Below are 144,179 nucleotides of genomic sequence, written 5' to 3'. Positions count from 1 at the left end.
CACTGGGGGAATAACGGGGGGTGACAAGAGAAACACTGGGGGAATAACGGGGGGTGACAAGAGGTACACTGGGGGAATAATGGGGTGTGACAAGAGGAATACTGGGGGAATAACGGGGGGTGACAAGAGGAACACTGGGGGAATAACTGGGGATGACAAGAGGAACACTGGGGGAATAAATGGGGATGACAAGAGGAACACATAGGGAATAACAGAAGGAACACTGGGGGAATAACGGGGGGTGACAAGAGAAACACTGGGGGAATAATGGGGGGTGACAAGAGAAACACTCGTGGAATAACGGGGGGGTGACAAGAGAAACACTGGGGGAATAACAGGGGTGACAAGAGGAACACGGGGAATAACGGGGGAAGACAAGAGGAACACGGGGAATAACTAGGGATGACAAGAGGAACACAGAGGGAATAACTGGGGATGACAAGAGGAACACAGGGGAAATAATGGGGGGGAGACAAGAGGAACATAAGGGAAATAATGGGGGGAGGACAAGAGGAACACAGGGGGAATAATGGGGGGAGACAAGAGCAACACAGGGGGAATAATGGGGGGAGACAAGAGGAACACGGGGAATAACGGGGGGAGACAAGAGGAACATGGGTAATAACTGGGAATGACAAGAGGAACACAGAGGGAATAACTGGGGATGACAAGAGGAACACTTGGGGAATAACTGGGGATGACAAGAGGAACACAGAGGGAATAACAGAAGGAACACAGGGGGAATAATGGGGGGAGACAAGAGGAACACTGGGGTAATAACGGGGGGAGACAAGAGGAACACAGGGGGAATAACGGGGAGTGACAAGAGGAACACGGGGAATAACGGGGGAAGACAAGAGGAACACGGGGAATAACTGGGGATGTCAAGAGGAACACAGAGGGAATAACTGGGGATGACAAGAGGAACACAGGGGAAATAATGGGGGGGAGACAAGAGGAACACAAGGGAAATAATGGGGGGGGGGACAAGAGGAACACAGAGGGAATAATGGGGGGAGACAAGAGCAACACAGGGGGAATAATGGGGGGAGACAAGAGGAACACGGGGAATAACGGGGGGAGACAAGAGGAACACGGGTAATAACTAGGAATGACAAGAGGAACACAGAGGGAATAACTGGGGATGACAAGAGGAACACTTGGGGAATAACTGGGGATGACAAGAGGAACACAGAGGGAATAACAGAAGGAACACAGGGGGAATAATGGGGGGAGACAAGAGGAACACTGGGGTAATAACGGGGGGAGACAAGAGGAACACAGGGGGAATAATGGGGGGAGACAAGAGGAACACAGGGGGAATAATGGGGGGAGACAAATGGAACACTGGGGGAATAACGGAGGGAGACAAGAGGAACACGGGGAATAAGAGAAGGAACAAGGGAAATAATGGGTGGGGGACATGAGGAACACTGGGGGGAATAACGGGGGGTGACAAAGGAACACTGGGGGAAAAACGGGGGGAGACAAGAGAAACACTGGGGGAATAACGGGGGGTGACAAGAGAAACACTGGGGGAATAACGGGGGGTGACAAGAGAAACACTGGGTGAATAACGGGGGGTGACAAGAGGAACACGGGGAATAACGGGGGGAGACAAGAGGAACACTGGGGGAATAACGGGGGGTGACAAGAGAAACACTGGGGGAATAACGGGGGTGACAAGAGAAACACTGGGGGAATAACGGGGGGTGACAAGAGGTACACTGGGGGAATAATGGGGTGTGACAAGAGGAATACTAGGGGAATAACGGCGGGTGACAAGAGGAACACTGGGGGAATAACTGGGGATGACAAGAGGAACACTGGGGGAATAAATGGGGATGACAAGAGGAACACATAGGGAATAACAGAAGGAACACTGGGGGAATAACGGGGGGTGACAAGAGAAACATTGGGGGAATAATGGGGGGTGACAAGAGAAACACTCGTGGAATAACGGGGGGTGACAAGAGAAACACTGGGGGAATAACGGGGGGTGACAAGAGGAACACGGGGAATAACGGGGGAAGACAAGAGGAACACGGGGAATAACTGGGGAAGACAAGAGGAACACAGAGGGAATAACTGGGGATGACAAGAGGAACACAGGGGAAATAATGGGGGGGAGACAAGAGGAACACAAGGGAAATAATGGGGGGGAACAAGAGGAACACAGGGGGAATAATGGGGTGAGACAAGAGCAACACAGGGGGAATAATGGGGGGAGACAAGAGGAACACGGGGAATAACGGGGGGAGACAAGAGGAACATGGGTAATAACTGGGAATGACAAGAGGAACACAGAGGGAATAACTGGGGATGACAAGAGGAACACTTGGGGAATAACTGGGGATGACAAGAGGAACACAGAGGGAATAACAGAAGGAACACAGGGGGAATAATGGGGGGAGACAAGAGGAACACTGGGGTAATAACGGGGGGAGACAAGAGGAACACAGGGGGAATATTGGGGGGAGACAAGAGGAACACGGGGAATAACGGGGGGAGACAAGAGGAACACGGGGAGTAACTGGGGATGACAAGAGGAACACTGGGGGAATAACTGGGGATGACAAGAGGAACACTGGGGGAATAACTGGGGATGACAAGAGGAACACATAGGGAATAACAGAAGGAACACTGGGGGAATAACGGGGGGTGACAAGAGAAACACTGGGGGAATAACGGGGGGTGACAAGAGAAACACTCGTGGAATAACGGGGGGTGACAAGAGAAACACTGGGGGAATAACGGGGAGTGACAAGAGGAACACGGGGAATAACGGGGGAAGACAAGAGGAACACGGGGAATAACTGGGGATGACAAGAGGAACACAAAGGGAATAACTGGGGATGACAAGAGGAACACAGGGGAAATAATGGGGGGGAGACAAGAGGAACACAAGGGAAATAATGGGGGGGGGGACAAGAGGAACACAGAGGGAATAATGGGGGGAGACAAGAGCAACACAGGGGGAATAATGGGGGGAGACAAGAGGAACACAGGGAATAACGGGGGGAGACAAGAGGAACACGGGTAATAACTGGGAATGACAAGAGGAACACAGAGGGAATAACTGGGGATGACAAGAGGAACACTTGGGGAATAACTGGGGATGACAAGAGGAACACAGAGGGAATAACAGAAGGAACACAGGGGGAATAATGGGGGGAGACAAGAGGAACACTGTGGGAATAATGGGGGGAGACAAATGGAACACTGGGGGAATAACGAGGGGAGACAAGAGGAACACGGGAAATAAGAGAAGGAACAAGGGAAATAATGGGTGGGGGACATGAGGAACACTGGGGGGAATAACGGGGGGTGACAAAGGAACACTGGGGGAATAACAGGGGGAGACAAGAAAAACACTGGGGGAATAACGGGGGGTGACAAGAGAAACACTGGGGGAATAACGGGGGGTGACAAGAGAAACACTGGGTGAATAACGGGGGGTGACAAGAGGAACACGGGGAATAACGGGGGGAGACAAGAGGAACACTGTTGGAATAACGGGGGGTGACAAGAGAAACACTGGGGGAATAACGGGGGGTGACAAGAGGTACACTGGGGGAATAATGGGGTGTGACAAGAGGAATACTGGGGGAATAACGGGGGGTGACAAGAGGAACACTGGGGGAATAACTGGGGATGACAAGAGGAACACTGGGGGAATAAATGGGGATGACAAGAGGAACACATAGGGAATAACAGAAGGAACACTGGGGGAATAACGGGGGGTGACAAGAGAAACACTGGGGGAATAACGGGGGGTGACAAGAGGTACACTGGGGGAATAATGGGGTGTGACAAGAGGAATACTGGGGGAATAACGGGGGGTGACAAGAGGAACACTGGGGGAATAACTGGGGATGACAAGAGGAACACTGGGGGAATAAATGGGGATGACAAGAGGAACACATAGGGAATAACAGAAGGAACACTGGGGGAATAACGGGGGGTGACAAGAGAAACACTGGGGGAATAATGGGGGGTGACAAGAGAAACACTCGTGGAATAACGGGGGGAAGACAAGAGAAACACTGGGGGAATAACAGGGGTGACAAGAGGAACACGGGGAATAACGGGGGAAGACAAGAGGAACACGGGGAATAACTGGGGATGACAAGAGGAACACAGAGGGAATAACTGGGGATGACAAGAGGAACACAGGGGAAATAATGGGGGGGAGACAAGAGGAACACAGGGGGAATAATGGGGGGAGACAAGAGGAACACGGGGAATAACGGGGGGAGACAAGAGGAACATGGGTAATAACTGGGAAAATGACAAGAGGAACACAGAGGGAATAACTGGGGATGACAAGAGGAACACTTGGGGAATAACTGGGGAAGAGGAACACAGAGGGAATAACAGAAGGAACACAGGGGGAATAATGGGGGGACACAAGAGGAACACTGGGGTAATAACGGGGGGAGACAAGAGGAACACAGGGGGAATAATGGGGGGAGACAAGAGGAACACAGGGGGAATAATGGGGGGAGACAAGAGGAACACGGGGAATAACGGGGGGAGACAAGAGGAACACGGGGAGTAACTGGGGATGACAAGAGGAACACTGGGGGAATAACCTGGGATGACAAGAGGAACACTGGGGGAATAACTGGGGATGACAAGAGGAACACATAGGGAATAACAGAAGGAACACTGGGGGAATAACGGGGGGTGACAAGAGAAACACTGGGGGAATAACGGGGGGTGACAAGAGAAACACTCGTGGAATAACGGGGGTGACAAGAGAAACACTGGGGGAATAACGGGGAGTGACAAGAGGAACACGGGGAATAACGGGGGAAGACAAGAGGAACACGGGGAATAACTGGGGATGTCAATGGGGGGACAAGAGGAACACGGGGAATAACGGGGGGAGACAAGAGGAACACGGGTAATAACTGGGAATGACAAGAGGAACACAGAGGGAATAACTGGGGATGACAAGAGGAACACTTGGGGAATAACTGGGGATGACAAGAGGAACACAGAGGGAATAACAGAAGGAACACAGGGGGAATAATGGGGGGAGACAAGAGGAACACTGTGGGAATAATGGGGGGAGACAAATGGAACACTGGGGGAATAACGGGGGGAGACAAGAGGAACACGGGGAATAAGAGAAGGAACAAGGGAAATAATGGGTGGGGGACATGAGGAACACTGGGGGGAATAACGGGGGGTGACAGAGGAACACTGGGGGAATAACAGGGGGAGACAAGAAAAACACTGGGGGAATAACGGGGGGTGACAAGAGAAACACTGGGGGAATAACGGGGGGTGACAAGAGAAACACTGGGTGAATAACGGGGGGTGACAAGAGGAACACGGGGAATAACGGGGGGAGACAAGAGGAACACTGTTGGAATAACGGGGGGTGACAAGAGAAACACTGGGGGAATAACGGGGGTGACAAGAGAAACACTGGGGGAATAACGGGGGGTGACAAGAGGTACACTGGGGGAATAATGGGGTGTGACAAGAGGAATACTGGGGGAATAACGGGGGGTGACAAGAGGAACACTGGGGGAATAACTGGGGATGACAAGAGGAACACTGGGGGAATAAATGGGGATGACAAGAGGAACACATAGGGAATAACAGAAGGAACACTGGGGGAATAACGGGGGGTGACAAGAGAAACACTGGGGGAATAATGGGGGGTGACAAGAGAAACACTCGTGGAATAACGGGGGGTGACAAGAGAAACACTGGGGGAATAACGGGGGTGACAAGAGGAACACGGGGAATAACGGGGGAAGACAAGAGGAACACGGGGAATAACTGGGGATGACAAGAGGAACACAGAGGGAATAACTGGGGATGACAAGAGGAACACAGGGGAAATAATGGGGGGGAGATAAGAGGAACATAAGGGAAATAATGGGGGGGGGACAAGAGGAACACAGGGGGAATAATGGGGGGAGACAAGAGCAACACAGGGGGAATAATGGGGGGAGACAAGAGGAACACGGGGAATAACGGGGGGAGACAAGAGGAACATGGGTAATAACTGGGAAAATGACAAGAGGAACACAGAGGGAATAACTGGGGATGACAAGAGGAACACTTGGGGAATAACTGGGGATGACAAGAGGAACACAGAGGGAATAACAGAAGGAACACAGGGGGAATAATGGGGGGAGACAAGAGGAACACTGGGGTAATAACGGGGGAGACAAGAGGAACACAGGGGGAATAATGGGGGGAGACAAGAGGAACACGGGGAATAACGGGGGGAGACAAGAGGAACACGGGGAGTAACTGGGGATGACAAGAGGAACACTGGGGGAATAACCTGGGATGACAAGAGGAACACTGGGGGAATAACTGGGGATGACAAGAGGAACACATAGGGAATAACAGAAGGAACACTGGGGGAATAACGGGGGGTGACAAGAGAAACACTGGGGGAATAACGGGGGGTGACAAGAGAAACACTCGTGGAATAACGGGGGGTGACAAGAGAAACACTGGGGGAATAACGGGGAGTGACAAGAGGAACACGGGGAATAACGGGGGAAGACAAGAGGAACACGGGGAATAACTGGGGATGTCAAGAGGAACACAGAGGGAATAACTGGGGATGACAAGAGGAACACAGGGGAAATAATGGGGGGGAGACAAGAGGAACACAAGGGAAATAATGGGGGGGGGGACAAGAGGAACACAGGTGGAATAATGGGGGGGAGACAAGAGCAACACAGGGGGAATAATGGGGGGGAGACAAGAGCAACACAGGGGGAATAATGGGGGGAGACAAGAGGAACACGGGGAATAACGGGGGGAGACAAGAGGAACACGGGTAATAACTGGGGATGACAAGAGTAACACAGAGGGAATAACTGGGGATGACAAGAGGAACACTTGGGGAATAACTGGGGATGACAAGAGGAACACAGAGGGAATAACAGAAGGAACACAGGGGGAATAATGGGGGGAGACAAGAGGAACACTGGGGTAATAACGGGGGGAGACAAGAGGAACACAGGGGGAACAATAGGGGGAGACAAGAGGATCACTGTGGGAATAATGGGGGGAGACAAGAGGAACACTGGGGGAATAACGGGGGGAGACAAGAGGAACACGGGGAATAACAGAAGGAACAAGGGAAGTAATGGGGGGGACATGAGGAACACTGGGGGGGAATAACGGGGGGTGACAAAGGAACACTGGGGGAATAACGGGGGGTGACAAAGGAACACTGGGGGAATAACGGGGGGTGACAAGAGAAACACTGGGGGAATAACGGGGGGTGACAAGAAAAACACGTGGGGAATAACGGGGGGTGACAAGAGAAACACTGGGTGAATAACGGGGGGTGACAAGAGGAACACGGGGAATAACGGGGGGAGACAAGAGGAACACTGGGGGAATAACGGGGGGTGACAAGAGAAACACTGGGGGAATAACGGGGGTGACAAGAGGAACACTGAGGGAATAACGGGGGGTGACAAGAGGTACACTGGGGGAATAACGGGGGGTGACAAGAGGAACACTGGGGGAATAACGGGGGGTGACAAGAGAAACACTGGGGGAATAACTGGGGGTGACAAGAGAAACACTGGGGGAATAACGGGGGGTGACAAGAGAAACACTGGGGGAATAACTGGGGGTGACAAGAGGAACACGGGGAATAACGGGGGATGACAAGAGGATCACAGAGGGAATAACTGGGGATGACAAGAGGAACACAGGGGAAATAATGGGGGGGAGTCAAGAGGAACACAGGGGAAATAATGGGGGGGTAGACAAGAGGAACACAGGGGGAATAATAGGGGGAGACAAGAGGAACACAGGGGGAATAATGGGGGGAGACAAGAGGAACACGGGGAATAACGGGGGGAGACAAGAGGAACACGGGGAGTAACTGGGGATGACAAGAGGAACACTGGGGGAATAACTGGGGATGACAAGAGGAACACTGGGGGAATAACTGGGGATGACAAGAGGAACACATAGGGAATAACAGAAGGAACACAGGGGGAATAATGGGGGGAGACAAGAGGAACACTGGGGTAATAACGGGGGGAGACAAGAGGAACACAGAGGGAATAATGGGGGGAGACAAGAGGAACACGGGGAATAATGGGGGAGACAAGAGGAACACTGGGGGAATAACAGGGGGTGACAAGAGAAACACTGGGGGAATAACGGGGGGTGACAAGAGAAACACTCGTGGAATAACGGGGGGTGACAAGAGAAACACTAGGGGAATAACGGGGAGTGACAAGAGGAACACGGGGAATAATGGGGGAAGACAAGAGGAACACGGGGAATAACTGGGGATGACAAGAGGAACACAGAGGGAATAACTGGGGATGACAAGAGGAACACAGGGGAAATAATGGGGGGGAGACAAGAGGAACACAAGGGAAATAATGGGGGGGGGGGACACAAGAGGAACACAGAGGGAATAATGGGGGGAGACAAGAGCAACACAGGGGGAATAATGGGGGGAGACAAGAGGAACACGGGGAATAACGGGGGGAGACAAGAGGAACACGGGGAGTAACTGGGGATGACAAGTGGAACACTGGGGGAATAACTGGGGATGACAAGAGGAACACTGGGGGAATAACTGGGGATGACAAGAGGAACACATAGGGAATAACAGAAGGAACACTGGGGGAATAACGGGGGGTGACAAGAGAAACACTGGGGGAATAACGGGGGGTGACAAGAGAAACACTCGTGGAATAATGGGGGGTAACAAGAGAAACACTGGGGGAATAACGGGGAGTGACAAGAGGAACACGGGGAATAACGGGGGAAGACAAGAGGAACACGGGGAATAACTGGGGATGACAAGAGGAACACAGAGGGAATAACTGGGGATGACAAGAGGAACACGGGAAATAATGGGGGGGAGACAAGAGGAACACAAGGGAAATAATGGGGGGGGGGACAAGAGGAACACAGGTGGAATAATGGGGGGGAGACAAGAGCAACACAGGGGGAATAATGGGGGGGAGACAAAAGCAACACAGGGGGAATAATGGGGGTAGACAAGAGGAACACGGGGAATAACGGGGGGAGACAAGAGGAACACGGGTAATAACTGGGGATGACAAGAGGAACACAGAGGGAATAACTGGGGATGACAAGAGGAACACAGAGGGAATAACAGAAGGAACACAGGGGGAATAATGGGGGGAGACAAGAGGAACACTGGGGTAATAACGGGGGGAGACAAGAGGAACACTGGGGGAATAACGGGGGGAGACAAGAGGAACACGGGGAATAACAGAAGGAACAAGGGAAGTAATGGGGGGGACATGAGGAACACTGGGGGGGAATAACGGGGGGTGACAAAGGAACACTGGGGGAATAACGGGGGGTGACAAGAGAAACACTGGGGGAATAACGGGGGGTGACAAGAAAAACACGTGGGGAATAACGGGGGGTGACAAGAGAAACACTGGGTGAATAACGGGGGGTGACAAGAGGAACACGGGGAATAACGGGGGGAGAAAAGAGGAACACTCGGGGAATAACGGGGGGTGACAAGAGAAACACTGGGGGAATAACGGGGGTGACAAGAGGAACACTGAGGGAATAACGGGGGGTGACAAGAGGTACACTGGGGGAATAACATGGGGTGACAAGAGGAACACTGGGGGAATAACGGGGGGTGACAAGAGAAACACTGGGGGAATAACGGGGGGTGACAAGAGAAACACTGGGGGAATAACGGGGGGTGACAAGAGAAACACTGGGGGAATAACTGGGGGTGACAAGAGGAACACGGGGAATAACGGGGGATGACAAGAGGATCACAGAGGGAATAACTGGGGATGACAAGAGGAACACAGGGGAAATAATGGGGGGGAGTCAAGAGGAACACAGGGGAAATAATGGGGGGGTAGACAAGAGGAACACAGGGGGAATAATAGGGGGAGACAAGAGGAACACAGGGGGAATAATGGGGGGAGACAAGAGGAACACGGGGAATAACGGGGGGAGACAAGAGGAACACGGGGAGTAACTGGGGATGACAAGAGGAACACTGGGGGAATAACTGGGGATGACAAGAGGAACACTGGGGGAATAACTGGGGATGACAAGAGGAACACATAGGGAATAACAGAAGGAACACTGGGGGAATAACGGGGAGTGACAAGAGAAACACTGGGGGAATAACGGGGGGTGACAAGAGAAACACTCGTGGAATAACGGGGGGTGACAAGAGAAACACTGGGGGAATAACGGGGAGTGACAAGAGGAACACGGGGAATAATGGGGGAAAACAAGAGGAACACGGGGAATAACTGGGGATGACAAGAGGAACACAGAGGGAATAACTGGGGATGACAAGAGGAACACAGGGGAAATAATGGGGGGGAGACAAGAGGAACACAAGGGAAATAATGGGGGGGGGGGACAAGAGGAACACAGAGGGAATAATGGGGGGAGACAAGAGCAACACAGGGGGAATAATGGGGGGAGACAAGAGGAACACGGGGAATAACGGGGGGAGACAAGAGGAACACGGGTAATAACTGGGAATGACAAGAGAAACACAGAGGGAATAACTGGGGATGACAAGAGGAACACTTGGGGAATAACTGGGGATGACAAGAGGAACACTTGGGGAATAACTGGGGATGACAAGAGGAACACAGAGGGAATAACAGAAGGAACACTGTGGGAATAATGGGGGGAGACAAGAGGAACACGGGGAATAAGAGAAGGAACAAGGGAAATAATGGGTGGGGGACATGAGGAACACTGGGGGGAATAACGGGGGGTGACAAAGGAACACTGGGGGAATAACGGGGGGAGACAAGAGAAACACTGGGGGAATAACGGGGGGTGACAAGAGAAACACTGGGGGAATAACGGGGGGTGACAAGAGAAACACTGGGTGAATAACGGGGGGTGACAAGAGGAACACGGGGAATAACGGGGGGATACAAGAGGAACACTGGGGGAATAACGGGGGGATACAAGAGGAACACTGGGGGAATAACGGGGGGTGACAAGAGAAACACTGGGGGAATAACGGGGGTGACAAGAGAAACACTGGGGGAATAACGGGGGGTGACAAGAGGTACACTGGGGGAATAATGGGGTGTGACAAGAGGAATACTGGGGGAATAACGGGGGGTGACAAGAGGAACACTGGGGGAATAACTGGGGATGACAAGAGGAACACTGGGGGAATAAATGGGGATGACAAGAGGAACACATAGGGAATAACAGAAGGAACACTGGGGGAATAACGGGGGGTGACAAGAGGTACACTGGGGGAATAATGGGGTGTGACAAGAGGAATACTGGGGGAATAACGGGGGGTGACAAGAGGTACACTGGGGGAATAACGGGGGGTGACAAGAGAAACACTGGGGGAATAATGGGGGGTGACAAGAGAAACACTCGTGGAATAACGGGGGGTGACAAGAGAAACACTGGGGGAATAACGGGGGTGACAAGAGGAGCACGGGGAATAACGGGGGAAGACAAGAGGAACACGGGGAATAACTGGGGATGACAAGAGGAACACAGAGGGAATAACTGGGGATGACAAGAGGAACACAGAGGGAATAACAGAAGGAACACTGGGGGAATAACGGGGGGTGACAAGAGAAACACTGGGGGAATAACGGGGGGTGACAAGAGGTACACTGGGGGAATAATGGGGTGTGACAAGAGGAATACTGGGGGAATAACGGGGGGTGACAAGAGGAACACTGGGGGAATAACTGGGGATGACAAGAGGAACACTGGGGGAATAAATGGGGATGACAAGAGGAACACATAGGGAATAACAGAAGGAACACTGGGGGAATAACGGGGGGTGACAAGAGAAACACTGGGGGAATAATGGGGGGTGACAAGAGAAACACTCGTGGAATAACGGGGGGAAGACAAGAGAAACACTGGGGGAATAACAGGGGTGACAAGAGGAACACGGGGAATAACGGGGGAAGACAAGAGGAACACGGGGAATAACTGGGGATGACAAGAGGAACACAGAGGGAATAACTGGGGATGACAAGAGGAACACAGGGGAAATAATGGGGGGGAGACAAGAGGAACACAGGGGGAATAATGGGGGGAGACAAGAGGAACACGGGGAATAACGGGGGGAGACAAGAGGAACATGGGTAATAACTGGGAAAATGACAAGAGGAACACAGAGGGAATAACTGGGGATGACAAGAGGAACACTTGGGGAATAACTGGGGATGACAAGAGGAACACAGAGGGAATAACAGAAGGAACACAGGGGGAATAATGGGGGGAGACAAGAGGAACACTGGGGTAATAACGGGGGGAGACAAGAGGAACACAGGGGGAATAATGGGGGGAGACAAGAGGAACACAGGGGGAATAATGGGGGGAGACAAGAGGAACACGGGGAATAACGGGGGGAGACAAGAGGAACACGGGGAGTAACTGGGGATGACAAGAGGAACACTGGGGGAATAACCTGGGATGACAAGAGGAACACTGGGGGAATAACTGGGGATGACAAGAGGAACACATAGGGAATAACAGAAGGAACACTGGGGGAATAACGGGGGGTGACAAGAGAAACACTGGGGGAATAACGGGGGGTGACAAGAGAAACACTCGTGGAATAACGGGGGTGACAAGAGAAACACTGGGGGAATAACGGGGAGTGACAAGAGGAACACGGGGAATAACGGGGGAAGACAAGAGGAACACGGGGAATAACTGGGGATGTCAAGAGGAACACAGAGGGAATAACTGGGGATGACAAGAGGAACACAGGGGAAATAATGGGGGGGAGACAAGAGGAACACAAGGGAAATAATGGGGGGGGGACAAGAGGAACACAGAGGGAATAATGGGGGGAGACAAGAGCAACACAGGGGGAATAATGGGGGGAGACAAGAGGAACACGGGGAATAACGGGGGGAGACAAGAGGAACACGGGTAATAACTGGGAATGACAAGAGGAACACAGAGGGAATAACTGGGGATGACAAGAGGAACACTTGGGGAATAACTGGGGATGACAAGAGGAACACAGAGGGAATAACAGAAGGAACACAGGGGGAATAATGGGGGGAGACAAGAGGAACACTGTGGGAATAATGGGGGGAGACAAATGGAACACTGGGGGAATAACGGGGGGAGACAAGAGGAACACGGGGAATAAGAGAAGGAACAAGGGAAATAATGGGTGGGGGACATGAGGAACACTGGGGGGAATAACGGGGGGTGACAGAGGAACACTGGGGGAATAACAGGGGGAGACAAGAAAAACACTGGGGGAATAACGGGGGGTGACAAGAGAAACACTGGGGGAATAACGGGGGGTGACAAGAGAAACACTGGGTGAATAACGGGGGGTGACAAGAGGAACACGGGGAATAACGGGGGGAGACAAGAGGAACACTGTTGGAATAACGGGGGGTGACAAGAGAAACACTGGGGGAATAACGGGGGTGACAAGAGAAACACTGGGGGAATAACGGGGGGTGACAAGAGGTACACTGGGGGAATAATGGGGTGTGACAAGAGGAATACTGGGGGAATAACGGGGGGTGACAAGAGGAACACTGGGGGAATAACTGGGGATGACAAGAGGAACACTGGGGGAATAAATGGGGATGACAAGAGGAACACATAGGGAATAACAGAAGGAACACTGGGGGAATAACGGGGGGTGACAAGAGAAACACTGGGGGAATAATGGGGGGTGACAAGAGAAACACTCGTGGAATAACGGGGGGTGACAAGAGAAACACTGGGGGAATAACGGGGGTGACAAGAGGAACACGGGGAATAACGGGGGAAGACAAGAGGAACACGGGGAATAACTGGGGATGACAAGAGGAACACAGAGGGAATAACTGGGGATGACAAGAGGAACACAGGGGAAATAATGGGGGGGAGATAAGAGGAACATAAGGGAAATAATGGGGGGGGGGACAAGAGGAACACAGGGGGAATAATGGGGGGAGACAAGAGCAACACAGGGGGAATAATGGGGGGAGACAAGAGGAACACGGGGAATAACGGGGGGAGACAAGAGGAACATGGGTAATAACTGGGAAAATGACAAGAGGAACACAGAATGAATAACTGGGGATGACAAGAGGAACACTTGGGGAATAACTGGGGATGACAAGAGGAACACAGAGGGAATAACAGAAGGAACACAGGGGGAATAATGGGGGGAGACAAGAGGAACACTGGGGTAATAACGGGGGGAGACAAGAGGAACACAGGGGGAATAATGGGGGGAGACAAGAGGAACACGGGGAATAACGGGGGGAGACAAGAGGAACACGGGGAGTAACTGGGGATGACAAGAGGAACACTGGGGGAATAACCTGGGATGACAAGAGGAACACTGGGGGAATAACTGGGGATGACAAGAGGAACACATAGGGAATAACAGAAGGAACACTGGGGGAATAACGGGGGGTGACAAGAGAAACACTGGGGGAATAACGGGGGGTGACAAGAGAAACACTCGTGGAATAACGGGGGGTGACAAGAGAAACACTGGGGGAATAACGGGGAGTGACAAGAGGAACACGGGGAATAACGGGGGAAGACAAGAGGAACACGGGGAATAACTGGGGATGTCAAGAGGAACACAGAGGGAATAACTGGGGATGACAAGAGGAACACAGGGGAAATAATGGGGGGGAGACAAGAGGAACACAAGGGAAATAATGGGGGGGGGGACAAGAGGAACACAGGTGGAATAATGGGGGGGAGACAAGAGCAACACAGGGGGAATAATGGGGGGGAGACAAGAGCAACACAGGGGGAATAATGGGGGGAGACAAGAGGAACACGGGGAATAACGGGGGGAGACAAGAGGAACACGGGTAATAACTGGGGATGACAAGAGTAACACAGAGGGAATAACTGGGGATGACAAGAGGAACACTTGGGGAATAACTGGGGATGACAAGAGGAACACAGAGGGAATAACAGAAGGAACACAGGGGGAATAATGGGGGGAGACAAGAGGAACACTGGGGTAATAACGGGGGGAGACAAGAGGAACACAGGGGGAACAATAGGGGGAGACAAGAGGAACACTGTGGGAATAATGGGGGGAGACAAGAGGAACACTGGGGGAATAACGGGGGGAGACAAGAGGAACACGGGGAATAACAGAAGGAACAAGGGAAGTAATGGGGGGGACATGAGGAACACTGGGGGGGAATAACGGGGGGTGACAAAGGAACACTGGGGGAATAACGGGGGGTGACAAAGGAACACTGGGGGAATAACAGGGGGGTGACAAGAGAAACACTGGGGGAATAACGGGGGGTGACAAGAAAAACACGTGGGGAATAACGGGGGGTGACAAGAGAAACACTGGGTGAATAACGGGGGGTGACAAGAGGAACACGGGGAATAACGGGGGGAGACAAGAGGAACACTGGGGGAATAACGGGGGGTGACAAGAGAAACACTGGGGGAATAACGGGGGTGACAAGAGGAACACTGAGGGAATAACGGGGGGTGACAAGAGGTACACTGGGGGAATAACGGGGGGTGACAAGAGGAACACTGGGGGAATAACGGGGGGTGACAAGAGAAACACTGGGGGAATAACTGGGGGTGACAAGAGAAACACTGGGGGAATAACGGGGGGTGACAAGAGAAACACTGGGGGAATAACTGGGGGTGACAAGAGGAACACGGGGAATAACGGGGGATGACAAGAGGATCACAGAGGGAATAACTGGGGATGACAAGAGGAACACAGGGGAAATAATGGGGGGGAGTCAAGAGGAACACAGGGGAAATAATGGGGGGGTAGACAAGAGGAACACAGGGGGAATAATAGGGGGAGACAAGAGGAACACAGGGGGAATAATGGGGGGAGACAAGAGGAACACGGGGAATAACGGGGGGAGACAAGAGGAACACGGGGAGTAACTGGGGATGACAAGAGGAACACTGGGGGAATAACTGGGGATGACAAGAGGAACACTGGGGGAATAACTGGGGATGACAAGAGGAACACATAGGGAATAACAGAAGGAACACAGGGGGAATAATGGGGGGAGACAAGAGGAACACTGGGGTAATAACGGGGGGAGACAAGAGGAACACAGAGGGAATAATGGGGGGAGACAAGAGGAACACGGGGAATAATGGGGGAGACAAGAGGAACACTGGGGGAATAACAGGGGGTGACAAGAGAAACACTGGGGGAATAACGGGGGGTGACAAGAGAAACACTCGTGGAATAACGGGGGGTGACAAGAGAAACACTAGGGGAATAACGGGGAGTGACAAGAGGAACACGGGGAATAATGGGGGAAGACAAGAGGAACACGGGGAATAACTGGGGATGACAAGAGGAACACAGAGGGAATAACTGGGGATGACAAGAGGAACACAGGGGAAATAATGGGGGGGAGACAAGAGGAACACAAGGGAAATAATGGGGGGGGGGGACACAAGAGGAACACAGAGGGAATAATGGGGGGAGACAAGAGCAACACAGGGGGAATAATGGGGGGAGACAAGAGGAACACGGGGAATAACGGGGGGAGACAAGAGGAACACGGGGAGTAACTGGGGATGACAAGAGGAACACTGGGGGAATAACTGGGGATGACAAGAGGAACACTGGGGGAATAACTGGGGATGACAAGAGGAACACATAGGGAATAACAGAAGGAACACTGGGGGAATAACGGGGGGTGACAAGAGAAACACTGGGGGAATAACGGGGGGTGACAAGAGAAACACTCGTGGAATAACGGGGGGTAACAAGAGAAACACTGGGGGAATAACGGGGAGTGACAAGAGGAACACGGGGAATAACGGGGGAAGACAAGAGGAACACGGGGAATAACTGGGGATGACAAGAGGAACACAGAGGGAATAACTGGGGATGACAAGAGGAACACGGGAAATAATGGGGGGGAGACAAGAGGAACACAAGGGAAATAATGGGGGGGGGACAAGAGGAACACAGGTGGAATAATGGGGGGGAGACAAGAGCAACACAGGGGGAATAATGGGGGGGAGACAAAAGCAACACAGGGGGAATAATGGGGGTAGACAAGAGGAACACGGGGAATAACGGGGGGAGACAAGAGGAACACGGGTAATAACTGGGGATGACAAGAGGAACACAGAGGGAATAACTGGGGATGACAAGAGGAACACAGAGGGAATAACAGAAGGAACACAGGGGGAATAATGGGGGGAGACAAGAGGAACACTGGGGTAATAACGGGGGGAGACAAGAGGAACACGGGGAATAACAGAAGGAACAAGGGAAGTAATGGGGGGGACATGAGGAACACTGGGGGGGAATAACGGGGGGTGACAAAGGAACACTGGGGGAATAACGGGGGGTGACAAGAGAAACACTGGGGGAATAACGGGGGGTGACAAGAAAAACACATGGGGAATAACGGGGGGTGACAAGAGAAACACTGGGTGAATAACGGGGGGTGACAAGAGGAACACGGGGAATAACGGGGGGAGAAAAGAGGAACACTCGGGGAATAACGGGGGGTGACAAGAGAAACACTGGGGGAATAACGGGGGTGACAAGAGGAACACTGAGGGAATAACGGGGGGTGACAAGAGGTACACTGGGGGAATAACAGGGGGTGACAAGAGGAACACTGGGGGAATAACGGGGGGTGACAAGAGAAACACTGGGGGAATAACGGGGGGTGACAAGAGAAACACTGGGGGAATAACGGGGGGTGACAAGAGAAACACTGGGGGAATAACTGGGGGTGACAAGAGGAACACGGGGAATAACGGGGGATGACAAGAGGATCACAGAGGGAATAACTGGGGATGACAAGAGGAACACAGGGGAAATAATGGGGGGGAGTCAAGAGGAACACAGGGGAAATAATGGGGAGGTAGACAAGAGGAACACAGGGGGAATAATAGGGGGAGACAAGAGGAACACAGGGGGAATAATGGGGGGAGACAAGAGGAACACGGGGAATAACGGGGGGAGACAAGAGGAACACGGGGAGTAACTGGGGATGACAAGAGGAACACTGGGGGAATAACTGGGGATGACAAGAGGAACACTGGGGGAATAACTGGGGATGACAAGAGGAACACATAGGGAATAACAGAAGGAACACTGGGGGAATAACGGGGAGTGACAAGAGAAACACTGGGGGAATAACGGGGGGTGACAAGAGAAACACTCGTGGAATAACGGGGGGTGACAAGAGAAACACTGGGGGAATAACGGGGAGTGACAAGAGGAACACGGGGAATAATGGGGGAAAACAAGAGGAACACGGGGAATAACTGGGGATGACAAGAGGAACACAGAGGGAATAACTGGGGATGACAAGAGGAACACAGGGGAAATAATGGGGGGGAGACAAGAGGAACACTGGGGGAATAACGGGGGGTGACAAGAGAAACACTCGTGGAATAACGGGGGGTAACAAGAGAAACACTGGGGGAATAACGGGGAGTGACAAGAGGAACACGGGGAATAACGGGGGAAGACAAGAGGAACACGGGGAATAACTGGGGATGACAAGAGGAACACAGAGGGAATAACTGGGGATGACAAGAGGAACACTGGAAATAATGGGGGGGAGACAAGAGGAACACAAGGGAAATAATGGGGGGGGGGACAAGAGGAACACAGGTGGAATAATGGGGGGGAGACAAGAGCAACACAGGGGGAATAATGGGGGGGAGACAAAAGCAACACAGGGGGAATAATGGGGGTAGACAAGAGGAACACGGGGAATAACGGGGGGAGACAAGAGGAACACGGGTAATAACTGGGGATGACAAGAGGAACACAGAGGGAATAACTGGGGATGACAAGAGGAACACAGAGGGAATAACAGAAGGAACACAGGGGGAATAATGGGGGGAGACAAGAGGAACACTGGGGTAATAACGGGGGGAGACAAGAGGAACACTGGGGGAATAACGGGGGGAGACAAGAGGAACACGGGGAATAACAGAAGGAACAAGGGAAGTAATGGGGGGGACATGAGGAACACTGGGGGGGAATAACGGGGGGTGACAAAGGAACACTGGGGGAATAACGGGGGGTGACAAGAGAAACACTGGGGGAATAACGGGGGGTGACAAGAAAAACACGTGGGGAATAACGGGGGGTGACAAGAGAAACACTGGGTGAATAACGGGGGGTGACAAGAGGAACACGGGGAATAACGGGGGGAGAAAAGAGGAACACTCGGGGAATAACGGGGGGTGACAAGAGAAACACTGGGGGAATAACGGGGGTGACAAGAGGAACACTGAGGGAATAACGGGGGGTGACAAGAGGTACACTGGGGGAATAACAGGGGGTGACAAGAGGAACACTGGGGGAATAACGGGGGGTGACAAGAGAAACACTGGGGGAATAACGGGGGGTGACAAGAGAAACACTGGGGGAATAACGGGGGGTGACAAGAGAAACACTGGGGGAATAACTGGGGGTGACAAGAGGAACACGGGGAATAACGGGGGATGACAAGAGGATCACAGAGGGAATAACTGGGGATGACAAGAGGAACACAGGGGAAATAATGGGGGGGAGTCAAGAGGAACACAGGGGAAATAATGGGGGGTAGACAAGAGGAACACAGGGGGAATAATAGGGGGAGACAAGAGGAACACAGGGGGAATAATGGGGGGAGACAAGAGGAACACGGGGAATAACAGGGGGAGACAAGAGGAACACGGGGAGTAACTGGGGATGACAAGAGGAACACTGGGGGAATAACTGGGGATGACAAGAGGAACACTGGGGGAATAACTGGGGATGACAAGAGGAACACATAGGGAATAACAGAAGGAACACTGGGGGAATAACGGGGAGTGACAAGAGAAACACTGGGGGAATAACGGGGGGTGACAAGAGAAACACTCGTGGAATAACGGGGGGTGACAAGAGAAACACTGGGGGAATAACGGGGAGTGACAAGAGGAACACGGGGAATAATGGGGGAAAACAAGAGGAACACGGGGAATAACTGGGGATGACAAGAGGAACACAGAGGGAATAACTGGGGATGACAAGAGGAACACAGGGGAAATAATGGGGGGGAGACAAGAGGAACACAAGGGAAATAATGGGGGGGGGGACAAGAGGAACACAGAGGGAATAATGGGGGGAGACAAGAGCAACACAGGGGGAATAATGGGGGGAGACAAGAGGAACACGGGGAATAACGGGGGGAGACAAGAGGAACACGGGTAATAACTGGGAATGACAAGAGAAACACAGAGGGAATAACTGGGGATGACAAGAGGAACACTTGGGGAATAACTGGGGATGACAAGAGGAACACTTGGGGAATAACTGGGGATGACAAGAGGAACACAGAGGGAATAACAGAAGGAACACTGTGGGAATAATGGGGGGAGACAAGAGGAACACGGGGAATAAGAGAAGGAACAAGGGAAATAATGGGTGGGGGACATGAGGAACACTGGGGGGAATAACGGGGGGTGACAAAGGAACACTGGGGGAATAACGGGGGGAGACAAGAGAAACACTGGGGGAATAACGGGGGGTGACAAGAGAAACACTGGGGGAATAACGGGGGGTGACAAGAGAAACACTGGGTGAATAACGGGGGGTGACAAGAGGAACACGGGGAATAACGGGGGGATACAAGAGGAACACTGGGGGAATAACGGGGGGATACAAGAGGAACACTGGGGGAATAACGGGGGGTGACAAGAGAAACACTGGGGGAATAACGGGGGTGACAAGAGAAACACTGGGGGAATAACGGGGGGTGACAAGAGGTACACTGGGGGAATAATGGGGTGTGACAAGAGGAATACTGGGGGAATAACGGGGGGTGACAAGAGGAACACTGGGGGAATAACTGGGGATGACAAGAGGAACACTGGGGGAATAAATGGGGATGACAAGAGGAACACATAGGGAATAACAGAAGGAACACTGGGGGAATAACGGGGGGTGACAAGAGGTACACTGGGGGAATAATGGGGTGTGACAAGAGGAATACTGGGGGAATAACGGGGGGTGACAAGAGGTACACTGGGGGAATAACGGGGGGTGACAAGAGAAACACTGGGGGAATAATGGGGGGTGACAAGAGAAACACTCGTGGAATAACGGGGGGTGACAAGAGAAACACTGGGGGAATAACGGGGGTGACAAGAGGAACACGGGGAATAACGGGGGAAGACAAGAGGAACACGGGGAATAACTGGGGATGACAAGAGGAACACAGAGGGAATAACTGGGGATGACAAGAGGAACACAGGGGAAATAATGGGGGGGAGACAAGAGGAACACAAGGGAAATAATGGGGGGGGGACAGAAGGAACACAGGGGGAATAATGGGGGGAGACGAGCAACACAGGGGGAATAATGGGGGGAGACAAGAGGAACACGGGGAATAACGGGGGGAGACAAGAGGAACACGGGTAATAACTGGGAATGACAAGAGGAACACAGAGGGAATAACTGGGGATGACAAGAGGAACACTTGGGGAATAACTGGGGATGACAAGAGGAACACAGAGGGAATAACAGAAGGAACACAGGGGGAATAATGGGGGGAGACAAGAGGAAAACTGGGGTAATAACGGGGGGAGACAAGAGGAACACAGGGGGAATAATGGGGGGAGACAAGAGGAACACGGGGAATAACGGGGGGAGACAAGAGGAACACGGGGAGTAACTGGGGATGACAAGAGGAACACTGGGGGAATAACTGGGGATGACAAGAGGAACACTGGGGGAATAACTGGGGATGACAAGAGGAACACATAGGGAATAACAGAAGGAACACTGGTGGAATAACGGGGGGTGACAAGAGAAACACTGGGGGAATAACGGGGGGTGACAAGAGAAACACTCGTGGAATAACGGGGGGTGACAAGAGAAACACTGGGGGAATAACGGGGAGTGACAAGAGGAACACGGGGAATAACGGGGGAAGACAAGAGGAACACGGGGAATAACGGGGGAGACAAGAGGCACATGGGTAATAACTGGGAATGACAAGAGGAACACAGAGGGAATAACTGGGGATGACAAGAGGAACACTTGGGGAATAACTGGGGATGACAAGAGGAACACAGAGGGAATAACAGAAGGAACACAGGGGGAATAATGGGGGGACACAAGAGGAACACTGGGGTAATAACGGGGGGAGACAAGAGGAACACAGGGGGAATAATGGGGGGAGACAAGAGGAACACGGGGAATAACGGGGGGAGACAAGAGGAACACGGGGAGTAACTGGGGATGACAAGAGGAACACTGGGGGAATAACTGGGGATGACAAGAGGAACACTGGGGGAATAACTGGGGATGACAAGAGGAACACATAGGGAATAACAGAAGGAACACTGGGTGAATAACGGGGGGTGACAAGAGAAACACTGGGGGAATAACGGGGGGTGACAAGAGAAACACTCGTGGAATAACGGGGGGTGACAAGAGAAACACTGGGGGAATAACGGGGAGTGACAAGAGGAACACGGGGAATAACGGGGGAAGACAAGAGGAACACGGGGAATAACGGGGGGAGACAAGAGGAACATGGGTAATAACTGGGAATGACAAGAGGAACACAGAGGGAATAACTGGGGATGACAAGAGGAACACTTGGGGAATAACTGGGGATGACAAGAGGAACACAGAGGGAATAACAGAAGGAACACAGGGGGAATAATGGGGGGAGACAAGAGGAACACTGGGGTAATAACGGGGGGAGACAAGAGGAACACAGGGGGAATAATGGGGGGAGACAAGAGGAACACGGGGAATAACGGGGGGAGACAAGAGGAACACGGGGAGTAACTGGGGATGACAAGAGGAACACTGGGGGAATAACTGGGGATGACAATAGGAACACTGGGTGAATAACTGGGGATGACAAGAGGAACACATAGGGAATAACAGAAGGAACACTGGGGGAATAACGGGGGGTGACAAGAGAAACACTGGGGGAATAATGGGTGGTGACAAGAGAAACACTCGTGGAATAACGGGGGGTGACAAGAGAAACACTGGGGGAATAATGGGGAGTGACAAGAGGAACACGGGGAATAACGGGGGAAGACAAGAGGAACACGGGGAATAACTGGGGATGACAAGAGGAACACAGAGGGAATAACTGGGGATGACAAGAGGAACACGGGAAATAATGGGGGGGAGACAAGAGGAACACAAGGGAAATAATGGGGGGGGGGCAAGAGGAACACAGAGGGAATAATGGGGGAGGACAAGAGCAACACAGGGGGAATAATGGGGGGAGACAAGAGGAACACGGGGAATAACGGGGGGAGACAAGAGGAACACGGGTAATAACTGGGAATGACAAGAGGAACACAGAGGGAATAACTGGGGATGACAAGAGGAACACTTGGGGAATAACTGGGGATGACAAGAGGAACACAGAGGGAATAACAGAAGGAACACAGGGGGAATAATGGGGGGAGACAAGAGGAACACTGGGGTAATAACGGGGGGAGACAAGAGGAACACAGGGGGAATAATGGGGGGAGACAAGAGGAACACTGTGGGAATAATGGGGGGAGACAAATGGAACACTGGGGGAATAACGGGGGGAGACAAGAGGAACACGGGGAATAAGAGAAGGAACAAGGGAAATAATGGGTGGGGGACATGAGGAACACTGGGGGGAATAACGGGGGGTGACAAAGGAACACTGGGGGAATAACGGGGGGAGACAAGAAAAACACTGGGGGAATAACGGGGGGTGACAAGAGAAACACTGGGGGAATAACGGGGGGTGACAAGAGAAACACTGGGTGAATAACGGGGGGTGACAAGAGGAACACAGGGAATAACGGGGGGAGACAAGAGGAACACTGTTGGAATAACGGGGGGTGACAAGAGAAACACTGGGGGAATAACGGGGGTGACAAGAGAAACACTGGGGGAATAACGGGGGGTGACAAGAGGTACACTGGGGGAATAATGGGGTGTGACAAGAGGAATACTGGGGGAATAACGGGGGGTGACAAGAGGAACACTGGGGGAATAACTGGGGATGACAAGAGGAACACTGGGGGAATAACTGGGGATGACAAGAGGAACACATAGGGAATAACAGAAGGAACACTGGGTGAATAACGGGGGGTGACAAGAGGAACACTGGGGGAATAAATGGGGATGACAAGAGGAACACATAGGGAATAACAGAAGGAACACTGGGGGAATAACGGGGGGTGACAAGAGAAACACTGGGGGAATAATGGGGGATGACAAGAGAAACACTCGTGGAATAACGGGGGGTGACAAGAGAAACACTGGGGGAATAACGGGGGGTGACAAGAGGAACACGGGGAATAACGGGGGAAGACAAGAGGAACACGGGGAATAACTGGGGATGACAAGAGGAACACAGAGGGAATAACTGGGGATGACAAGAGGAACACAGGGGAAATAATGGGGGGGAGACAAGAGGAACATAAGGGAAATAATGGGGGGGGGGACAAGAGGAACACAGGGGGAATAATGGGGGGAGACAAGAGCAACACAGGGGGAAAAATGGGGGGAGACAAGAGGAACACGGGGAATAACGGGGGGAGACAAGAGGAACATGGGTAATAACTGGGAATGACAAGAGGAACACAGAGGGAATAACTGGGGATGACAAGAGGAACACTTGGGGAATAACTGGGGATGACAAGAGGAACACAGAGGGAATAACAGAAGGAACACAGGGGGAATAATGGGGGGAGACAAGAGGAACACTGGGGTAATAACGGGGGGAGACAAGAGGAACACAGGGGGAATAATGGGGGGAGACAAGAGGAACACGGGGAATAACGGGGGGAGACAAGAGGAACACGGGGAGTAACTGGGGATGACAAGAGGAACACGGGGGGAATAACTGGGGATGACAAGAGGAACACTGGGGGAATAACTGGGGATGACAAGAGGAACACATAGGGAATAACAGAAGGAACACTGGGGGAATAACGGGGGGTGACAAGAGAAACACTGGGGGAATAACGGGGGGTGACAAGAGAAACACTCGTGGAATAACGGGGGGTGACAAGAGAAACACTGGGGGAATAACGGGGAGTGACAAGAGGAACACGGGGAATAACGGGGGAAGACAAGAGGAACACGGGGAATAACTGGGGATGACAAGAGGAACACAGAGGGAATAACTGGGGATGACAAGAGGAACACAGGGGAAATAATGGGGGGGAGACAAGAGGAACACAAGGGAAATAATGGGGGGGGGACAAGAGTAACACAGGTGGAATAATGGGGGGGAGACAAGAGCAACACAGGGGGAATAATGGGGGGGAGACAAGAGCAACACAGGGGGAATAATGGGGGGAGACAAGAGGAACACGGGGAATAACGGGGGGAGACAAGAGGAACACGGGTAATAACTGGGGATGACAAGAGGAACACAGAGGGAATAACTGGGGATGACAAGAGGAACACCTGGGGAATAACTGGGGATGACAAGAGGAACACAGAGGGAATTACAGAAGGAACACAGGGGGAATAATGGGGGGAGACAAGAGGAACACTGGGGTAATAACGGGGGGAGACAAGAGGAACACAGGGGGAATAATGGGGGAGACAAGAGGAACACTGTGGGAATAATGGGGGGAGACAAGAGGAACACTGGGGGAATAACGGGGGGAGACAAGAGGAACACGGGGAATAACAGAAGGAACAAGGGAAGTAATGGGGGGGACATGAGGAACACTGGGGGGGAATAACGGGGGGTGACAAAGGAACACTGGGGGAATAACGGGGGTGACAAGAGAAACACGGGGAATAACGGGGGGTGACAAGAAAAACACGTGGGGAATAACGGGGGGTGACAAGAGAAACACTGGGTGAATAACGGGGGGTGACAAGAGGAACACGGGGAATAACGGGGGGAGACAAGAGGAACACTGGGGGAATAACGGGGGGTGACAAGAGAAACACTGGGGGAATAACGGGGGTGACAAGAGGAACACTGAGGGAATAACGGGGGGTGACAAGAGGTACACTGGGGGAATAACGGGGGGGTGACAAGAGGAACACTGGGGGAATAACGGGGGGTGACAAGAGAAACACTGGGGGAATAACGGGGGGTGACAAGAGAAACACTGGGGGAATAACGGGGGGTGACAAGAGGAACACGGGGAATAACGGGGGATGACAAGAGGATCACAGAGGGAATAACTGGGGATGACAAGAGGAACACAGGGGAAATAATGGGGGGGAGTCAAGAGGAACACAGGGGAAATAATGGGGGGTAGACAAGAGGAACACAGGGGGAATAATAGGGGGAGACAAGAGGAACACAGGGGGAATAATGGGGGGAGACAAGAGGAACACGGGGAATAACGGGGGGAGACAAGAGGAACACGGGGAGTAACTGGGGATGACAAGAGGAACACTGGGGGAATAACTGGGGATGACAAGAGGAACACTGGGGGAATAACTGGGGATGACAAGATGAACACATAGGGAATAACAGAAGGAACACTGGGGGAATAACGGGGAGTGACAAGAGAAACACTGGGGGAATAACGGGGGGTGACAAGAGAAACACTTGTGGAATAACGGGGGGTGACAAGAGAAACACTGGGGGAATAACGGGGAGTGACAAGAGGAACACGGGGAATAATGGGGGAAGACAAGAGGAACACGGGGAATAACTGGGGATGACAAGAGGAACACAGAGGGAATAACTGGGGATGACAAGAGGAACACAGGGGAAATAATGGGGGGGAGACAAGAGGAACACAAGGGAAATAATGGGGGGGGGGACAAGAGGAACACAGAGGGAATAATGGGGGGAGACAAGAGCAACACAGGGGGAATAATGGGGGGAGACAAGAGGAACACGGGGAATAACGGGGGGAGACAAGAGGAACACGGGTAATAACTGGGAATGACAAGAGGAACACAGAGGGAATAACTGGGGATGACAAGAGGAACACTTGGGGAATAACTGGGGATGACAAGAGGAACACAGAGGGAATAACAGAAGGAACACAGGGGGAATAATGGGGGGAGACAAGAGGAACACTGGGGTAATAACGGGGGGAGACAAGAGGAACACAGGGGGAATAATGGGGGTAGACAAGAGGAACACTGTGGGAATAATGGGGGGAGACAAGAGGAACACTGGGGGAATAACGGGGGGAGACAAGAGGAACACGGGGAATAAGAGAAGGAACAAGGGAAATAATGGGTGGGGGACATGAGGAACACTGGGGGGAATAACGGGGGGTGACAAAGGAACACTGGGGGAATAACGGGGGAGACAAGAGAAACACTGGGGGGGGGGGCGTGGCCTGGATGTCCTGGAGAGTGGATGTGAATTCCACAGCTCCTGCTTTCCCGACCCTCATATTGGTCCCCATCCTCTACCGACCACCGCCAGACTGCCCCAGCTCCCTCACGGGGACCCTCTGTACCCACCTGCACCTGCTGTGGGGGACCCGCGGAGTCGGGGGGTGCTTTCAAGCACTCCTGCGGATTGCGGCCTTCCCCCCGGCCTAAAGCCTGGGGCTCGAGTTTGGAGCTGGGCCGGATCGACGAGCCGGGACGGACGTCTCGCAGAAGCTCGTCGCCTCTCTCCCTTCTCCCCCGTGCCCTCCATCAACCCTGAAGTGGATCCGGAGGGCGATCTGACCAGCTGAGGCCTCCTGCGTCCCTGCACGGAAGACGGCGCTAGCTCCGGCGGAGGCGCCCGGAGCTCGGACTGCGGACCCGCTGGCCGGAGGGAGCCGGGATCGAGGTCGGGCGACGGGGTAAGTCGAGAGTATAACTCCCCCTGCGCCCCTTGCCCTGCGACCCGATCCCTGGTGCTACTCTGTGAGCCGGAGCCGGGGCCTCAAGTTTGACGCCGGCCCGCCCGCGAGCCTCAGACCCGACCTACCCACGTTGGGATCCCCCACAGGCACCGGAAAGGCCCTTCCCTCCTGCTCTCCACACAACATACCACCCCCAAGCTAGCTCTGCCATTGCTGGTTGCTGGGGACTCTCCAGAGAAGCACTGCAGCTACCCTCCGTCCCCTCTCAGCTACCATCCCCATAGGGGTCAGACGTGCTGCTGGCCTCCGGCCCTGCAAAAGACCCGGCCTACCTCTGCATTGGGGCTCATCACAGCTATTCCGGATCTGGCCGGTGGACTCCCCTTCCGCTACTGGCTGCAGACCTCCCTCCCCGCTGAGTGGTGCTGCCCCGGTCACTGGCTGGTCCGTGCCCGGAGCGCGCCTCCGCGATTCCTGCTCGGTGGAGACCCTACGTGAGTCCCCCTCTCAACCCCGGATATCTACCCTCCGGGCCCTCCACGGGTCACCCCCATGGACCGGACACGGATAACTACAATATAATGCACCCGTAATGCTCTCGGCCTGCCTTCCCCGGTCCTGAGTCTCACCGCTGGAGCGCCGCCCCCAGCATCTCCCCTGCTGTCTATCCCCCCCTCCCTACTCCCACGATGACCAGAGGTAATAAAAAATCCCAGGGGTCCGATCTTACACCATTCCTAACCAAAAAAAACACCCCGGCCATGAACAAGTCTGATACTCCCGGGCCCTCCCAGGCCCCTCCCGAATCGGAAGCCGAGGAAGACGATCTTACGCCCCTTACCCGCAGAGACTTCCTCTCCCTCCTTAGGGAGATGCGGGATATCAAATCCTCAGTCCAAGCTCTACACTCCCTCAAATCAGATATCGCTGACATCGGCTCCAGAACTGACCAACTCGAAAGAAGGGTCGAGGAGGTGGTAACGTTCCAGCAAACGGTTGAAACCGATCTTCACCAAATCCGCCAAGATGTCGCCCACCTTAAGGAGGAGCATGAAGATCAAGACAACAGAGCAAGGAGAAATAATTTGCGGATCCGGGGTATCCCCGAGGAGGTCGAGCCTACTCACCTTGAGCTCTACCTCAAACGCCTCTTTGCACACCTATCGCCTGACACCCCTGAGGAACATCTCCTCCTGGACCGGGCCCACAGGGCCCTGCGGCCCCGCTCCCAGGACTCCTCCCAGCCCAGAGATGTCATCCTCCGACTACATTACTTCACGGCAAAGGAAGCCGTCATGAGGGAGGCCCGACGATTAGGATCTGTGACTTTCCAAAACACCCCGCTTCAAATTTTTCAGGACTTATCCCCGCTCACTCTAGCTAAACGTAGGGACTTTAAACCCATTACCTCCCTACTCTCCCGCCACAACGTGAAGTACCGCTGGGGTTTCCCTTTCCGGATCCTCGTATGGCACCAAGGGAAACTTCTCACAGCCAAAGATCAATCAGAGGCCCAAATGCTCCTCTCCAGGCTGGGCATCTCCACCCCTGACCAAGATGCTCACCCGCCGCGCTTCCCGCCACGGTCACAACGGGACACACCCCAATCTCCTCGCTCAGAATGGATCACGGTCCCATCTTCCGCGACCTCCCAAGCTCCACCTCCAGTTACCTGAGAACTTTTATCCCTCTACACAACCGCTTTTCACACAAAAATGGGGCGACCACCCCTGGTCGCACTCTCCCAATAGAAATGTTACGTTATTTCAGGTTCTCCGTAACCTGATCTCTTGTTTCCTCAGTTGTTGTTTTACAAATGCTTTATTGTTGCCCCCTGTTGAAACGTTTCAATGTTGCGAATCTTAATGCCTAACTGCCTAAAATTACAAATGTCTCTGTCCTGAAGTGATTCCATCCTATCCTCTGAGTTAAGTCCTTCCATCCTCCCCCCCCCCCCCCCCTCTCCTCTTCTTAGCCCCTTGGGGCTGGCGCTCCAGCTGTCTTCTCTTCCTGTCCTCTCTCTAGCTTTCTCCCTCAGGCTCCCCCCGGGGGAGGCTTGCCTACGATTATTTCCCGAGCGGCTCGTGATCCACGAACTGGGCCCCATGCCGCGCCCCCACAGGGCCACGCGCCCTACCGCTGACCTAGGTGCTCACCCGACGCCTAGTACTCCCTCCCATTGTCAGCTCTACCGGTCCTGGCCCCCAATGCCAGATGACCAACTACCTTCCCACCCCTTCCGGTCTCCTCTCCCCCCCTCCCTCCGTGGACCACACTCTTTCCCACCTCATATACCTCCAATCTATCTCCCCCTCCCCTTCCTACATCTCTAAACATTTCCGCTCTTTTTAATCTGCCTACTTCGCTGTTGTTTCCCCATGGGTCTCCGGGTACTTTCTCATAATGTGAAGGGTCTGAATAGCCCTCAAAAGAGAGGTAAACTGTTTGCCTCCCTTAAACACCACAGAGGCGACCTGATCTTCCTACAGGAAACTCACTTTCTACACGACTCCCATCCTACCCTCCATTGCAAACCATTCCCTGTCTCCTTTCACGCCTGCGATCACTCAGCCAAAAAACGTGGAGTAGCGATCCTATTTGCCCGTCACCTCACCTTTGAACTCCTAGACTCCCATACCGACAAAGACGGTCGATTCCTTGTCCTGGTGGGGAAACTTAATAATAAATTATGCACCCTGGTCAACGTCTACGCCCCCAACCAACGACAGGAACGATTCTTCACAAGACTGGATACTCTCCTCACGCGAGTCCGACGGGGCGACCTCATACTTGCAGGGGACTTTAACTCCGTCCTCAACCCACAGCTAGATCGTTCTACCGCCTCCGCTGCCCCGTCCCCGTCGGACTCTCTCCGCTCTAGATCCCTCCTCCGTCTCATGCGCTCTCAACTCCTCTATGACTCTTGGAGGATAAAAGATCCCTCTGCCCGCGATTACACCTTCTACTCCGCCCCACATAACTCCTACTCCCGAATTGATATGATCCTGCTCAGCCATGATCTGGCCTTGAATCTCCGGGATGCCCATATTCACCCACTAATTTGGTCCGACCACGCCCCCATATCCTGCGACCTGACAGGCTTGGTTTCTCGTCCTCGCTCTATGACATGGCGTCTCAACGATTCCCTCCTACACAACCCTGAGATAAACTCTCACCTCCAAAACATGATCTCTGATTACTTCGCCTTAAATGACCATCCCGATACCTCTAGGTCCACCCTCTGGCTGGCACACAAGGCTGTCCTTCGGGGGCACCTCATTAGCCTTGCCTCAAAAGCCAAAAAGCAAACCCTCTCCCAATACAATAGACTCTCCATTAAACTCCACGCACTCGAGACCCTACACAAGGCGTCTTCCGACCCGACGGTCTTGTCCGAACTTCGCACCATTAAGGCGGAACTTGATCTCCTTCTCACTACACGGGTGGCCAAGCGTCTTAAGTGGCTTCGCCAGACCTTTTATGAGAAGGGCGACAAGGCGGACAAGATTCTGGCGGCACGACTCCGCTCTACGAGAGCCACAACCAACATTGTCACTATCAGGAACTCTCTCAACCAACTTGTTCAAGACCCCATAGCCATTAGAGCCGCTTTTCAATCCTACTATACTGATTTATACAACCTCCCGCCCCCCCCACCGGGTGCTCCCTCCCAACCCCACGCTGACCTCATTTCCCACTTTCTCTCTGCTTCCAAACTACCCAGACTGCCCCAGGACGCATTGGACTCCCTCAACAGGGAGATCACGGTGGAGGAGATCGCCCAGACTATCCTCATGCAAAAAACTGGCAAATCCCCGGGCCCGGACGGATTTACGGCTCTATACTACAAAAAATTCTCTGCCCTTCTCTCCCCACACCTGCACTCTCTCTTCAATGGGGTTGTCCAGGGCGACCTCTTTCCCCCTGAGATGCTAGAGGCCAGAATCGTGGTGATTCCCAAAGAAGGCAAAGATCCCCTTAACTGCGCCAGCTACCGCCCCATATCCCTCCTGAACCTAGACCTTAAAATTTTTGCCAAGATCCTGGCCACCCGTCTTAACCCATACCTCCCTTCCCTAGTTCACTACGATCAAGTAGGATTTATCCCAGGCCGCCAGGCAAGGGATAACACCAGGCGTGCTATTGACCTCATACATATCTCGAATTCCAGGAGAGCCCCCACTATCATACTCTCCTTAGACGCCGAAAAAGCATTCGACCGAATCTCCTGGGATTTCTTGAGACCCGCCCTAGAGGCCTATGGCCTATCTGGCGGCTTTCTCACAAGCATCCTAGCATTATACTCCACCCCCACTGCCACCGTCCTTATCAATGGTATCCCATCCGCCCCACTTAGTATTGCCAACGGCACACGTCAGGGCTGCCCTCTCTCCCCTCTAATATTTGCCCTCATTATAGAGCCACTTGCTTCTCAAATTAGAGCACATCCGGACATACACGGTATACAGGTGGGCCCCACAAATCCCAAAATTTCTCTCTTTGCAGACGACATCCTACTCTCCCTGTCCCAGCCCCTCATCTCACTCCCAAATCTATTCTCGCTTCTACAAGCCTACAGTCTTATATCAGGATATAAAATCAACTATTCCAAATCTGAGGCCATGATGCTTCATACCCCCCAGCGTGAGGCCGAGTCCCTCCGTACCAACTTCAATTTTAAATGGCAACCCACGAAGATCAAATACTTAGGGATATACCTAACCCCTCGATACGACTGCCTCTTCCGAGAAAACTTCCCACCCCTTCTTACCAAAACACTAGCTGACTTGACCTCTTGGAACAGTCTTTTCATCTCGTGGCTGGGCAGGATCATAGCGGTTAAAATGACCATTCTCCCCAAATGGCTCTACCTTTTCCAGACCCTTCCCGTGGCAGTCCCGACCACCTTCCTCCGCACTATCCAACGAGCCCTCACACGCTTTATTTGGAACCACAGACCTCCCCGCATAGCCGCCAATACTCTGAAAAGACCAACCTCCGCGGGTGGCAGAGGCCTGCCCGACGTCAAACTATACTACCTTGCTTCCCACCTATCCCACATTGTCACCTCATACGCTCCTCCAGGATCGGTGTCCTGGCTGGACATCGAAGCAGCCTTCATGGGCATGCCAGACCTGTCCCCCCTATGGGGCCTCTCCCCCACCTCTCGATCTTCAGCCTCTAAGCATCTCCCTACCATCAAATTCAATCTCAAAACATGGGATGCTCTCTCTCTGAATTGGGGTCTCACTACCACACCCTCACCCTTGACCCCCATCTGGCAAAACCCCAAGTTTCCCTCCGGACTCTCAGTTACGAGATCCCGAATGTGGATAACACTGGGCCTTAAATTTCCAACGGACTTTGCCGATCGAGGCCAATGGTTGTCCCTGCCCGACCTCCAGCGGAAAACTCCCTCACAACCACTTAACCCCTTCCAATACCTACAAATACGCCACTTTCTGGCCTCCTTCCCCTCTACCGCCTTACTCCGCGCCCTTACTCCCTTTGAATCCCTATGCGTCAACTCCCATTCCTCCAAAGGTATAATCTCCCAACTCTACTCTCTCCTACTAGACTCCTCCCTCCCTTCTTCCCGGCCCCATGAACTCGCATGGGAACAAGACCTCGGGCCTCCTCCAGAAACAGAGGACTGGGAGGACATGAGGCTGGGGATCGCTAAAAGCTCCATTGCCACTGCCTTTAAGGAAACGGCCTACAAAATCTACTACCACTGGTACTACACCCCCGACCGACTTAACAAAATTTTCCCGTCCTCCTCCCCGTCCTGTTGGAGAAACTGCGGAGCTAGAGGCACTATGCTCCACATATGGTGGACCTGCCCAGTAATTGTGCCCTTCTGGGACTTGGTCTACTCCCTCCTTAACTCACTTATAGACCCTCCTGTCCGGAAAGACCCCTGGACCTCCCTGCTATGTTATCCCCCCCCACTCCTCAATAAATTCTCCCAAAAGCTAACCTCACATATTTTAGCAGCAGCAAAATCATTGATTGCCCTCAACTGGAAGAACCCCTCCCCACCTTCCCTACTCTCCCTTAAAGCTAAAATTTGGCACATCGCCTCAATGGAAAAGATCACATACTATCTCCACGACCGGGGCCACGTCTTCGAGCAGGTTTGGGCTCCTTGGCTCGCCGCCGAACGCAGAAACTAGTCTCCCCTCCTTTAGAACATCCCCCTCTCCCCCAGGGACCCATGGGCCCCTACCGCTCCCTCCCTCCGACAATTCTCTCTAACCCACCCCCCACCCCCCGCTCTAACTTCCCTTCCTCCCTGCTGCTCTCTCCGTCCACACCCCCTTTCTGAATTCCCTCCCCCCTCTTAATCTGACTTAACTTGTTCTCATGGTATACATCATGTATAGACACAAATGTGGTCCTCCCCCCTCCCCTCCCAAACCCCATGTTTGAACTTGATTGTCTCTCCCTCACTGATTAATCTTGTTATATGCTTGAAAAATGTGGTCTACCCTGGACACTGGCTATGTTGGCCGCCTGTCCCATGTATTTTCAGTATGCTTTCTGTATCTACCTGACCACGCATAAATAAACTATTTCAAAAAAAAAAAAAAAAAAAAAAGAAACACTGGGGGAATAACGGGGGGTGACAAGAGAAACACTGGGGGAATAACGGGGGGTGACAAGAGAAACACTGGGTGAATAACGGGGGGTGACAAGAGGAACACGGGGAATAACGGGGGGAGACAAGAGGAACACTGGGGGAATAACGGGGGGGTGACAAGAGAAACACTGGGGGAATAACGGGGGTGACAAGAGAAACACTGGGGGAATAACGGGGGGTGACAAGAGGTACACTGGGGGAATAATGGGGTGTGACAAGAGGAATACTGGGGGAATAACGGGGGGTGACAAGAGGAACACTGGGGGAATAACTGGGGATGACAAGAGGAACACTGGGGGAATAAATGGGGATGACAAGAGGAACACATAGGGAATAACAGAAGGAACACTGGGGGAATAACGGGGGGTGACAAGAGAAACACTGGGGGAATAATGGGGGGTGACAAGAGAAACACTCGTGGAATAACGGGGGGTGACAAGAGAAACACTGGGGGAATAACGGGGGGTGACAAGAGGAACACGGGGAATAACGGGGGAAGACAAGAGGAACACGGGGAATAACTGGGGATGACAAGAGGAACACAGAGGGAATAACTGGGGATGACAAGAGGAACACAGGGGAAATAATGGGGGGGAGACAAGAGGAACACAAGGGAAATAATGGGGGGGGGACAAGAGGAACACAGGGGGAATAATGGGGGGAGACAAGAGCAACACAGGGGGAATAATGGGGGGAGACAAGAGGAACACGGGGAATAACGGGGGGAGACAAGAAGAACATGGGTAATAACTGGGAATGACAAGAGGAACACAGAGGGAATAACTGGGGATGACAAGAGGAACACTTGGGGAATAACTGGGGATGACAAGAGGAACACAGAGGGAATAACAGAAGGAACACAGGGGGAATAATGGGTGGAGACAAGAGGAACACTGGGGTAATAACGGGGGGAGACAAGAGGAACACAGGGGGAATAATGGGGGGAGACAAGAGGAACACGGGGAATAACGGGGGGAGACAAGAGGAACACGGGGAGTAACTGGGGATGACAAGAGGAACACTGGGGGAATAACTGGGGATGACAAGAGGAACACTGGGGGAATAACTGGGGATGACAAGAGGAACACATAGGGAATAACAGAAGGAACACTGGGGGAATAACGGGGGGTGACAAGAGAAACACTGGGGGAATAACGGGGGGTGACAAGAGAAACACTCGTGGAATAACGGGGGGTGACAAGAGAAACACTGGGGGAATAACGGGGAGTGACAAGAGGAACACGGGGAATAACGGGGGAAGACAAGAGGAACACGGGGAATAACTGGGGATGACAAGAGGAACACAGAGGGAATAACTGGGGATGACAAGAGGAACACAGGGGAAATAATGGGGGGGAGACAAGAGGAACACAAGGGAAATAATGGGGGGGGACAAGAGGAACACAGGGGGAATAATGGGGGGAGACAAGAGCAACACAGGGGGAATAATGGGGGGAGACAAGAGGAACACGGGGAATAACGGGGGGAGACAAGAGGAACACGGGTAATAACTGGGAATGACAAGAGGAACACAGAGGGAATAACTGGGGATGACAAGGGGAACACTTGGGGAATAACTGGGGATGACAAGAGGAACACAGAGGGAATAACAGAAGGAACACAGGGGGAATAATGGGGGGAGACAAGAGGAACACTGGGGTAATAATGGGGGGAGACAAGAGGAACACAGGGGGAATAATGGGGGGAGACAAGAGGAACACTGTGGGAATAATGGGGGGAGACAAGAGGAACACTGGGGGAATAACGGGGGGAGACAAGAGGAACACGGGGAATAACAGAAGGAACAAGGGAAATAATGGGTGGGGGACATGAGGAACACTGGGGGCAATAACGGGGGGTAACAAAGGAACACTGGGGGAATAACGGGGGGAGACAAGAGAAACACTGGGGGAATAACGGGGGGTGACAAGAGAAACACTGGGGGAATAACGGGGGGTGACAAGAGAAACACTGGGTGAATAACGGGGGGTGACAAGAGGAACACGGGGAATAACGGGGGGAGACAAGAGAAACACTGGGGGAATAACGGGGGGGTGACAAGAGAAACACTGTGGGAATAACGAGGGGTGACAAGAGAAACACTGGGGGAATAACGGGGGGTGACAAGAGGAACACGGGGAATAACGGGGGAAGACAAGAGGAACACGGGGAATAACTGGCATTGACTAGAGGAACACAGATGGAATAACTGGGATGACAAGAGGAACACAGGGGAAATAATGAGGGGAGACAAGAGGAACACATGGGAAATAATGGGGGGGAGACAAGAGGAACACAGGGGGAATAATGGGGGGGAGACAAGAGGAACACAGGGGGAATAATGGGGGGAGACAAGAGGAACACGGGGAATAACGGGGGGAGACAAGAGGAACACGGGGAATAACTGGGGATGACAAGAGGAACACTTGGGGAATAACTGGGGATGACAAGAGGAACACAGAGGGAATAACAGAAGGAACAAAGGGGGAATAATGGAGGGAGACAAGAGGAACACTGGGGTAATAACGGGGGGAGACAAGAGGAACACAGGGGGAATAATGGGGGGAGACAAGAGGAACACTGTGGGAATAATGGAGGGAGACAAGAGGAACACTGGGGGAATAACGGGGGGAGACAAGAGGAACACGGGGAATAACAGAAGGAACAAAGGGGAAATAATGAGGGGGGACATGAGGAACACTGGGGGAATAACGGGGGGTGACAAAGGAACACTGGGGGAATAACGGGGGGAGACAAGAGAAACACTGGGGGAATAACGGGGGGTCACAAGAGAAACACTGGGGAAATAACGGGGGGTGACAAGAGAAACACTGGGTGAATAACGGGGGGTGACAAGAGGAACACGGGGAATAACGGGGGGAGACAATAGGAACACTGGGGGAATAACGGGGGGTGACAAGAGAAACACTGGGGGAATAAAGGGGGTGACAAGAGGAACACTGGGGGAATTTCGGGGGGTGACAATAGAAACACTTGGGGAATAACGGGGGGTGACAAGAGAAACACTGGGGGAATATCGGGGGGTGACAAGAGAAACACTGGGGGAATAACGGGGGGTGACAAGAGGAACACGGGGAATAATGGGGGGAGACAAGAGGAACACTGGGGTAATAACGGGGGGGAGACAAGAGGAACACTGGGGGAATAATGGGGGGAGACAAGAGGAACACTGGGGGAATAACGGGGGGAGACAAGAGGAAAATGGGGAATAACTGGGGAAGACAAGAGGAACACGGGGAATAACTGGGGATGACAAGAGGAACACAGAGGGAATAACTGGGGATGACAAGAGGAACACAGGGGAAATAATGGGGGGGAGACAAGAGGAACACAGGGGAAATACTGGGGGGGAGACAAGAGGAACACTGGGGTAATAACGGGGGGAGACAAGAGGAACACAGGGGTAATAATGGGGGGAGACAAGAGGAACACTGGGGGAATAATGGGGGGAGACAAGAGGAACACTCGGGGAATAACGGGGGGAAACAAGAGGAACACGGGGAATAACAGAAGGAACAAAGGGGAAATAATGGGGGGGACAAGAGGAACACTGGGGGAATAACGGGGGGTGACAAAGGAACACTGGGGGAATAACGGGGGGGGGAGGCAAGCAAAACACTAAGGGAATAACGGGGGGTGACAAGAGAAACACTGGGGGAACAACGGGGGGTGACAAGAGAAACACTGGGGGAATAACGGGGGGTGACAAGAGGAACACGGGGAATAACGGGGGGAGACAAGAGGAACACTGGGGGAATAACGGGGGGTGACAAGAGAAACACTGGGGGAATATCGGGGGGTGACAAGAGGAACACTGGGGGAATAACGGGGGGTGACAAGAGGAACACTGGGGGAATAACGGGGGGTGACAAGAGGAACACTGGGGGAATAACGGAGGGTGACAAGAGAAACACTGGGGGAATAACGGGGGGTGACAAGAGAAACACTGGGAGAATAACGGGGGCTGACAAGAGGAACACAGGGAATAACGGCGGGAGACAAGAGGAACACAGAGAATAACTGGGGATGACGAGGAACACAGAGGGAATAACTGTGGATGACAAGAGGAACACAGAGGGAATAGCAGAAGGAACAAAAGGGGGAATAATGGGGGGAGACAAGAGGAACACTGGAGGAATAATGGGGGGTGACAAGAGGAACACAGGGGGAATAACAGAAGGAGCAAAGGGGAAATAATGGGGGGGGACAAGAGGAACACTGGGGGAATAACGGGGGGAGACAAGAGGAACACAGGGGGAATAATGGGGGGAGACAAGAGGAACACGGGGAATAACGGGGGGAGACAAGAGGAACACGGGGAGTAACTGGGGATGACAAGAGGAACACTGGGGGAATAACTGGGGATGACAAGAGGAACACTGGGGGAATAACTGGGGATGACAAGAGGAACACATAGGGAATAACAGAAGGAACACTGGGGGAATAACGGGGGGTGACAAGAGAAACACTGGGGGAATAACGGGGGGTGACAAGAGAAACACTCGTGGAATAACGGGGGGTGACAAGAGAAACACTGGGGGAATAACGGGGAGTGACAAGAGGAACACGGGGAATAACGGGGGAAGACAAGAAGAACACGGGGAATAACTGGGGATGACAAGAGGAACACAGAGGGAATAACTGGGGATGACAAGAGGAACACAGGGGAAATAATGGGGGGGAGACAAGAGGAACACAAGGGAAATAATGGGGGGGGACAAGAGGAACACAGGGGGAATAATGGGGGGAGACAAGAGCAACACAGGGGGAATAATGGGGGGAGACAAGAGGAACACGGGGAATAACGGGGGGAGACAAGAGGAACACGGGTAATAACTGGGAATGACAAGAGGAACACAGAGGGAATAACTGGGGATGACAAGGGGAACACTTGGGGAATAACTGGGGATGACAAGAGGAACACAGAGGGAATAACAGAAGGAACACAGGGGGAATAATGGGGGGAGACAAGAGGAACACTGGGGTAATAATGGGGGGAGACAAGAGGAACACAGGGGGAATAATGGGGGGAGACAAGAGGAACACTGTGGGAATAATGGGGGGAGACAAGAGGAACACTGGGGGGAATAACGGGGGGAGACAAGAGGAACACGGGGAATAACAGAAGGAACAAGGGAAATAATGGGTGGGGGACATGAGGAACACTGGGGGGAATAACGGGGGGTAACAAAGGAACACTGGGGGAATAACGGGGGGAGACAAGAGAAACACTGGGGGAATAACGGGGGGTGACAAGAGAAACACTGGGGGAATAACGGGGGGTGACAAGAGAAACACTGGGTGAATAACGGGGGGTGACAAGAGGAACACGGGGAATAACGGGGGAGACAAGAGAAACACTGGGGGAATAACGGGGGGGTGACAAGAGAAACACTGTGGGAATAACGAGGGGTGACAAGAGAAACACTGGGGGAATAACGGGGGGTGACAAGAGGAACACGGGGAATAACGGGGGAAGACAAGAGGAACACGGGGAATAACTGGCATTGACTAGAGGAACACAGATGGAATAACTGGGATGACAAGAGGAACACAGGGGAAATAATGAGGGGAGACAAGAGGAACACATGGGAAATAATGGGGGGGAGACAAGAGGAACACAGGGGGAATAATGGGGGGGAGACAAGAGGAACACAGGGGGAATAATGGGGGGAGACAAGAGGAACACGGGGAATAACGGGGGGAGACAAGAGGAACACGGGGAATAACTGGGGATGACAAGAGGAACACTTGGGGAATAACTGGGGATGACAAGAGGAACACAGAGGGAATAACAGAAGGAACAAAGGGGGAATAATGGAGGGAGACAAGAGGAACACTGGGGTAATAACGGGGGGAGACAAGAGGAACACAGGGGGAATAATGGGGGGAGACAAGAGGAACACTGTGGGAATAATGGAGGGAGACAAGAGGAACACTGGGGGAATAACGGGGGGAGACAAGAGGAACACGGGGAATAACAGAAGGAACAAAGGGGAAATAATGAGGGGGGACATGAGGAACACTGGGGGAATAACGGGGGGTGACAAAGGAACACTGGGGGAATAACGGGGGGAGACAAGAGAAACACTGGGGGAATAACGGGGGGTCACAAGAGAAACACTGGGGAAATAACGGGGGGTGACAAGAGAAACACTGGTTGAATAACGGGGGGTGACAAGAGGAACACGGGGAATAACGGGGGGAGACAAGAGGAACACTGGGGGAATAACGGGGGGTGACAAGAGAAACACTGGGGGAATAAAGGGGGTGACAAGAGGAACACTGGGGGAATTTCGGGGGGTGACAATAGAAACACTTGGGGAATAACGGGGGGTGACAAGAGAAACACTGGGGGAATATCGGGGGGTGACAAGAGAAACACTGGGGGAATAACGGGGGGTGACAAGAGGAACACGGGGAATAATGGGGGGAGACAAGAGGAACACTGGGGTAATAACGGGGGGGAGACAAGAGGAACACTGGGGGAATAATGGGGGGAGACAAGAGGAACACTGGGGGAATAACGGGGGGAGACAAGAGGAAAATGGGGAATAACTGGGGAAGACAAGAGGAACACGGGGAATAACTGGGGATGACAAGAGGAACACAGAGGGAATAACTGGGGATGACAAGAGGAACACAGGGGAAATAATGGGGGGGAGACAAGAGGAACACAGGGGAAATACTGGGGGGGAGACAAGAGGAACACTGGGGTAATAACGGGGGGAGACAAGAGGAACACAGGGGTAATAATGGGGGGAGACAAGAGGAACACTGGGGGAATAATGGGGGGAGACAAGAGGAACACTCGGGGAATAACGGGGGGAAACAAGAGGAACACGGGGAATAACAGAAGGAACAAAGGGGAAATAATGGGGGGGACAAGAGGAACACTGGGGGAATAACGGGGGGTGACAAAGGAACACTGGGGGAATAACGGGGGGGGGAGGCAAGCAAAACACTAAGGGAATAACGGGGGGTGACAAGAGAAACACTGGGGGAACAACGGGGGGTGACAAGAGAAACACTGGGGGAATAACGGGGGGTGACAAGAGGAACACGGGGAATAACGGGGGGAGACAAGAGGAACACTGGGGGAATAACGGGGGGTGACAAGAGAAACACTGGGGGAATATCGGGGGGTGACAAGAGGAACACTGGGGGAATAACGGGGGGTGACAAGAGGAACACTGGGGGAATAACGGGGGGTGACAAGAGGAACACTGGGGGAATAACGGAGGGTGACAAGAGAAACACTGGGGGAATAACGGGGGGTGACAAGAGAAACACTGGGAGAATAACGGGGGCTGACAAGAGGAACACAGGGAATAACGGCGGGAGACAAGAGGAACACAGAGAATAACTGGGGATGACGAGGAACACAGAGGGAATAACTGGGGATGACAAGAGGAACACAGAGGGAATAGCAGAAGGAACAAAAGGGGGAATAATGGGGGGAGACAAGAGGAACACTGGAGGAATAATGGGGGGTGACAAGAGGAACACAGGGGGAATAACAGAAGGAGCAAAGGGGAAATAATGGGGGGGGACAAGAGGAACACTGGGGGAATAACGGGGGGTGACAAGAGGAACACTGGGGGAATAACGGGGGGAGACAAGAGGAACACAGGGGGAATAACAGAAGGAACAAAGGGGAAATAATGGGGTGGAGACAAGAGGAACACTGGGGGAATAACGGGGGGTGACAAGAGGAACACAGGGGGAATAACAGAAGGAACAAAGGGGAAATAATGGGGGGGGAGACAATAGAAACACTGGGGGAACAACGGGGGGTGACAAGAGGAACACTGGGGGAATAACGGGGGGTGACAATAGAAACACTGGGGGAACAACGGGGGGTGACAAGAGGAACACTGGGGGAATAACGGGGGGTGACAAGAGAAACACTGGGGGAATAACGGGGGGTGACAAGAAGAACACTGGGGGAATAACGGGGGGGTGACAAGAGAAACACAGGAGGAATAACAGAGACAAGAGCAGCACAGGGGGAAATTGGTGGAAAGAGAAAGAATACAGGATAAAGTAGATACTTATACAAAATAACAGACATATAATATTTACACACACGCACAATGTACATGATGTGGAGCTGTTTTATTACCTCATTAGGCAGGGTGTAAAAGCGAGGAGCTCCAGCAAGTGGCTGAGCACTGGCACTGCTCTTGTGACCAGTCCCCATCCTTTCTGCGGCCCCATCTCAGGCCAGTCCACCAAGTAGTGTCAATCTTCTCCTTTTTAAAAAAAATAAAATGTCCAGCGCGGTGTGCGGTGACGGGCGGCGGCCAGTGCGGTGTGTAGTTACGGAGGTGGGTGGGTCGAGGTTGGCGACCATAGCGGTGTGCGGTGCGAAAGGCAGCCGATGTAGGATTGTGCCGGCCAGTGCGGGCAACTGGGGGGGTGGCGGCCAACGCGGTGTGTAGTGATGGAGGCGGGCGGGGGGTGGTGGCCAGGGTGGTGTGTGGTGTGGAAGGCAGCCGATGGGGGGTTGTGCCGGCAACCGGTGTGTGTGGTGCGGCCTCATCAGCAGCACCAAAGTCTAGGGGGGAGGAGCTAAGAGTAGAAGAGAGTGCGGCTCCTCCACTGTGTCCAGGCAGGAAGTTTAATAATCTGTAGGAAGGAGACGCTCGAGAGGAAAGCGACCCCTCTTTCTGCTCCAGCCAGGATTTACAGACTGGGGGCCGGGACACTGTCTGGCGGCACTGCGGCAGCATACAATGAGTCAGAGTGACTCATTGTAATGCCGGCGATTATGGCCCTCTTAACTGCAGCAGGCTGTGGGCCTATTTTCAATGGGAGGCCTGGAGCTGCAGCTCCATCCGCCCCATTGTTAATCCGGCCCTGAGTACTGGATGTAATAGCACAGTGCTGAATGCAGATTAACAACACACAGGTGAGAATGGTAAAGCAGCACCTGGAGAGAGTCTCTTACAGTACTGCATGTAGAAGTGGAAGCTGACTGTGGAAGGAGTTGTAGAAGAGCTGGATGGCTGGAATCCGTAGTACCACGGAGAAACTGGAGCTAGGAAAACACTGGAGACAGGATACTGCCGCCAGGAGACGCTGTGCACTGGATGTGACACGTTGTTCAAAGCAATGAGACTGAGCCGGTGTTCTGGATTTATACCCCCTGGTCAGCAGGCATTGGATGCTTGAATCGCGTGCAGACACAGCGCAGGATTGGGTGTTACAGGTCAGCTGACCGCAAGTGTCATGGCGGTGCCCATACTGTACAGATGGTGGGCACACAGCGGAGTACATGCTGGATGGACTTCAGGGTACACAGTGATAATGGGTACTGTGCTCCGTGGACAGGGTACTCATGCAGCAACTAACTGTGGCTGTGACCTCTGGAGGCCTGCACACCAGCGCGCTAGTAATTGAGGTACCACTGAACACTGATCCCTGACAGGGAGCTAATAATGAGTGTGGATGAGAGACGCTGATCTTGTGCAGAGCAGAGAGGTTGGGTTGGGAGACATTTTGAGATAAGAGATGTATGTTGGTGCAGTGTGGTTATTAGCCTTGTAAGTAAAAGTATATTATATTGAATTCGGTAGAATACCGGTAACCAATGGAAGGGGTGGTCTTCTGTATGCAGACGGTCGGGCTCCCAGCGCTCAGTATACCGGCGCCAGGAGCCCGACAGCCGGCATACCGACACTTATTTTCCCTCGTGGGGGTCCATATGCTATCACGCATATTACGCCCATAGTAATCAGGTTTAGCTGCATTAAGGGTTGAGCACCTTGCTACCCCAGGGGTAACAAACTGAAATGATGATACAACACCTGTCAGCAGAAACAAAAAAGGTGTGGAAGGGGGCAACAAGAATTGAATATCGCCCAAAGTGTATTGTAATGGTGAGTCTAGCTAGGGGTCTGTTCATGAAGCAGTGAAAAATGTGGAGAAGTAAACCAGTGAAGAAGTTGCCCATGGCAACCAATCAGCTGCTATGTATTACTAGGTGATTCATCGAGCCCTACGGGCGCTCTTCACACCGTCGTAAGGGGCTACGCCCCCTTAACCCTTGCACACCCTTGTGGCATGCAATATTTTTATTATATGGAGTATTACATCTAATCATAATTGTGTGAGTGGTTAAATATTGCACGGACAAAGGGCGTGCAATGGTTAAAGGGTGGAAGCCCCTTGCAAGGGCGTGAACAGCGCACGCAGGGCCTGGTGAATCACCTAGTTGGTGCTTTGGTTGGGGCAGTAGGGGGTTGCGGGGAAGAGGTGGATGGGATCATGGGGTGCCACGGGAGGGGCGGTTGCGGTGGTGCCACAGGTGCGTGGGTGCCGTGGGTGGGGGTCCGGAGCCGCTGCTGGTGGGGGTGGAGCAGTTGCGGGGTCCCCCGGGTGGGGGTGGGGCGGATGCGGCGGGAGGTACGGAGTCGCTGCGGGTGGGGGAGGGGTCCGGAGCTATCACGGGTGCTGGAAGCGGTGTGTGGGGGTGCCGTGGATGAGGCCCGGAGGTACTGTGAGTGTGGGAGGGGTGAGTAATGCTTCTCCTCCTGTCAGCAGCTAAACTGCTGTCCTCCCTTTGGCAGTGACTCTCCCGGAAACCTCCTCTCCCCCCTCCCCTGTGTGACATTCAGTGGGCGGGAGGGAGCCAAAGTGGGCGGAGCTAGATGGGAGTAAGTGGCGGAGCTACACGGGACCATGCTGCAGCAGGAGGATGAGCTTCTGCAGCTTTGGCCAGCCAGACTTCATTAGATAAGTGTCTGGAAAGAGAGTGAGTGAGTGAGTGAGTGTGTATATACAGTGTCTGTGTATACTGTATATATGTGTGACTGTATGTGTGTAATGTATGTACAGTATGTATGTGTGTGTTTATATATGTGTGTGTGTGTGTGTGTGTGTGTGTGTGTGCACTTGTTTATATATCCTAATGGGGACAAGGGCCAGACAGCACACCAACACTGGCGGGACCTCCGACATGGTGGGGACCTAAAATGAGGTCCCCACGAGTCTGACCCTGGGAGGTGATAGGGGAGTCATGTCTCAACTACCCAGCATACAATTCTCGCAAGTCCCCGAGAATCACGTTTACCAGACTGGAATGGGTTTCGGTGTGTATGCAATGCAGAGTGTGTTTAAAGCAAACAGTTCCCCAGCAGTGCTAGGGAGCATTCCCCGAATAATCTCCGGTGCTGCGGTGCCACCGGGGGGGGCAGGGCAGCCTGCTTGCTCCGCGCCGGCGGGGGACTTGGAACGGGCGCCCTCGCTCTCCAGCCAAGTCCCGGCCGGGGGACTTGGCCGGAGGCACCCCGTCCGCCCGGCGCGTCAGCGCCTCCGAGCGCGGCGGAGCGCGGAAAGGGGGGTCCTTCCCTGGTCCGCCCGGGGGCCGACGTGGACTCCCTGGTCGGGCTTAATAGTCAGGGGCGGGTCCACCGGGAGGGGAGGAGGGGCCGGAAGGCAACCTCCCTCCCCGGGGCTTAAGCCTCGGGCCGTCCGGACGGGGGGAGTGAGTCCGGGCCTCGCCTCCTCGTCCAGCACCGGCCCCGGCCGGGTCAACCCCCGGTCCGTCCGGCGGCTCCACGGCCTGGGCTTCCCGTCCAGTGGAGGACACCCCTCCTCTCGCCTGATCTTCACCCGGCGAGAGCCCGGGCTTCGGAAGCCGGCGGGAGCCCGGGTTGCGGAAGCCGGCGGGTGCCCGGGCCACGGAACCCGGCGGGTGCCCGGGCTGCGGAAGCCGGCGAGTGCCCGGGCTGTTCTTTTCTTCCATCCATCCATTATTTCATTTTCTATCTGTATGTATGGAGCCCGGGCTGCGGATGCCTGCGAGAGCCCGGGCTGGTTCTTCTCTTCCATCAATCCGTCCATTATTTCATTTTCTGCCTGTATGTACGGAGCCCGGGCCGCGGAATCCGGAGGGAGCCCGGGCCGCGGAAGCCGGCGGGTGCCCGGGCTGCAGAAGCCGGCGAGAGCCCGAGCTGGTTCTTCTCTTCCATCCATCCATTATTTCATTTTCTATCTGTATGTACGGAGCCCGGGTCGCGGAAGCCGGAGGGAGCCCGGGCCGCGGAAGCCGGCAGGTGCCCGGGCCGCGGAAGCCGGCGAGAGCCCGGGCTGGTTCTTCTCTTCCATCCATCCATTATTTTATTTTCTATCTGTATGTATGGAGCCCGGGCTGCGGAAGCCGGCGAGAGCCCGGGCTGTTCTTCTCTTCCATCCATCCATCCGTCCGTCCGTCTGTCCGTCCGTCCGTGCATCCATCCATTCATGCATCCATCCGTTCATTCTCCCTGGCTTTTTTTTTTTTTTTTATTTGATAGAATTGTTTTTGTGGTATTCTTTTACCCCCTTTTTCCCCCCCCTATATATATATTTTTTTTTATTTATTTCCCCCCACCAGGGGGCGCCGACGAGGGGAGACGCCTCCCCGCCGCCGCCGGCCCGGACACATCGCAAATTTACAACGGTGGATTATTTTTTTTATTTTTTTTTACGCGGCCAGCAGGGGGCGCCGCGCGCGGACCTGCGTCCCGCTTACATTTGCCGGGCTTATATATTATTTATATTATTTCGGCCAAGTCAGCGGAGCTCGTGTGAGAAGGGCATTCGTCAGAAAAATCGCGGAGCCCGAAAAACGGGTCTGATATTAGTTCAATCCCGAGGGAAGGTTGCCCAAGTCCACGGAGCTCAGGTGAGAAGGGCATTCGTCAGAAAAATCGCGGAGCCCGAAAACCGGGTCTGATATTAGTTCAATCCCGAGGGAAGGTTGCCCAAGTCCGCGGAGCTCAGGTGAGAAGGGCATTCGTCAGAAAATTTGCGGAGCTCGCAGCCGGGCTCTATACCTTCCCCCCTTGCCCATCGCAGCGCCCCCTGGTGGGCTTAATCCGGTACTACGATTTGTGGAAGTCTTGCCGATGAGTGGAGACTGGCACCCCTCGGGCCAGGACAGGCTTCCAGGAGCCTGGGGAAAATCGGAGCATGTGACGCAAAAGTGTCGCGCGCACCACCCGACACGTGACTCTAATAAGAACCACCTCTCTGGATGTGTAATAGGAAGCACATGCTGGGGCCTGGGCCCTTGATTCCCTGAACCCTGTATTCACGGTGGGCGTGGTTAGACAGAAAGCGCGGGCTTGGTACGGTGTGTGCGCCACAAACCCCGGAAGTCCTGTGTCTGCTGGTCCCATTGAGGCAATGGACGGAACCGACAGCAGCGACAAAGACTATCTCCCTGACTCGTCAGAGTTGAGCAGCTCGGATGATAGTGGAGGGGAGGAGACGTCTTTTCACGGCAGGCAGGATCTGGAAGTGTCCGGGGCTTGCTCCGCGGAGGCCGAACCAAGTCTCCATCCGTCCCGCGCAGTGTCGGTCCAGGTACTTACCCGAAAAGCAGATGGTTCGATCGCATGTAAAAAGAAAAATTTCTGCCTGTGGTGCGAGAGGCCATTCTCAAAAATTGCGAGACATGTGCAAGCTGTCCACCACAATGAGCATGAGGTAGCAAGGGCACTCAGCTTTCCGAAGCGCTCCAGGGAAAGGACAGTGCAGCTAGACCTGATTCGCACCCGGGGAAACTTTGCCCATAATGTCGGGGTTCTCCGTGAGGGCAGCGGAGTCCTCCTACCGTGCAAGCAGCCGGAAGAAGCAACGGCTCCCCAAGATTTCATGCACTGTGTAAAATGTAAAGGGCTATTCTCCAGGAAGCACCTGTGGCGCCATGTGAAGAGGTGCCTGCTCCGCAAAAGTGACAGCCCCAAACCTGGAAGAACCAGGGTGTAGGGTCTCTTCACTTACGCCACACCTCTCCCGAAGGATGTTGGCACCGGCCTCTGGAAGTTGCTGAGCGAAATGAATTATGATGATGTGGTACCGGTAATCAAAGGGGACCGCTGTATTATGCAGTTCGGTCAGCACCTCTACAACCATCTGGGGTCTGATGTCAGCAAGCATGATTACATCCTTCAGAAGCTCAGAGAGGTGGGGCGGCTTCTGCTGAAGGCGATGAAGGTCACACCGTTGCGGTGTATGGAAGATTTCATTTGCCCACGGAATTTCCTGCAAGTGGTGCATGCTGTGAGGAGCCTGGCCGGTTACGATGACCGCACCAATACATATAAAATACCCTTGTTGGCTCTTAAGGTGGGACACAGCTTGCAGAAGATTTCTGCAATGGTGGAGTGTCAGGCATTGATGGAGGGCAGTGCCCTGACAGTGGAGCGTGCCCGAAACTTTCGGAAAATTTATGAGGCGAGGTGGAGCGAGCTCATCTCCACTGCTGCCCTGAAGACACTTCGAGAGATAAAATGGAATGCACCGCTGCTTCTGCCCTTCACTGATGATGTTACGCGCTTGAACCTGTACCTCCTTGACTGTCAGCGAGAGTACATTGATGAGTTGTCCGCCCACCCTTCCAAAAAGCAGTGGTCCATGTTGGCCAAAGTTACCCTCACGCAGCTGATTCTCTTCAACCGCAGGAGAGAAGGTGAGGTTTCCAAGATGCTGCTCTCCTCCTTCGATTTACGGCACACAGCCGATTTGCAGGGTGATGTGGCCCAGGCCCTGTCAGAGCTGGAGAAGGCACTCTGTCGTCACTTCTCCCGTATTGAGATTCCTGGGAAAAGAGGCAGGAAAGTCCCTGTCCTGTTATCCCCAAGCATGCAGAAAGCGATGGAGCTCCTCACAGAGAAGCGGACAGAATGTGGTGTGACCCCACACAATATCTACATGTTTGCTAGGCCAACAGCCATGTCCCATTATAGGGGATCCGACTGCATACGTCTCTACGCCCAGGAGTGTGGGGCCAAGCACCCCGAAGCATTATCTTCCACCCGCCTACGGAAGCATGTGGCTACACTTTCCAGGGTCCTCAACCTGAGCGATACAGAGATGGATCAGCTTGCTGATTTCCTTGGACATGATATCCGGGTGCATCGGCATTATTACCGCCTCCCGGAGGGTACCCTTCAACTGACCAAGTTGAGCAAGCTCTTTCTGGCTCTCGAGCAAGGGAGGATGGCTGAATTCCGGGGCCACAATCTGGAAGAGATCTCCATTGATCCAAACGGTAGGTATCACTTGACAGTGTGGCTCCAGGGACTGACTGTCTAAGTGGGCTGGTGTGATCGGTTTCCCTGTCCTTCTCTATCCACAGAGCCGATCCAGGTGGTGAGCGATGACTCTGGGGATGAGCCAGAGAGTCAAGATACTGAGGTTCCCATGGGGCACATGGGAAAAGAAGCCGGCAGCGTGGTGTTGGCGGCGGATGGAGGTGCAGCTAAAGGTGGGTATGACTGTCCATTCCATTTGAGATGCGTCCATGACTGGTGGTGGCGTTGCGTGGTGACTGACCTTTCTTCTCCCGCACAGGTGACAAAAGGGGTGCCAAGCGCAATCCGTGGACCCCAGCAGAAGTGAAAGCTGTTGAACGTCACATGATTCGGTTCATTCGCTCATTCAAGGTGCCGGGCAAGAATGACTGTGATGCGTGCCTAAGGGCAGAACAACAAGCGCTGAAGGCTCGGAACTGGCTCTCGGTTAAGTTTTACATTAAGAACCGAATTACTGCTGAAATGAGAAAGAACCTTTCCTGAATAAATGTATCTGCTGCTGAATACATGTTTCCTCTATCTCTAATTAACCCCGAAAATAAATCAGTTATGTGGGTGTCCTCATGAGGCATGTATTCCTGAATAGGTCCCCATGAGGAAGGTTCCAGACATAGGTCCCGATGCGGATAGAAAAACAAGTGTGTGTGTGTGACTGCTGCATAATGTGTGTAAGCGTCACTGGTACAGGGGGCGTTACGTGTGTAAGCGGCACTGGTACAAAGGGAATTACGTGTGTAAGCGTCACTGCTACAGGGGGTGTTACTTGTGTAAGCGTCACTGGTACAGGGGGGGCGTGACATGTGTAAGCGTCACTGGTTCAGGGGGCATTACATGTGTAAGCATCTCTGGTACAGGGGGCATTACATCTGTAAGTGTCTCTACTACAGGGGTCATTATGTGCACTGTGCGTTTGTAAAGTATGCAAGGGTGCAAATTTATAGCTTGCAGGGGGGCGCCGAACACTCTAGCAACGGCCCTGACTGCACACCCACTGCACAGCACTGTCACCTTTTACATTGATTCAGCATCCATACATTACCCTCTGCGATATCACCCTCTCTATCCGCTACATTAACCATCTCTGGGCTTCCAGTCCGGCAGGCCAGGCGCTGTGTTGTGGAGTCAGGGCCTCTGGGGATCTGGGGGCGGCTGTGGCTGGGAGGCACTTCTGTGACATCACACGCAGAGGAGGCTCTGGGGCTCATAGAGTATGCGGCGCAGGGAGGCCTATGAAAGTCTTCCGCTGCGCCGCTTTCATACACATCTATGCCGGTGGCCGTAGCAGCTTTTCTTCCACCTGCGGCGCGGCTAGGGAGCGGGGATTGTTGATGCCGGAGGGGGCAGGTGGACTGGCAGCAAGACATTGGTGGTCATTCCGAGTTGATCGCTCGCTAGCAGTTTTTAGCAGCCGCGCAAACGCTATGCCGCCGCCCAGTGGGAGTGTATTTTAGCTTAGCAGATGTGGGAACGAAGGGATCGGAGAGCGGGTACATAAAATTGTTGTGCAGTTTCAGAGTAGCTTCAGACCTACTCAGCGCTTGCGATCACTGCAGACCATTCAGTTCCTGATTTGACGTCATGAACACGCCCTGCGTTTGGCCAGCCACGCCTACGTTTTTCCTGGCACGCCTGCATTTTTCCGAACACTCCCTGAAAATGGTCAGTTGACACCCAGAAATGGCCTCTTCTTGTCAATCACTCTGTGGCTGCCTGTGCATCTGAAAAGCATCGCTAGACCCTGTGTAAAACGACATTGTTCGTTGTAATAGTACGCCGCACGTGCGCATTGCGCTGCATACGCATGCGCAGAAGTGCCGAGTTTTTGCCTGATCGCTGCACAGCGAACGAATGCAGCTAGCGAACAACTTGGAATGACCCCCATAGGAAGCTGCAGTAAAAGGATGTTTCTCTGACGTCCTAGTGGATGCTGGGGACTCCGTAAGGACCATGGGGAATAGACGGCTCCGCAGGAGACTGGGCACATCTAAAGAAAGATTTAGGACTATCTGGTGTGCACTGGCTCCTCCCCCTATGACCCTCCTCCAAGCCTCAGTTAGATTTCTGTGCCCGGCCGAGCTGGATGCACACTAGGGGCTCTCCTGAGCTCCTAGAAAGAAAGTATAGTTTAGGTTTTTTATTTTACAGTGAGACTTGCTGGCAACAGGCTCACTGCAACGAGGGACTAAGGGGAGAAGAAGCGAACCTACCTAAGTGGTGGTAGCTTGGGCTTCTTAGGCTACTGGACACCATTAGCTTCAGAGGGATCGCAAACAGGACCCGACCTCGTCGTCCGTTCCCGGAGCCGCGCCGCCGTCCCCCTTACAGAGCCAGAAGCAAGAAGGTGCGGAAAATCGGCGGCTGAAGACTTCTGTCTGCTCCAAGGTAGCGCACAGCATTGCTCCTCATGCACACCACACACTGCGGTCACTGATGGGTGCAGGGCACTGGGGGGGGGGCGCCCTGAGCAGCAATAAATAACACCTTGGCTGGCAAACTGACACCATATATAGCCCCAGGGGCTATATAGGTGTAAAAATACCCCTGCCAGACTTATTAAAATAGCGGGAGAAAGCCCACCGAGAAAGGGGCGGAGCCATCTCCCTCAGCACACTGGCGCCATTTTCCCTCACAGCTCCGCTGGAAGGATCGCTCCCTGGCTCTCCCCTGCAGTCCTGCACTGCAGAAAGGGTAAAAAAGAGAGGGGGGGCCACAAAATTTGGCACAGTATAGTAATATAATGCAGCTATAAGGGGAAAACACTCTTTATAGGTGATATCCCTGTGGTATATAGCGCTCTGGTGTGTGCTGGCATACTCTCCCTCTGTCTCCCCAAAGGGCTTTGTGGGGTCCTGTCCTCTGCCAGAGCATTCCCTGTGTGTGTGCTGTGTGTCGGTACTGCTGTGTCGACATGTATGATGAGGATAATGATGTGGAGGCAGAGCAAATGCCTGTGAATGTGATGTCACCCCCTGCGGGGTCGACACCTGTGTGGATGGACTTATGGAAGGAATTACGTGACAGTGTCAGCTCCTTACATAAAAGGTTTGACGACATAGGACAGCTGGCTACTCAGCTTGTGCCTGTCCAAGCATCTCAAATGTCATCAGGGGCTTTAAAACGCCCGCTACCTCAGATGGCAGACACAGATGTTGACACGGATACCGACTCCAGTGTCGACGACGATGAGACTAGTGTACCTTCCAATAGGGCTACACGTTACATGATTGAGGCAATGAAAAATGTTTTACACATTTCTGATAGTACCCCAGGTACCACAAAAAAGGGTATTATGTTTGGTGAGAAAAAACTACCAGTAGTTTTTCCTGCATCTGAGGAATTAAATGAGGTGTGTGAAGAAGCGTGGACTTCCCCCGATAAGAAATTGATAATTTCTAAACGGTTATTGGCAGCGTACCCTTTCCCGCCAGAGTATAGGTCACATTGGGAAACACCCCCTAGGGTAGATAAAGCGCTTACACGTTTATCAAAAAAGGTGGCACTACCGTCTCCGGCCGCCCTAAAAGAACCTGCTGATAGAAAGCAGGAGACTACCCTTAAAGCTATATATACACACACGGGCATTATATTGCGACCAGCGATTGCATCGGCATTGATGTGCAGTGCTGCTGCTGCGTGGTCAGATTCCCTGTCGGATAATATTGATACTCTGGATAGGGACAATATTTTGCTGACAATATAGCATATAAAAGACGCTGTCTTATACATGCGTGATGCACAGAGGGATATTTGCCGGCTGGCATAAAAAATAAGCGCAATGTCCATTGCCGCCAGAAGGGGGTTATGGACTCGGCAGTGGTCAGGTGATGCTGATTCAAAAAGGCACATGGAAGTTTTGCCTTATAAGGGGGTGGAACTGTTTGGGGATGGTCTTTCAGATCTCGTTTCCACAGCTACGGCTGGGAAATCGACATTTTTGCCACAGGCTACCCCACAGCAAAAGAAAGCACCGTATTATCAAGTACAGTCCTTTCGGCCCCATAAAAACAAGAGGGCTAGAGGCGCATCCTTTCTGCCGAGAGGCAAAGGTAGAGGGAAAAAACTGCAGCATACAGCCAGTTCCCAAGAGCAGAAGTCCTGCCCCGCATCCGGTAAGTCCACAGCATGACGCTGGGGCTTCACAGGCGGACCCGGGTACGGTGGGGGCCCGTCTCAGAAATTTCAGCGCACAGTGGGCCCTCTCACAGGTGGATCCCTGGATCCTTCAAGTATTATCTCAGGGGTACAGGCTGGAATTCGAGACGTCTCCCCCCCGCCGTTTCCTAAAATCTGCCTTACCGGCAACTCCCTCTGCCAGGGAGGCAGTGTTGGTGGCTATCCAAAAACTGTATTCACAGCAAGTGATTGTCAAGGTACCCCTCCTTCAACAAGGAAAGGGTTACTATTCCACAATGTTTGTGGTACCGAAACCGGACGGTTCGGCGAGACCCATCTTAAATTTAAAATCCTTGAACACATATATCAAAAGATTCAAGTTCAAGATGGAATCGCTCAGGGCGGTTATTGCGAGCCTGGACGAGGGGGATTACATGGTCTCCCTGGACATCAAGGATGCCTACCTGCATGTCCCCATTTACCCTCCTCACCAGGAGTACCTCAGGTTTGTGGTACAGGACTGTCACTATCAGTTCCAGACGCTGCCGTTTGGGTTATCCACGGCACCGAGGGTCTTTACCAAGGTAATGGCCGAAATGATGATACTCCTTCGGAAGAAGGGGTTTTTAATTATCCCGTACTTGGACGATCTCCTGATAAAGGCGAGGTCCAAGGAACAGTTGTTAGTGGGGGTAGCACTTTCTCGGGAAGTGCTGCAGCAGCACGGCTGGATTCTCAATATCCCAAAGTCACAGCTGGTCCCGACGACATGTCTTCTGTTCCTGGGAATGATTCTGGACACCAGACCAGAAAAAAGTGTTTCTTCCAGTGGAAAAAGCCGAGGAGTTGTCATCTCTAGTCAGAAACCTCCTAAAACCAGGACAGGTGTCGGTACATCAATGCACGCGAGTCCTGGGAAAAATGGTAGCTTCGTACGAAGCAATTCCATTCGGAAGGTTCCACGCAAGGATTTTCCAGTGGGACCTGTTGGACCAATGGTCCGGGTCGCATCTCCAGATGCAGCAGCGGATAACCCTGTCGGCAAGGACCAGGGTGTCACTACTGTGGTGGCTGCAGAGGGCTCATCTCCTAGAGGGCCGCAGATTCGGAATACAGGACTGGGTCCTGGTGACCACGGATGCCAGCCTTCGGGGCTGGGGAGCAGTCACACAGGGAAGAAATTTCCAAGGGCTGTGGTCAAATCAGGAGATTTCACTACACATAAATATCCTGGAGCTAAGAGCCATTTACAATGCCCTATGCCAAGCAGGTCCCCTGCTTCAAAACAAACCGGTTCTGATCCAATCAGACATCACGGCGGTCGCCCATGTAAACAGACAGGGCGGCACAAGAAGCAGGAGGGCAATGGCAGAAGCCACAAGGATTCTCCGGTGGGTGGAAAATCACGTGCTAGCACTGTCAGCAGTGTTCATTCCGGGTGTGGACAACTGGGAAGCAGACTTCCTCAGCAGACACGACCTTCACCCGGGAGAGTGGGGGCTTCATCCAGAAGTCTTCCAATTGATTGTAAACCGTTGGGAAAGACCACAGGTGGATATGATGGCGTCCCGCCTCAACAAAAAGGTTCCGGATTGGCCAAGAAGAACTTGGTACCCGGAACTTCAAGAGATGCTCTCAGAGGACCCATGGCCTCTACCGCTAAGGCGGGACCTGCTGCAGCAGGGGCCCTGCCTGTTCCAAGACTTACCGCGGCTGCGTTTGACGGCATGGCGGTTGAACGCCGGATCCTGAAGGAAAAAGGTATTCCGGAGGAAGTCATTCCTACTCTGATCAAGGCCATGAAGGATGTGACTGCAACCCACTATCACCGCATTTGGCGAAAATATGTGGCTTGGTGTGAGGCCAGGAAGGCCCCAACGGAGGAATTTCAACTGGGTCGTTTCCTGCATTTCCTGCAAGCAGGGGTGACGATGGGCCTCAAATTGGGGTCCATTAAGGTCCAGATTTCGGCTCTGTCGATTTTCTTTCAAAAGGAACTGGCTTCGTTGCCTGAAGTTCAGACTTTTGTCAAGGGAGTTCTGCATATTCAGCCTCCTTACGTGCCTCCAGTGGCACCTTGGGATCTTAATGTGGTTTTGGGATTCCTGAAGTCACATTGGTTCGAGCCACTTAAAACCGTGGATTTTAAATATCTCACGTGAAAAGTGGTCATGTTGTTGGACCTGGCTTCGGCCAGGCGTGTATCAGAATTGGCGGCTTTGTCGTGTAAAAGCCCTTATCTGATTTTTCATATGGATAGGGCAGAGTTGAGGACTCGTCCTCAGTTTCTCCCGAAGGTGGTATCAGCGTTTCACTTGAACCAACCTATTGTGGTGCCTGCGGCTACTAGGGACTTGGAGGATTCCAAGTTGCTGGACGTAGTCAGGGCCCTGAAAATTTATGTTTCCAGGACGGCTGGAGTCAGGAAAACTGATTCGCTGTTTATCCTGTATGCATCCAATAAGCTGGGTGCTCCTGCTTCTAAGCAGACCATTGCTTGCTGGATTTGTAACGCTATTCAGCTTGCGCATTCTGCGGTAGGACTACCGCAGCCAAAATCAGTAAAAGCCCACTCCACAAGGAAGGTGGGCTCATCTTGGGCGGCTGCCCGAGGGGTCTCGGCACTGCAACTTTGCCGAGCGGCTACTTGGTCAGGGTCTAACACTTTTGCTAAATTTTACAAATTTGATACCCTGGCTGAGGAGGACCTTGAGTTTGCTCAGTCGGTGCTGCAGAGTCATCCGCACTCTCCCGCCCGTTTGGGAGCTTTGGTATAATCCCCATGGTCCTTACGGAGTCCCCAGCATCCACTAGGACGTCAGAGAAAATAAGAATTTACTCACCGGTAATTCTATTTCTCGTAGTCCGTAGTGGATGCTGGGCGCCCATCCCAAGTGCGGATTGTCTGCAATACTTGTAAATAGTTATTGTTCCACAAATCGGGTTGTTATTGCGAGCCATCTGTTTAGAGGCTCCGTTGTTATCATACTGTTAACCGGGGTTCATATCACGAGTTGTACGGTGTGATTGGTGTGGCTGGTATGAGTCTTACCCGGGATTCAAAATCCTTCCTTATTGTGTCAGCTCTTCCGGGCACAGTATCTTAAATGAGGTCTGGAGGAGGGTCATAGGGGGAGGAGCCAGTGCACACCAGATAGTCCTGAATCTTTCTTTAATTGTGCCCAGTCTCCTGCGGGGCTGTCTATTCCCAATGGTCCTTACGGAGTCCCCAGCATCCACTACGGACTACGAGAAATAGAATTACCGGTGAGTAAATTCTTATTTTTTTATTATTACATTTTATTTATACGGCGCCACAAGTGTTCCGCAGCGCCGTACAAAGGACAGTACAGGGATACAGAACTTTGCATTACAATAAATAAATAAATAAATATATAAATAAATACCAAAAAAAGAGTAATTACTTTCCAGCCTATATACTGTGGTAATGATTATCCCGCCTATATTAGCAGTAAGTAATGCTTATCCAGCCTTTATCATTAGTAAGTACAGGTTGAGTATCCCATATCCAAATATTCCGAAATACGGAATATTCCGAAATACGGACTTTTTTGAGTGAGAGTGAGATAGTGAAATCTTTGTTTTCTGTGGCTCAATGTACACAAACTTTGTTTAATACACAAAGTTATTAAAAATATTGTATTAAATGACCTTCAGGCTGTGTGTATAAGGTGTATATGAAACATAAATGAATTGTGTGAATGTAGACACACTTTGTTTAATGCACAAAGTTATTAAAAATATTGGGTAAAATTACCTTCAGGCTGTGTGTATAAGGTGTATATGTAACATAAATGCATTCTGTGCTTAGACTTAGGTCCCATCGCCATGATATCTCATTGTGGTATGCAATTATTCCAAAATACGGAAAAATCAGATATCCAAAATACCTCTGGTCCCAAGCATTTTGGATAAGGGATACTCAACCTGTATTATTCAGCCAATCTAGTTATGATTATCCAGCCTATATCATTAGAAATAATTATGGTTGAATAGCCGTAGGAATTGTCACCCATATTTTCCAGGCCAGTCTTTGCAGGAATACCGCTACCTACAATAGGTAATAGTGAGGCAGGCAGCAGCAGCAGGTTATTGGGAGGGGGAGGAGGCAGCAATATGAGGCATGACTCGGGTACATTTCCCTCCCTGCACACAGTAACTTATCTGACAGTGACAACTCTCACATGTCCCAGAGCTGTCACTTCCCAGCCAGTCACATGCTCTCACTGACCGCGCATGCGCAACAGCCGTTACACGGAACTGCTACTCCCAGCATGCTCTGGTGTGCGCCTCACCTTCCTGATCTATGTGCTGCGCATCCGGGTGGCTTGTGGGAAATGCAGTTCTTTTGTAACCCCGCTGACCGCAGGTTGTCCTGGCCATGGCTTTCATCGGGGAACCTGGAGGCTTCGGAACAGCTGTCACCAGCGGCCCTTCCTGATCGGTGTGAGCGGGGGCACAGCCAAGGTGAGGGGTGCACTGGGGTGTGTGTGAGACATGGCCCCGCTGTTTGTTTGCTATAGTTACCCCGGCATCTGGATCAGTGGGGTTGCCAGCCAGTGATATAGCAGTGACCAGGTCAGTGGGAGCATTGGTGCAGTACTCTGGTGCATAACATGTGCATTGTCACTATCACTGGAGTAGTGTATAGGAGATACCTAGTCACCATTGTGCATTGTCACTATAATAGTGTATAGGAGTTACCTGGTCACCATAGTGCATTGTCACTATAATAGTGTATAGGAGTTACCTGGTCACCATAGTGCATTGTCACTATGATAGTGTATAGGAGTTACCTGGTCACCATAGTGCATTGTCACTTTAATAGTGTATAGGAGTTACCTGGTCACCATAGTGCATTGTCACTATAATAGTGTATAGGAGTTACCTGGTCACCATAGTGCATTGTCACTATAATAGTGTATAGGAGTTACCTGGGCACCATAGTGCATTGTCACTATAATAGTGTATAGGAGTTACCTGGTCACCATAGTGCATTGTCACTATGATAGTGTATAGGAGTTACCTGGTCGCCATAGTGCATTGTCACTATAATAGTGTATAGGAGTTACCTGGTCACCATAGTGCATTGTCACTATAATAGTGTATAGGAGTTACCTGGTCACCATAGTGCATTGTCACTATAATAGTGTATAGGAGTTACCTGGTCACCATAGTGCATTGTCACTATGATAGTGTATGAGTTACCTGGGCACCATAGTGCATTGTCACTATATTAGTGTATAGGAGTTACCTGGGCACCATAGTGCATTGTCACTATAATAGTGTATAGGAGTTACCTGGTCACCATAGTGCATTGTCACTATAATAGTGTATAGGAGTTACCTGGTCACCATAGTGCATTGTCACTATAATAGTGTATAGGAGTTACCTGGTCACCATAGTGCATTGTCACTATGATAGTGTATAAGTTACCTGGGCACCATAGTGCATTGTCACTATATTAGTGTATAGGAGTTACCTGGGCACCATAGTGCATTGTCACTATATTAGTGTATAGGAGTTACCTGGGCACCATAGTGCATTGTCACTATAATAGTGTATAGGAGTTACCTGGTCACCATAGTGCATTGTCACTATGATAGTGTATGAGTTACCTGGGCACCATAGTGCATTGTCACTATAATAGTGTATAGGAGTTACCTGGGCACCATAGTGCATTGTCACTATATTAGTGTATAGGAGTTACCTGGGCACCATAGTGCATTGTCACTATAATAGTGTATAGGAGTTACCTGGTCACCATAGTGCATTGCCACTATGATAGTGTATGAGTTACCTGGGCACCATAGTGCATTGTCACTATAATAGTGTATAGGAGTTACCTGGTCACCATAGTGCATTGTCACTATAATAGTGTATAGGAGTTACCTGGTCACCATAGTGCATTGTCACTATGATAGTGTATAGGAGTTACCTGGGCAACCTTCTGTATGTGCATCGTCACTATCACTGGAATAGTGTACTTTAGTAACCTGGTCACCATATCTGGTCTGTTTATTGTCACTATAATAGTGTATAGGAGTTTCCTGGTCACCATAGTGCATGGTCATTATAATAGTTTATAGGAGTTACCTGGTGACCATAGTGCATTGGAGTTACCTGGTCAACCTACTGTATCTGGTCTGTACATTGTCACTATAATAGTGTATAGGAGCTACCTGGTCAACCTATGTGCATTGTCATTATCACTATAATAGTGTATAGGCGTTACCTGGACACCGTCACTATCACTGGTTAATGTATAGTAGGAACCTGGTCACCATATCTGGTCTGTGCATTGTCACTATAATAGTGTATAGTAGTTACCTGGTGACCATAGTGCATTTTCTCTTTAATAGTGTATAGGAGTTACCTGGTCACCATAGTGCATTGTCACTATAATAGTGTATAGGAGTTACCTGGTCACCATAGTGCATTGTCACTATAGTAGTGTATAGGAGTTACCTGGTCACCATAGTACATTTTCACTATAATAGTGTATAGGAGTTACCTGGTGACCATAGTGCATTGTCACTATCGCCGGAATAGTGTATAGTAGAAACCTAGTCACCATATCTGGTCTGTGTATTGTCACTATAATAATGTATAGGAGTTACCTGGTCACCATAGTGCATTGTCACTATAATAGTGTATAGGAGTTACCTGGATAACCTACTGTATGTGCATCATCATTATAACTGGAATAGTGTATAGTAGTGACCTAGTCACCGTATCTGGTCTGTGTATTGTCACTATAATAATGTATAGGAGTTACCTGGTCAACCTACTGTATGTGCATTGTCACTGTATAGTAGTAACCTGGTCACTATGTCTGGTCTGTACATTGTCACTACAGTAGTGTATAGGAGCTACATGGTCAACCTATGTGCATTGTCATTATCACTGGAATAGTGTATATAGGAGTTACCTGGTCACCATAGTGCATTGTCACTATATTAGTGTATAGTGAATTACCTGGTCTCCATAGTCACTATAATAGTGTATAGGAGTTGCCTGGTTAGTGTATAGTAGTAACCTGGTCACCATATCTGGTCTGTGCATTGTCACTATAATAGTGTATAGTAGTTACCTGGTCAACCTATGTAAGAGTTAACTGGTCACCATAGTCCATTGTCACTATCGCTGAAATAGTGTATAGGAGTTACCTTGTGACCATAGTGCATTGTCACTATAATAGTTTATAGGAGTTACCTGGTCAACTTACTGTATGTGCATTGTCAGTATCACTGGAATAGTGTATAAGAGTAACATTGTCATTACAATAGTGTATAGGAGTTACCTGGTGACCATAGTGCATTGTTTCTATGATAGTGTGTAGGAGTTACCTGGTGACCATAGTGCATTGTCACTATAATAGTGTAGAGGAGTTACCTGGTCAACCTACTGTGTGTGCATCGTTACTATTACTGGAATAATGTACTGTAGTAACCTGGTCACCATTCTGGTCTGTTTATTGTCGCTATAATAGTGTATAGGAGTTACCTGTTCACCATAGTGCATTGTCATTATAATAATGTATAGGAGTTACCTGGTAAACCTACTGTATGTGCATTGTCACTGTATAGTAGTAACTTGGTCACTGTGTCTGGTCTGTACATTGTCACTATAATAGTGTATACCTGGTCAACCTATGTGCATTGTCATTATCACTGTAATAGTGTATAGGAGTTACCTGGTCACCATAGTGCATTGTCACTATAGTAGAGAATAGTGAATTACCTGGCCTCCATAGTGCATTGTCACTATAATAGTGTATAGGAGTTACCTGGACACCGTCACTATCACTGGTTGGTGTGTAGTAGTAACCTGGTCACCATATATCTGGTCTGTGCATTGTCACTGTAATAGTGTATAGTAGTTACCTGGTCAATCTATGTAGGAGTTAACTGGTCACTATAGTCCATTGTCACGATCGCTGAAATAGTGTATAAGAGTTATTTGGTCACCATATTACAGTCACTATCATTGTAAAGGCCCATACACACTAGCCGATTTTGAGCTCAAAGTAGCTTACTTTTGGCGTTCTGAGCTCAAACTCGCCCAGTGTGTATGGACGGGCGATGAGTGCTGATGCGCATTCCTGCATCATCACTGGCCGTCGCCGTCCGTCGGGCTGTTTTACCAGCCGAGTGAACCACTTTCCACAGTCTCCTACTGTGGAAAGTGGTTCACCTCCCATGAACATCGCTAGGCACAATAAAAATCGCTCAGTGTGTATGCACTGAGCTATTTTCCTGCCAGTGATGTTCACATCATCGCCCAGCATACACACTGGGCAAAAACGCCCAGTGTGTTTAGACCTTGATATTGTATAATAGTTACCTAGTTAACATAGTGCATTGTCACTATCACTGGGATATTGTATGGCATTAACCTGGTCACCAAAGTGCATTGTCCCTATTACTGTAATAGTGTTTGAGAGTTATCTGGTCACCATAGTGCATTGTCACTATCTTCTGTAATAGCGTATGGTAGTTATCTGGTCACAATATTGCGTTGTCGCTGTTAATGTAGTAGTGTGTAGAAGTCATCTAGTCACCTTAGTTCACTGTCACTATCACTGTAAAAGTGTACAAGAGCTACCTAGTTATCATAGTGCATTGTCACTATCACTGTAATGGTGTATAGTGGTTACCTGGTCACCATATCTCTGTAATAGTCTACAGGAGTTACCTAGTCATCATAGTGCAATGTCACTATCACTGTATTAGTGTAGTAGTGTTACCTAGTTATCATAGTGCATTGTCACAGTCACTGTAAAAGTGTATAGTAGTTACCTGGTCACCATAGTGCATGGTCATGATCAGTGTAATAGTGTATGAGAGTTGCCTGGTCACCATAGTGCATTGTCACTATCTTCTGTAATAGTGTATGGAGTTATGTGGTCACCATATATTACCATTATCACAGGGAGATTGTACAGCAGTTACCTGGTCACCATAGTACATTGGCAATATGACTGAGAGATTGTATGGCAGTTACCTGATCAAAGTGCATTGGGGGTAATTCCAAGTTGATCGCAGCAGGACATTTTTTAGCAGTTGGGCAAAACCATGTGCAGTGCAGGGGGGGGCCGAGATAACATTTGCAGAGAGAGTTAGATTTGGGTGGGTTATTTTATTTCTGTGCAGGGTAAATACTGGCTGCTTTATTTTTACACTGCAATTTAGATTGCAGTTTGAACACACCCCACCCAAATCTATCTCTCTCTGCACATGTTATATCCGCCTCCCCTGCAGTGCACATGGTTTTGCCCAACTGCTAAAAACTTTCCTGCTGTGATCAACTTGGAATTACCCCCATTGTCCCTATCACTGTAATAGTGTGCAACAGTTACATGGTCACCATAGTGCATTGTCATTATCACTGTAGTAGTGTGCAACAGTTACATGGTCACCATAGTGCATTGTCACAAGCACTGGGATGGTGTATGAATTATCTGATCACCATAGTGCATTGTCATTATCACTGTAGTAGTGTATGAGAGTTATCTGTTCACCAAATTGCATTATCACTATCTTCTGTAATAGTGTATGGAGTTACGTGATCACCATAGTATATCACCATTATCACAGGGAGATTGTATAGTAGTTACCTGGTCACCATACTGCAATTATCATGGGAAAATGTATGGAATTTATCTGGTCACCATTCTGTATCACCATTCTCATGGGAAGATTGTATTGGCAGTTACCTGGTCACAGTAGTGCATTGTCACTGTAATAGTGTATAGATGTTATCTAGTCACCATAGTGCAGGGGTTCTCAAACTCGGTCCTCAGGGGCGCACACAGTGCATGTTTTGCAGGTAACCCAGCAAGTGCACAGGTGTATTAATTACCTACAGACACATTTTAAAAGGTCCACAGGTGGAACTAATTATTTCACTTGTGATTCTGTGAGGAGACCTGCAAAACATGCACTGTGTGCGCCCCTGAGGACCGTGTTTGAGTACCCCTGCCATAGTGCATTGTCACTATAATTGTAAAAGTATATGAGAGTTACCTAGTCACCATAGTGCATTGTCACTGTAATAGTCTAAACTAGTGATGTGCACCGGAAATTTTTCGGGTTTTGTGTTTTGGTTTTGGATTCGGTTCTGCGGCCGTGTTTTGGATTCGGACGTGTTTTGGCAAAACCTCCCTGAAATTTTTTTGTCGGATTCGGGTGTGTTTTGGATTCGGGTGTTTTTTTTACAAAAAAACCTCAAAAACAGCTTAAATCATAGAATTTGGGGGTCATTTTGATCCCATAGTATTATTAACCTCAATAACCATAATTTACACTCATTTCCAGTCTATTCTGAACACCTCACACCTCACAATATTATTTTTAGTCCTAAAATTTGCACCGAGGTCGCTGGATGACTATGCTAAGCGACCCAAGTGGCCGACACAAACACCTGGCCCATCTAGGAGTGGCACTGCAGTGTCAGACAGGATGGCACTTAAAAAAAATAGTCCCCAAACAGCACATGATGCAAAGAAAAAAAGAGGCGCAATAAGGTAGCTGTGTGACTAAGCTAGGCGACCCAAGTGGCCGACACAAACACCTGGCCCATCTAGGAGTGGCACTGCAGTGTCAGACAGGATGGCACTTAAAAAAAATAGTCCCCAAACAGCACATGATGCAGAGAAAAAAAGAGGCGCAATGAGGTAGCTGTGTGACTAAGCTAAGCGACCCAAGTGGCCGACACAAACACCTGGCCCATCTAGGAGTGGCACTGCAGTGTCAGACAGGATGGCACTTCAAAAAAATAGTCCCCAAACAGCACATGATGCAAAGAAAAAAAGAGGTGCAATGAGGTAGCTGTGTGACTAAGCTAAGCGACCCAAGTGGCTGACACAAACACCTGGCCCATCTAGGAGTGGCACTGCAGTGTCAGACAGGATGGCACTTCAAAAAAATAGTCCCCAAACAGCACATGATGCAAAGAAAAAAAGAGGCGCAATGAGGTAGCTGTGTGACTAAGCTAAGCGACCCAAGTGGCCGACACAAACACCTGGCCCATCTAGGAGTGGCACTGCAGTGTCAGACAGGATGGCACTTCAAAAAAATAGTCCCCAAACAGCACATGATGCAAAGAAAAAAAGAGGCGCAATGAGGTAGCTGTGTGACTAAGCTAGGCGACCCAAGTGGCCGACACAAACACCTGGCCCATCTAGGAGTGGCACTGCAGTGTCAGACAGGATGGCACTTCAAAAAAATAGTCCCCAAACAGCACATGATGCAAAGAAAAAAAGAGGCGCAATGAGGTAGCTGTGTGACTAAGCTAAGCGACCCAAGTGGCCGACACAAACACCTGGCCCATCTAGGAGTGGCACTGCAGTGTCAGACAGGATGGCACTTCACAAAAATAGTCCCCAAACAGCACATGATGCAAAGAAAAAAAGAGGCGCAATGAGGTAGCTGTGTGACTAAGCTAAGCGACCCAAGTGGCCGACACAAACACCTGGCCCATCTAGGAGTGGCACTGCAGTGTCAGACAGGATGGCACTTCAAAAAAATAGTCCCCAAACAGCACATGATGCAAAGAAAAAAAGAGGCGCAATGACGTAGCTGTGTGACTAAGCTAAGCGACCCAAGTGGCCGACACAAACACCTGGCCCATCTAGGAGTGGCACTGCAGTGTCAGACAGGATGGCACTTTAAAAAAATGGTCCCCAAACAGCACATGATGCTGTAACCCTACCCTCAATACCTTGAACGAGAGCTGTCTATGTATTCTATTAAGGGATGGTTACCTAATAGCTGTGCCTCCACTCAAGCTATGTGTAGTATTTAACTACCGTTAAGGCTTGCTTGAGTAAGCCTGATCTCTATCCTTAGGGGATGATTCCCTTATATCATAGATATATTATCTAATATACCTGTCTCTTTCTTCCAGGATCTTCAGATCAACTTCCAGACGGACCACACACACATGGAAAGTATAACACTTTAATGACCAGTACCAAATGGATTAAGTATACATTAACATTTCATCAATTACACATTCCCCTTTAAGTCATTAATCCATGCTAACTCCCTGTCAATTAGGCCTATACACAGTACCTGCATGCAATACAACAAATCCTTTTTCTTTTCAAGACACCCTTAGGTGTTAGAGTGACCCGGGTACTCTTAATATGATAGTGCACTCTAAGGGCCCATAAACTTCCTAAAAATAACAGCAGTTAATACAGAATGTCTGACACTATGTTTTAGTATCAACTATCAGTTCTCCCTTCAGTTAAAGAGAAAGATGTTTGGCTCAGTCTACTTATGGTAGCGATTACTTTCTCCTATAAGGTTACTTATAGTTCCTCCTTGGCAGATAACAGAAAGTATCTATTTAGCTCATAGATAGTAACATCAACAGTTGATTACCAAGGAATCTGTATCCTTTCCTCAGTAAAAATGTTACCGTAGTTGTCCAGTATTAAAGTAAACTCCTAAGAAGCTGGTATGATAAACCTTTGTTATACTGCGTCCTTGTGTCCATTTGAAGTAGCTGATGCTTTCTATATTTCAGAGCATATATAGCTTTTCGATTCCTGTATGCCTCAAATTATTGTTGTCTCTTAGGATGAGTCTATATTAAATATATCTGCAAGAGATGGTTTCTCTTATCATAGTCACAGCGAGCTCAAATCCTTTAACTTTAAAACTAATAGTCTCTTACGTGTCAGTCCTTCTTACGGGTTCACGAATATACATATAACACAGTTGTATTAAAGTGCCACAAGCTAGTCCTTGAATCGGGATGATATTCTAATCCTTTGTGGCTAAGAGGCTTTAACATCCATCCAATGTCACTGTAGTATGGCTACCTTTAATGTCCTTGCCTCTAATTCTGCTAATTCAGGGGCATAAATACACACATTAGGTGGCAGCTTTAGGGTGTTACTTTCTATTTAGCGCTGCGGAACAATGTCTCTGGCTGTCCTTTGACTGATGTGATGCTGATATATGGGGGAGCTTTAAAACTATTTATGAAGCGTTAAACAGTTCAAGTTTCACTCCACTCCTCCTGTTACATATATATACCCAGTGCTTTCTACCTTCTCCTTAGCACTATGATTAAGCCATACATGGAACTGTAATTATAGGTCACTCTGACTACTGTGACCCATTGCTATCCTCCTGCTTAGTAGCCATTATTGCGGCCTAGTCCTGGAGTACTTAGTCCCAATATGAAATTGACTATGTACCATAGTCACCTATGGCTTGCTGTGCTTAGTGTAGGGGTAATATAAATGGCTGGATTATGCACTCACACTTCTACCATCTAGTGATGCTGCTGCAGGATGCTCCCCCGACTCCTCCCTTACACTTACAGCCACACAGAATGGAGCCTCTGCTGCTGGTCCTGGCTTCTTTGTTGTGGCTGTCTGAGTCTGTGCCGGTAATAGGAGGAACCCTCTCTGTCTCCCTGTCATAGATGTGCCTTTCCAATACTGCTGGGTGAGTTGACTAGCCCTGAGGCCGGGTTCTATGAACAGTGCTGAGTCTCAATGCTGCTGTCACCACCTTTACAGTAAGGAAGCCCTGTTCTGGCTACACACACTAAGCCCCCTCCGGCCGCCGCAATGTATACCGCTCAACTCTAATGCGGGCAACGGCCGGAGCAGCAAAAAACTCTGTCCTCTCACCAAGGGATATGCAGTCTCTCCCTCAGCTATACTCACAGCACCTCCCCACCCCTCTCTAGTAGTCACATGACCCACTCTGAGGTGATGCTCCGCCCACTGGCAATCACCCCACTAGGTGATTGACAGTTAGGAGCACAAGGACATTAACCCTTTAGATACACTGTGAAACCATAAAATAAGCCTTAATTGTATTCACCACTACATTTACATCAATGTACATACAATTACATATCTGTGAACTGTATTATTTACCTCACAACATGCATACAGTATTACAACATCCGTTAACTTTTATATATGAATAATATATATGCTTATACTCCATATTAGTCACCATATTATAACTACCTCAGTATAAGTGTTGTTTAAACCCTAAATCAGGGTTACATTTCTCCCCCTGGTGCATTGTCACTGTTTAACATCTTTAGGTGCCAATGCACCATCTACCTTACTCACTATGCTAAAATAGTATATATTCATTCACATCCATTAGCAAGCCACCTCATCTCAACCATTTTAACTGTTGGCCAAATAGGGAGGGATGGAACTACATAGCCTTCATGCCTCCCAGGGATAGTGTTCTCTGATCGTGCTGGTTTCCCTAGCTCTTCTACACCTGATTTATTGACTTCTATTAGTACTGGACTTCGGATGGAAGATTTAAGAGATTGTGCTAGGGTAAAGTTATCATGTACCTCACTACGATTGTCACTGAGACTAGTTTCTTTCTCTGACGAAGCTTCTAAAGTTATCAAGTCTTTAGCATCTGAATTTTCCGTTTCTTGATCCTGGGACTGATTTACTCTACCATTGAATCTCGAGAGAGGTCGGTAATGTAAGGTTGTAGAAGGATTACATGGAGCTGGATCTCTCCCTTGCCTTTGTTCTGAATATGCACTTCCTTCATCAACCGCTTTTTCTCGTGGTTGATAACAATAACTGTATGATCCTCATCGGTTTGGAGCAAATCGACTCCCTTTCACTGGTACTCCACCAATGCCAGTCACATTTGCTGCATGTACACCCTTTTCCCCTTCCAACACTTCAAATTCTACTTTCTCTCCATCTCCTACACTGTACAACAGTTTTAGGGGGTTATTCTTCGTTATGGATGTCCAATGTACAAATATGTCTTCTCCGGTGTCATGCCTTTTAATGAAGCCATAGCCTTTCTTCACATGGAACCATATTACTGTGCCAGTCATTTTAAGAGACATATACTGTGTCCCTTTACTATCAACTTTATTCATAGAAGATTGTCTCAGCAATATACCATCCACTACCTCATTCTGTAATGCTATGTCCTTAGTATCCGGTCGCATAGAAAATTCATGGATACGGTCTTCAGGACAGTTGTTTAGGAAGTTGGCATCCTTGAGTATTTTATTCTCAGATTCTAGCTGAGACAGTCTTTCTTTCATTTCATTCAGACGAATATGATCCTCCTTTTCAGTTTCTTTACCCACTTCCAATAATTCAGACAACTCAGTTATTTTTGATTCCAGAGAATGAATATTGTCTTCCTGCTGCTGGTACATTATCAACTTTTGTTGCTCCTGATCCACTCTGGTTGGTCTTTCATCAGATGCCATGGTTTCCATCTCTCTCTGTATAAACCAAAGTTCTCTTTCAAGCTCTTCGTTCCTCTCATCAATTTTGGTGTTAAACATCTGTTCTTCTTTTAGCTTCCATCGGGTTTCATCTAGAACCTCCAACAACTGATAAATATGTTTAGACCTGTCCAGTGCTATATGTCTTATCACCTCTATCGGGGTCTGTAGATCCACTGGGCTATCTCTTCTTGTTGGTTCCTCAATGGAAGTTGGAAACAGGGAAAGCAGGTCCTTCTGTTGATCTTTTGGCAGAGCTAATACTAATTGTCCATGTTTCTTATAATCCTCAGCTATTTGCTTTAGCACAGTTTCTAATTTCTGTATACCTACATCTATCTTCACTTCCCCTGAAACTCTCTCTTTCAGTGGTAGAACATTCTTATCTCCTTTCATTCCATAATCCATGTTAGCGACCAAAGTATGAGCAAGGTTGTCACTAACACCTCCCTCACTATCCTTTAGGTGGGGATCAAGTCTGACTTTCTTGTCCTTTGATTTTTTCTTTCTCTTCTCCAACTCTACAGGGACATCTAATATTTTTTCATTTTCCACACCTAGGTTATTTACAAAAGTTCCCACAAACTTGCATGTCACCTCTTCCTTTAAGCCTGGTCCCTTATGGTACTCTTGTTTGTCCATACTTTTACATTCTCTAATGGCTTCAACTCTCCCAACTGATACAGCAATGGCTTTATGTCCAACCTTCTCCCTGTTCCTTTGCTTCTTTCCCATATTTGTATTTTATTTTTAGGGATGTGAGGACTTTATCAATAATAATTAATGGCAGCTGACACCTGTGGTGTAACAGGGCCTGAGTGTAACTTCTATCTCATGCGGTGCCTCCAAATGTAACCCTACCCTCAATACCTTGAACGAGAGCTGTCTATGTATTCTATTAAGGGATGGTTACCTAATAGCTGTGCCTCCACTCAAGCTATGTGTAGTATTTAACTACCGTTAAGGCTTGCTTGAGTAAGCCTGATCTCTATCCTTAGGGGATGATTCCCTTATATCATAGATATATTATCTAATATACCTGTCTCTTTCTTCCAGGATCTTCAGATCAACTTCCAGACGGACCACACACACATGGAAAGTATAACACTTTAATGACCAGTACCAAATGGATTAAGTATACATTAACATTTCATCAATTACACATTCCCCTTTAAGTCATTAATCCATGCTAACTCCCTGTCAATTAGGCCTATACACAGTACCTGCATGCAATACAACAAATCCTTTTTCTTTTCAAGACACCCTTAGGTGTTAGAGTGACCCGGGTACTCTTAATATGATAGTGCACTCTAAGGGCCCATAAACTTCCTAAAAATAACAGCAGTTAATACAGAATGTCTGACACTATGTTTTAGTATCAACTATCCGTTCTCCCTTCAGTTAAAGAGAAAGATGTTTGGCTCAGTCTACTTATGGTAGCGATTACTTTCTCCTATAAGGTTACTTATAGTTCCTCCTTGGCAGATAACAGAAAGTATCTATTTAGCTCATAGATAGTAACATCAACAGTTGATTACCAAGGAATCTGTATCCTTTCCTCAGTAAAAATGTTACCGTAGTTGTCCAGTATTAAAGTAAACTCCTAAGAAGCTGGTATGATAAACCTTTGTTATGCTGCGTCCTTGTGTCCATTTGAAGTAGCTGATGCTTTCTATATTTCAGAGCATATATAGCTTTTCGATTCCTGTATGCCTCAAATTATTGTTGTCTCTTAGGATGAGTCTATATTAAATATATCTGCAAGAGATGGTTTCTCTTATCATAGTCACAGCGAGCTCAAATCCTTTAACTTTAAAACTAATAGTCTCTTACGTGTCAGTCCTTCTTACGGGTTCACGAATATACATATAACACAGTTGTATTAAAGTGTCACAAGCTAGTCCTTGAATCGGGATGATATTCTAATCCTTTGTGGCTAAGAGGCTTTAACATCCATCCAATGTCACTGTAGTATGGCTACCTTTAATGTCCTTGCCTCTAATTCTGCTAATTCAGGGGCATAAATACACACATTAGGTGGCAGCTTTAGGGTGTTACTTTCTATTTAGCGCTGCGGAACAATGTCTCTGGCTGTCCTTTGACTGATGTGATGCTGATATATGGGGGAGCTTTAAAACTATTTATGAAGCGTTAAACAGTTCAAGTTTCACTCCACTCCTCCTGTTACATATATATACCCAGTGCTTTCTACCTTCTCCTTAGCACTATGATTAAGCCATACATGGAACTGTAATTATAGGTCACTCTGACTACTGTGACCCATTGCTATCCTCCTGCTTAGTAGCCATTATTGCGGCCTAGTCCTGGAGTACTTAGTCCCAATATGAAATTGACTATGTACCATAGTCACCTATGGCTTGCTGTGCTTAGTGTAGGGGTAATATAAATGGCTGGATTATGCACTCACACTTCTACCATCTAGTGATGCTGCTGCAGGATGCTCCCCCGACTCCTCCCTTACACTTACAGCCACACAGAATGGAGCCTATGCTGCTGGTCCTGGCTTCTTTGTTGTGGCTGTCTGAGTCTGTGCCGGTAATAGGAGGAACCCTCTCTGTCTCCCTGTCATAGATGTGCCTTTCCAATACTGCTGGGTGAGTTGACTAGCCCTGAGGCCGGGTTCTATGAACAGTGCTGAGTCTCAATGCTGCTGTCACCACCTTTACAGTAAGGAAGCCCTGTTCTGGCTACACACACTAAGCCCCCTCCGGCCGCCGCAATGTATACCGCTCAACTCTAATGCGGGCAACGGCCGGAGCAGCAAAAAACTCTGTCCTCTCACCAAGGGATATGCAGTCTCTCCCTCAGCTATACTCACAGCACCTCCCCACCCCTCTCTAGTAGTCACATGACCCACTCTGAGGTGATGCTCCGCCCACTGGCAATCACCCCACTAGGTGATTGACAGTTAGGAGCACAAGGACATTAACCCTTTAGATACACTGTGAAACCATAAAATAAGCCTTAATTGTATTCACCACTACATTTACATCAATGTACATACAATTACATATCTGTGAACTGTATTATTTACCTCACAACATGCATACAGTATTACAACATCCGTTAACTTTTATATATGAATAATATATATGCTTATACTCCATATTAGTCACCATATTATAACTACCTCAGTATAAGTGTTGTTTAAACCCTAAATCAGGGTTACAATGCAAAGAAAAAAAGAGGCACAATGAGGTAGCTGTGTGACTAAGCTAAGCGACCCAAGTGGCCGACACAAACACCTGGCCCATCTAGGAGTGGCACTGCAGTGTCAGACAGGATGGCACTTCAAAAAAATAGTCCCCAAACAGCACATGATGCAAAGAAAAAAAGAGGCGCAATGAGGTAGCTGTGTGACTAAGCTAAGCGACCCAAGTGGCTGACACAAACACCTGGCCCATCTAGGAGTGGCACTGCAGTGTCAGACAGGATGGCACTTCAAAAAAATAGTCCCCAAACAGCACATGATGCAAAGAAAAAATGAGGCGCAATTAGGTAGCTGTGTGACTAAGCTAAGCGACCCAAGTGGCCGACACAAACACCTGGCCCATCTAGGAGTGGCACTGCAGTGTCAGACAGGATGGCACTTCAAAAAAATAGTCCCCAAACAGCACATTATGCACAGAAAAAATGAAGCGCAATGAGGTAGCTGTGTGACTAAGCTAAGTGACCCAAGTGGCCGACACAAACACCTGGCCCATCTAGGAGTGGTACTGCAGTGTCAGACAGGATGGCACTTCAAAAAAATAGTCCCCAAACAGCACATGATGCAAAGAAAAAAAGAGGCGCAATGACGTAGCTGTGTGACTAAGCTAAGCGACCCAAGTGGCCGACACAAACACCTGGCCCATCTAGGAGTGGCACTGCAGTGTCAGACAGGATGGCACTTTAAAAAAATGGTCCCCAAACAGCACATGATGCAAAGAAAAAAAGAGGCACAATGAGGTAGCTGTGTGACTAAGCTAAGCGACCCAAGTGGCCGACACAAACACCTGGCCCATCTAGGAGTGGCACTGCAGTGTCAGACAGGATGGCACTTCAAAAAAATAGTCCCCAAACAGCACATGATGCAAAGAAAAAAAGAGGCGCAATGAGGTAGCTGTGTGACTAAGCTAAGCGACCCAAGTGGCTGACACAAACACCTGGCCCATCTAGGAGTGGCACTGCAGTGTCAGACAGGATGGCACTTCAAAAAAATAGTCCCCAAACAGCACATGATGCAAAGAAAAAATGAGGCGCAATTAGGTAGCTGTGTGACTAAGCTAAGCGACCCAAGTGGCCGACACAAACACCTGGCCCATCTAGGAGTGGCACTGCAGTGTCAGACAGGATGGCACTTCAAAAAAATAGTCCCCAAACAGCACATTATGCACAGAAAAAATGAAGCGCAATGAGGTAGCTGTGTGACTAAGCTAAGTGACCCAAGTGGCCGACACAAACACCTGGCCCATCTAGGAGTGGTACTGCAGTGTCAGACAGGATGGCACTTCAAAAAAATAGTCCCCAAACAGCACATGATGCAAAGAAAAAAAGAGGCGCAATGAGGTAGCTGTGTGACTAAGCTAAGCGACCCAAGTGGCCGACAAACACCTGGCCCATCTAGGAGTGGCACTGCAGTGTCAGACAGGATGGCACTTCAAAATAATGGTCCCCAAACAGCACATGATGCAAAGAAAAAAAGAGGCGTAATAAGGTAGCTGTGTGACTAAGCTAAGCGACCCAAGTGGCCGACACAAACACCTGGCCCATCTATGAGTGGCACTGCAGTGTCAGAAAGGATGGCACTTCAAAAAATAGTCCCCAAACAGCACATGATGCACAGAAAAAAAGAGGCACAATGAGGTAGCTGTGTGACTAAGCTAAGCGACCCAAGTGGCCGACACAAACACCTGGCCCATCTAGGAGTGGCACTGCAGTGTCAGAAAGGATGGCACTTCAAAAAATAGTCCCCAAACAGCACATGATGCAAAGAAAAATGAAAGAAAAAAGAGGTATAAGATGGCATTGTCCTAGGGCCCTCCCACCCACCCTTATGTTGTATAAACAGGACATGCACACTTTAACAAACCCATCATTTCAGCGACAGGGTCTGCCACACAACTGTGACTGAAATGACTGGTTGGTTTGGGCCCCCACCAAAAAAATAAGAATTTACTTACCGATAATTCTATTTCTCATAGTCCGTAGTGGATGCTGGGGACTCCGTAAGGACCATGGGGAATAGCGGCTCCGCAGGAGACTGGGCACATCTAAAGAAAGCTTTAGGACTGACTGGTGTGCACTGGCTCCTCCCCCTATGACCCTCCTCCAAGCCTCAGTTAGGATACTGTGCCCGGACGAGCGTACACAATAAGGAAGGATTTTGAATCCCGGGTAAGACTCATACCAGCCACACCAATCACACCGTATAACTTGTGATTTGAACCCAGTTAACAGTATGATAACAGAGGAGCCTCTGAAAAGATGGCTCCCAACAATAATAACCCGATTTTTGTAACAATAACTATGTACAAGTATTGCAGACAATCCGCACTTGGGATGGGCGCCCAGCATCCACTACGGACTATGAGAAATAGAATTATCGGTAAGTAAATTCTTATTTTCTCTAACGTCCTAAGTGGATGCTGGGGACTCCGTAAGGACCATGGGGATTATACCAAAGCTCCCAAACGGGCGGGAGAGTGCGGATGACTCTGCAGCACCGAATGAGAGAACTCCAGGTCCTCCTCAGCCAGGGTATCAAATTTGTAGAATTTAGCAAACGTGTTTGCCCCTGACCAAGTAGCTGCTCGGCAAAGTTGTAAAGCCGAGACCCCTCGGGCAGCCGCCCAAGATGAGCCCACTTTCCTTGTGGAACGGGCTTTTACAGATTTTAGCTGTGGCAGGCCTGCCACAGAATGTGCAAGCTGAATTGTACTACAAATCCAACGAGCAATAGTCTGCTTAGAAGCAGGAGCACCCAGCTTGTTGGGTGCATACAGGATAACAGCGAGTCAGATTTCCTGACTCCAGCCGTCCTGGAAACATATTTTCAGGGCCCTGACAACATCCAGCAACTTGGATTCCTCCAAGTCCCTAGTAGCCGCAGGCACCACAATAGGTTGGTTCAGGTGAAAACGCTGGAACCACCTTAGGGAGAAACTGAGGACGAGTCCTCAATTCCGCCCTGTCCGAATGGAAAATCAGATAAGGGCTTTTACAGGATAAAGCCGCCAATTCTGACACGCGCCTGGCCCAGGCCAGGGCCAACAGCATGACCACTTTCCATGTGAGATATTTTAACTCCACAGATTTAAGTGGTTCAAACCAATGTGACTTTTGGAACCCAAACTACATTGAGATCTCAAATTGCCACTGGAGGCACAAAAGGAGGCTGTATATGCAGTACCCCTTTTACAAACGTCTAAACTTCAGGGACTGAAGCTAGTTCTTTTTTGGAAGAAAATTGACAGGGCCGAAATCTGAACCTTAATGGACCCCAATTTCAGGCCCATAGACACTCCTGTTTGCAGGAAATGTAGGAATCGACCCAGTTGAATTTCCTCCGTCGGGCCTTACTGGCCTTGCACTACGCAACATATTTTCGCCAATTGCGGTGATAATGTTTTTGCGGTTACATCCTTCCTGGCTTTTGATCAGGATAGGGATGACTTCATCCGGAATGCCTTTTTTCCTTCAGGATCCGGTGTTCAACCGCCATGCCGTCAAACGCAGCCACGGTAAGTCTTGGAACAGACAGGGTCCTTGCTGGAGCAGGTCCCTTCTTAGAGGTAGAGGCCACGGATCCTCCGTGAGCATCTCTTGAAGTTCCGGTTACCAAGTCCTTCTTGGCCAATCCGGAGCCACGAATATAGTGCTTTCTCCTCTCCATCTTATCAATCTCAGTACCTTGGGTATGAGAGGCAGAGGAGGGAACACATACACTGACTGGTACATCCACGGTGTTACCAGAGTGTCTACAACTATTGCCTGAGGGTCTCTTGACCTGGCGCAATACCTGTCGAGTTTTTTAATCATGTGGACGACTTCTGGGTGAAGTCCCCACTCTCCCGGGTGGAGGTCGTGCTGAGGAAGTCTGCTTCCCAGTTGTCCACTCCCGGAATGAATACTGTTGACAGTGCTATCACATGATTTTCCGCCCAGCGAAGAATCCTTGCAGCTTCTGCCATTGCCCTCCTGCTTCTTGTGCCACCCTGTCTGTTTACGTGGGTGACTGCCATGATGTTGTCCGACTGGATCAACACCGGCTGACCTTGAAGCAGAGGTCTTGCTAAGCTTAGAGCATTGTAAATGGCCCTTAGCTTCAGGATATTTATGTGAAGTGATGTATCCAGGCTTGACCCTAAGCCCTGGATATTCCTTCCCTGTGTGACTGCTCCCCAGCCTCGCAGGCTGGCATCCGTGGTCACCAGGACCCAGTCCTGAATGCCGAATCTGCGGCCCTCTCGAAGATGAGCACTCTGCAACCACCACAGGATGGATACCCTTGTCCTTGGTGACAGGGTTATCCGCTGATGCATCTGAAAATGCGACCCGGACCATTTGTCCAGTAGGTTCCACTGGAAAGTTCTTGCGTAGAATCTAACGAATGGGATTGCTTCGTAGGAAGCCACCATTTTTACCCAGAACCCTTGTGCATTGATGCACTGAGACTTGGCTCCGTTTTAGGAGGTTCCTGACTAGCTCGGATAACTCCCTGGCTTTCTCTTCCGGGAGAAACACCTTTTTTTTTTTTCTGGACTGTGTCCAGGATCATCCCTAGGAAACAGAAGACAAGTCGTCGGAACCAGCTGCGATTTTGGAATATTGAGAATCCAATCGTGCTGCCGCAACACTACCTGAGATAGTGCTACACCAACCTCCAACTGTTCCCTGGATCTTACCCTTATCAGGGAATCGTCCAAGTAAGGGATAACTAAAATTCCCTTCCTTCGAAGGGATATCATTTCGGCCATTACCTTGGTAAAGACCAGGGGTGCCGTGGACCATCCCTACGGCAGCGTCTGAACTGATAGTGACAGTTCTGTACCATAACCTGAGGTACCCTTGGTGAGAAGGGTAAATTTTGACATGAAGGTAAGCATCCTTGATGTCCCGAGACATCATGCAGTCCCCTTCTTCCAGGTTCGCAATCACTGCTCTGAGTGACTCAATCTTGAATTTGAACCTCTGTATGTAAGTGTTCAAAGATTTTAGATTTTAGATTTAGAATCGGTCTCACCGAGCCGTCTGGCTTCGGTACCACAATAGTGTGGAATAATACCCCGTTCCCTGTTGCAGGAGGGGTACCTTGATTATCACCTGCTGGGAATACAGCTTGTGAATGGCTTCCAAAACTGCCTCCCTGTCAGAGGGAGACGTCGGTAAAGCCGACTTTTGGAAACGGCGAGGGGGAGACGTCTCGAATTCCAATATGTACCCCTGAGATATTACCTGAAGGATCCAGGGGTCTACTTGTGAGTGAGCCCACTGCGCACTGAAATTCATTGAGAACGGGCCCCCACCGTGCCTGAGCTTGTAAAGCCCTAGCGTCATACTGAGGGCTTGGCAGAGGCGGGAAAGGGTTTCTGTTCCTGGGAACTGGCTGATCTCTGCAGCCTTTTTCCTCTCCCTCTGTCACGAGCAGAAAAGAGGAACCTTTTGTCCGCTTGCCAACAAAGGACTGCGCCTGATAATACGGCGTCTTATTTTGAGAGGCGACCTGGGGTACAAACGTGGATTTCCCAGCTGTTGCCGTGGCCACCAGGTCTAAAAGACCGACCCCAAATGTCCCCTTTCAAAGGCAATACTTCCAAATGCCGTTTGGAATCCGCATCACCTGACCATTTTACTGGTAGAATTGGACAACGCACTTATACTTGATGCCAGTCGGCAAATATTCCGCTGTGCATCATGCATATATAGAAATGCATCTTTTAAATGCTCTATAGGCAATAATATACTATCCTTATCTAGGATATCAATATTTCCAGTCAGGGAATCCGACCATGCCAACCCAGCACTGCACCTCCAGGCTGAGGCGATTGCTGGTCGCAGTATAACACCAGTATGTGTGTAAATACATTTTTGGATACCCTCCTGCTTTCTATCAGCAGGATCCTTAAGGGCGGCCAACTCATGAGAGGGTAGAGCCCTTGTTCTTACAAGCGTGTGAGCGCCTTATCCCCCCTAGGGGGTGTTTCCCAACGCACCCTAACCTCTGGCGGGAAAGGGTATACAGCCAATACTTTTTAAGAAATTATCAATTGTTATCGGGGGGAAACCCACGCATCATCACACACCTCATTTTATTTCTCAGATTCAGGAAAACTACAGGTAGTTTTTCCCTCACCGAACATAATACCCCTTTTTGGTGGTACTCGTATTATCAGAAATGTATAAAACATTTTCCATTGTCTCAATCATGTAACGTGTGGCCCTACTGGAAATCACGGTTGTCTCTTCACCGTCGACACAGGAGTCAGTATCCGTGTCGGCGTCTGTATCTGCCATCTGAGGTAACGGCCGCTTTACAGCCCCTGACGGCCTATGAGACGTCTGGACAGGCACAAGCTGAGTAGCCGGCTGTCTCATGTCAACCACTGTTTTTTTATACAGAGCTGACACTGTCACGTAATTTTCAACAGTACATCCACTCAGGTGTCGACCCCCTAGGGGGTGACATCACTGTTACAGACACTCTGCTCCGTCTCCACATCATTTTTCTCCTCATACATGTCGACACAAACGTACCGACACACAGCACACACACAGGGAATGCTCTGATAGAGGACAGGACCCCACTAGCCCTTTGGGGAGACAGAGGGAGAGTATGCCAGCATACACCAGAGCGCTATATATATACAGGGATAACCTTATATAAGTGTTTTTCCCCTTATAGCTGCTGTATGTTTTAATACTGCGCCTAATTAGTGCCCCCCTCTCTTTTTTTAACCCTTTCTGTAGTGTAGTGACTGCAGGGAAGAGCCAGGGAGCTTCCCTCCAACTGAGCTGTGAGGGAAAATGGCGCCAGTGTGCTGAGGAGATAGGCTCCGCCCCCTTTTCGGCGGCCTTATCTCCCGTTTTTCTGTATATTCTGGCAGGGGTTAAATGCATCCATATAGCCCAGGAGCTATATGTGATGTATTTTTTGCCATGTAAGGTATTTTTATCATGTTTTATTGCGTCCCCAGCGCCCTGCACCCTCAGTGACCGGAGTATGAAGTGTGCTGAGAGCAATGGCGCACAGCTGCAGTGCTGTGCGCTACCTTATTGAAGACAGGAACGTCTTCTGCCGACGATTTTTCCGGACCTCTTCGCTCTTCTGGCTCTGTAAGGGGGCCGGCGGCGCGGCTCCGGGACCCATCCAGGCTGGGCCTGTGATCGTCCCTCTGGAGCTAATGTCCAGTAGCCAAGAAGCCCAATCCACTCTGCACGCAGGTGAGTTCGCTTCTTCTCCCCTTAGTCCCTCGATGCAGTGAGCCTGTTGCCAGCAGGTCTCACTGAAAATAACAAACCTAAACTAAAACTTTCACTAAGAAGCTCAGGAGAGCCCCTAGTGTGCACCCTTCTCGTCGGGCACAGAAATCTAACTGAGGCTTGGAGGAGGGTCATAGGGGGAGGAGCCAGTGCACACCAGTCAGTCCTAAAGCTTTCTTTAGATGTGCCCATTCTCCTGCGGAGCCGCTATTCCCCATGGTCCTTACGGAGTCCCCAGCATCCACTTAGGACGTTAGAGAAAAGAAGCAATCAATCTCTCCTTGCACAAACTGGCTCTACAGAGGCAAGATGTCTACCTCCTCCTCATCGTCCGATTCCTCACCCCTTTCACTGTGTACATCCCCTTCGTCACAGATTATTAATTCGTCCCCACTGGAATCCACCATCTCAGGTCCCTGTGTACTTTCTGGAGGCAATTGCTGGTGAATGTCTCAACGGAGGAATTGATTATAATTCATTTTGATGAACATCATCTTCTCCACATTTTCTGGAAGTAACCTCGTACGCCGATTGCTGACAAGGTGATGCGGCTGCACTAAACACTCTTTCGGAGTGCACACTGGAGGGGGGCAACTTAGGTAAAATAAAGCCAGTTTGTGCAAGGGCCTCCAAATTGCCTCTTTTTCTTGCCAGTATACGTACGTACTGTCAGACAGAACGTACGTATACTGGCAGGAAAAAGAGGCAATTTGCCTACTTGGATGCGGTCACTCATATAATCCTCCACTATTCTTTCAATGGTGACAGAATCATATGCAGTGACAGTAGACGACATGTCAATAATCGTTGGCAGGTCCTTCAGTCCGGACCAGATGTCAGCACTCGCTCCAGACTGCCCTGCATCACCAACAGCGGGTGAGCTCGGAATTCTTAGCCTTTTTCTCGCAGCCCCAGTTGCAGGAGAATGTGAAGGAGGAGCTGCTGATGGGTCACGTTCCGCTTGACTTGACAATTTTCTCACCAGCAGGTCTTTGAACCTCTGCAGACTTGTGTCTGCCGGAAAGAGAGATACAACGTAGGTTTTAAATCTAGGATCGAGCACTGTGGCCAAAATGTAGTGCTCTGATTTCAACAGATTGACCACCCGTGAATCCTGGTTAAGCGAATCTGAGTGTATGGGGAAAGTTGCTACCAATATTTTTATAATTGGTTTTAAGTGATTCGGGTATAAAAGGATCTAGATAGGTAAAAACATAGGGTGAGAACACATGAATACATTATGCTTTACATGTTTACCATATTTTGTTACAGCGCAACAAGAGGGAAAAAATTACATGGACAGGGAGATACATTTATGGAGGGTTGAGGGAGATAGGGCTAGATGATTTGTATGAGTGGGGTACAGCAGGGGTTATACAGCAAGGGGCAGTATGGTGGGCAAGCTAGATGGAGACATGGATGATGGATGGTTGGATGGTTCAACTGCTGATAAAGAAATATAAGAAAGTCGAGGAGAGAGAGAAGAGGAGAGACAGTGAGGGAGGGCAGAAGTGACAATACAAGAGAGAGGGATAGACGTTGTTGCATGAAAAGTACAGGGATAGGAAAGGAGGAAGAGAAAATAGACAGAGCGAGACAGACAGAGGGTATTGGAAAGTGATGAGAGTGACAATAAAGAGGTAGTATGTTGGTGAGAGGAACAGGATATGGGTGAAAGAGAGAGGCAGATTGAGAGACTGGAAGAGAGATATTGGAGAAAGCGTAAAGGAAGGAGAGAGATGCCACAGTAGGAGAGAGAGAGAGAGGAGGGAGGAGAATAAGACACATTGGAGAAAATGGGATAGATGCATGTGGCATTTTACTTGATTTTTTTCTTTCTAAATGTTTGTAGTTATTTTAAGCATCTTGGTCAGTTAACTTAAATATGCCCGACATCCCGAACATAACATTCTAACCAGAACCTATGGTGCAAATTGTGCCTTGTGCCCTGGCCTCAACAGTCTTATAAAGGATGATTGCAGAAAGGAGGGAAATGCTGAAAATGCCCATTGTAAAAGTCATATTCTCCAGGGGAGCATCCTAGTGACCCCCTGCCCCATAGCTCAGGTTCACTCCAACTCCCCCTCATTCACCATCCTGCTCCCGAACACTTTCACTCACCTTACCACTCCACCACACTTACCTTCCCGCTCCCCCACACCCGCGCTCATCTTCCCTCTTCCCCGAACCTGCACTCACCTTCCTGCTCCACCACATTTACCTTCCCACTCCCCCGCACTCACCTTCCCGCTCCCCCACACCCGCACTCACCTTCCCGCTCTCCCCTGCACTCTGGACCCCAGGGCATTTAGCAACATTCTCTGACATTTACTAGTTGCGTCTGGCCGCTAGGCTCAATCCGTCTGATCAACGATCTCTAGGAATACCACAACCAACATGGCGACCAAAGGCACTGCATGGCATGCAGGGAGTTGTAGTTTTTTGTTGGTGATGACAACAACGGCGCATGAAAGGCAGAGCTGTGTGTTACAGGGGGCGATCGCCCTTATCGCCCCCTGCTGGATCCGCCAGTGGTGTGACTGAGACTGCATATTGAACAGAACTTGTATTGGAAAAAGGCTGCGGCTGCTACATTGTAGCACTTCATGTACAGATGCAGAGACTCCGTCACTCACAGATACACCAAATTAATCAGCATAATCTCCTGATGAATCCTAGTCGCATTGCATTGTGACTAACACATTTTCCGCAAAAGACGCCTGATGCTAACGATCTCACAGAACATGGCGTGCCGAGAGGGGCTGCTTGGCATGACTACAGCACTGGTATATTAGGACACATCTATATATATATATATATATTATATACCACTAGCCATTGGCTATAGTTACAGCTCCATTTCCATACAGCCGACCTTCTGATTAAACTGCTCCTGAATGGGCATGAACTGTGGCTTCTGAAGCTTGGCAAAACTTCAAGCCATAAAGACGCTCAAAGATGTTTCATGAATATCTCCACTTACTGATCAAACAGTCAAAAGAAAAAAGACATTTGGTAACTGCTCAATCCAATTAGTAATGTCATCCATGAGCCTGAAAGATAGGGGTTATTTTAGACGAGAAGCAAAAAACAGGTATCCCCCAGCACACAGGATGACATCAGCAACAAAGTTCAAAAACTACATGGTGGCAGCCAATTCAGAGATCTCTGTTGCATGTACATCACATAGTCAATAAAGATGTTTATGTTCAACTGAGCATCTGACCTTCTGCATCCCTGGCCTAACATGCACAAAACGTTGACTCTCGAGTCTAGCTGTTCACTAGATGTTTCAGGGAATTAAAGTATACATTCCTGTTGCAGGCCAGGAACTCTCCATGACTTTCATAGCCATGAAATTGCCGAACAACTTACTCTCCTGAATGCAGAACTTTTCTACAAGATTGAGGTGAGGATGCCGGATAGGAGGGTGTGAAGTTATTAATTTCCAGGCTGCAGCTGCTTCAACTCTGTTGTATTAAACTGAACCCGTCGCCTGCAGACTGTGAAGGCAGTCCATTTGATGTGTTTAACCAAATATGATCTAGTGATATTACTGAGGTATGAGGTGTGTCTGCCTCAGAATTGACACTGGCTGGTTTGTAGTGAATTAACGGGCTGCATTCTCCTAGCTGCCTCCACTGTAAGTGACTTGTGTCCACTGTAAAAGCCTGGCCTCTTGTATTAATATTCTTCCCATTTCCCAACCCAGATCCCCGAGGTTTTGCTGTGGGCAAAAGAGCAAAACGAGAAGAGCCCGAATCTGACACAGTTCACAGAGCACTTTAACAACATGTCCTACTGGTGAGAGAGGGGGCATAGCGGGGGGGTTAGCTGGGGAAAGCCTGTGGAGAGGACGCTACCTTGTATTCACAATGACAAACCTAGCCCAGATATTTTGTATTAACTCTGAAACCTGTCCTACGACAGGGTCCAATCTATCATCATGCTTCAGGAGAAGGCACAGGACCGGGAGAGGTTGCTGCTTAAATTCATCAAAATTATGAAGGTGAGCAATGGACTGGGTGTCCATAAGTATATAATGACCCACTTGCTGAATCTAGAACAAGAACTGTCCTGTCTTTAGTTGTATTCTGCTATTAACACGAATTGTTATATATTAACCGTTTCTTAAATAGCGTAGCATATTCTGTTGTGCTTTATAAGTGGATACAGAGGTGTTAGAACAAAACTGGGTAATAACAGAAAGTCATAGAGGTAGGAAGGCCCTACTCACAGTCTATAGGGAAATAGCACCTATCCTTGTGTATAAATGCCTATCTATTGCATAATGGTCCTGCCAGATTGAAAAGGTTCTTGGTGGGCTGTATGATATAGTCGCACAGCAATGTTGGACAGGGGTCAGGAGGATGTGAGAAAGAGAAAAAATAAGAATTTACTTACCGATAATTCTATTTCTCATAGTCCGTAGTGGATGCTGGGGACTCCGTCAAGACCATGGGGAATAGCGGCTCCGCAGGAGACAGGGCACAAAAAGTAAGCTTTTAGGATCACATGGTGTGTACTGGCTCCTCCCCCTATGACCCTCCTCCAAGCCTCAGTTAGGTACTGTGCCCGGACGAGCGTACACAATAAGGAAGGATCTTGAATCCTGGGTAAGACTCATACCAGCCACACCAATCACACCGTACAACTTGTGATTTGAACCCAGTTAACAGTATGATAACAACGAAGAAGCCTCTGAAAAGATGGCTCACAACAATAATAACCCGATTTTTGTAACAATAACTATGTACAAGTATTGCAGACAATCCGCACTTGGGATGGGCGCCCAGCATCCACTACGGACTATGAGAAATAGAATTATCGGTGAGTAAATTCTTATTTTCTCTAACGTCCTAGTGGATGCTGGGGACTCCGTCAGGACCATGGGGATTATACCAAAGCTCCCAAACGGGCGGGAGAGTGCGGATGACTCTGCAGCACCGAATGAGAGAACTCCAGGTCCTCCTTAGCCAGAGTATCAAATTTGTAAAATTTTACAAACGTGTTCTCCCCTGACCACGTAGCTGCTCGGCAAAGTTGTAATGCCGAGACCCCTCGGGCAGCCGCCCAAGATGAGCCCACCTTCCTTGTGGAGTGGGCATTTACAGATTTAGGCTGTGGCAGGCCTGCCACAGAATGTGCAAGTTGAATTGTGCTACAGATCCAACGAGCAATCGTCTGCTTAGACGCAGGAGCACCCATCTTGTTGGGTGCATACAGGATAAACAGCGAGTCAGATTTTCTGACTCCAGCCGTCCTTGAAATATATATTTTCAATGCTCTGACAACGTCCAGCAACTTGGAGTCCTCCAAGTCGCTAGTAGCCGCAGGCACCACAATAGGCTGGTTCAAGTGAAAAGCCGAAACCACCTTAGGCAGAAACTGAGGACGCGTCCGCAGTTCTGCCCTGTCCGAATGGAAAATCAGATATGGGCTTTTGTATGATAAAGCCGCCAACTCTGATACTCTCCTGGCTGAAGCCAGGGCCAGTAGCATGGTTACTTTCCATGTAAGATACTTCAAATCTACCGATTTGAGCGGCTCAAACCAATGGGATTTGAGAAAATCCAAAACTACGTTGAGATCCCACGGTGCCACTGGAGGCACAATCGGGGGCTGTATATGTAGTACACCTTTGACAAAGGTTTGTACTTCAGGCACTGAAGCCAATTCTTTCTGGAAGAAAATCGATAAGGCCGAAATTTGAACCTTAATAGACCCCAATTTGAGGCCCATAGACAATCCTGCCTGCAGGAAATGTAGGAATCGACCCAATTGAAATTCCTCCGTTGGGGCCTTCTTGGCCTCACACCACGCAACATATTTTCTCCAAATGCGGTGATAATGTTGTGCGGTCACTTCCTTCCTGGCTTTAATCAAGGTAGGAATAACTTCCTCTGGAATGCCCTTTTCTTTTAGAATCCGGCGTTCAACCGCCATGCCGTCAAACGCAGTCGCGGTAAGTCTTGGAACATACAAGGTCCCTGCTGAAGCAGATCCCTTCTTAACGGTAGAGGCCACGGCTCTTCCGTGAGCATCTCTTGAAGTTCCGGGTACCAAGTCCTTCTTGGCCAATCCGGAGCCACGAGTATTGTTCTTACTCCGCGTAGCCGTATAATTCTCAGTACCTTTGGTATGAGAGGCAGAGGAGGAAACACATACACGGACTGGTACACCCACGGTGTTACCAGAGCGTCCACAGCTATTGCCTGAGGGTCTCTTGACCTGGCGCAATATCTGTCCAGTTTCTTGTTGAGGCGGGACGCCATCATGTCCACCTTTGGTTTTTCCCAACGGTTCACAATCATGTGGAAGACTTCTGGATGAAGTCCCCACTCTCCCGGGTGGAGGTCGTGTCTGCTGAGGAAGTCTGCTTCCCAGTTGTCCACTCCCGGAATGAACACTGCTGACAGTGCTATGACATGATTTTCCGCCCAGCGAAGAATCCTTGCAGCTTCTGTCATTGCTCTTCTGCTTCTCGTGCCGCCCTGTCTGTTTACGTGGGCGACTGCCGTGATGTTGTCCGACTGGATCAACACCGGCTGACCCTGAAGCAGCGGTTTTGCCAGGCTTAGAGCATTGTAAATCGCTCTTAGCTCCAGTATATTTATGTGAAGAGACGTCTCCAGGTTTGACCACACGCCCTGGAAGTTTCTTCCCTGTGTGACTGCTCCCCAGCCTCGTAGGCTGGCATCCGTAGTCACCAGGACCCAGTCCTGTATGCCGAATCTGCGGCCCTCTAACAGATGGGCACTCTGCAACCACCACAGAAGAGACACCCTTGTTCTTGGTGACAGTGTTATCCGCTGATGCATGTGCAGATGCGATCCGGACCATTTGTCCAGCAGATCCCACTGAAATATTCGTGGTGGAATCTGCCGAATGGAATTGCTTCGTAAGAAGCCACCATCTTTCCCAGGACTCTTGTGCATTGATGTACTGACACATTTCCTGGTTTTAGGAGGTTCCTGACAAGTTCGGATAACTCCCTTGCTTTCTCCTCCGGGAGAAACACCTTTTTCTGAACAGTGTCCAGAATCATTCCCAGGAACAGCAGACGTGTCGTCGGGGTCAATTGAGATTTTGGAAGATTCAGAATCCACCCGTGTTGTTGAAGCACTACTTGGGTTAGTGCTACTCCGACTTCCAGCTGTTCTCTGGACCTTGCCCTTATCAGGAGATCGTCCAAGTAAGGGATAATTAATACGCCTTTTCTTCGTAGAAGAACCATCATTTCGGCCATTACCTTGGTAAAGACCCGAGGTGCCGTGGACAAACCAAACGGCAGCGTTTGAAACTGATAATGACAGTTTTGTATCACGAACCTGAGATACCCTTGGTGTGAAGGGTAAATTGGGACATGCAGATAAGCATCTTTTATGTCCAGGGACACCATGAAGTCCCCTTCTTCCAGATTCGCTATCACTGCTCTGAGTGACTCCATCTTGAACTTGAATTTCTGTATGTACAGGTTCAAGGATTTCAGATTTAGAATAGGTCTTACCGAACCGTCCGGCTTCGGTACCACAAATAGTGTGGAATAATACCCCTTTCCCTGTTGTAGGAGGGGTACCTTGACTATCACCTGCTGAGAATACAGCTTGTGAATGGCTTCCAATACCGTCGCCCTTTCTGAGGGAGACGTTGGTAAAGCAGACTTTAGGAACCGGCGAGGGGGAGACTTTTCGAATTCCAACTTGTAACCCTGAGATACTACCTGCAGGATCCAAGGGTCCACCTGTGAGCGCGCCCACTGTGTGCTGAAAATCTTTAGTCGACCCCCCACCGCCCCTGAGTCCGCTTGCACAGCCCCAGCGTCATGCTGAGGGCTTTGTAGAAGCCGGGGAGGGCTTCTGTTCGTGGGAAGTAGTTGCTTGCTGCAACCTCTTACCCCTTCCTTTGCCTCTGGGCAAATATGACTGTCCTTTTGCCCGCTTGTTCTTATAGGAACGAAAGGACTGCGGCTGAAAAGACGGTGTCTTTTTCTGTTGGGAGGTGACCTGAGGTAAAAAAGTGGATTTTCCGGCTGTTGCCGTGGCCACCAGATCCGATAGACCGACCCCAAATAATTCCTCTCCTTTATACGGCAATACTTCCATATGCCGTTTGGAATCCGCATCACCTGACCACTGTCGCGTCCATAAACTTCTTCTGGCAGATATGGACATCGCACTTACTCTCGATGCCAGAGTGCAAATATCCCTCTGAGCATCTCGCATATAAAGAAAAGCATCCTTTAATTGCTCTATAGTCACTAAAATACTGTCCCTATCCAGGGTATCAATATTTTCAGTCAGGGAATCCGACCACACCACCCCAGCACTGCACATCCAGGCTGAGGCTATTGCTGGTCGCAGTATAACACCAGTATGTGTGTATATACTCTTCAGGGTAGTTTCCAGCCTTCTATCAGCTGGATCCTTGAGGGCGGCCGTATCAGGAGACGGTAACGCCACTTGTTTTGATAAGCGTGTGAGCGCCTTATCCACCCTAGGGGGTGTTTCCCAGCGCGCCCTAACCTCTGGTGGGAAAGGGTATAATGCCAATAACTTCTTTGAAATTAGCAGTTTTCTATCGGGGTTAACCCACGCTTCATCACACACGTCATTCAATTCCTCTGATTCTGGAAAAGCTACAGGTAGTTTTTTCACACCCCACATAATACCCCCCTTTGAGGTACCTGCATTATCAGAGATATGCAAAGCCTCCTTCATTGCCGTGATCATATAACGTGTGGCCCTATTGGAAAATACGTTTGTTTCTTCACCGTCGACACTAGATTCATCTGTGTCGGTACCTGTGTCGACTGACTGAGGTAAGGGACGTTTTACAGCCCCTGACGGTGCCTGAGACGCCTGGACAGGTACTAACTGGTTTTCCGGCCGTCTCATGTCGTCAACTGACTTTTGCAGCGTGCTAACATTATCACGTAATTCCATAATTAAAGCCATCCATTCCGGTGTCGACTCCCTAGGGGGTGACATCACCATTACCGGCAATTGCTCCGCCTCCACACCAACATCGTCCTCATACATGTCGACACACACGTACCGACACACAGCAGACACACAGGGAATGCTCTTATCGAAGACAGGAACCCACTAGCCCTTTGGGGAGACAGAGGGAGAGTTTGCCAGCACACACCAAAGCGCTATAAAAATGTATATAAACAACCCTAAAAGGTGTTGTTTCTGTTATATGCGCTTAATATATAAAAATATCGCCAAAATATGCCCCCCTTCTCTGTTTTACCCTGTTTCTGTAGTGCAGTGCAGGGGAGAGTCCTGGGAGCCTTCCTCACAGCGGAGCTGAGCAGGAAAATGGCGCTGTGTGCTGAGGAGAATAGGCCCCGCCCCCTAAAACGGCGGGCTCTTCTCCCGGAGTTTGCGATATATGGCAGGGGTTAAATACATCCATATAGCCTCAAGGGCTATATGTGATGTATTTTAGCCATAGAAAAAGGTATTATACATTGCTGCCCAGGGCGCCCCCCCCAGCGCCCTGCACCCTCAGTGACCGCCGGTGTGAAGTGTGCCGACAACAATGGCGCACAGCTGCAGTGCTGTGCGCTACCTTATGAAGACTGAAAGTCTTCTGCCGCCTGTTTCCGGACCTCTGGACCTCTTCAACTTCGGCATCTGCAAGGGGGGTCGGCGGCACGGCTCCGGGACCGGACTCCATGGCTGGGCCTGTGTTCGATCCCTCTGGAGCTAATGGTGTCCAGTAGCCTAAGAAGCAAATCCATCCTGCACGCAGGTGAGTTCACTTCTCTCCCCTAAGTCCCTCGTAGCAGTGAGCCTGCTGCCAGCAGGACTCACTGAAAATAAGAAACCTACAAACTTTTTCTAAGCAGCTCTTTATGAGAGCCACCTAGATTGCACCCTGCTCGGACGGGCACAAAAACCTAACTGAGGCTTGGAGGAGGGTCATAGGGAGAGGAGCCAGTACACACCATGTGATCCTAAAAGCTTACTTTTTGTGCCCTGTCTCCTGCGGAGCCGCTATTCCCCATGGTCCTGACGGAGTCCCCAGCATCCACTAGGACGTTAGAGAAAATGTGAGGATATGTGTGGACTGTACAGAGAGGATGTACTTAGGTAGGAAAGCTTATGAAGGTTGTATGAGGAGGTGGGTTTTCAGGGAATGCTTTAATGTTTGGAGAGGGCATTCTACAGAGTGGGTGCAGCCTGAAGCAAGTAATGAGTGTGGAGGAGAGATGTAGATCTTGAGCGGAGAGGTCAAGTTGGGAAATATTTTGAGATAAGCGAAGAGATATATGTTGGTGTAGTATGGTTATTAGCCTTGTGTGTAAGTAAAAGTATTTTATATTGAATATGGTAGAAAACAGGTAACCAGTGGAGGGACTGATGGATCAGCAGACGATGAACGTTTAGCGAGGAAGATTAGCCTCGCAGCTGCATTCAGAATGGATTGTAGTGGTGAGACTCTGTTTTTGAGAGTAAGGAGACTTATATAAACCAAGCATTTTTCAGTAAGGAGACTATTGCAATAATCAATGCGGGAGACAATGAGAGCATGGATTAGCATTTTTGCAGTGTCTTGTGTAAGATATGGTCGTATTTTGGATATGTTTTTTAGATGTATCTAACATGATTTTGAGACAGAGTCAAGGATGACACACAGGCAGTGAGCTTGTGGGGTAGGGTTGATTGACTAGTTAATAAAAGTGATAGAGATATCAGGTTGGTAACTACTGTTGGCCGGTGGAAATATAATTAATTCTGTTTTGGAAATATTAAGTTTGAGGTGGCGAGATGACACCCAAGATGAAACTGCAGAAAGGCATTCAGTGAGGCAGACCTATATAGATGGTGACAAATCTGGGGAGGATAAGTAGATTTGAGTATCATTCACGTACAGATGATACTGAAATTCAAACTGATTAGTTTGCCAAGAGATGTGGTATAGATTAAGAAAAGCAAAAGGCCTAAGACTGAGCCTTGCGGTACTCCATCTGATAGAGGTAGTGAAGAGGAGGTGGATTTGAGAGACCTAACACTGAAAGAGCGATTAGATAGGATGAGAACCATGAAAGGGCTGTCCCCTGGAGTCCTGGGGATTGTAGTGTTTGTATGAGAAGAGAGTGGTCAACAGTGTCAAAAGTAGAAGAAAGACCTTGAAGAAAAATAAGTGAGTAATGGCCTTTAGACTTGACTAGATCATTCACTACTTTAGTTAGTGCTGTCTCTGGAATGTTGGGAATGAAAGCCTGACTGATGTGGATCTGTTATGCACACCAGTGCCTGCAGGAATGTACTGGTGTCTGAACTGTTATACACACCAGTGCCTGCAGGAATGTACTGGTGTCTGAACTGTTATGCACACCAGTGCCTGCAGGAATGTACTGGTGTCTGAACGGATAGGGATGCAAAACAAATGAACTCACAGACAGACTGGGGAATATGACATTACGTACACAGAAGGTGATAGGGTAACAAAATAAACACAAAGTGAACAGAGAAGCCCAGAGGCTAAGAAACTGGGTGTCTCCCTATTATTAGGAATGCTCAGATGAAAAAAACAAGATGTTGTGTTTTAATACGTAGAGAACCCGAAATGCTGTTGCTAAGGGCAACAGCAAAACCCTAAAGGGTTACCAACGGGTGTGGCAGTAAACTCCTTGGTCAGAGATGGAATGATAGACACAAGGAGAGTCTCCACAATCCTAATCCTCACTTGCAGTGCACAGGTTCAGTTTACTGCCACTAAACTGAATACCTGAACACCTTGCACAGTGAGACAGGATTTAGGCAGGCAGTCTGAGAATACAGCCGCAAACCTGCTAAGTTCACAGAGTAGCAAAAGAACCCCAGCAGGTTAAACGACTGACTCCAGTCTTACTGCTAGGTCTGGATTGGCAGAGTGTAGTACCAAATCCCCAGGCCTATTTGCAGTAAGCAACAACAAATACAAAGCTACACAGTACTGGCTAACTTTCAGGAACTGACTAACCAACAAAGATTCAGCAGCATCTGCTTAACCTGAGAAGAGGCCTTATAAAGCAGGTGCTGTCCACGCCCCACTCAGACCTCACAGACTGTGAGCACAAAAACCAGCACCGGATCCCCTGCCGTGCACAGAGCCTGTAACCACTGCACAGCAAAAGACCCGAACCGGAGTATCAGCTGCGCTCAGGTTACTCCGCTAGCACTTGTCTCCCGGTTGCCATGACGACGTGGCAGCACAGGGCAGGAGACCCTAACAGTACCCCCCCTCTGACGAGGGGTCAAAGAACCCCTACCACCGGGTTTATCGGGGAACTGCGAGAAGAAAGAGCGTATCAGTCTGGGGGCATGAAGATCACAACTGCGCACCCACGACCGCTCCTCCGGGCCATACCCCTTCCAGTGCACCAAAAATGACAGCCGACCCCGAACCATCTTGGAGTCAAAAATCCTTTCAACAACAAACTCCTTCTGGCCACGTATCAGAAGAGGAGAAGGTCTTCCACTGGAAGAAGGATTACTAATCGCCCGTTTTAAAAGGGAACAATGAAATGTTTTATTGATACCCAAAGAACGGGGCAGGTCTAACTGAAATGCCACCGGATTGATTACCCTGGTGATCTTATAAGGGCCGATGAACCGGGGGCCTAACTTATGAGATGGCTGTCTCAACTTCAAATTCTTGGTAGACAACCAGACGAAGTCTCCTAATTTGAAGCTGCAGGGTCTTTTCCGCTTATCAAAAACCCTTTTGGTCACTAATGACACAGACACAATGGCTTTCTTCACTTTCCTCCAAATACCTCTAAGGACAGAAACCACAGAGGAACCACCAGGCGTGGAGTCCAGGGGGTCAAAAGAATTGGCCTTAGGATGATGCCCATACACACAAAGGAAGGGAGAGATCCCTGTAGCAGAGTGAGCCGCGTTGTTATAGGCAAACTCCGCCATGGACAGATGAGCAACCCAGTCAGTCTGACACTTGGAGACATAACACCTGAGGAACTGCTCCAAGGACTGGTTCACCCTTTCAGTCTGCCCATTAGACTGCGGATGGTAGCCTGACGACAAGCTGACAGAAATCTGGAGCTCGGAACAAAATGCCCTCCAGAATTTGGCCACAAACTGGGATCCGCGGTCAGAGACCACATCAAGTGGCAACCCGTGGAGACGCACAACATGCAGCATAAATAATTCAGACAGGCGTCTGGCCGATGGCAGCCCAACCAGTGGAACGAAGTGCGCCATCTTCGAAAACCTGTCAACGACAACCCAGATGGCTGTCATCCCCGAGGATTTGGGCAAGTCCACCACAAAATCCATTGAAATGTGGGTCCATGGCTTAGATGGGATAGAGAGTGGATGTAATAGGCCAACAGGAACCCCTCTAGGAGTCTTATTTCGGGCACAGATGTCACATGCCCGAACCCACTGATCCACATCCTTAGCCACCGAGGGCCACCACACCGCCCTAGATAGCAACTCCCGAGTTCTGGAAATACCCGGGTGACCTGCCGACTTCTTGGCATGGAATTCCAGGAACACTCGCTGTCTTAACCTAGGAGGCACAAACAAAAGACCTACCGGAAGGTCTGGAGGAGCCTGCTCCTGTGCTCTAAGGACTAATGACAAGAGGTCCTGGGTAATGCCCACTTTAATACATGATGGGGACACAATGGGCAACGGCTCCTCGGTGGTCTCCTGGATTGGAGCAAAACTCCGCGAGAGCGCATCAGCCTTGATGTTTTTTGACCCAGGGCAATATGTTATCAAAAAATTAAAGCAAGCAAAAAACAAAGCCCATCGTGCCTGCCTGGCATTGAGACGCTTCGCTGACTCTAAATATGCCAGATTCTTATGGTCGGTGAGAATTGAGACCACAAACTTAGCCCCCTCAAGCCAGTGTCTCCACTCCTCGAGTGCATCCTTAATAGCCAACAATTCCCGGTTACCCACGTCATAATTCATCTCGGCAGGCGAAAATTTACAGGAAAAGTAAGCACAGGGATGAAGGCGATTATCAGACACTCCCATCTGAGAGAGCACTGCCCCAATACCCATCTCAGAGGCATCCACCTCCACCACAAAAGGACGCTCTGGATCTGGGTGTCGCAGCACCTTGGCCGAGACAAATGCCCTTTTGAGACGGGCAAAAGCCGCTTTAGCCTCACAAGACCAGTGAGCAACATCCGCCCCTTTCTTAGTGAGTGCCACCAAGGGCGCCACTATAGACGAAAATCCAGCGATAAATCGTCTATAAAAATTCGCAAAGCCCAGGAAACGCTGAAGCGCCTTCAAACTAGTGGGCTGCACCCAATCCAGGACTGCCTGAACCTTGGAACCCTCCATTTGGAAACCTTCTGGGGAGATAATATATCCTAGAAATGCGATTTTCTGAACTTCAAATTCGCACTTCTCCAGCTTCGCCCCAAGCCGGTGGTCTCTGAGTTTCTGGAGGACTAAGCGTACATGCTTCCGATGTTCCTCCAGGGAAAGGGAGAAGATTAGGATGTCATCTAAGTATACAACTAAGAATCTATCCAAATATTCCCTGAGTACATCGTTCATGAAATCCTGGAAGACTGCCGGGGCATTACAGAGCCCAAAAGGCATCACCAAATATTCATAATGCCCTGAGTGGGTATTAAAGGCAGTCTTCCATTCATCCCCCTCTCTTATTCGGATTAGATTGTACGCCCCGCGTAGGTCAATCTTAGAAAAAATGGTGGCAGTACGAAGCTGGTCAAACAAGACCGAAATGAGAGGCAGTGGGTATGAGTTTTTAATCGTGTTACGGTTCAATTCCCTGAAGTCGATGCAGGGTCGCAACGAACCGTCCTTTTTACCCACGAAGAAGAACCCCGACCCAACTGGAGACTGTGAAGGTCTGATAAATCCCTTAGCCAAGTTCTCCTGAATGTACTCTGCCATAGCCTGAGTCTCAGGACGTGACAGGGAGTACAACCTGCTCTTGGGAAGCTTAGCATTTGGCAACAAATCAATGGCACAGTCATAGGGGCGATGGGGAGGTAGTACTTCTGCAACTTTTTTGGAGCACACGTCCGCAAAATCTGCATAACACCCTGGCAATACTGGCAAACTTAGCTGCGAGAGCCTGACTGGAAGGCTCAAGCAACTCCTGAAACAATCAGTACCCCAACTAAGAATCTCCCCAGAGACCCAGTCAAATTGAGGATTGTGGGCCCTTAACCAGGGTAACCCCAACACCAATGGGGCAAAAGTACAGACAGTCACATAAAAGGACAATTTTTCAGAGTGTGTGGCTCCAATAAACAAAGAAATCTGGCTAGTGCAAGAGGTAATTTTACCTTGGGATAATGGTTCCCCGTTTAACCCACAAATCTCAATTTCCGATGCCAAGGGTACTAAGGGAACAGAGTGTTTCAGGGCGAATTGGCGGTCCATAAAAACCCCGTCGGCCCCACTGTCCACAAAGGCCTCAGTCTTGACAGTTTGACCGAGGATCTTCAAGGTCACCGGAATGATAAAAGTCTTCTTGGGAAATTCTGACTTCTGGCCTGACAGGATATTTCCCATCACCCTCAGGCCCTGAAGTTTTCCGGCTTTTCTGGGCATGATACTACCACATGACCTTTATTCCCACAGTACAAACACAACCCCTGCTGTCTCCTCCGCGTCTTCTCACGCGAGGAGAGGCGGGTAGCCCCAATCTGCATAGGCTCCTCGTCAAATTCCTCAGAGTCTGAGGTTCCCTTGGGAAAGAAGGAAACCTCGGTCTCCCTTTCAAGCCTACGCTCTCTCAGCCGTCTATCCACCCGGATGGATAACTGCATGAGCTGATCCAAGCTATCAGGCAAGGGATATTGTACCAGTTGGTCTTTTATCTGGTTAGAAAGACCTCTTCGGTACTGGTGTCTCAGGGCTGGGTCATTCCACTGGGTATCATGGGCCAACCTCCGAAACTCCGTACAGTAAACCTCAACTGGCCTTCGCCCTTGCTTAAGGATCGAAATCTGAGCCTCGGCTGAGGCCGTCTTGTCAGGGTCATCATACAACATGCCCAGTGCCGTAAAAAAAGCATCAACACTTTTAAGCGACGGACAGTCAGGCTGCAACCCATATGCCCAGACCTGTGGGTCTCCTTGTAGCAAGGAAATCACTATGCCCACCCACTGAATCTCCGACCCTGAAGACTGAGGCCTAAGCCGGAAGTACAGCTTGCAACTCTCCTTGAAACAAAAGAACTGCGAGCGATCTCCAGAAAAACGATCCGGGAGATTTACTTTCGGCTCCTTAACCCCTGAAGGTGCTGCTGCTGCGGTAGTTCCGCCAGCGGCCTGGGAGGTGTGCATTTTAATGGACAAATCATTAAATTGTCGAGTCAGGACCTGCACCTGATCGACCACCTGTTGCAACGTATTTTGAGGGGTATGCTCCATATTCCCACAAAATTTCAACAGGAGTATTAGGCTGCTGAATATGTTATGCACACCAGTGCCTGCAGGAATGTACTGGTGTCTGAACTGTTATGCACACCAGTGCCTGCAGGAATGTACTGGTGTCTGAACTGTTATGCACACCAGTGCCTGCAGGAATGTACTGGTGTCTGAACGGATAGGGATGCAAAACAAATGAACTCACAGACAGACTGGGGAATATGACATTACGTACACAGAAGGTGATAGGGTAACAAAATAAACACAAAGTGAACAGAGAAGCCTAGAGGCTAAGAAACTGGGTGTCTCCCTATTATTAGGAATGCTCAGATGAAAAAAACAAGATGTTGTGTTTTAATACGTAGAGAACCCGAAATGCTGTTGCTAAGGGCAACAGCAAAACCCTAAAGGGTTACCAACGGGTGTGGCAGTAAACTCCTTGGTCAGAGATGGAATGATAGTCACAAGGAGAGTCTCCACAATCCTAATCCTCACTTGCAGTGCACAGGTTCAGCTTACTGCCACTAAACTGAATACCTGAACACCTTGCACAGTGAGACAGGATTTAGGCAGGCAGTCTGAGAATACAGCCGCAAACCTGCTAAGTTCACAGAGTAGCAAAAGAACCCCAGCAGGTTAAACGACTGACTCCAGTCTTACTGCTAGGTCTGGATTGGCAGAGTGTAGTACCAAATCCCCAGGCCTATTTGCAGTAAGCAACAACAAATACAAAGCTACACAGTACTGGCTAACTTTCAGGAACTGACTAACCAACAAAGATTCAGCAGCATCTGCTTAACCTGAGAAGAGGCCTTATAAAGCAGGTGCTGTCCACGCCCCACTCAGACCTCACAGACTGTGAGCACAAAAACCAGCACCGGATCCCCTGCCGTGCACAGAGCCTGTAACCACTGCACAGCAAAAGACCCGAACCGGAGTATCAGCTGCGCTCAGGTTACTCCGCTAGCACTTGTCTCCCGGTTGCCATGACGACGTGGCAGCACAGGGCAGGAGACCCTAACAGGATCCAGGAAGTTGTGTGAGTTAAGAAAGTGTGTAAGGCGAGTGTAAGCAAGTCTCTCAAGTAGCTTGGAGGTGCATGGGAGCTGAGAAATGGGACAGTAGTTTGAGAGAGGGTCACCGGTTTTGTTTTTTTCAGAATGGGAGTAATCATCTCATGCTTGTGTGAGAGGTGCGGCTGCGGTGCGTGTGGTGCCTGCTGCAGTGCAGGTGTAGACTCGGTACTCACCAGGCGCCGCTCTCTCTCACCTTCAGGTACCGGAACCCTCGACGGACCTGGAAATCTTCAATCGGATCCGGACACGGCGACTCCCTCTCGGAGCTGACCGACGACCAAGCTGAGGAGAGAATGGTTTACCTTAAGGGGGGTATCGACCCTTCTTCCACTGGAACAGGGGATACCCCAGGGGTGACCGCGACCTTCACCGGTTGGGTGAAAGGTCATCACTGGCACAAAGCCTCAGCCACCCAGCTTTCACACACTCGCGCTCTCGCACGTAGTGTGATGAAAGGGATTCTCACGTCCGTGAGCAATCCTGACTCCGGCGTTCGGGGACAGACAAGGGACAAACGCACACAGATGTTACTCACCGTCAGTTTCGCACTGCGAACGTCTTCTCTTACAGGTCCCTGTAAGGAGATAAACAAACAAGCAAACAGCCGTGCAGGGCCTAACTCTAACCTAGTGTCACACCCTATACTAACTACAACGGCAGAGCCCTCAAACTAGCTCTGTGGGTGTGGTGCAACAAAACTAACACACTTAACGAGCTCACACATCGCCCCGCACGGTAACATACATCACGATACACAATGCAAGCGACGGTACGGTCCCTTTATCTACCCGACTCAGAACACCCAGTAGTGGGGGCCGCACAGCTCACCCACCTACCGTACTCTCTCCTTAGGGGCTCAGGCCGAGCGGGCCTGCCTACTTAACACCTCAGGGTGGCCTAAGCCTAGCGCCCAGGGCCACCTGTACTCACCTCGGGGAAACACTGATTCACTGGGCCTAGTGCCCCCTAACTGCACACAGGCCGGAGGCCTGACTTCGCCCACGGGCCTAGCGCCCGCCTAACTTGCTGCCCGTTGGGTGACCTGGGCCTTGTGCCCAAGGTCACCTTATCGTATCCCTAATCGGCCAAAATACACCCCCGGGCCTAATGCCCGCCTAACTGTGCCACAGGGAGGGTGGCTTGGGCCTAATGCCCAAACCACCTAATAAAATAGTGACCCCAAACTCCTATCTGCGCCCCAGGCCTAGTGCCTGAATTGTGCCCTCGGGCCTAATGCCCGTCCCTGGTGGTCGAGGGAGGAAAAGGGGAGGGGGAAGGATAGCCTCACTGAGGCCTCACCTAATCCGGGGGCCTCCGGCACCGTCTTCTGCCGCTGACTAGTGATGAGTGCCGGAAATTTTTCGGGTTTTGTGTTTTGGTTTTGGGTTCGGTTCCGCGGCCGTGTTTTGGGTTCGAAGTATTATTAACCTCAAAAACCATAATTTCTACTCATTTTCAGTCTATTCTGAACACCTCACACCTCACAATATTATTTTTAGTCCTAAAATTTGCACTGAGGTCGCTGGATGGCTAAGCTAAGCGACCCAAGTGGCCGACACAAACACCTGGCCCATCTAGGAGTGGCACTGCAGTGTCACGCAGGATGGCCCTTCCAAAAAACACCCCCCAAACAGCACATGACGCAAAGAAAAAAAGAGGCGCAATGAGGTAGCTGTGTGAGTAAGCTAAGCGACCCTAGTGGCCGACACAAACACCTGGCCCATCTAGGAGTGGCACTGCAGTGTCACGCAGGCTGTCCCTTCAAAAAACTACTCCCCAAACAGCACATGACGCAAAGAAAAAAAGAGGCGCAATGAGGTAGCTGTGTGAGTAAGCTAAGCGACCCAAGTGGCCGACACAAACACCTGGCCCATCTAGGAGTGGCACTGCAGTGTCACGCAGGCTGGCCCTTCAAAAAACTACTCCCCAAACAGCACATGACGCAAAGAAAAAAAGAGGCGCAATGAGGTAGCTGTGTGAGTAAGCTAAGCGACCCAAGTGGCCGACACAAACACCTGGCCCATCTGGGAGTAGCACTGCAGTGTCACGCAGGCTGGCCCTTCAAAAAACTACTCCCCAAACAGCACATGACGCAAAGAAAAAAAGAGGCGCAATGAGGTAGCTGTGTGAGTAAGCTAAGCGACCCAAGTGGCCGACACAAACACCTGGCCCATCTAGGAGTGGCACTGCAGTGTCACGCAGGCTGGCCCTTCAAAAAACTACTCCCCAAACAGCACATGACGCAAAGAAAAAAAGAGGCGCAATGAGGTAGCTCTGTGACTAAGATAAGCGACCCAAGTGGCCGACACAAACACCTGGCCCATCTAGGAGTGGCACTGCAGTGTCACGCAGGCTGGCCCTTCAAAAACTACTCCCCAAACAGCACATGACGCAAAGAAAAAAAGAGGCGCAATGAGGTAGCTCTGTGACTAAGATAAGCGACCCAAGTGGCCGACACAAACACCTGGCCCATCTAGGAGTGGCACTGCAGTGTCACGCAGGATGGCCCTTCAAAAAACTACTCCCCAAACAGCACATGACGCAAAGAAAAAAAGAGGCGCAATGAGGTAGCTGTGTGAGTAAGCTAAGCGACCCTAGTGGCCGACACAAACACCTGGCCCATCTAGGAGTGGCACTGCAGTGTCACGCAGGATGGCCCTTCAAAAAACTACTCCCCAAACAGCACATGATGCAAAGAAAAATTAAAGAAAAAAGAGGTGCAAGATGGAATTGTCCTTGGGCCCTCCCACCCACCCTTATGTTGTATAAACAGGACATGCACACTTTAACCAACCCATCATTTCAGTGACAGGGTCTGCCACACGACTGTGACTGAAATGACGGGTTGGTTTGGACCCCCACCAAAAAAGAAGCAATTAATCTCTCCTTGCACAAACTGGCTCTACAGAGGCAAGATGTCAACCTCATCATCATCCTCCGATATATCACCGTGTACATCCCCCTCCTCACAGATTATCAATTCGTCCCCACTGGAATCCACCATCTCAGCTCCCTGTGTACTTTGTGGAGGCAATTGCTGCTGGTCAATGTCTCCACGGAGGAATTGATTATAATTCATTTTAATGAACATCATCTTCTCCACATTTTCTGGATGTAACCTCGTACGCCGATTGCTGACAAGGTGAGCGGCGGCACTAAACACTCTTTCGGAGTACACACTTGTGGGAGGGCAACTTAGGTAGAATAAAGCCAGTTTGTGCAAGGGCCTCCAAATTGCCTCTTTTTCCTGCCAGTATAAGTATGGACTGTGTGACGTGCCTACTTGGATGCGGTCACTCATATAATCCTCCACCATTCTTTCAATGGGGAGAGAATCATATGCAGTGACAGTAGACGACATGTCCGTAATCGTTATCAGGTCCTTCAGTCCGGACCAGATGTCAGCATCAGCAGTCGCTCCAGACTGCCCTGCATCAGCAGTTGCTCCAGACTGCCCTGCATCACCGCCAGCGGGTGGGCTCGGAATTCTGAGCCTTTTCCTCGCACCCCCAGTTGCGGGAGAATGTGAAGGAGGAGATGTTGACAGGTCGCGTTCCGCTTGACTTGACAATTTTGTCACCAGCAGTTCTTTGAACCCCAGCAGACTTGTGTCTGCCGGAAAGAGAGATCCAAGGTAGGTTTTAAATCTAGGATCGAGCACGGTGGCCAAAATGTAGTGCTCTGATTTCAACAGATTGACCACCCGTGAATCCTTGTTAAGCGAATTAAGGGCTCCATCCACAAGTCCCACATGCCTAGCGGAATCGCTCTGTGTTAGCTCCTCCTTCAATGTCTCCAGCTTCTTCTGCAAAAGCCTGATGAGGGGAATGACCTGACTCAGGCTGGCAGTGTCTGAACTGACTTCACGTGTGGCAAGTTCAAAGGGCAGCAGAACCTTGCACAACGTTGAAATCATTCTCCACTGCGCTTGAGACAGGTGCATTCCACCTCCTATATCGTGCTCAATTGTATAGGCTTGAATGGCCTTTTGCTGCTCCTCCAACCTCTGAAGCGTATATAGGGTTGAATTCCACCTCGTTACCACTTCTTGCTTCAGATGATGGCAGGGCAGGTTCAGGCGTTTTTGGTGGTGCTCCAGTCTTCTGTACGTGGTGCCTGTACGCCGAAAGTGTCCCGCAATTCTTCTGGCCACCGACAGCATCTCTTGCACGCCCCTGTCGTTTTTTAAATAATTCTGCACCACCAAATTCAAGGTATGTGCAAAACATGGGACGTGCTGGAATTTGCCCAGATTTAATGCACACACAATATTGCTGGCGTTGTCCGATGCCACAAATCCACAGGAGAGTCCAATTGGGGTAAGCCATTCCGCGATGATCTTCCTCAGTTGCCGTAAGAGGTTTTTAGCTGTGTGCGTATTCTGGAAAGCGGTGATACAAAGCGTAGCCTGCCTAGGAAAGAGTTGGCGTTTGCGAGATGCTGCTACTGGTGCTGCCGCTGCTGTTCTTGCGGCGGGAGTCCATACATCTACCCAGTGGGCTGTCACAGTCATATAGTCCTGAGCCTGCCCTGCTCCACTTGTACACATGTCCGTGGTTAAGTGGACATTGGGTACAACTGCATTTTTTAGGACACTGGTGAGTCTTTTTCTGAGGTCTGTGTACATTTTCGGTATCGCCTGCCTAGAGAAATGGAACCTAGATGGTATTTGGTACCGGGGACACAGTACCTCCAACAAGTCTCTAGTTGGCTCTGCAGTAATGATGGATACCGGAACCACGTTTCTCACCGCCCAGGATGCCAAGGCCTCAGTTATCCGCTTTGCAGCAGGATGACTGCTGTGATATTTCATCTTCCTCGCAAAGGACTGTTGGACAGTCAATTGCTTGGTGGAAGTAGTAAAAGTGGTCTTACGATTTCCCCTCTGGGATGACCATCGACTCCCAGCAGCAACAACAGCAGTGCCAGCAGCAGTAGGCGTTACACGCAAGGATGCATCGGAGGAATCCCAGGCAGGAGAGGACTCGTCAGAATTGCCAGTGACATGGCCTGCAGGACTATTGGCATTCCTGGGGAAGGAGGAAATTGACACTGAGGGAGTTGGTGGGGTGGTTTGCGTGAGCTTGGTTACAAGAGGAAGGGATTTACTGGTCAGTGGACTGCTTCCGCTGTCGCCCAAAGTTTTTGAACTGGTCACTGACTTATGATGAATGCGCTGCAGGTGATGTATAAGGGAGGATGTTCCGAGGTGGTTAACGTCCTTACCCCTACTTATTACAGCTTGACAAAGGCAACACACGGCTTGACAAATGTTGTCCGCATTTCTGTTGAAATACTTCCACACCGAAGAGCTGATTTTTTTGGTATTTTCACCAGGCATGTCAATGGCCATATTCCTCCCATGGACAACAGGTGTCTCCCCGGGTGCCTGACTTAAACAAACCACCTCACCATCAGAATCCTCCTTGTCAATTTCCTCCCCAGCGCCAGCAACACCCATATCCTCCTCATCCTGGTGTACTTCAACACTGACATCTTCAATCTGACTATCAGGAACTGGACTGCGGGTGCTCCTTCCAGCACTTGCAGGGGGCGTGCAAATGGTGGAAGGCGCATGCTCTTCACGTCCAGTGTTGGGAAGGTCAGGCATCGCAACCGACACAATTGGACTCTCCTTGTGGATTTGTGATTTCGAAGAACGCACAGTTCTTTGCTGTGCTTTTGCCAGCTTGAGTCTTTTCATTTTTATAGCGAGAGGCTGAGTGCTTCCATCCTCATGTGAAGCTGAACCACTAGCCATGAACATAGGCCAGGGCCTCAGCCGTTCCTTGCCACTCCGTGTGGTAAATGGCATATTAGCAAGTTTACGCTTCTCCGACGACAATTTTATTTTAGATTTTTGAGTCCTTTTTTTACTGATATTTGGTGTTTTGGATTTTATATGCTCTGTACTATGACATTGGGCATCGGCCTTGGCAGACGACTTTGATGGCATTTCATCGTCTCGGCCATGACTAGTGGCAGCAGCTTCAGCACGAGGTGGAAGTCGATCTTGATCTTTCCCTATTTTTGGAACCTCAACATTTTTGTTCTCCATATTTTAATAGGCACAACTAAAAGGCACCTCAGGTAAACAATGGAGATGGATGGATACTTGTATACTTATGGATGACGAGCGACTGCCGACACAGAGGTAGCTACAGCCGTGGACTACAGTACTGCGTCTGCTGCTAATATAGACTGGATGATAATGATATAAAAAATATATATATATCACTACTGCAGCCGGACAGGTATATATTATATAATGACGGACCTGCTGGACACTGTCAGCTCAGCACTGCAGACTCCTAAAGTAAGCTACTAGTATCAAGAAGATAGAAAAAAAAAAAAACCACCACGGGTAGGTGGTATACAATTATGGATGGACGAGCGACTGCCGACACAGAGGTAGCTACAGTCGTGGACTACCGTACTGCGTCTGCTGCTAATATAGACTGGATGATAATGATATAAAAAATATATATATATCACTACTGCAGCCGGACAGGTATATATTATATAATGACGGACCTGCTGGACACTGTCAGCTCAGCACTGCAGACTCCTAAAGTAAGCTACTAGTATCAAGAAGATAGAAAAAAAAAAAACACCACGGGTAGGTGTTATACAATTATGGATGGACGAGCGACTGCCGACACAGAGGTAGCTACAGCCGTGGACTACCGTACTGCATCTGCTGCTAATATAGACTGGATGATAATGATATAAAAAATATATATATATCACTACTGCAGCCGGACAGGTATATATTATATAATGACGGACCTGCTGGACACTGTCAGCTCAGCACTGCAGACTCCTAAAGTAAGCTACTAGTATCAAGAAGATAGAAAAAAAAAACACCACGGGTAGGTGGTATACAATTATGGATGGACGAGCGACTGCCGACACAGAGGTAGCTACAGCCGTGGACTACCGTACTGCGTCTGCTGCTAATATAGACTGGATGATAATGATATAAAAAATATATATATATCACTACTGCAGCCGGACAGGTATATATTATATAATGACGGACCTGCTGGACACTGTCAGCAGAATGCGTTTATAGAATAAAAAACACCACACGACGAGTGTTTAACTTTTTCAGGCAGACAATCACAATATACTGGTGGTCAGCAGACAATCACAATATACTGGTGGTCAGCAGACAATCACAATATACTGGTGGTCAGTGGTCACTGGTCAGTCACACTGGCAGTGGCACTCTGGCAGCAAAAGTGTGCACTGTACTTAAAATATGTACTCCTGCTATAACTGCTCCCCAGTCTCCCCCACAATTAAGCTGTGTGAGCAGTGAGCACTCAGCACAGTCAGATATACAGTATTACATATGATGCAGCACACTGAGGCTGAGCACAGATATGGTATGTGACTGTGTCACACTGTGTATCGTTTTTTTTCAGGCAGAGAACGGATTAATTAAACTGGTGGTCACTGGTCACACTATCAGCAACAGCAAGTAGTACTCCTAATATGCTCCCCAAAATTAGTAAATCAACAATCAAGTGTCTCTACTCTAGTCTAAACGAAGAGGACGCCAGCCACGTCCTCTCCCTATCAATCTCAATGCACGTGTGAAAATGGCGGCGACGCGCGGCTCCTTATATAGAATCCGAGTCTCGCGATAGAATCCGAGCCTCGCGAGAATCCGACAGCGGGATGATGACGTTCGGGCGCGCTCGGGTTAACCGAGCAAGGCGGGAAGATCCGAGTCTGCCTCGGACCCGTGTAAAAAGCGTGAAGTTCGGGGGGGTTCGGTTTCCGAGAAACCGAACCCGCTCATCACTACCGCTGACCCGTCCTGGCCAGCGGCGTCGCCTCCGTTGCTCCGCGTCCAGCCACCGCTGGACATCTTCTTCCCGGAGCCCGACCGCTGGCCTTCTCCTCGCGCTCTTACGCACGCGCGCTGACCTCCGCTCCCGCCTATCCTCTTCGCCGCTCTTCGGCGCGGCCTTTTCTTCAGGCTCCCGCCCGGCGTCTGACGTCAAATGCCGGGGGTGGGGCCTATGACGCGGCGAGCGCCGATTGGCTCGCCGCGTCCCTCTCCGATTGGCTGCCGCTCCGGGAGCCGCGATTGGCTCCCGGAGGGTGCCAAGATTCAAACGCCCCTGCAGTCTCTGGTCCGGTGCAGGGAAAAAGGTAATCCCTGCACCGGACACCCGCCGCCACGCACCCAGCGCTGGGGACAGACAAGCTGCCCCAGCGCTGTCCCCAGCTAGGGACAGCAACATGGATGTGCCCACAGGGCACATCTTTACATTTCCCCCCCCTTTTTCCTTTGTAGTCCCTACAAAGTTCCTCACGACTTTCATTGTCCGCGGGTTAGGGAATTCCGAGGTCCCTCCGGCGAGGTTGTGTTCGAGGGCCCAGCCTGGACCGGCCGTGACCCCACACCCTTCCTCCTCCAGCTCCGGGTTCCTCTTACGTCCTGACCTCCATCGGCGGATCCTCTGGGGGAGTGGCACCTCCTCACGGTCGCTCGACGTTGGCCACCAAGGGGAATCTTCCTCCACGGGGACAACAGTCACCCACTCTTGACCTCCGATATCGTCTGTGGCTTTATCCCTGTCTTCCGGGTGTAGTATCGACCACCACCCAACAGCGGAATCCTCCGGGGCATCCGTTTCCTCCCGGGCAACAGCCACCATATGTTGCATTTCCTCGTGGGGCATCTCCAAAGGTCCTGTGTCTTCCTCTGGAACGGGTCCTCCCACGGCATCACGATCCTGTCCCCGTACATCCGTCCATTTCGGCACTCCCGGCAGGTACTCTTGCTCCAGGACTATCTCCTCCTCTTCACGGAGGGCATTCAACTGGGAGCATGACTCCACCTGATCCTGCCAGTCACTCTCGTCGGCGCTTCCGATGCCAGAGTCGTCCTCCATCTGTTCTGGGAGGGATTCGTCGGCGGACAGCTCACCGTAGTCCGAGTCTTCCTCCGATATCTGGACTGGGGTATTATTTTCCTCCACAGCGTACTTAGTCCTTTCCGCTGGCACCTCTGTTTCCTCAGCGTACTCCTTCGCTTCCGCTGGCATCTCTTGGTACCCAGGACACTCCTGTTCCGCACGTCCTGGTCGTGGACGGTTCCATCGCGGGGAGATTCCGGACGTCTCAGTCACTGGGTCTTCACGCTTTTCTTCGGAGCTTGGTCTCTTCACCTCCCAGTCGTCCACCTCCGCCTCATGCGGGAAAGGATTCTGCCTTACTGGGGTCACTTTCTTGGGACAGAGTAGGTCCGCGGCATCTTCCCAGGGGCACTCACTGGCCGCATGTCCTGGTCGCCGACACTTCCAACAAGGGAGGGCCACTGCCACCTTCTCCAAGACGGGTTCCTGGTCCACCTCCTTCACTGGGGAATCTTCACCCGTTGGTTCCGGCTCAGAGGAAATGGGCACCTGCGAATTAACTTCAAGCAAGGCCTTCCGCTCCATTTCCCTGGTTTCCTCCTCCCATCTCTGGGCGCGACCATCCGCAATCATCCGGTCTTCATCCCACGGACAATCGGGAAGCGCATGTCCTCTCGCCTCGCAGAGCGCACACACAGGCTCTGCAGCCACCCGGTCCCAAAGCTGCTGACGAGACTCCGTCATCTGCTTCACCGTGGCCTCGTAGTCCGTCCTGTCTTCCGTCCATGGACATTCCAGGAGCCGATGTCGGGGATCTCCACAGCTTTCACACCGGGAATCAACCTCGTCTTCGCTCAACTCTTCATCCCAAGGACAACTGTTGTGCTCATGCCCGTAGTTTCCGCAGAGCAAACACCAGGACTCCTTCTTCGCTTGGCCCTGCTGACGTCTTCGGTCCGCTTCCTGGACCACCTTCTTTGGGGACGTCTCTCGCCAAGTACACTCGCTGGCAAAGTGCCCTGTTTGCCGACATTTCTTGCAGGGCGTCACAGCGGCCTTCTTGCGCCCCTTCTCCCGGCGCTCTTCTTTTCCACGCTGGACCGACCGCTGCACCATCTTCAGGATGTCTGCCCCAGACACCGTCACCCAGACGCTCTGGTCCGCACACATGCGGGGGTGAGTCTTCTCCGGAGCCGTCCGCAGGGAGGTCTTCTTGGTGGCGTTCCACATCGTGTCCGTGATCCGGTCTCTTTTATCCTGCCGACTACGCCAAGTGTGAGAGGTGCGGCTGCGGTGCGTGTGGTGCCTGCTGCCGTGCAGGTGTAGACTCGGTACTCACCAGGCGCCGCTCTCTCTCACCTTCAGGTACCGGAACCCTCGACGGACCTGGAAATCTTCAATCGGATCCGGACAGGGAGATTCCCTCTCGGAGCTGACCGACGACCAAGCTGAGGAGAGAATGGTTTACCTTAAGGGGGGTATCGACCCTTCTTCCACTGGAACAGGGGATACCCCAGGGGTGACCGCGACCTTCACCGGTTGGGTGAAAGGTCATCACTGGCACAAAGCCTCAGCCACCCAGCTTTCACACATCGCGCTCTCGCACGTAGTGTGATGAAAGGGATTCTCACGTCCGTGAGCAATCCTGACTCCGGCGCTCGGGGACAGACAAGGGACAAACGCACACAGATGTTACTCACCGTCAGTTTCGCACTGCGAACGTCTTCTCTTACAGGTCCCTGTAAGGAGATAAACAAACAAGCAAACAGCCGTGCAGGGCCTAACTCTAACCTAGTGTCACACCCTATACTAACTACAACGGCAGAGCCCTCAAACTAGCTCTGTGGGTGTGGTGCAACAAAACTAACACACTTAACGAGCTCACACATCGCCCCGCACGGTAACATACATCACGATACACAATGCAAGCGACGGTACGGTCCCTTTATCTACCCGACTCAGAACACCCAGTAGTGGGGGCCGCACAGATCACCCACCTACCGTACTCTTTCCTTAGGGGCTCAGGCCGAGCGGGCCTGCCTACTTAATACCTCAGGGTGGCCTGGGCCTAGCGCCCAGGGCCACCTGTACTCACCTCGGGGAAACACTGATTCACTGGGCCTAGCGCCCCCTAACTGCACACAGGCCGGAGGCCTGACTTCGCCCACGGGCCTAGCACCCGCCTAACTTGCTGCCCATTGGGTGACCTGGGCCTTGTGCCCAAGGTCACCTTATCGTATCCCTAATCGGCCAAAATACACCCCCGGGCCTAATGCCCGCCTAACTGTGCCACAGGGAGGGTGGCTTGGGCCTAATGCCCAAACCACCTAATAAAATAGTGACCCCAAACTCCTATCTGCGCCCCAGGCCTAGTGCCTGAATTGTGCCCTCGGGCCTAATGCTCGTCCCTGGTGGTCGAGGGAGGAAAAGGGGAGGGGGAAGGATAGCCTCACTGAGGCCTCACCTAATCCGGGGGCCTCCGGCACCGTCTTCTGCCGCTGACCCGTCCTGGCCAGCGGCGTCGCCTCCGTTGCTCCGCGTCCAGCCGCCCCTGGACATCTTCCCGGAGCCCGACCGCTGGCCTTCTCCTCGCGCTCTTCCGCGCGCGCGCTGACCTCCGCTCCTGCCTGTCCTCTTCGCCGCTCTTCGGCGCGGCCTTTTCTTCAGGCTCCCGCCCGGCGTCTGACGTCAGACGCTGGGGGCGAGGGCCTATGACGCGGCGAGCGCCGATTGGCTCGCCGCGTCCCTCTCCGATTGGCTGCCGCTCCGGGAGCCGCGATTGGCTCCCGGAGGGTGCCAAGATTCAAACGCCCCTGCAGTCTCTGGTCCGGTGCAGGGAAAAAGGTAATCCCTGCACCGGACACCCGCCGCTACGCACCCAGCGCTGGGGACAGACAAGCTGCCCCAGCGCTGTCCCCAGCTAGGGACAGCAACATGGATGTGCCCACAGGGCACATCTTTACATTTGAACAGTAAGATCACAGACTTAAAGCTAGCCATACATCAAGACGATCTTGCTCCAACAAGCCAACTAGTTGGCTGGTTTGAACGATAGTTGGGCAGTGTGTGGGAGCAAACGATAATCAGCCATTTGCTCCCACACGCTGAAAAACGCCTAAAAACGGTCGGTCCAACTTGTTGGGAAAATCAAACCTGTTTGATTTTTCCCAACTGATCGTTCAGGTGTGGGGGAACTTTCCCCCCAACTGAACGATAAGTAGGCGGACACTGGCCAGCAGTGTCCACCTACTTCTGTCACCATCACTGCCGGCTGGGGCTGCTCCTGTCACGCCGGCAGGGGAGCGGGAGAAGGACAGGAGCTGCTGCTGTACGTCAGTCTCCCTGTCACTGTTAGGGTCTCCTGCCCTGTGCTGCCACGTCGTCATGGCAACCGGGAGACAAGTGCTAGCGGAGTAACCTGAGCGCAGCTGATACTCCGGTTCGGGTCTTTTGCTGTGCAGTGGTTATAGGCTCTGTGCACGGCAGGGGATCCTGTGCTGGTTTTTGTGCTCACAGTCTGTGAGGTCTGAGTGGGGCGTGGACAGCACCTGCTTTATAAGGCCTCTTCTCAGGGTAAGCAGATGCTGCTGAATCTTTGTTGGTTAGTCAGTTTCTGAAAGTTAGCCAGTACTGTGTAGCTTTGTATTTGTTTGTTGCTTACTGCAAATAGGCCTGGGGATTTGGTATTACACTCTGCCAATCCAGACCTAGCAGTAAGACTGGAGTCAGTCGTTTAGCTTGCTGGGGTTCTGTTACTACTCTGTGAACTTAGCAAGTTTGCGGCTGTATTCTAAGACTTGCCTGTCTAATCCTGTCTCACTGTGCTAGGTGTCAGGGGTCAGTTTAGTGGCAGTAAGCTGAACCTGGGCCCTGCAAGTGAGAATTAGGATTGTGGAGACTCTCCTTGTGTCTATCATTCCATCTCTGACCAAGGAGTTTACTGCCACACCCGTTGGTAACCCTTTAGGGTTTTGCTGTTGCCCTTAGCAACAGCATTTTGGGTTCTCTACGTATTAAAACACAACATCTTGCTTTTCCCATCTGAGCAGTTCTAATACAAGGGAGATACCCAGTTCCTTAGCCTCTGGGCTTCTCTGTTCACTTTGTGTGTATTTTGTTACCCTATCACCTTCTGTGTACGTTATGTCATATTCCCCAGTCTGTCTGTTAGTCCATTTGTTTTGCATAACAGTTCAAACACCAGTACATTCCTGCAGGCACTGGAGAGCATAACAGTTCTGACACCAGCACTTTCCTGCAGGCACTGGTGTGCATAACATATTCAGCAGCCTAATACTCCTGTTGAAATTTTGTGGGAATATGGAGCATACCCCTCAAAATACGTTGCAACAGGTAGTCGATCAGGTGCAGGTCCTGACTCGACAATTTAATGATTTGTCCATTAAAATACACACCTCCCAGGCTGCTGGCGGAGCTCCCGCAGCAGCAGCACCTGCAGGGGTTAAGGAGCCGAAAGTAAATCTCCCGGATCGTTTTTCTGGAGATCGCTCGCAGTTCTTTTGTTTCAAGGAGAGCTGCAAGCTATACTTCCGGCTTAGGCCTCAGTCTTCTGGGTCGGAGATTCAGCGGGTGGGCATAGTGATTTCCTTGCTACAAGGAGACCCACAGGTCTGGGCATATGGGTTGCAGCCTGACTGTCCGTCGCTTAAAAGTGTTGATGCTTTTTTTACGGCACTGGGCATGTTGTATGATGACCCTGACAAGACGGCCTCAGTCGAGGCTCAGATTTCGATCCTTAAGCAAGGGCGAAGGCCAGTTGAGGTTTACTGTACGGAGTTTCGGAGGTTGGCCCATGATACCCAGTGGAATGACCCAGCCCTGAGACACCAGTACCGAAGAGGTCTTTCTAACCAGATAAAGGACCAACTGGTACAATATCCCTTGCCTGATAGCTTGGATCAGCTCATGCAGTTATCCATCCGGGTGGATAGACGGCTGAGAGAGCGTAGGCTTGAAAGGGAGACTGAGATTTCCTTCCTTCCCAAGGGAACCTCAGACTCTGAGGAATTTTCCGAGGAGCCTATGCAGATTGGGGCTACCCGCCTCTCCTCGCGTGAGAAGACGCGGAGGAGACAGCAGGGGTTGTGTTTGTACTGTGGGAATAAAGGTCATGTGGTAGTATCATGCCCAGAAAAGCCGGAAAACTTCAGGGCCTGAGGGTGATGGGAAATATCCTGTCAGGCCAGAAGTCAGAATTTCCCAAGAAGACTTTTATCATTCCGGTGACCTTGAAGATCCTCGGTCAAACTGTCAAGACTGAGGCCTTTGTGGACAGTGGGGCCGACGGGGTTTTTATGGACCGCCAATTCGCCCTGAAACACTCTGTTCCCTTAGTACCCTTGGCATCGGGAATTGAGATTTGTGGGTTAAACGGGGAACCATTATCCCAAGGTAAAATTACCTCTTGCACTAGCCAGATTTCTTTGTTTATTGGAGCCACACACTCTGAAAAATTGTCCTTTTATGTGACTGTCTGTACTTTTGCCCCATTGGTGTTGGGGTTACCCTGGTTAAGGGCCCACAATCCTCAATTTGACTGGGTCTCTGGGGAGATTCTTAGTTGGGGTACTGATTGTTTCAGGAGTTGCTTGAGCCTTCCAGTCAGGCTCTCGCAGCTAAGTTTGCCAGGATTGCCAGGGTGTTATGCAGATTTTGCGGACGTGTTCTCCAAAAAAGTTGCAGAGGTACTACCTCCCCATCGCCCCTATGACTGTGCCATTGATTTGTTGCCAAATGCTAAGCTTCCCAAGAGCAGGTTGTACTCCCTGTCACGTCCTGAGACTCAGGCTATGGCAGAGTACATTCAGGAGAACTTGGCTAAGGGATTTATCAGACCTTCACAGTCTCCAGTTGGGTCGGGGTTCTTCTTCGTGGGTAAAAAGGACGGTTCGTTGCGACCCTGCATCGACTTCAGGGAATTGAACCGTATCACGATTAAAAACTCATACCCACTGCCTCTCATTTCGGTCTTGTTTGACCAGCTTCGTACTGCCACCATTTTTTCTAAGATTGACCTACGCGGTGCGTACAATCTAATCCGAATAAGAGAGGGGGATGAATGGAAGACTGCCTTTAATACCCACTCAGGGCATTATGAATATTTGGTGATGCCTTTTGGGCTCTGTAATGCCCCGGCAGTCTTCCAGGATTTCATGAATGATGTGCTCAGGGAATATTTGGAAAGATTCTTAGTTGTATACTTAGATGACATCCTAATCTTCTCCCATTCCCTGGAGGAACATCGGAAGCATGTACGCTTAGTCCTCCAGAAACTCAGAGACCACCGGCTTGGGGCGAAGCTGGAGAAGTGCGAATTTGAAGTTCAGCAAATCGCATTTCTAGGATATATTATCTCCCCAGAAGGTTTCCAAATGGAGGGTTCCAAGGTACAGGCAGTCCTGGATTGGGTGCAGCCCACTAGTTTGAAGGCGCTTCAGCGTTTCCTGGGCTTTGCGAATTTTTATAGACGATTTATCGCTGGATTTTCGTCTATAGTGGCGCCCTTGGTGGCACTCACTAAGAAAGGGGCGGATGTTGCTCACTGGTCTTGTGAGGCTAAAGCGGCTTTTGCCCGTCTCAAAAGGGCATTTGTTTCGGCCAAGGTGCTGCGACACCCAGATCCAGAGCGTCCTTTTGTGGTGGAGGTGGATGCCTCTGAGATGGGTATTGGGGCAGTGCTTTCTCAGATGGGAGTGTCTGATAATCGCCTTCATCCCTGTGCTTACTTTTCCCGTAAATTTTCGCCTGCCGAGATGAATTATGACGTGGGTAACCGGGAATTGTTGGCTATTAAGGATGCACTGGAGGAGTGGAGACACTGGCTTGAGGGGGCTAAGTTTGTGGTCTCAATTCTCACTGACCATAAGAATCTGGCATATTTAGAGTCAGCGAAGCGTCTCAATGCCAGGCAGGCACGATGGGCTTTGTTTTTTGCTCGCTTTAATTTTTTGATAACATATCGCCCTGGGTCAAAAAACATCAAGGCTGATGCGCTCTCGCTGAGTTTTGCTCCAATCCAGGAGACCACCGAGGAGCCGTTGCCCATTGTTTCCCCATCATGTATTAAAGTGGGCATTACCCAGGACCTCTTATCATTAGTCCTTAGAGCACAGGAGCAGGCTCCTCCAGACCTTCCGGTAGGTCTTTTGTTTGTGCCTCCTAGGTTAAGACAGCGAGTGTTCCTGGAATTCCATGCCAAGAAGTCGGCAGGTCACCCGGGTATTGCCAGAACTCGGGAGTTGCTATCTAGGGCGGTGTGGTGGCCCTCGGTGGCTAAGGATGTGGATCAGTGGGTTCGGGCATGTGACATCTGTGCCCGAAATAAGACTCCTAGAGGGGTTCCTGTTGGCCCATTACATCCACTCTCTATCCCATCTAAGCCATGGACCCACATTTCAATGGATTTTGTGGTGGACTTGCCCAAATCCTCGGGGATGACAGCCATCTGGGTTGTCGTTGACAGGTTTTCGAAGATGGCGCACTTCGTTCCACTGGTTGGGCTGCCATCGGCCAGACGCCTGTCTGAATTATTTATGCTGCATGTTGTGCGTCTCCACGGGTTGCCACTTGATGTGGTCTCTGACCGCGGATCCCAGTTTGTGGCCAAATTCTGGAGGGCATTTTGTTCCGAGCTCCAGATTTCTGTCAGCTTGTCGTCAGGCTACCATCCGCAGTCTAATGGGCAGACTGAAAGGGTGAACCAGTCCTTGGAGCAGTTCCTAAGGTGTTATGTCTCCAAGTGTCAGACTGACTGGGTTGCTCATCTGTCCATGGCGGAGTTTGCCTATAACAACGCGGCTCACTCTGCTACAGGGATCTCTCCCTTCCTTTGTGTGTATGGGCATCATCCTAAGGCCAATTCTTTTGACCCCCTGGACTCCACGCCTGGTGGTTCCTCTGTGGTTTCGGTCCTTAGAGGTATTTGGCGGAAAGTGAAGAAAGCCCTTGTGTCTGTGTCATTAGTGACCAAAAGGGTTTTTGATAAGCGGAAAAGACCCTGCAGCTTCAAATTAGGAGACTTCGTCTGGTTGTCTACCAAGAATTTGAAGTTGAGACAGCCATCTCATAAGTTAGGCCCCCGGTTCATCGGCCCTTATAAGATCACCAGGGTTATCAATCCGGTGGCATTTCAGTTAGATCTGCCCCGTTCTTTGGGTATCAATAAAACATTTCATTGTTCCCTTTTAAAACGGGCGATTAGTAATCCTTCTTCCAGTGGAAGACCTTCCCCTCTTCTGATACGTGGCCAGAGGGAGTTTGTTGTTGAAAGGATTCTTGACTCCAAGGTGGTTCGGGGTCGGCTGTCATTTTTGGTGCACTGGAAGGGGTATGGCCCGGAGGAGCGGTCGTGGGTGCGCAGTTGTGATCTTCATGCCCCCAGACTGATACGCTCTTTCTTCTCGCAGTTCCCCGATAAACCCGGTGGTAGGGGTTCTTTGACCCCTCGTCAGAGGGGGGGTACTGTTAGGGTCTCCTGCCCTGTGCTGCCACGTCGTCATGGCAACCGGGAGACAAGTGCTAGCGGAGTAACCTGAGCGCAGCTGATACTCCGGTTCGGGTCTTTTGCTGTGCAGTGGTTATAGGCTCTGTGCACGGCAGGGGATCCGGTGCTGGTTTTTGTGCTCACAGTCTGTGAGGTCTGAGTGGGGCGTGGACAGCACCTGCTTTATAAGGCCTCTTCTCAGGGTAAGCAGATGCTGCTGAATCTTTGTTGGTTAGTCAGTTTCTGAAAGTTAGCCAGTACTGTGTAGCTTTGTATTTGTTTGTTGCTTACTGCAAATAGGCCTGGGGATTTGGTATTACACTCTGCCAATCCAGACCTAGCAGTAAGACTGGAGTCAGTCGTTTAGCTTGCTGGGGTTCTGTTACTACTCTGTGAACTTAGCAAGTTTGCGGCTGTATTCTAAGACTTGCCTGTCTAATCCTGTCTCACTGTGCTAGGTGTCAGTTTAGTGGCAGTAAGCTGAACCTGGGCCCTGCAAGTGAGAATTAGGATTGTGGAGACTCTCCTTGTGTCTATCATTCCATCTCTGACCAAGGAGTTTACTGCCACACCCGTTGGTAACCCTTTAGGGTTTTGCTGTTGCCCTTAGCAACAGCATTTTGGGTTCTCTACGTATTAAAACACAACATCTTGCTTTTCCCATCTGAGCAGTTCTAATACAAGGGAGATACCCAGTTCCTTAGCCTCTGGGCTTCTCTGTTCACTTTGTGTGTATTTTGTTACCCTATCACCTTCTGTGTACGTTATGTCATATTCCCCAGTCTGTCTATTAGTCCATTTGTTTTGCATAACAGTTCAAACACCAGTACATTCCTGCAGGCACTGGAGAGCATAACAGTTCTGACACCAGCACTTTCCTGCAGGCACTGGTGTGCATAACAGTCACCTCTCTCGTAAACCCCCCTCCCCTCCTGCTGGCACCTGCGGTCAGCCTTCCTAACGGACTGCAGCATGAAACCCTTTAGAGGTCACTAAGCACCTCCCCTCCCTCCCCCCTTTAGGCACGATCACCACCTACAGCAAGTGTCCCCATGCCCGCAGGCAATGCAGCTGCTACGGGGCCCTTGATGTCTGCATGGCCCGCCACTTCCCTGCTCCCCAGTCACGCGCAGGCTTCCCCACTGCCGCTGCGGCAGAGAGTGAGGGGATACTCGTATGGCTCCTGACATAACACAGTCTTGCAGCAGCGGCTCACTTACAAGGTAATAGCGGCGGCTGCGGGTCCTAACAGCAGCAGGCGACCGCTATCCCTGACTGCACTGTAAATCTTCTCCCCACACTGATCCGTCCCCTGCCACCTGCCGTCCTGAGCCCTTGCCTGTTGCTGACATCCGCATTGTGATATCAGCGCAGATCCCCGTCCTCAGCACTTCTCCCTTACTGTCTTCTGCCCCCTTCTAGGAGCCAACTACGGTATGCACTTGCTGGAACCAAATTTGTATATACAGTCTGAGTACATATGCATATTAGTGTATGTGTGCATTAATGTACATATGTATATGTGATATGTGTATCTGGTATCTCCTTGGATGTGTTTATATAAATATACATATGTGTAGCTGGTATCTGTATACGAGTGTTTGTATGTGTGTATATATATATATATATATATATATATATGTGCCTATGTGTATCTTATATTTGTATAAAGATGTACATGTAGCTATATATGAGTGTACATGTGTATCCATGTGCATATACAGTATGTGTATATAGATATGAGTGTCTGTACGTACCTATCTATATATTGTATAATTGCATATGCACCTATGCATATGTATATATGTGTATCCCAGCGCTGCCCTATTGACCAGTGGGTCACGTTAGGTGTCAAAAGGACATGCTACTTTGGTGAGTTTCAGGCCCTGCCCCCTCTTTGCTGTTCTGACTCCCATCACCTCTAACCCCAACCCAACACCCCCCCCCCCCCGTTACCCCAACGCTCTCGATGGGCGCAGGGGGCCCTTTCAAAGTCTTTCTATGGGGCCCAAAAAGTTATAGTTACGCGCCTGCCGCACCCCATCACCAGCGGACACCCGGCACAGCGGCACCTGAATCCGCCTGCCTGCAATCGGCACTGGCAGCCGCACTTTCACTACCTGGTGTGTGCTGCCCGGGTCCGGGAATACATCATTGGTAGGGGTTGGGGAAGGGGAGGGAGCATCACAGATGCGGGCTGGAGTATGAGGACTTCGGGCCACCAAAGTATCTTACGTCCAGTTACAGGAAGGAAGCCATGGGTGCAGTAGCGGGGTCTTTGCAGGAGTCACTGCACTCCATCCTCCTGCTGGTAGGGACCTGTGGTGAAAAGCACCAGCTGCAGCAGCAGTCTGCCATGCCAGCAGCACCCAGCCCACACATACAGCAGCAACTCTGTCTCCCCTGGCAGCCATCCCCCACATACAGTGCCAAGTGCCAGCAACTATGTATCACATGACAGTAAGGTAGGGTCCATACCGTACATATAAAACATGTGGCCGGCTGTGGGTACCCCTGTCATCAGCGCCGGCTGTGGGTCCCCTGTGTCATCAGTGGCGGCTGTGGGTCCCCCTGTCATCAGTGGTGACTGTGGGTCCCCTGTGTCATCAGTGGTGGCTGTGGGTCCTCCTTGTCATCAGCGGCGGCTGTGGGTCCTCCCTGTCATCAGCGGCGGCTGTGGGTCCCCTGTGTCATCAGCGGCGGCTGTGGGTCCTCCCTGTCATCAGCGGCGGCTGTGGGTCCTCCCTGTCATCAGTGGTGACTGTGGGTCCCCTGTGTCATCAGTGGTGGCTGTGGGTCCCCCTGTTATCAGCGCCAGCTGTGGGTCCTCCGTCATCAGTGGCGGCTGTGGGTCCTCCCTGTCATCAGCGGCGGCTGTGGGTCCTCCCTGTCATCAGTGGTGGCTGTGGGTCCTCCCTGTCATCAGTGGTGACTGTGGGTCCCCTGTGTCATCAGTGGTGGCTGTGGGTCCCCCCAGGGGCGTCTCTAGAGAGAAGGGGACCCATGTGCAGACTCCATGTGTGGGCCCCCTCCTCTCCCGTCGCCGTCACGCCACTGCTAGCGCTCTAAGCGCTGTAGACTCTGGCACAGTGCCAGAGTCTACAGCGCAGGACTACGAAAAATGTCAGCCGCGCCATTTTTTCGGAGTCCTGCGACGGCTACGGGAGAGGAGAGGGCCCACACACGGTCAGCGATGGACTCCGGAAAGGTAAGTATAGGAGAAATGGGTGCGGTGTGGGCCCCCCCGGGACTCAGGGGCCGTGTGCACCGCACACACTGCACCCATTATAGAAATGCCAATGGGTCCCCCTGTCATCAGCGCCGGCTGTGGGTCTTCCCTGGAGGGCACTTTACGGACAATGCAATCAGTTGAATATCCGTCATAGAAATTATTATTTTTACAACCCGACCTGCACCCCCACCCTCCCCTTAACAGATAACACTTACGATTTCCCTCTACCACAGATGGCACCTCCAATCCCACCCCCACGTACGTCAAAATACTTAAGATTTTAAGTGCACTCATTCCCTTATAGGATGATAGAAATCTTTTGCACATAGAATAGAAATATATATATTTTTTTTTAATTAATATTTTTATTAAAGAAGAGTCGAGTATGCAAGTACAGAACAAACAGGAGATGAAATGACAGCTCCAAGTAAATGCTTAATCACAAACCAGTTATCCCCTAGGGAATAACCAAATAATACAGAAACAAGGGAGTATTATGACAATACCAAGTATATGCATGTCTCGACCATCACAGTTTTTTATGTTTAAACAACAGACAAGTAAAAAAGAAAATAATAAGAAAGGTTCTAAGAAGAAGAGAGAGAAAAATAGTGGGGGAGAGAGGGAAAAGAGAGGGGGGGGGGATGGGAGAGTGGTGGTTCGTCAGAGAAACGAACTAGGTGAGTATATGAGATGGGAGAGTAATACTTCCCAGCTACAAATCATATCAACTGAACAACCGGGGTCTGTGTTTCATCTCTTATGTTTATTGGGACCTGTGTGGTGTAGAGAGCTGCTTCATACTGTGACCTATCCCATCAAATCCCGGTAGCGGGGGGCGTAGTATAGGTGAACCATGGTTCCCATATCCTCCTATATTTGTCCGATCTGTCATGTAAGGAGGCTGTGATTTTCTCCATCGTGGAGATATGCCAAATTTTTGCTATTAGCATGCTCCTAGGGGGAGTGTTGGTGTTTTTCCAATTTTTTGCTACCACACAGCGAGCTGCATGTAAGATTTGGAGAACTAAGCTGTTCGCCTGGTTATCTAGGTTGGGTAAAGGTAGGCCCAGCAGGGCCGACCATGGACCCAGGGTTATCCGTGAGCCAAAGACAGAGCCTAAGAGAGCCTCCACCTGAGCCCAGAACGTGTGCATTTTGGGGCATGACCACCAGATGTGTATAAAGTCTCCAGTTTGGCCACATCCACGCCAGCACAGTGGGGAGGACCCGGGAAAGATCTTATGCATTGTTGCTGGGACCCGATACCATCTAGTGTAGACTTTATAAGAATTTTCCTTCACAAGAGAGGAAATTGATGATTGGGCTACTTTTTGTCTAATGGTTTCCCATGAGTCTTCATCAGGTGGAGGGCCTAGGTCCTGCTCCCACTTACGTTCATGGGGGAGAATGTTTGTTGCCTTCAGGGAACGTAATAATGCGTAGAGTATAGAGATAATACCCTGCCGCATAGGAGAGTAAATGCATAGCCGCTCCAAGGGGGTGAGTTGGCGAATAACCTGGGCTTTGGGCAGGGAGCTTAAAAAGGAGCGGAGCTGTAAATATTCATAAAATACGGGTTGGGAGATATCGTATCTGTCACATAAAGATTGTAGGGAACGCCATGAGGATCCGTCTATAAAATCAAATATAAGACCCGGGCGTGGGTTCAGATGAAGCCACGAATGAGATTGCAAAGTGGAACCTGGGGGGAAGTCCCTGTTATCCCAGATGGACGTGATAGGAGATGGGAAAGTGGACAGGCCATAATGTCGAATGCAGAAAAATCACAAGGCGCAGGTGAGTTTTGTCGAAGGGACACAAGTTTGTAATGACCGTAGTGGCTTGGTCGGTGAGAGGAGGGAGACCAAGGAGGAGACCCCGGCCGCCAGAAGCTCGATTCGGATCCAAGGCAGGTGGGGGGCAGGGGAGAACCATGCCAGAGCCTGACTCAGGTGGGTTGCATGATAATATTTACGAATATCCAGCAATCCCCTACCTCCCGCCAGCGGGTCACGTATCCGAGTGGAGGTCTTGATTCTAGGGGGCTTACCAGACCATATAAATTTAACAAATAGCTTCTGCATTCGACATAAGGCCTCAGCGGGGATGCCCACGGGGATTGTTTGGATCAGATATAGGATCCTCGGGAGAACGTTCATTTTAATTGAAACTATCCGTCCAAACCAGGCTATAATCTGTTTGTCCCAAGCTCTAAGGTCAGACTCTATACACTTGAAGAGGGCAGGGAAGTTTTCAGAGTATAGAGAGTCGTAGGAGTTTGTGATGTACACGCCAAGGTACTTGATTTTCTTGGAGCGCCAAGAGAAGTTATAGTTAACAGCTAGGAGAGATCTGGTATTCTCATCAAGATGCAGTGGAAGGGCTTCCGATTTGGAGTAATTAATACGATATCCAGAGTAATGAGAGTATAATGAGAGGGTTTTAAATAGGTTAGGGATGGATATATTGGGAGAGGAGATAGTCAAGAGGACATCATCTGCGAATAATGACAATTTGAATTCCTCCTCACCAACATGGATGCCTTTGATATCAGGGTTGGCCCTAACCATACACGCCAAAGGTTCGATCGTCATGGCAAAAATTAGTGGTGACAAGGGACACCCCTGGCGTGTACCGTTGCTAATGTGAAAGAGTTGAGAGTCCTTGCCGTTGACCCGAACTCTAGCGGAGGGATTGGAGTAAAGTGCCTGGATGCCCTGAAGTAAGCTTCCCCCCAGACCGAATCTACGTAGAGTGGCAAACATGAAAGGCCATAGTATTTTGTCAAAAGCCTTCTCTGCGTCTAGCGAAAGAAGGATGGAAGGTAATTTAGTTTTGTTAATAAGATGGACCAGATTAATAGTTCTTCGTGTATTGTCTCTGGCTTGTCGGCCTGGGATGAAGCCCACCTGGTCAGCGTGTATTAAGCGCGGGAGAACTGGGTTTAATCTTAAGGCTATAATTTTGGCGAATAACTTAATATCGTTATTTAATAAGGAAATGGGGCGGTAGCTGGCGCAGGAGTTGGGATCTTTCCCAGGTTTATGGATTAAAACTATTCGTGCCTCTAAGGTACGAGGTGATAGAGGATTACCACTTAGGAAACCATTGAAGAGCCGGCAAAGGTGGGGCAGAATCGTCCCCTTGAATTTCTTATAATAAGTAATTGACATCCCATCAGGTCCAGGGGCCTTACCCGGTTTCTGAGTTTTAAGTGCGTTCTCTATTTCTTCGATAGTAATCTCTGAGCCTAATTGGGACACTGTCGCGCCGCTCAGTGACGGTAGGTTACATTTGTCTAGGAGGGCGTCAATTCCCTTTTCAAGTCTCGGTGATGAGGGGGGGGTAATTTCCGAGTTGTACAGCAATTTGTAAAATTCTTCGAATTCACCCAGAATGCGGTCAGGATCATGGGTCAGAGCCCCTTGTTTGGTGCGAATGGATAAGATATTTTTGGAAGAGATCTGAGCCCTCAGTTTTCTGGCTAATAGTTTATCCGCCTTATCCCCTTTTTCGTAGTAAATCTGGTTAAGACGTCTAAGGCACATTTCAGTCTTATGAGACAACAGTAAATTAAGATCGCCTCTGGTTTTAAGTACCTTCTCTAAATCAGCAGGGTCTAGAGAGGACTTATGCACTTCCTCCAATTGGTGGAGCCGAGTAGATAACTCCAGAATCTTTTGGGAGCGCTGCTTGGTGATCCTGGCCGCAGTCTGGATGAAGTGGCCCCGGAGGACCGCCTTGTGTGCCTCCCACAGGGTCAAATCGGATATGCCGGGGGTTTGGTTCTCATTGAAGTAATCAGTTAATACCTGATTAGTTTGCTGTAACACTTCAGGTTGTTGGAGGAGGGCATCGTTAAGCGACCAGGAGGGGGGGGAAGGAGTGCGAGCTAGCCCAGTCAAAGTCAGAGAAATTGGGGCGTGATCAGACCACGTGATTGGATAAATACAGCAGTTCTGAATTCTAGATGTTAGATCTCTCCCGACCATAATCATATCAATTCTAGTATATAGATTATGGACTGGGGAATAGAATGTGTAATCCTTAATTAGGGGATCGACAACCCTCCAGGAGTCAAATAGAAGGTGATTTTTGAGCAGCGACTGTAGGGCTCTAGAGTTGCGGGTGCTGAGATGGGACTGGGACCGTGGGAGGGGATGGGAGCGATCCAGACTATGGTGTAGTATGGTGTTAAAATCTCCTGCTATTAAGAGGTCACCTTTCCTACACTGGGCGATTTTGGAGTCTAAGGAAGCAAAGAACGAGGCCTGGTTAATATTGGGAGCGTAGACATTAACCATGGTGATAGGAACATTATTAAGTTTACCTACTATAATGAGAAACCTACCGCGCCCATCCTTAATGATTCGGTCTGATTCCAAATGTAAATGAGCGGGGATCAAAATGGCGACCCCTCTTTTCTTTTGAGTGCGATCACAGGCGTGTATGGCAACGGGGTGGCGTCTAGAACGTAGTTCAGGGTGGGAAGTCCCTTTGAAATGCGTCTCCTGAAGGAATACCAGATCTCCCCTCACCTGCTTCAGAAAAATAAATAATTTGGACCTCTTTTGAGGGCTATTGAGGCCCTTCACATTGTAGGATATTACGTTAACAGACATAATGTTACAAGTGTAAGTATAGCATGAGTAATCTTAAAGAACCATAAGTAGTCTCCCTGTGGAACAAGGGGAGCGAGGGGAAGAGGATGAGCGGGAAGTGGGGGAAGAAAGGAGAGGAGAAGAAAAAGAAGAAGAAAGAGAAGAAAAATCAAAAGAGTCACAAAAAGACATTTAAGAAACTGTAACATAAACAAATAGAATTGACCGAGCCATCGACCCATTGTACGTTGCGTACGGGTCCGTATGTTTGAGCACCCGTATGGGGAATGTAAGGGAGAAGAGAACTCCCTTATGCTCAAAACTGACTATGGAGGCTCGGTGGAGGGCGCGGCTCCGGCCACCGGGACGCCCACCAGTTAAACATAGGGGGGGGCGACCAAGGGGGTCGTTGCAACAGCCCGTCACAATGGACCATCATTGGAATTACATAAGTAAATAAGTGAATAATCTCAGCTCAAGAAAAAGTTCTTAAACCTCTAAACTAGTTTATAAAACAGTAACATTTAACGTATAGTGACCCAATAGCACATCTGTGCAGAGATTTTCACGGCGGGTCATGACTTGTAGAAGTTTTCTCCGGAACTGTCGACCAAATACGTCTAGGTGCTCGCTGAGGGAGGGGTGAGTTTGGAGAATGTCGGAGATCTGGAGCATCCCGTGGAGAGGAAGGTTTGCTGGCCTCCGGGGGGGGTAAGTTCAGTCTCAACAGGAGTCTATGGGCCTCTTCTTTGGATCGTGCCAACAATCTCTTCCCATCCAGTTGTACAATTAAGGCAAAAGGAAAGCCCCATCTGTAGCGGATTTGATTATTCCTGAGGATTTGGGTGTACTCCCTCAGATCGAAGCGCCTTTTGAGAGTAGTAGGGGATAAGTCCTGAAACACCAGTAGCTTATGTGATTCGAATAGACATACGTCTTTATTCCGGGCAGCCGACAAAATTTTCTCTTTAGTTTTGAAATAGTGACAGCGCAAAACTACGTCTCGTGGGGGAGACGAGGTTGAGGGCTTTTGACGCAGTGAGCGATGGGCTCTGTCCAAGAGGAACTGCTCACAAGGAGTGTCCGGCAGAAGGTGTTGAAAGAACCTGAGGAGGAAGGCCTCCAGTTGGGCTGATTCTACTGACTCTGGGATATATTTAATACGCAAGTTGTTACGTCGCGCGCGGTTATCAGCGTCCTCTTGTTGGTCCTGGAGTAGGTATATATCCTCCTGCATGACTTGTACCGAGTGCTCCAGCTCCTGTTGGAAGGTGATAACTTCATCGATTTTCTGTTCCACATCATTAGTGCGGGCCCCAAGATCAGATATCTCGACCTTAAGGCCGGAGATGGCTTTGTGGATCTCCGAGTGAAAAGCCTGCTTCAGCGACTTCATTTCTGTTAAAATTGAGGAGAAGCAATCTTTCATGGAGGGTTCAGGGGCTGACGGATCTTCCTCAGATTCCGAAACCAGGTCAGAGGGGGGGGCAATTGGAGGTTTGGCCGCACTAGACTTCATCTTGGAAATAAAGGTCGAGATTTCCGCCGACGCTGTGGTTTTCTTAGACTTGGATTTAGGCATGGTGTAGGACAGTCCCGGGGATAATGAAGGTCATAGGTCACAGCTGAGGTATAACGTAAGTAATTAGTGATCCATCATGTAGGCTGCATGGAGATAGAACATGAGAAGACCCCCCGGGTCGCACCCATAGGGACTCAGCAGGACATTCCCCCGCTTAAAGAGATCATGGGGGACTAGGGTGTCATATAGAGAGAATCGCCGGCATTGGGTAGGGGGGGTGGCACCCCCGGACTTTAGGTTGTGATATAGGAAGAGTCCAGTGCCTTGAGATAGATACAGGAAGCCCCAGTTATATGTGGTTATAGGTGGCACTTAGGGGGAGAATGAGTGAGAAGGGATCTAATGAAAAAAGGCCTCACAAAAAGGGCCAGGAGGTACCTCCCGTGGTCAGGTTTAGAGCAAATGTTGGAGAGAGGGATGGTGTGCCAGCGTGTGTGGGGGCGAGCTAACCTCAGTCAGGACCCCCTGAAGTACCGTGCGTGCTCAACTCTGTGGGTCCAGGAGGGAGAGGGAGCAGGGCTCAGCAGTCAGGTGGAGCGTGTTTGCACAGAGCCCTGGAGCTTGTCACCTCGGGTCGCACGTCCCGCCGGGCCGGATCATCCACACCTCGCCGGGTGCAGGGCTGAGCGTCGTCGACCCCGGCACGAGACCGACGCCCACTGAGTCCGGTCTGGAGGACGGGAGACAGCCCCCAAAGATGATCCCAGTCAGAGCCGTCACCTGGTGGTCGGCCGTGAGGGAGACGTCTGCGGTCACACGCTGAGTGCGGCTGGATGTGGCAGAAGCGGGAGTAGGTAAGCGTTGGTGGGGGAGAGCAGGAGTGTGACGTTCTGCCGGGTCCCGCAGCCGCAGTCTCTCCCGGGTTATAAGAAAGTTTAATGCTGGGGGGGCATTAGAACATATATAGAGCCCCTGTGGTGCGAGAGGATGGCAATCCGTTCAGCTCAGTTGTGCCCAGAAGCAGGGAGGGGGGGGGAAGGGCAGAAGCCAGCATCCGTGGGAATAGATGAATGGGGCACCCCAGCGATCAGGTGAGGACCGCGGGTCGGGGGCCACCTGACAGGTGAGAACGGAGGAGGGTCGAGGGTTGTAGGGGCCCCACCGCCAGGCGCCAGTGATGAGGCAGCAGGTGTAGGCGCTGCGGTGCCGCGCTGCTGCGTTCCCCTCCGGCGTTCAGCGCGGAGTGTCCCGCAGCAGCCTCCAGCCGGCCTCGAGTGCGGGTAACGGTGGGGGAGATGTTGTGTTGGGGGAGCAGCTCACCTCAGGGTATATTGAAGGCTGCAGAGTCCCTGGACCGCCGCTCTGCCTCAGGGTCCGAGATCCAAAATGGCCGCCGCTCCCGGAGCTCCGGGTCCCCGGCGTCTGTGCTCCGGCCGATTCCCCTTCTCCTCTGCCACCTCTGATGCAGCGTCAGTCTGGGGGAGCGTGTGTCGGCTCCCAGGGGATCCACTTCAGGGCGCTGGAGAACACCGTAGGGCTGGGGCTGAGGTTCCGTACGGCCCGCCGCTGGTCCTTCCTAAATTTAGGCCCCGGCTTCGGAGTGGTGGGTAGGCCGCAACCCGCAGGAGCCGGTAAACCGGCACCCCGATTCCGCAACACTATCCCACCACCGCTGAGTGTTCCCTCCGTCAGGGGGAACAAGTTTGGAGGGGTTTTCTGAGGCAGGAGGTAGTTATTGAGGGCAAATCACCTCAATTTCTGCAGAGCTCTGAACTTGTGCTGCCTATCGATTCAGCCTCCAGGCCACGCCCCCCAATAGAAATATATTTTAGTATAGGACATCTTAGTTTCATTATTGCAAAGCATATACTGTAAATGTTACTTTCAATCAATTGCAACATTTTCATTTTATTCTATTATCTGACATTTATTTATTGCCATTTAATTAGTATTTATTCTGCTAGGCACATTCTTTATTGAATTACTTGGATGCAACTTCCTTTTTTAACATAATTAAACATTTTTCTCTATACCAATTAATGTTTGGTGTGGAAGAAAAGAAAGAAAAAAAAAGCTTTTACTGGAATAAATAGACATGCAAGTTTTTGTTGTTGTTTTTTAAACATTCAGAAGTAGGCAGACACTGTCCGCCTACTTCTGTGACATCACAAGTTGGAGAGAAGTTGGCTGGTCTGATGAAAAAGTTGGTTTGGTGTGTGGGGCAGAGTTTTAGTTTGTCAAAAAAGTTGGACGGTTGGATGGTTGGAGGAAAGTTGGTCTGATGTAAGGCCTAATTCAGACCTGATCGCTAGCAAGCAATCTTTGCACTGCTGCTATCAGATAGTCACCGCCTACAGGGGGTAGTGTATATTAGCTGTGCAAGTGTGCGAACACATGTGCAGCAGAGCTGTACAAACAGATTTTGTGCAGTCTCTGCGCAGCCCAGGACTTAGTTGCTGCGATCACATCAGCCTGTCCGGGACCGGAATTGACGTCAGGAACCCTCCCTGCAAACGCATGGACACGCCTGCGTTTTTCCAGACACTCCTTGAAAACGGTCAGTTGACACCCACAAACGCCTTCTTACTGTCAATCTCCTTGCGATCGCCCGTGCAAACAGATCCATCGCACAAACCCATCGCTGAGCGGCGATCCGCTTTGTACCCGTGTGACGCACCTGCGCATTGCGGTGCATGCGCAGTTTGGACCTGAAAACGCACAGCAAAGATCAGGTCTGAATTACCCCCTTAGTTAAGGTTGGGATGAGCACAGGAGACCGAGTTTAATGATTTGTAGGATGATGAGAAGAGTAATGATATTTCATCTTCAGTTTTGTGATCAAATTAAGAGAATGTGGCAGAGGGTTTAGTTAGGGATTTGCGCAGGTCACTGGCATACCATTTTATTTCAGATCTCCTCAATCTTGTCCTTGGAGTAGGAAGCAAGATCTTGTGCATTGATAGTTGCTGCTAGAGACCGGATCAGTCTACCAACAGCTGTCTGTACTCAAGAAGCAGACTGCACCTACTACCAATACCGGTCTTGGAAAATAATACACACTTATGACAATACTAGGTGCTTCATCGCGCCCTACGGGCACTCTTCACACCGTCGCAAGGGGCTGCGGCCCCTTAACCCTTACATGCCTTTCTGGGGTTCAATATTTGTATTATATAAAGTGTTACCTGCATTCCTTTGTTAGTGGTTAAATATTGCACAATGAAAGGGCGTGCGATGGTGAAGGAGGCGCAGCCCATTTAGACGGCGTGAACAGCACCTGCAGGGCACGATGTACAGAATGTAGCGGGTGCGGGGGGGACTGCGGATGGTGTCTGTAGATGCTGCAGGTGGAGGGGGGGCAGAAGTGGGGGTGGGGCCTGGATGGGGAAGAGTCGGGAGGTGCTGCGGGTGGGGGAGGGGCAGAGGAGTGGGGGATGCAGATTGGGGAGGGGTCCGGAGGCACTGCAGGTGGGGGAGGGGCAGGGGTGCCATGGGTGGGAGAGGGGCAGGTGTGGGGATGTTGTGGATGGGTGAAGGGTTCCGGAGGTGCTGTGGGATGGGAAGGGGCGGGAGTGCCGGGGGTGGGGTAGGGGTCCACAGGCGCCATGGGTAGGGGAGAGGCAGGTACGGGTGGTGCGGCGCATAGGGAAGGAGGTCCGGAGGTGCTGCTGGTGGTGGAGGGGCAGGTGCGGTGGTGCCATTGGTGGGGGAGGGGTGGGTGAGGGGGGGACGGCGGATGGAGGAGGGTGTCTGCAGATGCTGCGGGTGGAGGGGGGCAGGTGTGGGGGGAGACATATAAAGGGGGTGGATGGTGGAGGGGGCCTGGAGGTGCTGTGGGTGGTGAAGGGGCGGAGGAGTGGGAGCCGCGGGTGGTGTAGGGGGTCTGGAGGCACAGCGTGTGGGGGAGGGGTGGAGTGCCGCATGTGGTGGAGGGGAAGGTGCGGAGGTGTGGTGCATTGGGGAGAGGTCTGGAGGCGCTGCGGGTACTGTACCTACCAAAAAGGTAGTTGGAGAGTATGCAGTAACAGGGCCAGGACAGGGGTGACAGGGTCAGAACAGGGTTGACGGGGCCAGGACAGGGGTGACAGGGTCAGAAAAGGGGTGACGGGGCCAGGACAGGGGCGACGGGGCCAGGACAGAAATGACAGGGACAGGATAGGTATGACAGGCCAGGGTAGGGGTGGCAGGAACAGGACAGGGGTGACAGGGCCAGTATAGGGTTGACAGGGCAAGCACAGGGGTAACAGGGCCAGGATAGGGGTAACAGGGCCAGCATAAGGGTAACAGGGCCAGCATAAGGGTGACAGGGCCAGCATAAGGGTGATAGGGGCCAGCATAAGGGTGATAGGGGCCAGGATAAGGGTGACAGGGCCAGGATAAGGGTGAAAGGGCCAGGATAAGGGTGGCAGGGCAAGGCCAGGGGTGACAGGGACATGACAGAACACAGGGCACGGGAGAGATTGGTATTAGGGACAAAACAGTGGTGACAGACAGATGTGTCTTACCGGAGTCACTGCTGCTGACTGCTGCTGTTCCACTCCAACCTGTTGGGATCTGCTGCTGGTGGAGACTTGGCATGGCTGACTCTCTTAGGCTGGAGTCCTGCTTCCTCTGCCCATCCGCATCCCTCCCCCCCCTCCTCAGTCACACACCGCAGAACTCGCGCAGCTGCCGGGCACTGTGGTAAGGGGAGACTGGGAGTGACTGGTTAGCACCCAGGAGATGCTGCGGCTGGAGGGAGGAGGGGGTCGGAGCCTGCAAGCAGCTCGGACTTCTGCAGCGTTACCCGCCGGCTAAAGTGTGTGAAGGAGCTGGGCGCACCTCACTGTGGGTGGCAGCGCTGCAGCTAGCGGTGGGGTTGCCGGGGCTGGAGATAACAGAGGCAGGTCGGAACCTGCACAGCGGCAGGTGCCCCACAAAACTGCAGCTAAGAAACGTGGAGTGTGCCAGAAAGTGACGCTCCTCCGCGCCAGAGAGGCGGGTCAAGCACACAGTGAGCCGGTGCCCGTCTGTCTGTACGGCATACCCCCTCACACACCCCCATACCTCCCAAATGTCCCGATTTTCGCGGGACAGTCCCATTTTTTTGGGTCTGTCCCGCTGTCCCACCCGCGGTTCGCAGTGTCCCGCGGTAACGGGGGGGTCAGTTGGAAAGCTCCTGTACTCGCTGTTCTGCTTAGCAGAGCAGCGGTGAATAGTGGAGACACAGGGAGAGGGGGCATCAGGGGGTATGGATTAAGGGGGGGTTCCAGCAGCAGAGCCTGATTAAGGGGGGGGGGCAGGGGGTACGTACTGTTGGCCCCACAGTTTTAGGGGGCCCCCCGGCTCCAGTAGCTCTGTCCCAGCTCAAAAGCTCCCCCGTCCTGCCAGCAACAACGGCAGCATTGTGCTACTGTCAGCACATGCTGCTGCGTATTGGCAGGTCTGTGGTGTTGCAGGGAGGCAGAAGTCTCCCTGCTTTCTTCTGCCTGTGCGGGTGTGTAGAGGGGAGCGACCACCCCCTCTGGATTTACCCCTAGCTGAGGGGGCCAAAATGCCATAAAAAAAAAAAAAATCCCGGAATTTGCGTAAGGGGGCGTGGCCTCGCGTCACACGATTAGGCCACGCCCCAACCCACAGCAGGCACAGCAATGAGATAGGGCTCCCCTGTCACAAGTGCCCTGGGCCCCCCGGACTCATAATCAGCCCCTAGGGGCATGCCAGCAGCTCACAGAGCGCTGGGCATGCCCCCTCATTGACGAAAACGGGGGCCCTCCCGTGAAGCCACGCCCCCTTTTCGCCGAGTGTGTGTCCCTCCTTCTGCCTGGAGAAAGCTCCTGAAGAAAGCTGGGAGGTATGCACCCCTGCCTGTGCCATGCCCATACTATCTGCTTCTGCTCCTAGTCTCCTATAGATTTGGCCAGATCTGTGACTCATTTGACTAACTCCGCCCAGTGTTGTGACTCCGCCCAGCGTTAGCAAATGAATCACAAAGTCACAGATCTGGGCTAATATATAGGAGATGAAACAAATTTATATAATTTTAAATAAACCTGTAAAATATATATAGAAAAAGTTTCTAGAAATGAGATCACTGTATGGACCTATAACTAAGTTTGTGAGCACTTGGAGGTGTCTGTAACCTTGGTGAAGAGTCTAGAGTCTTGAGGGTACTGTAGATAAGATGGGCAAATTGGTTTTATGTGCATCTGTATGAGCCCCTTATAAATGAGGTGAGCTGACTTGTCTTGGTGCAGATACCAGACGGGGTAATGGACAAATCACTGAGCAGCCACAAACTGTGCTGGCAATGTGGAAGCACCCGGTGACTCGCCAACTTATCCCAACCTGCCAAACGTTACTGTTGTGCAGCAACATAGGGGAGAAAAGCCGCTCTGTCAGACGTACATGAATAACCTGCTTCTGCCCCTTAGCAGTGATTTCATACATTAGTGTGTCTTGGGTAACACAGGCCTAACAGTCTGGGTTTTAAAGATATCCATACTTAAGCACAGGTGACTTAATTAGTACCTCAGTCAGCTTGATTTCACCATGTGTACTCAAACCTGGATGTCCTTAAACCCTGGACTGTTACGGTGTCTTGACGACCGAGTTTTAGGCATTACAGGCTAAATAACTATGTATCCCTCTCCAGGGAGATTCTCCAAACCTATAGCTTTTCCATTGCAGATTAGCACAATGGTAGCTGGAACCCTGTATCCAAATTGACTGACAGACAGACTGAGAAGGAATGGCTTACAGAGAGGGAACAATAAGCATGCGTGTCACCGCTTCTGTTTGCATTGGTGTTATACCGGTGAGGTCACACAGGATGCAGGAGTGACAATGTTGGGCCGCTGTGCTAAGGAGAGTCCCCATTTCTGACCAACATAAGTGAACACTAGATCTGTTGCCTTTTGTGGTTTCTCTGACGTCCTAGTGGATGCTGGGACTCCGTCAGGACCATGGGGAATAGCGGCTCCGCAGGAGACAGGGCACAAAAGTAAAAGCTTTAGGATCAGGTGGTGTGCACTGGCTCCTCCCCCTATGACCCTCCTCCAAGCCTCAGTTAGGTTTTTGTGCCCGGCCGAGAAGGGTGCAATCTAGGTGGCTCTCATAAAGAGCTGCTTAGAGTAAAAGTTTTGATAGTTTTCTTATTTTCAGTGAGTCCTGCTGGCAACAGGCTCACTGCAACGAGGGACTTAGGGGAGAAGAAGTGAACTCACCTGCGTGCAGGATGGATTTGCTTCTTAGGCTACTGGACACTAGCTCCAGAGGGACGATCACAGGTACAGCCTGGATGGGTCACCGGAGCCGCGCCGCCGACCCCCTTGCAGATGCCGAAGTAAGAAGAGGTCCAGAAACCGGCGGCTGAAGGCTTTTCAGTCTTCATGAGGTAGCGCACAGCACTGCAGCTGTGCGCCATTGCTCTCAGCACACTTCACACCAACGGTCACTGAGGGTGCAGGGCGCTGGGGGGGGGGCGCCCTGGGCAGCAATGTTAATACCTTTCTGGCTAAAAAGAATACATCACATATAGTCCTTGAGGCTATATGGATGTATTTCACCCCTGCCAGGTCTCAGAAAAACCGGGAGAAGAGCCCGCCGGAATAGGGGGCGGGGCCTATCTCCTCAGCACACAGCGCCATTTTCCCTCACCGAACTGCTGGTGGGAAGGCTCCCAGGCTCTCCCCTGCACTGCACTACAGAAACAGGGTTAAAACAGAGAGGGGGGGCACTTATTTGGCGATATGTATATATATATTAATATGCTATAAGGGAAAACACTTATATAAAGGTTGTCCCTGTATAATTATAGCGTTTTGGTGTGTGCTGGCAAACTCTCCCTCTGTCTCCCCAAAGGGCTAGTGGGGTCCTGTCCTCTACCAGAGCATTCCCTGTGTGTGTGCTGTGTGTCGGTACGTGTGTGTCGACATGTATGAGGACGATGTTGGTGAGGAGGCGGAGCAATTGCCTGTAATGGTGATGTCACTCTCTAGGGAGTCGACACCGGAATGGATGGCTTATTTAAGGAATTACGTGATAATGTCAACAGGCTGCAAGGTCGGTTGACGACATGAGACGGCCGGCAAACAAATTAGTACCTGTCCAGGCGTCTAAAACACCGTCAGGGGCTTTAAAACGCCCATTTACCTCAGTCGGTCGACACAGACACGGACACTGACTCCAGTGTCGACGGTGAAGAAACAAACGTATTTTCCTTTAGGGCCACACGTTACATGTTAAGGGCAATAAAGGAGGTGTTACATATTTCTGATACTACAAGTACCACAAAAAAGGGTATTATGTGGGGTGTGAAAAAACTACATGTAGTTTTTCCTGAATCAGATAAATTAAATGAAGTGTGTGATGATGCGTGGGTTTCCCCCGATAGAAAATTATTGGCGGTATACCCTTTCCCGCCAGAAGTTAGGGCGCGTTGGGAAACACCCCTTAGGGTGGATAAGGCGCTCACACGCTTATCAAAAATACGGCCGCCCTCAAGGAGCCAGCTGATAGGAGGCTGGAAAAATATCCTTAAAAGTATATACACACATACTGGTGTTATACTGCGACCAGCTATCGCCTCAGCCTGGATGTGCAGCGCTGGGGTGGCTTGGTCGGATTCCCTGACTGAAAATATTGATACCCTTGACAGGGACAGTATTTTATTGACTATAGAGCACAGAGGGATATTTGCACTCTGGCATCAAGAGTAAGTGCGATGTCCATATCTGCCAGAAGATGTTTATGGACACGTCAGTGGTCAGGTGATGCAGATTCCAAACGGCACATGGAAGTATTGCCGTATAAAGGGGAGGAGTTATTTGGGGTCGGTCCATCGGACCTGGTGGCCATGGCAACAGCTGGAAAATCCACCTTTTTTACCCTAAGTCACATCTCAGCAGAAAAAGACACCGTCTTTTCAGCCTCAGTCCTTTCGTCCCCATAAGGGCAAGCGGGCAAAAGGCCAGTCATATCTGCCCAGGGATAGAGGAAAGGGAAGAAGACTGCAGCAGGCAGCCCATTCCCAGGAACAGAAGCCCTCCACCGCTTCTGCCAAGTCCTCAGCATGACGCTGGGGCCGTACAGGACCCCTGGATCCTACAAGTAGTATCCCAGGGGTACAGATTGGAAATTCGAGACGTCTCCCTCTCGCAGGTTCCTGAAGTCTGCTTTACCAACGTCTCCCTCCGACAGGGAGGCAGTATTGGAAACAATTCACAAGCTGTATTCCCAGCAGGTGATAATCAAAGTACCCCTCCTACAACAAGGAAAGGGGTATTATTCCACACTATATTGTGGTACTGAAGCCAGACGGCTCGGTGAGACCTATTCTAAATCTGAAAAGAAGGGGACTATATGGTGTCCCGGGACTTCAGGGATGCTTCCTCCATGTCCCAATTTGCCCTTCTCACCAAGGGTACCTCAGGTTCGTGGTACAGAACTGTCACTATCAGTTTCAGACGCAGCCGGTTGGATTGTCCACGGCACCCCGGGTCTTTACCAAGGTAATGGCCGAAATGATGATTCTTCTTCAAAGAAAAGGGACGATATCCTGATAAGGGCAAGGTCCAGAGAACAGTTGGAGGTCGGAGTAGCACTATCTCAAGTAGTTCTACGACAGCACGGGTGGATTCTAAATATTCCAAAACCGCAGCTGTTTCCGACGACACATTTGCTGTTCCTAGGGATGATTCTGGACACAGTCCAGAAAAGGGTGTTTCTCCCGGAGGAGAAAGCCAGGGAGTTATCCGAACTAGTCAGGAACCTCCTAAAACCAGGAAAAGTGTCAGTGCATCATTGCACAAGGGTCCTGGGAAAAATGGTGGCTTCTTACGAAGCGATTCCATTCGGCAGATTTCACGCAAGAACTTTTCAGTGGGATCTGCTGGAAAAATGGTCCGGATCGCATATTCAGATGCATCAGCGGATAACCCTGTCTCCAAGGACAAGGGTGTTTCTTCTGCGGTGGCTGCAGAGTACTCATCTACTAAAGGGCCGCAGATTCGGCATTCAGGACTGGGTCCTGGTGACCACGGATGCCAGCCGGAGAGGCTGGGGAGCAGTCACACAGGGAAAAAATTTCCAGGGAGTGTGATCAAGTCTGGAGACTTCTCTCCACATAAATATACTGGAGCTAAGGGCAATTTACAATGCTCTAAGCTTAGCAAGACCTCTGCTTCAAGGTCAGCCGGTATTGATCCAGTGGGACAACATCACGGCAGTCGCCCACGTAAACAGACAGGGCGGCACAAGAAGCAGGAGGGAAATGGCAGAAACTGCAAGGATTCTTCGCTGGGCGGAAAATCATGTGATAGCACTGTCAGCAGTGTTCATTCCGGGAGTGGACAACTGGGAAGCAGACTTCCTCAGCAGGCACAACCTCCACCCGGGAGAGTGGGGACTTCATCGGGAAGTCTTCCACATGATTGTGAACCGTTGGGAAAGACCAAAGGTGGACATGATGGCGTCCCGCCTGAACAAAAAACTGGACAGGTATTGCGCCAGGTCAAGAGACCCTCAGGCAATAGCTGTGGACGTTCTGGTAACACCGTGGGTGTACCAGTCGGTGTATGTGTTCCCTCCTCTGCTTCTCATACCCAAGGTACTGAGAATTATAAGACGTAGAGGAGTAAGAACTATACTCGTGGACTTGGTACCCGGAACTTCAAGAAATGCTCACAGAGGACTCATGGCCTCTGCCGCTAAGAAGGGACTTGCTTCAGCAAGTACCATGTATGTTCCAAGACTTACCGCGGCTGCGTTTTGACGGCATGGCGGTGGAACGCCGGATCTTAAGGGAAAAAGGCATTCCGGAAGAGGTCATTCCTACCCTGGTCAAAGCCAGGAAGGAGGTGACCGCACAACATTATCACCACATGTGGCGAAAATATGTTGCGTGGTGTGAGGCCAGGAAGGCCCCACGAAGAAATTTCAACTCGGTCGATTCCTGCATTTCCTGCAAACAGGAGTGTCTATGGACCTCAAATTGGGGTCCATTAAGGTTCAAATTTCGGCCCTGTCAATTTTCTTCCAGAAAGAATTGGCTTCACTTCCTGAAGTCCAGAAGTTTGTCAAGGGAGTTCTGCATATACAAACCCCTTTTGTGCCTCCAGTGGCACTGTGGGATCTCAACGTAGTTATGGGATTCCTCAAATCACATTTTAAACCGCTCAAATCTGTGGATTTGAAATATCTCACATGAAAAGTGACCATGCTGTTGGCCCTGGCCTCGGCCAGGCGAGTGTCAGAATGGCGGCTTTGTCTCACAAAAGCCCATATCTGATTGTCCATTCGGACAGGGCAGAACTGCGGACTCGTCCCCAGTTTCTCCCTAATGTGGTGTCAGCGTTTCACCTGAACCAGCTTATTGTGGTACCTGCGGCTACTAGGGACTTGGAGGACTCCAAGTTGCTAGATGTTGTCAGGGCCCTGAAAATATAGTTTCCAGGACGGCTGTAGTCAGGAAAACTGACTTGCTGTTATCCTGTATGCACCCAACAAACTGGGTGCTCTTGCTTCTAAGCAGACGATTGCTAGTTGGATGTGTTGTACAATTCAGCTTGCACATTCTGTGGCAGGCCTGCCACAGCCAAAATATGTAAATGCCCATTTCACAAGGAAGGTGGGCTCATCTTGGGCGGCTGCCCGAGGGGTCTCGGCTTTACAACTTTGCCGAGCTGCTACTTGGTCAGGGGCAAACACGTTTGCAAAATTCTACAAATTTGATACCCTGGCTGAGGAGGACCTGGAGTTCTCTCATTCGGTGCTGCAGAGTCATCCGCACTCTCCCGCCCGTTTGGGAGCTTTGGTATAATCCCCATGGTCCTGACGGAGTCCCAGCATCCACTAGGACGTCAGAGAAAATAAGAATTTACTTACCGATAATTCTATTTCTCGTAGTCCGTAGTGGATGCTGGGCGCCCATCCCAAGTGCGGATTGTCTGCAATACTTGTACATAGTTATTGTTACAAAAATCGGGTTATTATTGTTGTGAGCCATCTTTTCAGAGGCTCCGCTGTTATCATGCTGTTAACTGGGTTCAGATCACAGGTTGTACAGTGTGATTGGTGTGGCTGGTATGAGTCTTACCCGGGATTCAAAATCCTTCCTTATTGTGTACGCTCGTCCGGGCACAGTATCCTGAGGCTTGGAGGAGGGTCATAGGGGGAGGAGCCAGTGCACACCACCTGATCCTAAAGCTTTTACTTTTGTGCCCTGTCTCCTGCGGAGCCGCTATTCCCCATGGTCCTAACGGAGTCCCAGCATCCACTACGGACTACGAGAAATAGAATTATCGGTAAGTAAATTCTTATTTTCTGTGCTTTTGAGGCTTACGGGCTGGTCTCCATCTTTTTTGCACCTTAGCACCTGAGAAAACTGAACAATTTTAATTCCTACCTTGCCATCCTCTCTGCCCTGGATTCCGCCCCCATCCGTCGGCTGGAGTGGCAGAAGCAGACATCAGAGGTGAGGTCATGAGTAATTGCTGCTTACAAGGAAGTGGCAGTGTCTTGCGGTCTAGTAATACGGTTTATGTGACATTCCTCAGGGGCTTGCTGAATACTGCACTCTGATTGACAGCTCGTCGTCTTTCCGGGCCTACGGTGCAGCGCTCTCTGAAGTTGAGCCGCCGTGTATACCATACTTGTAAGAGTTCCTTTTCAATATTGTTTAGCCATATAGTAGGTGACCTCTTTGGTTAACCTTGTCTCATTCCTCTCCTCCCCACCCAGGGGTCTAATCTTACAAGACCTTACGTTTGTGCACCTGGGAAATCCAGACCACATTGATGGGAAAGTGAACTTCTCTAAACGGTGGCAACAGTTCAATATCCTGGACAGCATGAGACGTTTCCAGCAAGCGTAAGTGATCAGTAATGCCTGCTGTCTCTTCCTGTGACTGTATATGTATTTCTTAACTTTCCTATTACCTGCTAACATGACCTGCGCACCTGGTGCATGTTGCAGCCAGTGTCACTCTTCCTAACGGGTAAAGACCATAAGAGGTTACAGGCACAGGTGGTTTCTCAGTGCTGAGATTATTTTAAAGGATGGGCAGAATTGGATAATGTAGCCACTAATCCCAAAACTGACCACTGCTACAGCTGAGTTACCCCACAGATCATACTACTGGCCAAATCCCTATCCACTAAGGTTTCAGCATCCAATCCCAGCAGTCTCCATGCATAGTTGCACCTCTACAGTGGCCGTGCCAGTCAGTCATTCACATTTTCTCCCTTCAGTGTCCTCACTCATCCCTGCATCTCCCCACCTTTTAAGGTTCATCCATGCCCTGCCTCTGCCACCCTCTTAGAGATTATTAGGGAAAGAGCCACTTTAGGCCCACAAGCATGAGCCATGAGCATAGAGGCCCGCTAGGTACACTTTTCCAGCTACTGTAAATCTCTGATCTGACATACTGAGGGTTAAGTATTGTCTTTTCATTGCCCATGTTTATCCCTGTGCTGTGTTTAGAAAATCAGTGCCATTAGGAGTATTCAGATATAGCTGGCAACCAGTGAAACCTCATAGAGCATGGGGACAGACCATATTGTCTTTGTGCAATACCCCTGCTAATTAAATATCTGTGCCTAGCTGTCTGTTGAACCGGTTCTGGCCCGTGGGCATGCTTGCCAGTCGGGGCTGTGTGGGATAGAACCTACTCACAGGAAATGTGCAGGTAACTGTGTACAGTGACAACACAAAAACATTCTGCCTGTATGAAGTCACTGACTTACACTGTGACCTGTGTAACGCCCATGTTTCTCTATCGTCCTAAGTGGATGCTGGGGTTCCTGAAAGGACCATGGGGAATAGCGGCTCCGCAGGAGACAGGGCACAAAAAAGTAAAGCTTTACTAGGTCAGGTGGTGTGCACTGGCTCCTCCCCCTATGACCCTCCTCCAGACTCCAGTTAGATTTTGTGCCCGAACGAGAAGGGTGCAATCTAGGTGGCTCTCCTAAAGAGCTGCTTAGAGAAAGTTTAGTTTAGGTTTTTTTCTTTACAGTGAGTCCTGCTGGCAACAGGATCACTGCAACGTGGGACTTAGGGGGAAAGTAGTAAACTCACCTGCATGCAGAGTGGATTTGCTGCTTGGCTACTGGACACCATTAGCTCCAGAGGGATCGAACACAGGCCCAGCCGTGGAGTCCGGTCCCGGAGCCGCGCCGCCGACCCCCTTGCAGATGCTGAAGCGTGAAGAGGTCCGGAAACCGGCGGCTGAAGACTCCTCAGTCTTCATAAGGTAGCGCACAGCACTGCAGCTGTGCGCCATTTTCCTCTCAGCACACTTCACTGGGCAGTCACTGAGGGTGCAGAGCGCTGGGGGGGGGCGCTCTGAGAGGCAAATATAAACCTTATACAAGGCTAAAAATACCTCACATATAGCCCATAGGGGCTATATGGAGATATTTAACCCCTGCCTGACTGGAAAAATAGCGGGAGAAGAACCCGCCGAAAAAGGGGCGGGGCCTATCTCCTCAGCACACGGCGCCATTTTCTGTCACAGCTCCGCTGGTCAGAACGGCTCCCAGGTCTCTCCCCTGCACTGCACTACAGAAACAGGGTAAAACAGAGAGGGGGGGCACATTAATGGCTATATATATATATATTAAAGCAGCTATAAGGGAGCACTTAATATAAGGATATCCCTTGTATATATAGCGCTTTGTGGTGTGTGCTGGCAGACTCTCCCTCTGTCTCCCCAAAAGGGCTAGTGGGTCCTGTCTTCATTAGAGCATTCCCTGTGAGTTTGCGGTGTGTGTCGGTACGTGGTGTCGACATGTATGAGGACGATATTGGTGTGGAGGCGGAGCAATTGCCAAATATGCAGATGTCACCCCCCAGGGGGTCGACACCAGAATGGATGCCTTTATTTGTGGAATTACGTGATGGTTTATCTTCCCTTAAACAGTCAGTTGAGGACATGAGGCGGCCGGACAATCAATTAATGCCTGTCCAGGCGCCTCAAACACCGTCAGGGGCTGTAAAACGCCCTTTGCCTCAGTCGGTCGACACAGACCCAGACACGGGCACTGATTCCAGTGACGACGGTAGAAATTCAAACGTATTTTCCAGTAGGGCCACACGTTATATGATTTTGGCAATGAAGGAGACGTTACATTTAGCTGATACTACAGATACCGTAAAACAGGGTATTATGTATGGTGTGAAAAAACTACAAACAGTTTTTCCTGAATCAGAAGAATTAAATGACGTGTGTGATGAAGCGTGGGTTGCTCCTGATAAAAAGTTGATAATTTCAAAAAAGTTATTGGCATTATACCCTTTCCCGCCAGAGGTTAGGGCGCGCTGGGAAACACCCCCTAAGGTGGACAAGGCGCTCACACGCTTATCCAAACAAGTGGCGTTACCCTCTCCTGAGACGGCCGCACTTAAGGATCCATCAGATAGAAAGATGGAAGTTATTCAAAAGAATATATACACACATGCAGGTGTTATACTACGACCAGCTATAGCAACTGCCTGGATGTGCAGTGCTGGAGTAGTTTGGTCAGAATCCCTGATTGAAAATATTGATACCCTAGATAGGGACAATGTTTTACTGTCGTTAGAACAAATAAAGGATGCATTTATCTATATGCGTGATGCACAGAGGGATATTTGCACACTGGCATCTCGGGTGAGTGCTATGTCCATTTCAGCCAGAAGAGCCTTATGGACACGACAGTGGACAGGCGATGCGGATTCAAAACGTCACATGGAGGTTTTGCCGTATAAAGGGGAGGAGTTATTTGGAGTTGGTCTATCAGACTTGGTGGCCACGGCTACTGCCGGGAAATCCACTTTTTTACCTCAAGTCACTCCCCAACAGAGAAAGGCACCGACCTTTCAACCGCAGCCTTTTCGCTCCTACAAAAATAAGAGAGCAAAGGGCTTGTCGTACCTGCCACGAGGCAGAGGAAGAGGGAAGAGACACCAACAGGCAGCTCCTTCCCAGGAACAGAAGCCCTCCCCGGCTCCTGCAAAAACCTCAGCATGACGCTGGGGCCTCTCAAGCGGACTCGGGGACAGTGGGGGGCCGTCTCAAAAATTACAGCGCGCAGTGGGCTCACTCGCAGGTAGACCCCTGGATCCTGCAGATAATATCTCAGGGGTACAGGTTGGAATTAGAGACGGATCCTCCTCATCGTTTCCTGAAGTCTGCCTTACCAACCGTCTCTTCCGAAAGGGAGAGGGTGTTGGAAGCCATTCACAAGCTGTACGCTCAGCAGGTGATAGTCAAAGTACCCCTATTACAACAAGGAAAGGGGTATTATTCCACTCTATTTGTGGTACCGAAGCCGGATGGCTCGGTAAGGCCTATTCTAAATCTGAAGTCCTTGAACCTCTACATAAAAAAGTTCAAGTTCAAGATGGAGTCACTCAGAGCAGTGATAGCGAACCTGGAAGAAGGGGACTTTATGGTATCCTTGGACATCAAGGATGCGTATCTACACGTTCCGATTTACCCCGCACACCAGGGGTACCTCAGGTTCATTGTTCAAAACTGTCACTATCAGTTTCAGACGCTGCCGTTCGGATTGTCCACGGCGCCTCGGGTCTTTACCAAGGTAATGGCCGAGATGATGATTCTTCTTCGAAGAAAAGGCGTATTAGTTATCCCATACTTGGACGATCTCCTAATAAGGGCAAGGTCCAGAGAACAGCTGGAGACAGCTTTAGCACTATCTCAAGAGGTGCTAAGACAACACGGGTGGATTCTGAATATTCCAAAATCCCATTTAATCCCGACAACTCGTCTGCTGTTCCTAGGAATGATTCTGGACACGGTTCAGAAAAAGGTTTTCCTTCCAGAGGAAAAAGCCAAGGAGTTATCCGATCTGGTCAGGAACCTCCTAAAACCAGGAAAAGTGTCAGTACATCAATGCACAAGAGTCCTGGGAAAAATGGTGGCTTCTTACGAAGCAATTCCATTCGGCAGATTCCATGCAAGAATATTCCAAAGGGATCTGTTGGACAAATGGTCAGGGTCGCATCTGCAGATGCACCTGCGAATAACCCTGTCACCAAAGACAAGGGTGTCACTTCTGTGGTGGTTGCAGAAGGCTCACCTATTAGAAGGCCGCAGATTCGGCATTCAGGATTGGATCCTGGTGACCACGGACGCCAGCCTGAGAGGCTGGGGAGCAGTCACACAAGGAAGAAACTTCCAGGGAGTATGGACGAGTCTGGAAAAGTCTCTTCACATAAACATTCTGGAACTAAGAGCAATCTACAATGCTCTAAGCCAGGCGGAACTTCTCCTGCAAGGAAAGCCGGTGTTGATTCAGTCGGACAACATCACGGCGGTCGCCCATGTAAACAGGCAGGGCGGCACAAGAAGCAGGAGTGCAATGGCAGAAGCTGCCAAGATTCTTCGCTGGGCGGAGAATCACGTGATAGCACTGTCAGCAGTGTTCATCCCGGGCGTGGACAACTGGGAAGCAGACTTCCTCAGCAGACACGATCTTCATCCGGGAGAGTGGGGTCTACATCCAGAAGTCTTCAACATGTTAATAGACCGTTGGGAAAGACCAATTGTAGACATGATGGCGTCTCGCCTCAACAAGAAACTGGACAAATATTGCGCCAGGTCAAGAGATCCACAGGCAATAGCTGTGGACGCACTGGTAACTCCTTGGGTGTACCAGTCAGTGTATGTGTTTCCTCCTCTGCCGCTCATACCAAAGGTATTGAAGATCATACGGCAAAGAAGAGTAAGAACAATACTAGTGGTTCCGGATTGGCCGAGAAGGACTTGGTATCCGGAACTTCAAGAGATGCTCACGGACGAACCGTGGCCTCTACCTCTGAGAAGGGACCTGCTACAGCAGGGTCCCTGTCTTTTTCAAGACTTACCGCGGCTGCGTTTGACGGCATGGCGGTTGAACGCCAGATCCTAAAAGGGAAAGGCATTCCAGAAGAAGTCATTCCTACCTTGATTAAGGCACGGAAGGAAGTCACCGTGAAACATTATCACCGCATTTGGCGAAAATATGTAGCGTGGTGCGAGGATCGGAGGGTTCCGACGGAGGAATTCCAACTGGGTCGTTTCCTACATTTCCTGCAATCAGGATTATCTATGGGTCTCAAATTGGGATCCATTAAGGTTCAAATTTCGGCCCTGTCAATATTCTTCCAAAAAGAATTGGCCTCTGTCCCTGAGGTCCAGACTTTTGTCAAGGGAGTACTGCATATACAGCCTCCTGTGGTGCCTCCGGTGGCACCGTGGGATCTAAATGTAGTTTTAGATTTCCTCAAATCCCATTGGTTTGAACCATTGAAAAAGGTGGATTTGAAATATCTCACATTGAAAGTGACTATGTTACTAGCCCTGGCCTCTGCCAGGAGAGTATCTGAATTGGCGGCTTTATCTTATAAAAGTCCTTATCTAATCTTCCATTCGGATAGGGCAGAACTGCGGACTCGTCCGCATTTTCTCCCTAAAGTGGTATCAGCATTTCATCTGAACCAACCTATTGTGGTGCCTGCGGCCACTAGCGACTTGGAGGACTCCAAGTTGTTGGACGTTGTCAGAGCCTTAAAAATATACATTGCAAGGACGGCTGGAGTCAGAAAATCTGACTCGCTGTTTATATTGTATGCACCCAACAAGTTGGGCGCACCTGCTTCTAAGCAGTCGATTGCTCGTTGGATTTGTAACACAATTCAACTTGCACATTCTGTGGCAGGCCTGCCACAGCCTAAAACTGTAAAAGCCCACTCCACAAGGAAGGTGGGCTCATCTTGGGCGGCTGCCCGAGGGGTCTCGGCATTACAACTCTGCCGAGCAGCTACGTGGTCGGGGGAGAACACGTTTGTAAAAATTTACAAATTTGATACCCTGGCAAAGGAGGACCTGGAGTTCTCTCATTCGGTGCTGCAGAGTCATCCGCACTCTCCCGCCCGTTTGGGAGCTTTGGTATAATCCCCATGGTCCTTTCAGGAACCCCAGCATCCACTTAGGACGATAGAGAAAATAAGAATTTACTTACCGATAATTCTATTTCTCGGAGTCCGTAGTGGATGCTGGGCGCCCATCCCAAGTGCGGATTATCTGCAATACTTGTACATAGTTATTGTTAACTAATTCGGGTTATTGTTAAGGAGCCATCTTTAAGAGGCCCTTTCTGTTGTCATACTGTTAACTGGGTTTAGATCACAAGTTGTACGGTGTGATTGGTGTGGCTGGTATGAGTCTTACCCGGGATTCAAAATGCCTCCCTTATTGTGTATGCTCGTCCGGGCACAGTACCTAACTGGAGTCTGGAGGAGGGTCATAGGGGGAGGAGCCAGTGCACACCACCTGACCTAGTAAAGCTTTACTTTTTTGTGCCCTGTCTCCTGCGGAGCCGCTATTCCCCATGGTCCTTTCAGGAACCCCAGCATCCACTACGGACTCCGAGAAATAGAATTATCGGTAAGTAAATTCTTATTTTCTTCAATATAATGTGTGTATTGCGGTCTCTCTCCTGCAGTCATTATGAAATTCGCCGGAATGATGACATCATCTCTTTCTTCAATGACTTCAGTGATCACCTGGCCGAGGAGGCGTTATGGGAACTGTCCTTGAAAATCAAACCTCGGAATATCACCCGGAGGAAAACAGAAAGAGATGAGAAAACATAAGTTGGGGGAATGACTGCCAAGTGGACATTGAAGAAGAGATCTCCCTGACTGAGGGGGGGAATCAAGGGGTAGATGGAGATATTCATCGTGTTTACTAGTTGTCGCTGTCCCCTCCCAAAGAGTTGGGTTACCCCGCCCACTGTCGTCTTGTGTCTTACGTTGTTATTTTATGGTCTCCTGGACTGTTGCGATCACACACCGTTCCGTGCCATGTCTCTGTACAGACCTGTCTCCTATTTCCCACAAAATTGGAAAGTCGGACATATTGGATTTTGTGCTGTGGTTTAGGCGACTAGTGCAGACCTTCCCCATTCATGAACCGAGGACTAACTGTGTCAACAAGCTGGTAAAGACTGTATGCTGAGCCCAGATCCTTAAAGTTATCGTTTAGGGTTGTTGTTTTTTTTCCCCCATAACCCACAGGTTTGTTTTTTACTTTGGTTTTGTTTCTCCTCCACCCCCAGCAGAGGGCAGCGCATAGCTCCTGTTAATATCCACATTCTGTTTCAGAGGGAGGCAGAAGTAATGTTATATGTATTATTTATTATATATTTTTTCTTTTATGCTGTTGCATGATAAGTATACAGAGACTGATTGTGTAATCAGTGGCGGATCTTGCCACGGGCAAGCAGGACTTTTGCCCGGGGCGCCGCCATCCGGAGGGCGCCGCACCGTGGCAAGATCCGCCACTGCTGCCCGCTGTGTCCCTGTCCGCCTCCGCTGCCGTCCCCGTCCGCCTCCTGAAGGGAACTAGACGCTATGCGTCTAGTTTCCCTTCCTGGAGAGTAACTTTGCTGAGCGGTGCGCGATGACGTCATCGCGCACCGCACAGCAAAGGTCCTCTCTACGAAGGGAACTAGACTCATAGCGTCTAGTTTCCCTTCGTGGAGGACCTTTTGCTGTGCGCGATGACGTCATCGCGCACCGCTCAGCATTCAAGCGGCGCTTTTAATGTACAGGGGGCGTAATTTCCCACGCCCCCTGTATT

The 144,179-nt window shown here is 50.4% G+C and overlaps 1 protein-coding gene across 1 annotated transcript; it reads left to right on the top strand.

Moving 5' to 3' along the window:
- The first annotated feature begins 82,686 nt into the window (after positions 1–82,686).
- On the top strand, positions 82,687–143,906 carry LOC135040605 (rap guanine nucleotide exchange factor 1-like). The gene is made up of 7 exons (XM_063954846.1): positions 82,687–82,780; positions 83,084–83,175; positions 83,302–83,380; positions 135,927–136,028; positions 136,111–136,208; positions 136,295–136,423; positions 143,041–143,906. The coding sequence occupies exons 2-7, from the start codon at positions 83,165–83,167 to the stop codon at positions 143,189–143,191; spliced, it is 570 nt and encodes a 189-aa protein (XP_063810916.1). The 5' UTR covers positions 82,687–82,780; positions 83,084–83,164; the 3' UTR covers positions 143,192–143,906.
- The last annotated feature ends 273 nt before the right edge of the window (positions 143,907–144,179 follow it).

Source organism: Pseudophryne corroboree, unplaced genomic scaffold (genome assembly GCF_028390025.1).
Source record: "Pseudophryne corroboree isolate aPseCor3 unplaced genomic scaffold, aPseCor3.hap2 scaffold_754, whole genome shotgun sequence".
Lineage (NCBI taxonomy): Eukaryota > Metazoa > Chordata > Amphibia > Anura > Myobatrachidae > Pseudophryne > Pseudophryne corroboree.
Note: the sequence above shows the minus strand (reverse complement) of the source record. Positions and strands in the feature narration are given on the sequence as shown.

Bases quoted from the DNA above. Each gene is read 5' to 3' on its own strand.
- LOC135040605 (XM_063954846.1), top strand. The intron at 136,029-136,110 runs GTGAGGTCATGA...GACATTCCTCAG, and splicing joins GGCAGAAGCAGACATCAGAG to GGGCTTGCTGAATACTGCAC. The intron at 136,209-136,294 runs GTAAGAGTTCCT...CTCCCCACCCAG, and splicing joins CCGCCGTGTATACCATACTT to GGGTCTAATCTTACAAGACC.